Here is a 121,896-nt window from a genome sequence, read left to right as displayed (position 1 = left end):
CTTTGTGCCTTTCAATTAACAGCTATGTCAATTCCCCCTTATGCATGTGGTTCTAAAATCAAATTGCCCTTTAAAAATAAACCCCAAATCCTAAATTCTCCTTGAAAAATGAGTCTTGAAACCAGTGTGAGAAAATCACCTTGGATCACTTATAACCACACACACACATATATGTGTGCCATCCAATATGGAAAACACACATGAACTGCATTCAAAATGAGACAGGAGACCAAAAAAGTTACTGCATGTTAACTTATTTATTACTGCTATGAAACACAAAGGATTTACAATTTAACCCTCAATACAGTTACAAAGAAAACTGAACACCTTTATGATCAAAATGCAGTATGCTTTTAAGTTTTTAGGCTTCCTATCACATTAAAACTGTATAGCACATGACATCGCAAAATTATAGGGCCATAAAGAATGCTTCTGAGTTTATACCTCAACCACAATCAGATTCATCTTGATACAGAAATATTTACTCTCATTTGACATCTCACTTATTTAGCCACATGGGTGTCAGACACAGGTCTTTACAAAGGTAGAGTGATCATTTACCTTTAAAACACAGTAGAGATCTAGACTGAAACAAATTCTGTTACTTACTGTCCTTTTATTTTCAATACAAGCACTTTAGATATTAATGTGAGATACAATTTCACTGTCTAAAATCACATCACATATACCGAAATTGCAAATAAACATAAGAATGTGGACATACTGTAGTCTCTGGCTTTAACATTATACACTGGTCAAAATACTTAAAACTTCAAGGTATTGGAAATTGGTTGAAAATTTAAACGATAATGTCATTCAATATATTCATTTTATAGCAAATGTAGAGAAGGGAGGGCAGCTGGATCATTACAATCTGTATGTATGTTTCTGGACATGATAGGAATTATGTTGTTTGAGCAATGGACTGAGCTCCTAAGGTCCAAATGAGAAAAAGATGGAGGGAGAACATGAGCAAGGAAGGCAAGACCGAGGGGAGGGCACCCACCCAGGGGAGGGCACCCACCCACTGGGAGGGCACCCACCCACTGAGACGGACACAAAATGTTGGAACAAAAATACACTTTGCAGAAGGAACAGTATAACATAAATTGTTACAAGTAGTCACACAGCTCTGCCACTGAAGAAACTTCTGACAGAAAATTGTTTTGATGGTTTTTCAATAATGAATCTAATAATGAAGTGAGAATGTCAAATACAAGATGAACTGAAAACCACTTAACTTTAGAGTTCTTGGAATATTCTGATGAAAATACCAAGAAAAGAATAGATTCTCTTTAAAGCAGCATTCTATATATACCCTATAATTATTTTGTGTGCTAATCCTTAAGAAGCCTATTCTGGAGTATAAATCTTATGCAAAAAGACCTCCCCTTTATTGTTACCCAAATTACAGATATCCAAGACACAGATGACGTGGGCTCTATCCAGTTCAGCTGCTTCTTTTACAATATCACCTAAAAGTGAAAAACAGATGGTAAGCATTGTAAAATAGTTAAATATTTACTTGGATTTATAATCACATAAACTGATGATCTTTTTCTTACAATATTAATGGTGGCTCTAATCTTCTTTGTAGTTCATCACATGCATTTATGAAATTTCTCCAGACAGAAAGCACATCTATCAATAGGTGCAGCCAATAATATTCTTACATGCATTTCCTAGAACATTTACTTTTCTGTTTCCTTTTCTTTTTTACAGAGTAAAGCAAATCTACATATTTTCAAGGTCACAGACAAACATTTTAGATTTTTAAAGAAGTTTGAAGATTAGCTATCTTTTTTTATTTTCTTCTTTTTTTTTTAAAGCAGCAGAAGCATAGACATTGATGTTATGACTGATACCTTCCTTTCAATAATTGTCAAACTGGGTAAAAGTATTTTTAATATACAATGAAAGGTATTTTTTTCAATGGAAAAGACAGGCCACAAGTTAATAATAACATGAATAATATTTGCTGGGTGGTAGTGGCGCACACCTTTAATCCCAGCACTCAGGAGGCAGAGGCAGGCAGATCTCTGTGAGTTTGAGGCCAGCCTGGTCTACAGTGCCAGGACAGGCTCCAAAGCTACACAGAGAAACCCTGTCTTGAAAACAAAGAGAAATAATATTTGTAGGAAAATGTAAAAAATGTTAGCAGTGAAATTTTTAGAAAAGACAAAAATAAGCAAATAATTAAGTGACTTATTTATACATAACATGCCTGGTCTAGCTGGAACCAATCTTAAACACTTTTTTTTTTGATTTTCGAGACAGGGTTTCTCCATAGCTTTTGGTTCCTGTTCTGGAACTAGCTCTTGTAGTGCAGGCTGGCCTCGAACTCACAGAGATCCGCCTGCCTCTGCCTCCCGAGTGCTGAGATTAAAGGCGTGCGCCACCACCGCCCCGCTTAAACACTCTTCAATGGGGGCCCATTAAAGCAAATTTTGATTTGGTCACACTGTAGAATATTTTGTAGTTCCTGCGTAGAATGTGGTAGCTCTTGCTATAAAGGCATGAAAAATTTCCAAGGTGTACTTTGGGGGAGCTGATTAAAAAAACTGTGTCTATAGAATTCCAAAATACAACATCCCTTCATGATAAAGGTCTAGAGGAGAACAGGGATACAAGGAACATACCTAAACATAATAAAGGCAATATACAGCAAGCCAACAGCTAACATCAAACTAAATGAAGAGAAACTCCCAGTGATCTCACTAAAATCAGGAACAAGACAAGGTTGTCCACTCTCTCCATATCTATTCAATATAGTTCTTGAGATCCTAGCTAGAGCAATAAGACACCAAAAGGAGATCAAGGGGATACAAACCAGAAAAGAAGAACTCAAACTCTCACTATTTGCTGATGATATGATAGTTTACATAAGCAATCCCAAAAATTCTACCAAGGAACTTCCTTATGACTCATAAACATTTTCAGTAATGTAACAGGATACAAGATTAATTCAAAAAAGTCAGTAGCCCTCCTACACAGATGATAAAGGGGCTGAGAAAGAAATCAGAGAAACATCACCCTTCACAATATCCACCAATTAGAATAAATTTATTTCAGAGTAACTCTATGGAAGACTTGTATAACAAGAACTTTAAATCTTTGAAGAAAGAAATTGAAAAAGACACCATCAAGTGGAAAGATCTCCCATGCTCTTGGTAAGGCAGAATTAACATAGTAAAAATGGCAATCTTACCAAAAGCAATTTACAAATTCAATGCAATGCCCATCAAAAACCCAGCAAAATTCTTCACAGACCTCGAAAGAATAGTATTAAGCTTCATATGGAAAAGCAAAAAACCCAGGATATCCAAAACAATCCTATACAATAAAGGAACTTCTAGAGGCATCACAATCCCTGACTTCAAACTCTACTACAGAGCTACAGTACTGAAAGCAGTCTGGTATTGGCATAAGAACACACAGAACTGAATAGAAGACCCAAATATTAATCCACACAACTTTGAACACCTGATTTCTGACAAGGAAGCAAAAAATAGCAAATGGAAAAAAGAAAGCATATTTAACAAATGGTGCTGGCATAACTGGATATCAAAATGAAGAAGAATGAAAATATACCCCATCTATAACCCGCACAAAACTCAAGTCCAAATGGATCAAAGACCTCAACATAAAGCCAGCCACATTGAACCTTATAGAAGAGAAAGTGGGAAATATACTTGAACTCATTGGCACAGGAGAGCACTTCCTAAATATAACACCAACAGCACAGACAATGAGAGAAACAATTAATAAATGAGACCTCCTGAAACCGAAAAGCTTCTGTAAAGCAAAGGACACGGTCAACAAGACAAAACGACAGCCTACAGAATGGGAAAAGATCTTCACTAACCCCGCATCATACAGAGGTCTGATCTCCAAAATATACAAAGAACTCAAGAAATTGGTCATCAAAAGAACAAATTTATCCAATAAAAGAATGGAGTATAGACCCAAACAGAGAATTCTCAACAGAGGAATCTAAAATGGCTGAAAGACACTTAAGGAAATACTCAACATTCTTAGTCATCAGAGAAATGCAAATCAAAACAACTCTGAGATTTCATCTTACACCTATAAGAATGGCCAAGATCAAAAACACGGATGACAACTTATGCTGGAGAGGTTGTGGGGAACACTCCTGCATTGCTGGTGGGAATGCAAGCTGGTGGGAATGCAAGCTGGTACAATGTCAGTGTGTCGATTTCTCAGAAAATTAGGAAACAACCTTCCTCAAGACCCAGTAATACCACTTTTTGGTATATATCCAAAGACCCAGTAATACCACTTTTTGGTATATATCCAAAGGATTGTCAATCGTGCCACAAGGACATGTGCTCAACTATGTTCATAACAGCATTGTTTGTCATAGCCAGAATCTGGAAATGCCCTTCAACCAAAGAGTGGATGAGAAAAATGTACATTTACACATGGAGTACTACACAGCAGGAAAAAATAATGACATTTTGAATTTTGCAGGAAAATGGATGGAGCTAGAAAACATTATTTTGAGTGAGGTAACCCAGACCCAGAAAGACAATTATCATATCTACTTACTTATAGGTGGTTTTAAACATAAAGCAAAGAAAACCAGCTTACAAACCACAATCCCAGAGAACTCAGACAACAATGCAGACACTAAGAAAGACTTACATAGATCTAATCTACATGGAAAGTAGAAAAAGACAAGATTTCCTGAGTAAATTGGGAGCTTGGGGACCTTGGGGGATGGCTAAATGGGGAGGGGAGATGCAGGAAGGGGAGCAGAAAAAAAATGTAGCGCTCAATAAAAAAACTATGTCTACAGAATTCAACTTATGTGCATTTATTTGATGGAAAAATTTAATCAGTAAACATGGCAAACAAGTGAGAAAGAATAGACATGGGAAGACAAGGGGAACTTTCACTTTTAAACAGGATTTTTCTGCAACTGTTAGAAATTTTAAATTATTACTGTGTATAGCCTTTGTGATTAAAAAAAGGGTCGTGTTTACAAGATGACAACAGTGAGGCTGGGCGGTGGTGGCGCACGTCTTTAATCCCAGCACTCAGGAGGCAGAGGCAGGCGGATCTCTGTGAGTTCGAGACCAGCCTGGTCTACAAGAGCTAGTTCCAGGACAGGCTCCAAAGCTACAGAGAAACCCTGTCTCGAAACCTGCTCCCCCCAAAAATAGATGACAACAGTGTTATCCCATGAGCCACTGCTTTAGATCACGAAGCCTATTTGATCTCTTACATTAGAAGTGGGAAAAGAATGGGAAAGTTTGGAATTAGGCAAACTTTCAGATTCCAATCCTAGCTCTGTAATTCATGTTGGTGAGACACTGAGTTCCAGTGTAGTCACCCTTAAATAGGGGGTAGCAGTATTCACTGTGTCAAGGTCTCTATGAGCATTAGTTAGTTGAAAGGCCAGGCACACTGTTCAACACAGAACGACACCAACACTATCATTTTTACTGCTGTGCCATAAAAAAGTGATATCTCACTCACAATGAATCACTTTGCTTTTTTTCTCCTCTAGTGATCTGTGTCCTTCATGTCCAAATATTAACTACCTAGCAGACTGGTACCAGGCACTTTTCATGTGACCACGCTAATGATGGCTGGGAGGATCCTGGCACTAGTCATGAGCAGATAAGTGAGAACTCTGACCTACAATTGTATATCAATAATTGTATATGCATACACCAGAAAGTATGTGACAGGGTAGATATGACACGAAGGGAAAATACAAATACAGAAATATTTTCACTAGTTAGGGGATTTAAGACTACTGAAAGCCCAAGGGGTTGTAATATAGGAAATTATATTACAAATTAATTAATCATCTCTAAAATAGGAAAAAAATCCTGAATCTCATAAATTTAGATACTGAAACTCAGTTTGTACAAGCAGGCATGCCAAGTGACATCATCGAGAAGACTTAATAAGATATGCTCCAAATCAACAGAGCTTCCAGAGTTTCATCAGTTTGGAGGAACCCACCAATAAATGGCATTCTTAAATGCTCTCTCAACTGTATTATCCTGCTGCACTCGATGAAAATGACTAGAAGCTTTACCACTTGCTCAGGAAACAGAAACTACAACAGAATAAACAACCATCATTGCAGAGTTAAGTTTTTAAGCACAGAATGGAGAACTTGATATTGTAGGAAGAAGCATAAGTAGCTAGAGTTTCACTATTGGGCTCACATATAGTCTTAGCTGTCCTGAAGGAGCAGAATGAATAAATAGCACTTGAATAACCAAACATTTATGAGAAAACAATTATTCTGTAGAATTGCTAGCATATTATAATTTGAGGCAATTATACAGCAAAAGTATAAAGGACAAAAGAAAAGATTTACACTAATTCATGGACATACCCTGTCAGTCTGATGAAGTAATTATAACCATAGAAGGGTTCTTTATGGCTCACTGAAATGGAAACAATCTATTTAATTTATTTAAAAGACACACTCACATTTAAGTCTTAGGGGGTACACTTAGCAAATGAGTTAAGGCTACAGTAGTTTAAATAATCACAATTGAGAAAAGGTGACGATTCTTTATAGTGTTTTTGTTTTCTGAACAAAAAGAACAGTTACCTGCAATTGCCTTGGGATCTGGCAGTCTTTCACGGCCAGGTGCTTCTGGTGGGTACACACAACTGTGATTCATGCAGGTCAAGAACGTGTCTATTTGAGATGTCCTCACATCCTCTGGAGAGTACATAGGTAGGAACGCAACATCAATTGCAATCTCATGGTTCAAACCTGTGAGTGAAAGATCACACATTGTTAAATGTTTAGTAGATTAGCATATTTTGCTAGTTTCAGTTTCCTGGTTTGATCATAATGTGTGTCTAATAGTTTAAGACCTGTAAAAACCTGTTTACCTACAGGGAACGAAACTCAAATTGATTTTGATAAGCTGTACCTTCTCACCAAGGTTGCCTGACAATCAAAAGACCCTTTACCATACCTTAGCTCTATACACTTTATCTCTGTATTAAGTTAAAGCATTAAAGAGCAGAATTTATGGGTTATAACATGATATAATATACTCATTTGTGAGATTTATTTAGATATGCCTCACTGTTATAGGTGACTATGTATGTTATAAACTTAAGGTAGGAATAAAGTATCTCATATATTTTCATTGCTTTGCAAATCAAAACTAGTTGAACATAAAAGCTCATTTGTAACTGTGTTAATAATAACTTTACATGGTATATTTAGACTTAAATTTTGTTTGAATTAAAAAATATTATTCTAATATTGAATACTTGTTTTCTCTGAAATGAAAGTGGTTAAGAGACTCAGGAAATCTGATTTTTAATCATGGCCTGCTTTCTGCTCAACTTGAATGCGAGACTTGAAGCCATATAATTTTTCTTTAGCTCTGAATTGAATAGGCAATCAAATAAATAAAAGAATGTTCTTTCTACATTCCAGAAAGCTCAGGGAAAATTACTGCCAAATGGTAGTAAATTGGTTATCTTTATGGATCGAGTAACAACTACATTCTATCCTTCCTTTAAAATTCATAAATGCCTCATGTTTCATCTCTAAACCACCCTCGAAAACAGGTAAGATAACATTTATATAAAAATAGCACAGTTCTAATATTGATCCGATCTGGTGAGCAGAAGGACAAATTTGTGTTCCTTCTACCCTTGCTTTTAGCTGACTCATAGCCAAAGCTAATAAAAAGTGACAATTACATATGAGTCAGATGAGAAGTACAGTCAATCTGCTTCAGTCTGTAGCATGTTAAAAAAAACATTCAGTCTCTGTGTTTCTTTATGACTCTTTGTTTCTGTGGTTATTTTATGTGACTTATGGGAAATCTTGGCCTAAGTTTTATTTTCTAGATATGGAACAAAGTTTGGTAGTGTACCTGATGAGATCAAGCACCATTATCAAAAGAAAACCATCTGAAAGTCAGAGCTTTCATTATCCATGGATATTTATACCTTGTACTACATGCACGAATATTTACATTAGAGGAAACAGGAAGAAATGGACAGAAGGGAATAATGGTGAAAACAGCACTGGTAAAAGTTAGGACCAAGATCAACAAACAGGAGTTATGTCGGTCATGGGTAAAGGAAAGCTCCCTTAGTTCCCATTCTCATCACCCCCAAAATTTTTAAAGACTTGCTGGTGTTGAGACGCCAACCAATCTGATCTTAATTTCATAATTAGTGCTTCCCTCATTTAGTTTGAGCCAAAGAGAAATCCCCCCTTGGACTTGTGTCTGGCAGAGGGTGCTTATATATTTTAAGTATAACTTCTAACTATATTTAATAAATTCATTAAATTTTACACAAACACAGAGATAAATAAAGTCAATACATTAAATTAACAGTATTCAAGAATAAGAGAAAAACAGTTCACCTACCTAGGATGGTTACTTCAAAATGGCCAAGGCTTCGAGCACTCGGAAATTCACTGAGTTTGGGGGGGTTTCCTTCTGAGGGTACATACTTTGCAGGTTGAGTATTAAACTGCTGGGCGAGAAACTTCCCATGCTCGGAAATAAATTTCCGCGGAATACTTTCAGGATAAACACGACTGTAGTATAGGTGGTCTCTCAAGCTGCACTTCTTGTCTCTCCACAGCTGACTCTCCCATCTGTCACTTGCTACTCTTCTGGACTTTCCTCTGGAACCAGCACTTGAACTTTCTTGACCTGTCGAAAGCACAATGGGACAAGCACAATGGACCCATAGACTAGCTAAACCAAGACATTCATTACAGTACAGATTAACGCGGAAGAGTTCAGCAGCTTTAAGATGAAAATTGAGTATCCAAAAGGTAATTCTTATTGAAGTAAGGAAAGAGGAGTCTGGAGTGATGGCTCAGTGGTTAAGAGCACTTGTTCTTGCAGAGGACCTAGGTTCAATTCCCAGTACTCACATAATGGTTTACAACAGTCCATAACCCCAGTCTCAGGGGATTCAGCACCCTCTTCTGACCTATGCAAGCACTAGGAACATGTGTGGTGCAACAACATACGTGCAGACAAAACAACCATATACATAAAATAAAAAAATTTAAAATGTGCAAAAGTTTTGAAAAACGTTCAGAAAAAATTAAATTTGCTTTCTAAATAAATTTTCCTCCAAAATTATGAGTGATGCAGTTTTCTCATTTGTTGAAATTGTGAAGATTTGTAATTATCTTCTTAAGAGTATTTCTCCATTTCCCAAATACTCTTGAATAAACATGTTCCTTTTATTGTATGTAATTCAACCAAAGTGAAATCAAATTCATTACAACAGCAATATAGTAATATTCATCCATTTCTTTGTGTCAGTAGCTTCAACTGTCAATTTGATATAGCCTAGAGTCAGCTGAGAGCATCTCAAGTTGGGGACTGTCCAGATTAGGCTGTTCTGCAGCCATGTCTGTGAGAAATTGCCATAACTGTAGGCAGTTGAATTCCTGGGCTGTAAGACAGTTTAGCAAGCCAAAGAAAGTGAGTCAATAAGCAGCGTTCCTTTATGGCCTCTCCTTCAGCTCCTGCCTCCTTCAGCTCCTGCCTTCTGGTTCCTGTCTTGAGTTCCTGCCTTTAGATTCCCACCATGATGGACTCTCACATGTACATCAAATAAATCCCTCTGTCCCCCAAGTTGCTTTTGATTAGTGTTTTATCACAGCAACAGAGTAGCACACAGGTATCATTTGTATTTTTATAGAGTCTCATGTAGTCCAGGTTGGACTATTAACTCAGTATACAACTGAAACTTGCTTTGAACCTCTGGTCATTCTCCATTGGGCTCTTGAGGGGCTCTCAAAGATTGGGGTTGTAGGTGTATGCCAGGTAACTATGGAAATCATTCATTATTGGTAGAAACCATGTCCAAAATAAAACTTAATTTCTGCTAAAAGTAATCTGAACAAATACTGTTTTTTGTCGAATAGCATTTCTCCTACAAAAATTTACATTTACTGTGTATGACACTCCTTCTAGATACACATGGCTTATGATGAAGGAAAAGGGAAGTAAATTGAGATTAAATATCTCAGGATTTGGGCTGGTGAAATGGCTCTTTGGGCAATGGTGATTGCTGCTGAGCTTGACAATCTGAATTCAGTCTCCTAGGCCTCAACATGGTGTGAAGAGACAACTCTCACAAACTGTCCTCTGATTTCTACATGTGAGCTGTGGTGTGCACACATGCATACACAATCAAATGTTAAAAGGAGGTCTCTATTATTCTTCTTTGTTTTTGTGTATAATATATGCATGCATATATATATGTATATACACACACACACACGTGTGTGTGTGTGTGTGTGTGTGTGTGTGTGTGTGCATAGAGGACCAGAAATTGATGTTGAGTATTTTCCTATATTGCTCTCCACCTTATCTTTTGAGACAGGTTCTTTAACTGAACCTGAAACTTACTTATTGTCTAGACTGGCTGGCCAGCAACCTCCAGGTATCTTGCCTGCTCTGTCTCCACGGCAGTGGAATTACAAGTATGTTTTCTGCTTGTCTTTTTAAGTGGGTGCTAGGGATCTGAGCTCAGTTTGTCAGCCTTGCAGGACGAGTGCCTTGTTGAATGAGCCATTTCCTTAGGCCCCTATTTGTTTGCTACTAAGAAACCAGTTTATTATCGATGCGCAATGCAACTGCTATGTTCGGTTTCTAAAGTAGAATATATGTTATCCCTCACACAGGATGAGAGTTGTTCAACAGTTATTGTGTACCTGTTATACATCAGACATTGTGCTAAGAAATTTGGTACGACTAGTATTTTGATTGAATAACACACCTTTGGGCATAAAGACATATTCATGCTAAAATCAGAACAGAAATTAGATGTAAAATAAGACTCTCATGTTGTCAGTTCTACTAAGACAAGCTATGCGCAACTGCATTTTGAAGTTAACCAAGTTTGCCAAGTTGCTTCTTTACAACTGTTTTGTGTCCTGTTGTCAATTCCTGTCCTAGCATAAGAAGCCTTGATGAGACAGAGCAACAAGGCTTTACCATGGTTAATACACCACTATTGGCATTTCAGATTTTATCCTCTATCAAAATCCATGCACCAAGCACAGTGCTTGGTTTTTTAAATTAGCTGGACATCTACTGAAAAAAAATGATTCATGTTAAAAGAATCAGAAGGGAGGATACAGAAATTGAACACAAACTTCTGTTCATCAGGAATCTAAAACACTGCAGTGCCACAGGAGTTATTTTAAGTTCAAAATCAGGCTTATGGATGTTCCTATGGTGAGTATTGATAAGGAAATGGATAAATAAATGAAACACATGAAAAAAAAGGAATATACTCCAAGGAAACAGGCTTAAACAGAAGATTGAGAACTGATTTTACTTTTTAAATTCCCTCTAAATAAATCCCTTTTATTTAAACTAATAGAAGTACTTGGGACAACAGGAAGTACCTGAGCATAGTGGCACAGCCTATAATCTTAACATTTCAAAAACTGAAAGTCAGAGGCATGAGAATTGTGACTTCAGAGACACAGGCAGGCTGTGTTAGTGAGACACTGTCTAAAAGAAAAAGATGAAGAGCAGCAGTAACAGCAAGTAACTTACTCAATGACCCACACCATACTCAACATTCCCACAGCATGATTAAGTCATATAGTATCTTAATCTTTTAAAAATAAACACTTATCTTACCTTATGGAAAAAATTACATTATTGAACTTGTCAGGACTAAGTCATGAGCACACACCCACACACACCCATACCCCCCCCCCCAAAATGTATTACTAGAGACTATAAGGGTAAATACATGTTTTATGAAAATTTCTCCTAAAACCATGCTTTATATTTTTATCTTAGCAATTTCAGATTATAATTTCCTACTTCAGTTATATATTCCTAACAAATGAATATCAAAGAAGTATAGGCAACACTCGCATTTACAGGTTGTGAATAAGTACGTGTTCAAGAAAATTGGGAAAGAGACAAAATATATTCAGACTTCGCGTTTTTCTAAAAATGAGATGAAGAATCATAAACTAGAATTCTTTTATGTTTAGTTTGAGCACTACTAGAATTAACATACAAATACACATTTGTTTATCATGTGAAAAATGGAAATACATGTCATTAAATAAATAAAAAAGTTCCTCCTGTGGGCTAGAGAGATGGCTCAATAGCTAAGAGCATGGCTACTCTTGAAGGGAACCTGGGTTCAGTTCCCAGAACCCACACAGCAGCTCACAATTGACTGTAATTCCAGTCCTGAGGATCTGATGCAGACATACATGCAGGCAAAACACCCATACACACAAAATAAAAATAATTTTAAATAAATAAATAAATAAAAATAAAAATAGCCATCCAGAGTGAGAGTGATAGAATAGGAGATAGGAAACATGTAAAAAATTAAAGTTCTTTAAATTTGTGTTCTTTGGTAGAGTTGACTTTGGAACTATGTTAATAATTAACCAAATGATAAAACAAGTATTATCTGAATATATTTAAAGAAGTCAGTCCCTAGCATTAAGATAAAAGAAGTGAGCTTAAATATCTACCCAGTTTATAATAGAACCATTCAGAAAGGAATATTACAAGTTATCAAGCTATAATAGTGGGGTACACCATAAAAACAAAAGGAATTGCAAAAAACCACTCAGAACATTATTCTGGGCTTCTTAAATTTGCGGTTGGTGTTATAGTTTTGACATGTCCCCAAAAGGTTCAGGTGTTGAAGGCTTGCTTCCCAACTGGTGGGTCTATTCATTGAGAGGTGACTGAACAATGAGGACTCAGGTCTAACCAATGGATCTGGCCCTTGTTGCTTTTCAGATCTGCAAACCCTTGATGGCCTGGGAAGTTTCACGGGTGTTCTTAAAGTAAACACAAAGATTTGCAGTTCTTGATTTGAGTGGTTTTATAGGGGTTTCTGGGTCATGAGAACAGGAAACCATTTTCACAGGTCACATCAGGCTTCTTATGGGAAAAGGAAGAGCAGAATCCGGATTCTTTCACTGGAATAGGTTTCCTTTATTTTTAATCTTGTATTTTAAAATTATTTGTTGATTCAAATTGGAAGTATACTTGTGAAATTACATTTTGTCTTAACACTAACTAAATACCTAATAGCCAATAAGTTAAGGAAGCACTTTTTCTCACTCTGCCCTCTGTAAATGCTTAGAAACAACAGCTAGCCAAGCGTATATTCAAACCTATAATGCCTTGTCTGTAAATGCTAACTGCTACAGCTCTGTGGGGGAATGATTGATTTCATGTCTGCGGAAAGAATGTGCGAGAGGAGTCTGTAAACATGCTGAAAAAAACAATAGGAAAATTCTTCCATCCCCCTCCCCCCCACGGCTATCATACATCATGACGGTCATATGAAAAGTATAAGCATAAATGAAGAATGTCTGACCCACAAATTTGGCAGATTGTCACTAGTAATGGTAGTGATAACAAAAACAAAACAAAACTAAAAACAAACCAAACCAAACCACCAAAAGAAGCAAAACCGAACCAAAGCAACAGCAACAAGTCTACCCTACAACTGATCAGTTCTGGAGAATACTTGGGATGTGAATCGTTATTTTGGAAACTGACAAAGAAAAACAGAAAGTACATTTTTCTTCTTAAGTAAATGAAATACATCCTATGACCATTTGGAACTAAGCATTTATCATCAGTACCTGACAACATTAAGAAACAAGGAAACTTTATAAGTGTTGAGTGTGTTAACCTGCCCCCACTAGGTAACAAGGAGCAAGGAAAAAAATTAGTTGGAGTAGGGAGAATAGAGTGGAAACGGTGTAAATACAGTATTCATACATGCAACTCCAAAAATGTTAATTAAGGAAAGAAAACATGTAATTATAAAGATTAGACAGAAATTGTCAGAAGCGACTGGGCAAGAAACCTGGACAACCAGAGTTCAGAGCAATCAAGAGAACACTTAGTCCAAACACAGACAAACTGAAAACAGCGGGAAGCTTTATGGGCGCTAACTGGGCTGTGGACTGCCCCTCCCTAGCTACAGCAGGGTTCTTGAAGAAGGAAGCCAGGGTTCATTCTGTGTGGCCCTGGTCCAGTACACCTTACTCACAAATTATGTAGCTTTCTTCTTTTTGTTTTTCTTAGGCTGTGGGGGGGGAATTGGGTGTGTGAGCCCATGAGTGTGTTCGGAGGCCAAAGTTCAACATCAGCTAGCTTCCTCGATTGAGCTCCACCTTAGTTTTTTTTTAAATTTTATTAACTTTTTTTTTCACAGCAGCTATTTTGATAATATTCCCAGCCTCCCCTAACTCCTCCCAGAACACCTTTACCTTCTTAGTCACCTAACTTCAGGTTTCTCTCTCAAAAACAAACACCACCACAAAAAGCAAGGGGGAAAAAGCCTTGAAAATTAATGTTTTGATGTCCACCTTACTTTTCGAGACAGGATCTCTCATGAAACCTAGTCTACTGAGCTAGTTTGGTTGGCCAGTGAGTTCGGGGTACCTAGCCATCACATGCCGCCCTTTCCCACCACTGGGTTTCTTGTTGTGCGCTGCCGTGCCTCACTTTTTAACCCCCTGGAGATGCGAACTCAGGTCTCCACGCTTGAACAAACACTTTACTCACTGAGCCATTTCGCAGCCCAATTTAGATCTCTTCCAACCTGCCAGGGCATACCTGAAGTAAGTACCATACAAGAGTCCTGACCTCTGGTTTGGGTAACTTACTGAAGGCTGGAAAGCAGTTGGTATACCTTGGGAACGCTGTGAAGCAGACAAAGCACCTGCAGAAATCTGGAGCAAGGGACAGGAACTGAGATGGAAAAGTCTAAGGTCACGGAGGAAAAGTCTAAGGTCATGGAGGATAAGTCACCTTGAAATTTTGGTTTTGAAATTGGTGCATTCAAATCACACATGTATCTTAGGTCATTTGGAACAGGCTCTCTCTAAGTTGCAAACTCAAAAAAGCTCTAAGAGCTTAACTTTCACTTGAGGTTGCTCCAAAGGCTCCGTGAAGTCTAGCTAAGTCCTGAAGGAGGACCACAGCCCAGAACCAAACTGCTAAGGTAGGGGGGAAGTGGTATTTCACTTTAGCTTCTGTTGCTCCAAGAAACGTCTGTCAGGACAATAGATGGACATAGTTAAGGAAAAGAGAATTCTGTAGCTACATACAATGAATTTCAACCAAGAACTGGAGGAAGTCACTAGACAAAGGGACATTCGTAGTTTTCAAAAAAAAAAAAAAGCAGCAAATCTTATGGGGAAGAAAAAGCTGATTTGCATAGTCACTGCATCATAATATTCTAATGTTCAGTTTATAAGTAAGAAGCCAAAGCCTTACAAAGAAGAAGGTGAATATAATGCATTCAAAGGACAAAAACAAGTGAACAGTCACTGACAAGACCCGGACACTGGAATTGTAGTAAAAGTATTTTTAAACAAATGGCTCAAATGTGCTTTAAAAATGAAAAACTGAAAAATTGTTTAATGGGCTAAGTATAAAATAATAGCAATACAGGCAAAACTCAAAACCAAACCAGAGAAACAATACTTGAATCAATGGGAAAAAAACCCACAATAATAAAAACTAAAATAATAATCCACGGGGAAAAACAATAACAGAATAGGAGAATTTACTCTAGGGCTTCAATGGTATTTCTGAGAAGGCAGAAAGGGAATCAGCAAAATGGGAGGATGATTAAGGAGCAGAAATGAAAGGAAAGAAATGAAATGAAATGAAATGAAAGCAGAAATGAAAGTTAAAAAAACCAGAGCCCAGAGAACTGGTGTGGCAACATGAAGCTGATCACCACTGATATGATCAGGGTTATAAAAGAAGAAAAGGAAGAATGAGTTCTTGAAGAAATAATGGCCCTAGATGATACAGATTATAACAAAATGGGTGAAAGGCACGCCAAAAGAAAGACACACAAGAGCAAGGGAGAGGCAGCCTGGCAAGGACAAAAACGTGCTCTGCAGCAGAGTCCTCATAAAAGCCCCACGGGGCCAAAAGGCAAAGTGGTGATTTCGAAGACTGGGGAAAATGTTAAATAGGGATTCTATGTGGAGCAAAACATTACTTCAAGAATGAGTGCGAGATCAACACATTGTGAAGAGAGAATAGAAAATGAGGGATTTGGTTAGCACTCCATTTAACCTGCAAGGACTGCTAAAGGCATCAGGTGGACGTAAAAGGACACAGAGCTGTACAGAACCTTGATGATGTATCAAGAATAAAGACCTTGGGTAAAATTACCTTCATTGACAAATAGCAAAGTTCACATTGCTGTGATTTTAGTTCTTAACTCTGCTTGTTAATTTTCTATATGAAACCAATCACGTTTGATATGTATAAGACATAATTAAAAGCTGGGCAGTGGTGGCGCACCCCTTTAATCCCAGTACTCGGGAGGAGCAGAAAGGAAAGGAATAACAGGAAGATCTCCGTGAGTTCGAGGCCAGCCTGGTCTACAAGAGCTAGTTCCAGGACAGACTCCAAAGCTACAGAGAAACCTTTTCTGAATAAACAAAACCAAAACAAACAAACAAACAAAAACAACCACAAAAAAGAAAGAAAAAAGAAAAATGACATAATTAAATGTCAGGGAACACATAATGCACATAAGTATAATCTGTGATGACAAAAATATAAATAGTGGGGGATAGGAAAATATGTATAGAGCACAGTCTTTTTTTAATTATTTCTTTTTATTTTATGCACATTGGTGGTTTTTTTTCTTTCAAAGATTTATTTATTATGTATACAGAATTTCTTCCATGTGTGCCTGCAGGCCAGAAGACGGCACCAGATCTCATTATAGATGGCTGTGAGCCACCATGTGGTTGCTGGGAATTGAACTCAGGACCTCTGGAAGAGCAGCCAGTGCTCTTAACCACTGAGCCATCTCTTCAGCCCGAGCACAGTCTTTTTATACTGTTGAAAATAAGTTGTTCTTTTCCTAAAATTTTTCTAAGGCTCCTGTCTCCCAGTTCCGCATCCCTGGCTCCCACCATGATTCCCTTCACAAGGGGTCACTTCTCTGGCAATATGGAGGTGGATTGCCATCTCCCAGAAGGGCTTGGAAACACTCTCTTCTGAATCTCAGCATGCAGAGGATACCTGCCTTACAAGTCACCTGTGTGAAACCTAAACCGAGAGCCTGCCGTGGTGGCGTGTGCCTACAAACCCAGCCCTTGGGAAGCTGAGGTAGAAGGATTACAAGCCGGAGGCCAGCCTGGGGTACGTGGGAGTTCGTGACCAGCTGGTACACACTGAGGCCTTGCCTCACAAAATCCACCACCACTACCTAAGAGAGATTTTACAAATTCCTAGAAGAGAAAACAACCCTCAAAGTATTAGTAGTGCCTCTGTTTGTAATACTAAGTTATAAATAATTCTTATTTTTATGCTCCCCTGAATTTTCTATAATAAGCATTGGTTATTCACACCATGTGAACCATGCGTTTGTTCTCTTTAGCTTTCTGAACTGGTTCTTTCCATCACTTTGTTTTATGTAATGAAATATTATACAATAATAAAAATAACATTATAAAAATAAAAAAGAAAATAAGTTGTTGATTCAAGCTATGCCACTATAAATTTAGAATGTTAAATTTAATCTGTATGGTAACCATAAGTCAAACAGTTAGCGTTCCATATTTATGACTTATACAATTATAGATTCAATCAAACTTTGGATTAAAAGCACTTAAAAACAATTGCCCATATTGTACATGTACATACTCTTGTTGCTGCATTGGTCTATAGACAATACAGGGTAAAAAACTATATACTGAGCATTTATAGTGTACTAGATATTACAAATAATCTTGAGATGATTAAAGTATACAGGAAGATACACCTAGGTTAAAGTCAAATAGTACAACGTTTTATATAAGGAATTTGAACATATGAACATTTCGGTATCTGTGGGGTGTACTGGCGTCGAAACCGTGCATTCCCCAAGGTGCATATCTATCTTCAAATACACACATACGTGTACAGACAAGGAAATAATATAATAATCCAGATTGATTTATATGAACAAGCCACTTAAACACAGAGTAAGGCAGTAATGCAGGAAACGAGGAAAAAAAGCAAAGCATGATACATAGGAAACAAAAAAATTCAAATGTGCTCATCTTTCTCAGTTATAAAATTCAGTATAATCAAAGACTGTAATCAAAAGGCATAGCTTAGCAAGCAAGTGGAGAAAACAACACAAGCATTTGCTCCTCTAGCTAGAAAGACAATGTAGGTTGAAAGCAAAAGGACAGGATCCATTGCAAACACTAACCAGATGAGAACTAGGGTCGTTGTTAATAGCAGACCAACCAAATAGACTGTAAGCCAGCAACTCTTGTAAAAGATCAAAGAAATTATCTACTGAGAAGAGTCAATCATCAAATTATGTAATAATTATAAACATGATTTTTTTTAAAAAAGCAGATTGCCTAAGCTCAAGAGGAAAGCATTAATAGAATTGAGGGAGGCCATTTTACACTGGTAGCTGGAGATTTCAGTATATCATCTTGAATAATAGCTAGAGCATCTAGCTAGGAGATGAATAAGGAAAATGACGATTGAAGATTGTAAACGAAACAGAAAAGACATATATAGAATACTCCAACCCCCAGAAGTAAAGTACACATTCTTCTCAAGAATACATGAGATATTACCCAGAAAAAAAAAACATATGCTTGGCCACAAAACAATTCTCAATAGATTAAAAAAAACTTTCAAAATCTTCAAAGTAACTTTTCTAACTGCAACAGAATGAAGTTAGAAACCAATAATGGAGAAAAAAATAAGAGAATTCACAGATCTGTGCAAATGAAACAACACAGTCATAAGCAACAGGTCAAAGACAAAATTATAAAGGAAATCACAGTATCTCGGAGTGAATGAAAATGAAAAGACAGTATGAAGCCTAGGAGATGTGATGAGGTGCTGGTGGACCACTGACGCTTGGAGATGCTGATATTAAGAATTTCCAAATCAATAGGCCAACTTAATACTGTGAGGAATTAGAAAATAGTGTTTAGAGCAGACATGCAATAGAGAGTATAAAAATAAAAAACCCTAAACTGCTCTTTGAAAATATCAAAATTATCTTGTGTATATGTGTTCACATGTATGTGCATGCATGTGTGTGTATGTATGTATGTGCATATTCATGTGTGAAGTCAGAGGTCAAATGCTGGGTGTTCTCCTCAATCACTATCTTTTACCCTAATTTCAATTCTATTTTTATTGATTGATTGATTGTGTGTGTGTATGTATCTCTGTGTATGTATGCATGTGTGTATGTGTGTGTTCATCCTCATGAGGAGGTCCAAGGACAATTTAGAGGAGTTGATTCTCTCTTTTTATCATGTGAGCTGAGGAATTCAAAGTCAAGTCTTTACCTGTTGAGGCCATCTTGCCCTCCACCTTATTATTATAACTATTTTAACATTTATTTATTATTTTGAGAATTTGATAAGAGTAGTGAATTTACATCATTTCTACCTTACTGTCTCTTCCACCTTTTCCCACACCCCTTCCCTCCCACTCAAAATTCATGATCTCTTTGATCAATATAAATACACACATATATGTAAGAGCATACACACACATATATACATAAGTATATATATATATATATATATATATATATATATATATATATATATATATATACAACCTGCAGAGCTAATTTAGTGATGCTCATAGTGTGTGTGTGTGTGTGTGTGTGTGTGTGTGTGTGTGTGTGTGTGTATGTCAGTGTTTAGGGCTGAATACTAGGGATTGGATAACCGACTGGGGGCTCTTACATTCATAAGACTGATTCTCTCTTTCTCTTAGAAGCCATGGACCATAGTACTTCATTTTGGGGTGGGACCTGGTTTTCCTTTCCCCACCCATGTTGGAATGCCAACTGTCATTATCTTACTGGCCTAGAATTTAAAAAATAGGCTAGGTTGGCATGCCAGCAAGCCCCAGGGATCTTCCTGTTTTTGCCTACCAGGGCTGGGTATACACGTGCCTTGGGTCACACCTGTCTTTTTTTTTTTAATGTGTGTGCTAGAAATGAAAACCTTTGTTCACATACTTGCATAACAAACACTTTACCAAGTAAACTATCTCTTCAGCTTGAAGACTGTCCTTAGGTAGAGTGGCTAAGCAAAAAGAGAAGGCACAAATGACTAAACTCAGAGATGAAAGTGTGATTCTTTAGAGAAATAATATTGCGGTGGAATACTCTAAGTGATTATGTGCCAATAATCCAGATAATAGAACAGATGCTTTGTAGGAACAGATAAATGGCTGAAGTTTACCCACAAGACATAGACATTCTCATCAGACGTTTAACAAGTCAACACTGAACTAACAACCAAAACCTCATCAACAAGACAATAGAAACAGATGGCTTCACTAGTGAATTCTAGAAAACATTTAACAGCAGAACTGAGCTAGGGCATTGCTCAGTAGAGTCCTTGGCTAGTATGTGAGAGGCCTTAGGCTTAGTCCCTCGGTATAAAAAAATAAGCACAAATCCTCCAAATGATTATAAAACAGAAAATGCAGGAACACATCCTTTCCCATTCTACAAGGCCAGTATTACCAATACCAAAATCTGATAAAGGCACTCAAAAAATTACATACAATTATTCTTTAGCAATGTCTCTTAATACAGAAGCAGAATTATGAAAAATTATCAGCAAACCAATTTCAAAGGATTATTAACAAGATTCTGTGCCACAACCAAGTATGATTTATTTGAGAACTGTTTGAGTTGTTCAACATAAGGAAAGAAATATATCACATTAATTCAATGATGACAATACCAGGTAATTACCTCAAATGGTGTCAAAAGGCATTTAACAAAATCCAACACCCACTCATGATAAAAAGCACTTAGCTAACTAGGAATAGATGGGAACTTGCTTGAGTTGGCAATGGTACTTTATAAAAGATAAAAAAAATAAAATCTTTAATTAATGGGGAAACGAGAAAGTCCCTGTCTATGACTGTATCATCCTGAATGTGCATGTGAAAAAAATATCCCTGTGATCTTGCACAAAATAAGGTTTCTTACTTTCCTCATTGCTACTCAACACTGCCCTTTAAGAAAGAAAATGGGAGAGGTGGGAGGAGTCAAAGAGAAAGAGAGGGCTGGTAAGGTAAAGGCAAAAGCAAGTGCTACCAAGTCTGATGACCCGAGTTCAGTCCCTGAGACCTACATGTTAGAAGGAGATGCCTACTTTTAGAAGTTGTCAGAGGTCTATATATGAATAGTGACACCCACCCACACTCACATGTGCCATTTCAGACTCCACATGAGTAAATAAATATAACACGGAATTTAAAGATTCCAAATAAATGAAAGGAAGAGACCAATGGCCTCAAGTTGGAAAGGTACCGTAAGATTAGCCTGTCTGGGAGCTGGAGCAGTGGTTTTAGAACAGTGGCTACTCTTCCAGAGGATCCAGCTTCCATTGCCAGCATCCACATGCAAGCTCCCAACCATCTGTAACTCCAGTTCCAGGGGAATCGACGGCCTCTGCTAGCCCCTACAAACACTGCATGCATGTGGTGCACAGAATTACATGCTGGCAAAATATCCATCCATACACATACAAATAAAGAATTCTTTAAAACATTTCAAATGTCAACATTCTATTTGAGATTGGCTTCACTCTATAAAACTCAAAATCTTTAAAACAGTAACAACGTTACCCTTAACAACAACAAAATTACCCTTACTTGCAGATCATAGGATGCCATGTATAAGAAATCTGTCAGAATCAAGAGTAAAGTAATTCCAGCTAACAAAGTAATTTAGTTCATTGGCAGGATATAGGACCAAGGCACAAAAACCCATGTCTTGTGAATTCACATCCAGAAACCATAAAGATACTCCAATCAATGAACCAAAATCAATTATTGAGCAAATGAAGGGAACCAAAAACCAGTAAAAATAGACAATAAATATATGCAAATATATTCAACATCAGAGAATACAAATAAATGACACACTGAGATTCCATTTCATCACACTCAAAATAGCAATCATTAAGAAAATAAACAAGAAATGTTTATGAAAATGGGTGGCAGGAACTCTTCTTTGGTAGGACTATAACACAGTCAGTGTGGAACTAACTGAGGATGTTCATAAAAGAAAAACTATTTTACAAACCAGGTATCACAATTCTAGGCATATATGTGAAGGAATCAAACTCAGTATACAAGAGATACCTGTACAAACATGCTTATGTACAGAACTGTATCACATCCAAATTCATATATTTCAATTTTGTCAGTACATCACATGGTGATCATACATAAGAGATGAGGTCTTTAAAGAGGTGACTGACTATGAAACTATCAGTTTAGGTCTTAATTCAGATTGGTGTCCTTACATGAAGAGAAATCTTAAACACAGGTATGGATGTATACACACGGTGGAAACAGTATAAAGACAGCAAGATGGCCATGCACAAGCCAAGGAGAGGGGCCTCAGAAGAAACCTAACCTACGCCAAAGCTTTGTCTCCAGACTGTGTGTAAACAGATGTCGGCAGTTCTAATCATGGAGTTTATGGTATGTCATTATTTCAACCTTGCAAATGAACAGTTGCTTCTGATAGGAGTTTTCAGCCTCTTTATTGAGACAAAATGTGGGTACCTGAGGCTTAACGGTCACTCATCAATCTTCTACTTTCAATTTACATCACCATCTACATTGAATCAATTATATTTTCAAATGCATGTCTCATTTCATTTCTTGTTCTTCATTTTTTTAAAACTACTACTATATGTTCCTGGCCTTCATTATCACATCCCGGCTTCTTTGCCTCTAGAGTGGTTTTCTTTACACTTGCTCTCCCTATAGACGCCACAGTCGAGTCTTAAATGAAAACAAAACCAGGCCACTCTTTCTGTTTATTATCTTCAAATTCTTTGTCTTCATGTCTCTAAAGTCCAAGATTCTTCATATAATATCACATGTCCTTCATTGAGTTAATTTTTTGACATTTCTTTAGTTATTAGACTACTTTCTGCCGTTTGTTTTATGCTGCAACACACCAAAACTTTAACAGAGCCAGGAAGTGGTGGCGCACGCCTTTAATCTCAGCACTTAGGAGGCAGAGGCAGGCGGATCTCTGTGAGTTCAAGAGGTCTGGCCTACAGAGCAAGTTCCAGGACAGGCTCCAAAGATACACAGAGAAACCCTATCTCAATAAACCAGAAATGAAAAAAAAACCTTTAACAGTGCCCCAGACCTTAGTAGGCCCCCAGACCTTAGTTAGCACAACTGACTCCATGATGGAAGTACCACTCAGGCCATAAAACTCAGCACATAGATAGTACCTCCTGCCAAATTGAAAACAAAGACCTACTCCATCAAAGTCCATAGCTCTGTTAAAGTCTCTAAATGCACTAACCTTGCTTTTTGGCTTCTGTTGTCTTGTTTCTGGATAACTGCTCTTGTTAATTGGAGTATATTATCCCAGGTAATGCCTTGTCTGCCTAAAGGCTCAGCCTGAGAAAGGCTTGGTATAACACTGGGATCCTAAATGCCCAGTGTAGTTGCTGGCTGGCCAATAAAAAAATTCTATTAGCTTAACCCTGTGTCCAAGTAATCTTTTTGGTGGCTACCCCACAACAAAAACACTGTTGTATTTTGAATATTACATGAAATTTCTTAGTTTTGAACTTCTGCTAAAATTGATCTTTGCCTATATATCTGGTAATTTGTCAAAACTCCACTGATCTTTTATGAATTAAATATGTATTACATGGACACAAGTTTCTCAGGCCTATTTTTATTTTTCCTAAAGAAAACAGAAACTAATGCAGCATCAATATACTTACTAACCAGAATTATCTAGGTTTTAACTCATGTTTGTTATAGCTGCGAAAGTATTTTAATGTTTTCCTTTTTTTTGAGTTTTTTCTTTTGTTTGTTTTTTGTTTGTTTGTTTGTCACTCTGTAGACCAGGCTGGCGTAGAACTCACAGAGATCTGCTTGCCTTTGCCTCCCGAGGGCATGCTCCACCATCGCCCCACATATTTTAATGGTTTAAATTTATTTTTGCTGTGGAAAAATTTCAAATGTACTAAAGCTGGCCTGCAGGCCTGTCAGCGGGACATCTCAATCACTAGTTGATTTAGGATAGGAAAGGTCTTGAATGCCAGCAAGGAAGTGTGCCAGTGAGCAGCGTTTCTTTCTCGTCTTTGCTTCAATCCCTGCTTCCAGGTACCTATCCTGTGCTACTTCCCTGGCTTACTTCCATGATGGATTATAACCTGTAAGCTGAAACCCCAAGTCTCTTTTGTTTATGGTGTTTATCAGAGCAACAGACAACAAACTAGAACAATTACTGAGCTATGCTCACAGCCTCCAGAAATAAGCATTTTTAAAAAGGATTGATTATTTTAAGTATAGAGAGGCATAAATACCCCCAAATTCAGCTAGAGAGACGCTTCAGTGTGTGTGCTGGCTAGATTGTTGTTTTCTTTTGGTCAACTTGACAGAACCTAGGGTCGTCTTGGAAGAAGGTATCTTACTTGAGAATATGCTTCTATAGGATTGGCCTGTAGGAAAGTCTGTAGATCATCTTCTTGGTTGATGATCATGTGGCAGGACCTTGATCACATTAGGCAGTGCCACCCCCGAGATGGTGGTCCTGGGTGATTTCAGAAGTCAGGCTGTCCAAGTCAGTAAGCAGAATTTCTTTACGGCTCCTGCACCAGCTCTTGCCGCAACTACTCCAGATGCTAGACTACAAATTATAAGATGAAATAATCCTTTCCTTCCCAACTTTCGGTTATGGTGTTTTATCACAGCAGTCGAAGCCCTTACTAACACAGTGAGGCAAGCATTACCCATACAGACGCGAAGATAAAATTTCCATGAACCAAGTAAAGCACGTGTCTGTGATCGCAGTGCTATGGAAGGAGAAAGAGGAGATGCCTGGGATGTTCAGAACCCAGATAGCCTGGTGTCTATAGTGACAAACAATGAAGAGATCCTGCCTCAAGGTGGATGGTGAGGACTTACACTCAAAGTTCTACTCTGAGTTCCACATACTATAGCACAAAAGGATCTGTACACACACTCATGAGGACACATACACACTCACAGATCACACACACACACACACACACACACACACACACACACACACACACACACACAGTATCAACATTTTGTATCATGTAACAATCAATAAAAACCATACCAAAAAAAAAACCCTATAGACCAGTTTACTGACACACCATAGTTAAGAAAGGAAATGTCCACAAAATGACAGTCCCACCTTTGTCTGGGTGGAGAACTGAAATAAAATTCACACCAAAAGGCAAGATGGAGTTAAAAGGCTAAAATGTTAAATCCAGAGAGACGATCCCTTGGTTTAGGATTCTACTGAAGGCAAATAATTCTAATGGCATTCTACCAGTATGAAATTATATTACGAAATCACTTCAGAAACCAACCCTAAGCTCAAACTAGTTGACCCAATAGCAAAGAAAAGAAAGAGGACATGCTTAGAACACTGCATTTGACCTCTCCTCCCTTGAAAGTACCCTACATGGTAAAATAAAACCAAAACAAACAAGAAAACAAACAAACAAAAGACTTACTTAAATTTACCTATTCTGACTGTCAATTTAAATCAAGCCTACTTAACCTAAACTCCCATGTTAACTAAAAAAACTTGTTTGCTGTTACTAAAGGAACAACTTATAATTATTTTCTTCTGGTTACTTTTACTCAGATAATCATTAGCCCATTTATTGATACAAATGATCTTTTCCTAGTAGTGCTATTGGATAGCAGGACAGAATTAAAAGGGAACATCAAGACAAAAATGCTGATGAAAGTCACTCTTAAGGTAGAGAAAAACTGCTTTTGTTTTGAAGTGACAACGGTTACCTTTTCAGTGTGTGTACAAGAGCACCTCCAAATGGACAGAAGGGTGCATGTTCCTACATGTGCTAAATGGGAGACAGTTTCTTTTGTTAACAAGGAACATATTTTGTGAGCTTTTCTAGAACTGTAGTTTATAACAGATATTCAGAAAATATTGTTGGCTAGTAATCAAATAATGCGACATCTGAATTTTTCTAGCAAGATGAATAATACTATATATACTCATTGCTCAACTGCCTTTTTGAACACATTTTTTTTCTTTCAAGTGTTGCTGATTCTTGGAACATCACTCGTAAGATGAGTTTAAAACATGCTAGGTATATAGATGTATACATATTTCTTTTAGTTGAACAATCGCTTCACTGTTAGCAGCATATAGGATCACAAGCACAAACTTATCACACGGCCATGGTCATAAGACTCTCTGATGAGATTGTGACCACTTCCCTTGCACACATACTTGTCCTCCTTCCTGAAGGTATCGACCTTAACCTTCCTTTCTGCTTGTCAGTGTTATCTGCATTGTGTCTGGGGTTAATCTATTCCTCTTATCATTTTAATACATGGTAGCTGTTCAGATAATATAAATTTAAGAAAAATGGACTAACATACAATCATACACATTTATGGGATTCAATGAAATGCTTAAATGTATGTATACAATATGTAATTATGAGACCAGGGTAACTGGAAGATCTATCACCTCATAAACTTAGCATTTGTATTTGTAGCCATTTGTAATCTTGTCTAGGTATTATAAAATACACAATTAAACGTCAACTATCATTACCTTAATGTGCTATAGAATACTACAAGTAATTTCTGTTAATTATCTACTGATAGCTTATAAGCATTTTATCTCCATGCTTGGATTCTTGTTCCCGGAGTCTGGCAGACATGATGGCAGTACCACTTTACAAGATGACTTAAACTAATATGAAACACTTCATCTTTTGCTAGTAAAATCAAATACTAAAGAGTATGCAACTGAGTTCCATAACTTTTAAAAGGAATAATAACAAAAACAGCAACATACGTCGTAAGGGTACGTAGTGTTTGCTTCTCTTAGCTTGTGCAGAAGAATGTCGCTGAAGTACAGGAACCCTGCAAAGGATACAAAAATAAAGATAACCACAAATTATAAAAAAGAGACTTAGATGGAAAAAAAATCCATTTGAGTCTATTCAAAATTTATTTTAATTCAATACATTTCTTAAAGTAATACATTAAATATACATATAATTACCAAAATCCATATATGATATAGTTCAAAACACTGAAATGGAGCTAAATTTTATTATAAAAGAAAACATTTAACTTCATTATATATCAGCTAAAGATGGAAGCACTTTTATTCTCTTATGGGAAACTTCAAAATGAGTTCTCATGTTTTCAGCAGTTTTATAAAACAACCTTTCCTATTCTCCTCCTTCACACTATAGTCTGTTCATTTCCTACTACTGCAGATCCATGTTAATTTCTTTCAGCAAGGAACTGCTCTCTGCCTCTTCTGCTCTATTAGCTCTTGTTTGTCTTTTAAACTTTAACCCAATTATTATTTTTTATAGAATCCTCCCCTCATTTTTAGTCAGGGATAACTGATCCTTTTGTATGTTGTGACAGTACCAGAATAGACAGAAAAAACCAGTGTAGGTTGATGCTGTCCTCTGGGCATGACATGGTCATTGTCCTCCTGAACGATCAGCAGCTGGTATTACTAAAGATAGTGCAAGACTGGGCTCACTGATGTTCCTTCATAGAGGGAGGAGGCTGAAGAGGTCCTAGCTCTTCCCAAAATTCTGTAGGCAGTTAACAGTTGCTAGGAAGGGGGGCGGTTCTTCAGTGGTGTAGCTGCTTATAAGCTCCCCAAATCCCAGTAAATGAACCCTTACCTATGCTCTTGTAAACAATCCTAATCAAACCCATTGATGCAACAAGCTGGGCCTGGGAAGAATCATTACTTTGGGACAGATGTATTTTTATCTACCCAGAAAATGTTTACCCAACATAAACATAAGGAGAAGCACCATTGGCTCTGTTGTGAGCTATGAGACATACAAAATGAAGCTAAGCCATCTGAAGGTGGAGTGTCTGTGTGGAGAACCCTGGCATGGTTGTCCTTCCTGGTGGGGTATGGAATGGTGTACCTTCCTGTTTTAGTAGCCCTGGCACTGTCCCTGCTATGGGTGAAATGACATGCCACTAAGGCTACTGCATTGGAAGGTGGGGTTCCCCTGGAGAATTCCAGAGTGACTGCTTTTCTTATGTGGTATGGAATGCAAAACTCCTTAATGGATGGCATCTATCATGTGAGATGTCCCTTAAATGGCTGATGAAGGATATACTATAATCCACAAAAATAGCATATATGGGACAGGGTCTTATGTAAGCTGGGGTGTCAGTTGTGTGCCCTTTGCTTCGGGCAATAAGGCAAGTAATTGAGTTCAAAACTAGGATGACTGCATATGAAATGAAGGAAATGTAAGAAAAACCATGTGGATGCAATCTCCTGTACTAGCCACTGAATTAGCAGGAAAAATAAAAGATAGAGGGAGAAAGGGGAGAGCTGAATAGGATAGAGGAATTGGCTTGCCATTTCTTACTGGGACATAAAGAAAAGAGTACCAATTATATATGTGCAAATAGCCTCTCTTGGGACACCTAAACTTGGATTCCATGGGAAGAATTGGACAATGAGGAGGGACAAAATGAGACAGACATGATGCAAGATACCTCTCAGATCTGACCTTTAGTACAGAGGAAGGGAAAACATGAAGAATATAGAGGGGGCTTAATAATGATCCAGTAAAGTGAACTACTATAATCAGGGAATAGCCTGACTATGAACTATACATCTTTCTACAGGTCAAAGGCTACATAATGAGGGAAATAATTCCCTGATCAACTGACTTATAAGAGCCCCTAGAGACACTTGATTATCACTAGTTGATGTCCCCATGAACATCAAGGACCAGAAGACAATAGAAGGACCAGCATTAATGACAAAAATGAGGAGACACAAGCAGTCTCATGTGAAGTTCACTGGGCTGGATAGGATTGCATTCACAGAACAGCCAAGGAAGGGGTTGATTCAACAGGGACCTTGGGACTAGAATGGTGGCTTTGCTGAACCCCAAGGTGGCACACAGTTTTTGAGAGCAGAGAGACTGAATGACTTAGATTGGCATGTACATCAGGTTTCTAAGGTGCTAAAGCACCGAAGAGGACTTAAGAAAGGCAAAAGCAGACTAAAGTACTTTTCCAGGTCATTCAAAAGTGAATGTGGTAAGATGTGGGTTAAACCAGTGTTTCGAAGGAAAAGTGTGACAGGAAGCCAAATTCAATTATTGTGAGCCCTGAGAATGTTTTTATGCCTGAATAAAAGTTAATGAAGGCATAGTGATAGAGCAATGCAGGCGAGCAAGACCGTGCTTGTCTCAGGAGTGCAGTTAGCCTCCAGAACAGCACACTTGTCTTCTGTAAGAAAGGGTACCGGGAGTGAAAACTGTTTGTCCCGCTCAAGGCCCTCTCAGGTGTGGTCAGCTGAAAGTTGGCCAGATGCAAGGAGCCTGTGAGGGAACAGTAGGCAGTCTTGACCCTGGGTGAGTCAGAGCAAAGAAAGCCAGCCCTGGCCTATGGCTGGAGCTGGGGATATGCGGAGCATCCTGTGGCAGCACCCCAAGATGAGGTAGTTGGATGGCTCACTGAGAATGACTGTGGATTACGGAGGGCTGGTGAAAGTAGTGCCTCCCATCTGTGCCAGAGAATCGCAATTGTTTCAGGGAACAACTGACAGATGTGATGGAATACTTTCTTCACATTTGCCTTAACTTCTCGCTTCTGAGATAAACAGGCCTTTGGAATGGTAGGTGGTGGGCCTTCAAAGACCTTGCTCACACTTTGCAAGACAATTCTGGGTTGTAGACGCTATAATGCTAACCACTGAGTTTTGTAGATTTAGAAAAGCATTCTGAAATCCATTAAAGCACACCTGAAGGAGGAAGGACAGAAGAGTAGTTCATAAAGGGCACAGAAGTTACGTATCCTCTAGACTTCAACATGTTGACAAATGAAAATAGACCCATATCTATTACCATGCACAAAACTCAGGTCCAAATGGATCAAAGACCTTAACATAAAGGCAGCCACACTGAACTTTATAGAAAAGAAAGTGGGAAGTACACTTGAATGCACTGGCACAGGAGACCACTTCATTAATATAACCCCAGCAGCACAGACACTGAGAGAAACAATTAATAAATGGGACCTCCTGAAACTGAGAAGCTTCTGTAAAGCAAAGGACATGGTCAACAAGACAAAACGACAGCCTACAGAATGGGAAAAGATTTTCACTAACCCCACATCATACAGAGGTCTGATCTCCAAAATATACAAAGAACTCAAGAAATTGGTCATCAAAAGAACACATAATCTAATAAAAAATGGAGTACAGACCCAAACGGAGAGCTCTCAACAGAGGAATCTAAAATGGCTGAAAGACACTTACGGAAATGTTCAACATCCTTAGTCATCAGAGAAATGCAAATCAAAACAACTCTGAGATTCCATCTTACACTTGTAAGAATGACCAAGATCAAAAACACTGATGACAACTTATGCTGGAGAGGTTGTGGGGGAAAGAGAACACTCCTGCATTGCTGGTGGGAATCCAAGCTGGTATAACACCTTTGGATGTCAGTATGGTGATTTCTCAGACTATTAGGAAACAACCTTCCTCAAGACCCAGTAACATCACTTTTGGGTATACATCCAAAGGATGCTCAATTGTGCCACAAGGACATGTGCTCAGCTATGTTTATAACAGCTTTGTTTGTCATAGCTAGAACCTGGAAGCAACCTAAATGCCCTGCGACCGAAGAATGGATAAGGAAAATCTGGTTCATTTACTCAACGGAGTACTACACAGCAGAAAAAAATGACAGCTTGAATTTTGCGGGCAAATGGATGGAGCTAGAAAACATGATTTTGAGTGAGGTAACCCAGACACAGAAAGACAATTATCATATGTACTCACTCATAAGTGGTTTGTAAACATAAAGCAAAGAAAACCAGATCACAATCCCAGAGAACCTAGCCAACAATGAGGACCCTAAGAGGGACACACATCTAATCTACATGGGAAGTAGAAAAAGACAAGATCTCCTCCATAAATTGGGAACATGGGCACCTTGGGAGAGGGTTAAAGGGGAGGGGAGAGGCCAGGAGGGGAGAAGAGAAAAATGTAGAGCTCAATAAAAATCAATAAAAAAATTAAAAATGTGCTACTTTTACACAATGGAGTATTACTCAGTGGTAAAAAAAAAACAATGACACCGTGAAATTTGCAGGCAAATGGATGGAACTAGAAAAAAAAATCATCCTCAGTGAGGTAACCCAGACACAGAAAGACAAACACAGTATGTACTCACTCAGAAGTGGTTATTAGATGTAAAGCAAAGGATAATCAGGTTAAAATCCACAGCCCCAGAGAAGCTAGGTAACAAGGAGGACCCTAAGAGGGACTCATGGATTCCCCTGGGATGGGGAAATAGACGAGATCTGGGTAAACTGGGATGGGGGCTGAGTAGAGGGTAATGGGTTGGTGGAGTTGGGGGCAGGACAGAGGGGATGAGTAATAAAAGAGCTATCTTGATAGAGGGGTCTATTATGGGGTTAGGGAAAAACTTGGTGCCAGGGAATCTCCCAGGAATCCATAAGGATGACTCCAGCTATGACTCCTAGGAATAATGGAGAAGGTACCTGAACTGGCCTTCCCCTGACAGCAGATTTGTGACTACCCTAATTGTCAACAGAGAGCCTTCATCTGGTAACTGATGGAAGCAGATGCAGAGATCCACAGCCAAGCACTGGGCCAAGTTCTGAGAGTCCAGCTGACAAGAGGGAGGAGGGATTGTATGAGCCAGGGGGTTAAGACCACGATGAGGAATGCAGAGACAGCTGAGCTGAGCTAATGGGAGCTCATGGACTCCGGACTGACAGCTAGGGAGTCTACATGGGACCGACCTAGGCCCTCTGCTTCTGAGTGACAGTTGTGTAGCTTCGTCTGTTTGTGGGGCCCCTAGCGGTGGGTTCAGAACCTGTGCCTGCAGTATAAGCTGGCTCTTTGGAACCAATTTCCCATGCAGGGATGCCTCACCCAGCCTGATGTAGGAGGAGGAGCTTGGTCCTGCCTCTGTGTGATATGACATGCTTTGTTGACTCCCATGGGAGGCCTGCCCCTTTCTGAATGGAGGAGGAGGGGGAGGGAATGGGAAGAGAGGAGGGAGGGGAGACTGTGCTTGGTATGTAAAATACATGAAAAAAATTAATTAAAAAGAAGAAAATAGGTTAGCTATTTGAGGGTACTGGGGTATGGGAAGGATTGGAAGGAGAGTTACCTGGGAGAGACAGGAAAAAGGAAAGGGAGAGAAGAAAGTGATGAATTCTATTTTAATTTAAAATTTATTAAAAAAGAATATAAGATACAGAGGACTGGGTGGAGGATTGTGGAATATTGTCCTTCAGACATGGCTGCCCATTGCTCTCTTGAGCTTTCAATAGATGGAATTACTGCAGGATTGCTACCCAATAATCGTTCTACTAATGTTCATTGCTAGACGGTAGGGGCAGAGGTTCAAAGGGTGGTATTCATGAAGTCACAAGTCTACCTAAGAATGTCTAAGAAGTTATCAGTTGGCTGGGAGGAGAGGGTTTTTTCTTCAGTGTTTAATGAATTACAAGCAACCCCTTACACATGTTCCTGTAAGTAGGCCTTCTTCACTCATCTCCCTTCCTGTAAGAAACCCTAACTAAACTCACTGGTTCACCTAGAAAGACCTAACTGATAATTCGTTTAATCTACTGTTGGTGCCTTATATGGGGTGAAAAGATGTTTGTTCATTGATCTAAAAAGTATCCATCCAACAAATGTCTATCAGAACAAACAATACTTTACTCAGATTACAAGTTTGTAAATGAATCTAGTATTTAAGATTAAGTTTTCTATGAGAACACTGACTATATTTAGTTTTGTAACACCATATAGTAGTTGCCAAACAGCTGTTTATTGAACAGAAATGGATTAAAAGGGAAACATCTTATATTAAAGGAAAGGAGAATCACAATTTTATAAAGAAATATTTCAGCCAGGCCGTGGTGGCACATACCTTGCCTTTAATCCCAGCACAGAGGAGGCAGAGGCAGGCGGATCTCTGTGAGTTTGAGGCCAGCCTGGTCTACAAGAGCTGGTTCCAGGACAGGCTCCAAAGCGACAGAGAAACCCGATCTCGAAAAAAACCAAAAAAACAAAACAACACAAAAAAAGAGAAATATTTCCATTTGATTCTTGCAACAGTTTGTGATGAGGAAATATTGCTTCATTTCCAAAATTAAAGGAAACAATAAACACTATTGTTATTTTCTTTGGGTGCCCCTCTCCAGACGTGGAAGGTAACTCCCTATTCCTGAACACACCACGTACTTCAGATATAGGGCTCAGAGTTCGCTGAACTGAATCTAACTTGAAAGCCTCCTGCCTGAGGACTAGCTTTCATGGTACCAGAAGGCCCCATGCAAGCTTCCAAAGGAGGGAGGCTACCAACAGTCCTATCCAGCTATGTTGTCTATGAAACAGAGCAATGACCGGCATGGCAGGATAACTCTAAAGGGATAGTAGTGGCTTCAGTACCTTGGCAGTAACCAACAGTTCTCTAATTGGACTGAAGACCTGCTTGCCAAGTGGGAAATCATAACTGGTACTGGAAACCTAACCCAGGGTGTTGTGGAATATTAGTTGAAGATGTGCTACATTTGTTTATGCTATGGAACATGTGTTTTTTATGCTGCAAAGACAGGTTGCATTCTTTTATGTTGCATTTGTTTAACTCTGTGAAGCTATGTTATTTTGCTTGGTTAAAACACCTGATTGGTCTAATAAAGAGTTGGATGGCCAATAGCTAGGCAGGAGGTTGGATAGGCAGGGCTGGCAGGCAGAGAGAATATTAGGAGGAGAAATTTGGATCAAGGAGGAGGAGAATAGGACTCCAGGAGTCAGTAACCCAGCTATACAGCAAGCCATGGAGTAAGAAGCAAAGAAAGGTGTACAGACTAGAGAACGATTAAAGCCAGAGGCAAAGGGGAATGGGATAATTTAGGTTATGAAAAGTTGGCTAGAAATCTGGCATTCATAAGTAAGAATAAGCCTCTGTGTGTTTATTTGAGAGCTGGGTGGCGGGTCCCAAAAGAGCAAAGAGTAAGAAAAAACCCAACTACATCAGGACCAGTGAACTCATGGGTCTTTGAAGAAAACCTACAACGGCCATTCTGCTAAGCTAATATAATATGTAGTTGCATTATATTAATAATTTGTGCTTATACCCAAAGGTAAGTGTAGTCCTCACCCCATCAACAAGGAAACCTCTCTTTGGGACAGTTGAACACCATTATAGAAAACCACAACCAATAAAAATGTACAGTTGTGGAGTCCAGTCCTAATGAATATATCTACAAAACTCTGCTGCACCCAAGGTTCATGGTTCATTGCAGAAGAACGGTTGGAAAGATTGCAAGAGCCAGAGGATCAAGGAGTTTGCTGTGAATTGTGTCTCCCAGTAATGTCAGAAGCTGCACTCATAAAGTCTCATCAGCAGGATTGCTTAAATGGGAGAATAAGAACAAGACTAAACATGCCAAAGTGGACAAGGGAAAGCCCTGGAGGCAGAGAGTGGGAGAAATAGTTCCTCCAGAGAAAAGCATACAAATTGGTTATCCCATACCAAATGGTCAGCCCTGGAAACAAACATACAAACAACATTACAGAGACTGAGCAGGTTGTATCTATGCATTTAGGAATATATGTGTATATACACATTCACATATGTATGTAACAATTAATGAAAGGAGGTCTTGAATTTGAAAGAAAGCAAGAAAGGAGTATATGGAAGGCTTTGAACAAAAAAAGGGGGAAATGATGTAATTATATCATAATTTCAAAATTAAAATAATTAAAAACTAAAAATAATTTACAAGATACAGAAATGTCATGTTACATTATACTGCTCATTTTACTTTATCAGTGTATTTCTTTAGTCTCATTATGTTCTTAATTCTTATAACTAGTTACTAATGGACTATAAAGGAGCATCCATGAATGATGAAAGCAACATTTGACGATAAAATTTTAGCAAGATATATTTTATATGTTATTAATTTTTGTTTTCTATTTTTTCGAGAAAGGCTTTCTCTGTGTAGCCTTGGTTGTCCTGGGACTAGCTCTGTAGCCCAGACTGGCCTCAAATTCCCAGAGGTCACCCTGCCTCTGTCTCTAGAGTTCTGGGACTAAATGCATGTGCCACCACTGCCTGGCTCATGGTATTAAATTTTAAATTAGTGAAACATATTATTTCTACAAATGATTAAGAAAACAAAACTCTCAGAGAACCAAAATAAATAAAATAGTTAAAATACACCTGCTTTGCAATCCTTAGGCAGTATATATTGCATTATTTATAAAAATGTTGATTAGAAAATGCCTGTTTTCCATTGTTTAAGCCAGCCAGTTTGGTTGTATTCTGATGTAAGAGTCTTAATATGCTATTACATGTTTTGATATTGGGATGTGGGATGCTGTTATGACACATAGCTACCAGCTAGTAAAGAAAAGAGAGGCTATAAATTTGAAAGAGGGGGTACACATGGAGGGTTTTGAGAGGGGAAATGAAAAGGGGAAATGATGTAATTATGTCAAAAATTAAAAAATGTGGATGTTTCTTTGAAACTATATTCTAAGTTAAATCTGAAATGTGTAATAGAAAAAGTCTAGAATTCCATAGAGATGTTTGTAGAAATCTAAAGTTCAAAGGAAAACCTCACTGGGCTCAGGATGAGGAGTGAGCTGCAGAAATTCCTTATCTTCTTAGACAACACTGTTATGAACCAAACGTGCCTAGGAATACAGACATGACAGGTTTTTCTGCTAGAGCTTCAGACAGAAATAAAAAGTGTGTTATTGAGAAGGTGATCCTTCTTATGCAGTCTCAAATGGCTTGCTCATACTCTATTCTGTGTGCACAGAAAGTTGACCTTAAAAGTGGTGAACCTAGCTGAGGGTATTTCTAATCAAAATGTGGGGGGAACGCCTTGGACTCTCTTTCCTATTTAGACTAAAATATACAAAGAGTGATACCCAATGGAGAGGGAATTGTTGAGGAAAAGAATCCCCAAACTCAAATATTTGGGAAACAGCCAACCTACAAATATAAAATGGAAGGAAGTTTGCTCTGGGCAGATCATCAAAGGTGTGGCTGGCGAACCATCTGCTCAAAGATTTGTCTTGTATGAAAAATAGCTGTGCAGTGGGATAGCTCTGTTGGAAAAGTGCTCTCCACGCAAGCATGTGGCTCTGATTTCTCTCCCCAGGACCCACATAAAAAGCCCAGCACAGTGTCATGCGCTAGTCATCAGAGTGTTGGGGAGGCAGAGATAAGCAGCCCCCTTGTGTTGTCTGGAGAGCCAGCGTAGCCTAGTTGGCAAGTTCCAGGCCAATAAAGATGAGGCTTGAAAAGCAAGGTAGATAGCTCATGCGCATATATGTACAGAAAGATTATTTGGGGAATGGAAGGGGACTAAGAGAAGTGAAGAGGTGTAGATGACAGAAGAAAATGAGAAAAGAAAGATAAATATCAAGTTTATTCATATGTAATAAAGATTTATGCACACATACACACATAAACATTAGAGCAGAAGTGGGCTAGACCATCTGATGAGGAGAGAGATCAGCGAAGAGGATAAGAGACAGACAGTAGTTAGAGGGCCAACATGAGTAAAGTATACGTATGTACATGTATAAAGATATCATAGTGATAGGCCATTTGGGGGTCAGGGAGAAACCTGGTGCCAGGGAAACTCCCAGGGATCCACAAGGATGGCCCCAGATAAGACTCTTAGCAAAGCCAGGCACTGGTGGCGCATGCCTTTAATCCTAGCATTCAGGAAGCAGAGGCAGGCGGATCTTTGTGAGTTAGAGGCCAGCCTGGGCTACAAGAGCTAGTTCCGGGACAGGCTCCAAAGCTACAGAGAAACCCTGTCTCGAAAACAACAACAACAAGAAAAAAAACCCCCAACAACAAAAAACCAAACCAAACCAAACCAAAACAACAACAAAAACAAAAAGACTCTTAGCAGTAGTAGAAAGGGTGTCTGAACTGGCCGTCTGCTGTAATCAGATTGGTGACTGCCCTAATTGTCGACAGAGAGCCTTTATCCAGTATAAAGGAAGCAGATGCACACACACATCCACAGCCAAGCCCTGGGCCGAGCTCCCAGAGTCCTCTTGAAAAGAGGGAGGAAGGATTGTACTAGCCATGGGGGAGGATTGTACTAGCCAGGGGGGGTCAAAGTCATGACAGCAGAACCCACAGAGACGGATGACCTAAACTAATGGGAGCTCACAGACTCTGGAATGTCAGGAAGGGAGGCTGCATGGGATGAACTAGGCCCTCTGCATGTATGTGACAGTTGTGTAGCTTGGTCTGTTTGTGTGTCTCTTAGCAGTGGGATCAGGACCTATCCCTGGCCTTGAACTGGTTTTTGGGAACCTATTCCTTGTGCAGCTTTGCCTTGCCCAGCCTTGATGTAGGGGAAGGAGCTTGGTCCTGCCTCAACTTGATGTGCTATGCTTTGTTGACTCCCATGGGAGCCTGTCCCTTTTGGAATGGTGATGGAGGAGGAGCAGATGGAAGGGTTGATGGAAGATGGGGGAAGGTAGTGGGACGAGAAGGGGGAGGGGAAACTGTGGTCAGTATGTAAAATAAATGAAAACATTTAATAAAAAAGATATTGTATGAACTCCATTATTTTGTATGCTAATTAAAATTAATATGTGGTTGGAGAGATGGCTCAGCAGAAAAAGATGATTGCCAGCAATATTGATGACCTGAGTTTGATCCCCAAGACCAACATGGTAGAAGGGAACAAAGAACTCTTGAAGGTTCTCTTCTGACCTCCATGTGTACACCATGGCATGTGTACACATACACAAGCACACACAGTACATAAATATACATAATAAAATTAAAAATTAACTTTAAAAGATTACACTTATGATCAGAGATCCAATCAACCATCAAAATAGAAGGTTTGCGTGTTTAAAAAACCAGAGGAAATACAGACAGGATGAAATAAAGAAAAGATGTTGGACTTCTGGGATTCTGCAGGCAGGAAATGAGCTATAAAAGAGAAAAAACTTTCTACAAAGGATTCCGGTAGCACAGGAAATAATCCAAAGGATTGACAAGTGGGAATACATGAGCTTAAAAGTATTCTGAATAACAAAAGAAACTCTGAATAAAGAGCCAGCCTACAGAACAGGAGAAAATCTTTGTCTTGTATAGTTTGTACAGGGGCTCAATATCCAGAATATATAAAGAACTGTAAAAAAATTTATCACCTGAATCCAAAACTTCATATCGATAAAATAGAGTTTTCCAAAAAAGAAATGCAAATGGACAATAAATATTTTAAGAGTGGTTAAACATCCTTAGCCACAGGAGAATTTAAAACTACTTTGAGGTGAAATTTCATCCCACTCAGAATGGCTACCATTAAGCAAACAAATGGCAGCAAATGTTGCTGAGGATGTGAGGGGAAGAGAGCGATCCTTATTAACTTATAAACTGCTGAGGAGTATGTAAACTGGCGGAACCACTATAGAAAGCAGAGTGGAGGATAGTCACAACTCAAAACACAAATGTTATACCTGAGCTATACCATTCTGCACATATACCCAAAGGACTCTATATCCCGTCACCAAGATATCTGCATATATATGTTTACTGTGTCACTGTTCACAACAGCTAGGAAATGGAATCAGATCATATTTTCATCAGCTGATGAAATATGAATTCTGAAATTTCTTCAGCTGTAACGAAGAGTGAAATAATGAAATTGTTAGAAAAATGGATGAAACTACAAAGTATTACATTAAGTGAAATAGGCTAGACTCAGAAAGGCAAATACATTTTCTCTTTTACACGCAGTTCCCAGATTTTAGTGTGTGTGTGTGTGTGTGTGTGTGTGTGTGTGTGTGTGTGTGTGTGTGTGGAACAGATTACAGAATTATATAAATGTGTCGGTAAGAAGGGGAAAGATCTTAAGGGAGAGGAAAAGAACAAAAGAGGTGAAAGAAAACTTGTGACATGAAAGAAAAAGAGGGGTTATGGGGATATGACAGGAACCAAGAGAAAGGAGAGGAAGCCAGTTAAGGCCTGCCAACAGACACAAAAGTGGCATTAAAATCATGGGAAAAACCAACTTTTGGTATTGTTATTGGTATTTTGAGACAGAGTCAATTTATGTTGCCTTGGCTGGCCTGGAACTTGTGGTGTAGACCAGACTAGACTTCAACTCACAGAAATCCATTTGCCTCTCCTCCTGACTGTTAGGATTAAACATGTGAACTACCATGCCCAGCTTCTAATTAGTTTCTCATAGATTTAAGCCCTGCTCCCCCAAATGGTTATGAAGATATTGATAGACAGGAATAGGTCCTAGGGGAGAACCAAGTACTGTTATACTGCTAAATGGATATGGTATTAAAACTAACTCTGAAGGAAGTGTCCCTATAACTATAGATCAATGCATCTCTCAACCCTCATCTGAGAAGCTTCCATTTGCAGAAGATTATCACTAACAGAGAGTTGCATAACTGGTCACGTTGCAGAGAATAAGAGACTACAGAATATCCAATCCTAAATGGAACATATAACACAGCCTCTCCCAAGGCTGCAGGATCATTGCAGAAGAAGGATGGGAGGAGCTTCATGAGCCAGAGGCAGTAGATGGCTACAAGGAAGCCACATCTTCTGGACATAGCAAGGCACCTGAACATATGATCTCATTCTGGCTGCAACAGCATGTACAAAATGTGTGCATTCCCAAATCATACCAAATCCCAGTATTGAGAGGGGAGTTGCATACACAACCCTAATCCTATCTGTAGGGCTATTGACAATTGTCAGATGATGGAAGAAGGAGAGACAGTCTCTAAGAGTGTAGCCCTGATTATGTTAACCAATTTTCAGTGGAAGACCACATGTCCAAGAATATTTGGGCAGCAGAAAATTGTCTTGAAAGATTTTTTTTTGGAAGGAAAAGGTTTATTTCTGTTTCTACTTCAAGGTCACAGTCCGTCATTAAGAGCAATCAGAGAGGACACTCAGGCAGAGCAGGGACTTGAAGCAGAGGCTGCGGAGGAACTCTGCTTCTCGGTTTCTCACAGCCTCGTGATTACTGGCTTTCTTATAGAGCCCAGGCCCAGGTGCCCCAGGGAACTGTATCTCCACACAGTGAGTCGGGTACTCCTACATGGACTAGCAATGAAGACAGTGCCTCAGAGCCACACCGACAGGCCAATCCCATCTTCCCAATTTCACATTTGAGTTTTTAAAGGACACAAAATGGATGGCTAGAGACATAAAGGAGTGAAACTGGGAAGAGTTGGGGGAGGGGTGTGAATATGATCAAAATATGTATCAAACTTAAGAACTAATAGAACACAGTATATATAAAAATACCACCATGAAATCCATTACTTTGTATTATAATTATAATTTTAAAACAGTAAAACAAATAAGTAGATGCTTATAAAAAGAAGAAAGGGCAAGAATGATCCTGAAAAGGGGGTGTCACCTCGTTGGTCCCAAAGTGTGGTGCAACCATGTAGGGCTGAGTGACTGAAGCTACCGTAGAGGCCTGGAAGACACAGTATTGATCCCCACAATATGTCTGAATTTCTTGAGAATCAAATGGAATTTGCTACACTAAGCTTTAGAGTGGTTTTGATCTCATAATTCCGCCTTCCATTCTAGTTTCTCTTTTTCGGAAGGGGAGCGTTTGTGCTAGTCGTGCCACACCATCTGCATGGATGGGTACCTTGCCTCTTTTCCGCAGTCAATTGGTGGAGAATTTTCACCAGCATGACCCACCTGGATTTTCTTTACATTGAGACTGGGAACTAGAGTTGAGGAAGGTGTAGGTTCAGAATTTTTAGTTTAATTTAGTTTTTGTTTTTCTGGGTTTTTTCTTTATTTTTTTTTCATTTTACATACCAATCCTAGTTCCCCCTCCCTTCCTTTCTCCTGCCCACACCTGCTTCTTTTCCATGCCCCATTCACTCTTCAGAAAAGGTATGGCCTCCCTTGCGGAGTCAACAAAGTCTGATATACCAAGTTGAGGCAGGACCAAGCCCCTCCCCCGTATCAAGGCTGAGCAAGGTATCCCACCATAGGGAATGAGCTGCAAAAAGCCAGCTCATGCATCCTCATTGCCTTTAATCCCAACACTCCGGAGGCAAAGGCTGGAGGATCTCTGTGAGTTCAAGGCCAGCCTGGTCTACAAAGTGAGTTCCCAGACAGGCTCTGAAGCTACACAGAGAAACTCTGTCTTGAAAAACAAAAACAAAAGAAAACAACAACAACAGCAAAAAGAGCATAGGTTAAGGCTTTGAAGGGTTACTGTGATAGAGTGAGTGCTTTCGTGTGTGAAGTTCATGGATTCAGAGACAGAGATAGGCAGCAGGCAGATGTGAGTTCTGAACGCTGAATCTGCTGTAGTCATATGATGGAAGTTCTAACTCAGTACATCAGAACGAGACCGAATTTGGAAACAGAGCAACTAGAGATGTGATTCGTTAAGGTGAGGTCATAGCCTTGCACAGCACTTCATGGCTGTGATTCCAGCACATGGGAGGCTAAATAAAGGAAGAGCTCCCAGGTCAGTCTGGCCTACACAATGAGATATTATGTAAAGAAAAGATGAATTTGTACCAGACCAGAGTGTTTCCCCGATACAGTATGAATGGTGTCCTTATAGAGAAAGGAAATTTGGGGGCTGGAGAGGTGGCTAGGTAGTTTAGAGCTCTTGTTCTTGCAGAGGACCTGGGTTTGGTTCCCAGTTCCCATACAGTGCCTCAAAATTATCTGGAACTCCAGTTCTCGGGGATCTGGCCTCCATGAGCAGCGGGCAAGCAAGTGGTACACATACCTACACGTATGCAGGTAAAACACTCATACGAAGAAAATAAAGTAAATATAATTTTTAAAGGTGGAAAACTAGACTGTCAGGTGCGGTAGCGAACTCCATGTGAAAATGAAGGCATATATGTACGTATAGCCAATGACTTACGGATTAGCAGATGGGCTTTGAATAAGTCTTCTTTTTGCGCCTGCACTCGAAGTTGTAGGTGAAGAATGAGAATGCTGAGAGCCCTCTGACCTGTCATCTTGAGGTCTTTTGCTACCTCTTCCATAATGATGACCTTCTCTTCTAACCGCCTGAGAAGTTGAGGGCTGATTGTCAGTCTAAAACCAAGTGTTAGGGGAAAAATGGTTTAAAACAGACTCACAAAATGCTTTCTCTTCTGAAAAACTATACTAACTTTCATACTTTGAAGAGTTGAACAGAATGTTGTAATCATATTGTTTTTATACATATTGCTTTAATTTACTTAGTATTAAGTTTAAAGAAGATAAAAGTCCTCTTAGTCTATTGTAACTGACTAGACAGATTAAAAGATTATTTCCACATATACAGTAATACTCCTAGACATAGCTTTAAAAAAGGTGAACTAACCAGGCAGTGGTGGCGCACGCCTTTAATCCCAGCACTCGGGAGGCAAAGGCAGGCATATCTCTGTGAGTTTGAGGCCAGCCTGGTCTACAAGAGCTAGTTCCAGGACATGTTCCAAAGATACAGAGAAACCTTGTCTCGAAAAACAAAACAAAACAAAACAAAAAAGAAGGTAAACTAACAGGGAAAATGAACTCTTGATGATATGAACATTCAAGTATCAGTCTTTTCTAGTGACCATTTCTATTATGAGAGTTATTGCTATGTATTACAGAACATAGGTAAAACTATCACTACAGATAAAGAAGTAAAATATTCCTCATGGAAGTTTTCCTGCTGCTTAGCCTAAAAGAAGTCAGCACAACAATTACTCATATATTCCATCTAGCCACTAAAAACATCCATAGCAGACTTGAATTATTTAGAAATCAAAGGCAGGATCTTATGCCTTAAGAATGCAGAGGCTTGTCCCTTGCCCAAAAATGACAGAAAAAGGACATGAAATAGGAACAAAATTCAAATATTTTTCTCTCAGATTAAGAGTTAATACATAAATGTATCAATGGCCATTATGACCATTGTGCTGTCAGAGATGTACTGGGAATCCTCTGGCACCATACCTCAAGTGCTTCTGATGCTGGGGCACTCTCAGCTGAGTGGTTGTGGGGGATGTACTTTATAGCAGCGATTATCCCCTGAATTGCAATGCGCCTCTGCTCCCTGTACTGCAAGACTTCGGTCACCTTCTTCACTTCGCTTATAGCTGTCAAGAGCAACTCAGCTGCAAGAGAACAAGTCCCAAGACAAGGTAAGTTTGAAAGGGAAAATATGATTTAAAGCAGTTAAAAAATTCAAATTAGATTTTTGATGTAGTTTTACAATGTGAACCTGCCATATGAACTTAATTTTGTGAGACTTTGTGTTTATATTTGGTATCCTCTTAAGTAATTTTCATAAAAATAGGCAAAATACATGTTATCATTCCAATTGTGATATGGGTTTCTAGTCTGGTCTTTATTGTAACAGAAACTATACATACTGATTATTATAAATTATGATAATTTATAGACCTTGGACCTATATTATAGGCCTTGGAATTACCACAGGGCAGGGTGCCCTGTGCTCTCTTAGGATTGGAGAGGGGTGGGAATGTGTGTGGAGGGAATGGGAGGAGAAGAAGGAGTGGGAGGAGGGGAGGGAGTGGGAGGAGGGGAGGGAGTGTGAATTTGGATTGGTATTTTTTAAAGTAATAAAATAATAAAAAATAAAAACAAAATGTAAAAAATAGAGATAGTATCTCAAACTATATATTATTGGTTATTCACTGCCCAGAAAACACATTTTCATAATTTCAATCATATATAACATATTACTAACATAGGACACCCAAGAGGATAGCAACACATAGATGACAGCTCAGCATTTGAATGTTTATTGTCTCCCAAACATGCAATTATCTCCAGCTTTAAAAATGAACACACATATTTTAAACTTTTGACTGCCCGATATCAATTCTGCTTAAAAGAAAATTAATGTTAAATTTCTCACCACGAATCCAATTCCAAATTCAATACCACATTTACTCTAGTATTACTTTTTATTTAAAATCAACACTCAATCATGCTATATACAAGAGAAACATCACATAGCTATCAGATTTGTAGCACCTCGTTCAGATAACAACGTTCTTCCTATGTAATTTAATACAATAAGATTTCTAATGTCAGAGCTGATCTTAATGACATTAAATCATTGGAGGTGATCTCCACGATATTAAATCAAGATATCATCCCCAAGTTAGTCTTCCATCTTCTACGTTCTCTCTTTGGTTTTTTAGTCTAATAAAATAAAAACATTAACCTTTAGGAGACATAACATATATTTTGTATCTATATTTGGACAACATTATTGTCACTAAGGTATGGTCCACATAGGCTCACTCTTGTAAGCAAAGGGAATATACATGACTAATAGAGATAACATATATTAAACTCGTAACGTTAAATAAAGGAACTGACAATTATAACAATACCTCTAATAAAGCGACTATACTTGTCAAATGTCTCTGGAACGGGTGGATAAGGGTAATAGCCACCAAAGGCAGTCTTCTTTACTTCTGAATCAGTCTTTGCTTTAATCCACTGCATACACTTTTTTACCTTGCTATCATATGCATACGGTTGGCCTCTGTGGCCTGTTTGCAAGAAGGGAGAAATGCAAATAAACAAATATTTTTTAAAAGATAAATAAAGAGGTCACTGAAATACATTGTGTAGAGTTTTTGTGAAAAGAATTATCATCAAAAGTCTCTCATTTATATAAAAATCAATTTTACTATGCATAATATAGCAATTTTACTTATCTAGTATGTTGCATATAATTATCCAATGTCAGTAAATAGATCCTAAGAAAATCAGACATATCAGAACTCAACCGTATTTAAAACCAAAACTGTCTATGTGATAATAAAAATCACAAGGGGAAAACCCTGAAACTTCATTCTAAATGGTTGGCATCTTCTGAAAAGCTGTTTTTTTGATAATTTATTAACTTGATAGTATAGTGTAATCTCAGAATTAAAATACATATGGACATAGTTTGGGGTTTAAATTCATGTTCTAAGGCAGACTTTAAAATGTCACATTTATATTAGACATTGTTAATATTTACAGAATATTGATAAAGACATATGCTATACATTTCATAAAACTCTTGACAAACTCCTTAATTATCAGCATGGTAGTCTTCTGATCAAGAAATAATGACAAAAGTGAAGTTTGTACATTTTAGCATACACACACACTCATATATTTCCCCTAAATACTTGTGATATGATGTTGTCTGAGTTTAAGGATGTGTAACACACATATATAGAGGGTTCAATATATTTGTAGACAAACAATGAGGCTTATTTAGTTATATAAGTTAAATGTGAGATTTGGAGTCAAATTTTGACCCACATTTTTATTTGGTACAGTGTAAAAATAATGTTAACTGAACACTTTGTTCTTTTGGCTAAGACCAAGTGTGAAAATCATTGTGGTACTGAGCCTAACAGTCTTCAACGTAACAAGCAATATTTCTATTTTCTATATAAAGTAGTAATCAAAGTTTATCAAATGACATAAATGTAATTTTCCAATGAGCCATGAAACCATTTCCTACCAGCAGTAATACAGAACTAATCTATTTCATAAATCAAATACTGGTTATTAAAATATTTTACAGTCATAATGATGTCAAAATACAGCTACCCTGAAATTGAATGTTATATGGTAGAAGTTAATATATACTAAATGGTTCTAATGAAAAGACAGTGTATTACATTTCCAATAGAAAGCTCTAAAGAAGTACTCACCAGCAAGAAAAATGCGGCTCTCATTTGTAGTGGTGAGGTGAAGCAGATTAGGTACTTGGTTTTTATTTCTAACAACTCTCAACTGAGTACAAACAAGACATGTCACTGCAGAAAATGGAAAACACATGTGAAATTGCATTTCCGTTCTGAAGAGGAGGATCTACTGGAAATTCTCTCTAAGAACTTAACAGAGGCAGACACCAGAAAGAACTTTTCCTACGATGCCAATTTAGACATACTAGGTAAATTTACCAGTGTCGAGTCTGCCTGAGATGCTGCATTTTGAATGTTACCAGGTATCCTCTTGCTGCTTGTCCTTGGATCAAACCGGGATCTGATGGCACCTAGTATGTTTTTATTTATTTATTTATTTGTCTTTTTTAACCAGGGGTCTTTCCTTTGGAAAGTACAAAGACTACATGTAAATGAAGCAAGTTGTTTATTGTGTAAGAATCATTCTAGTTGGGAACATCAATGTGAGTAGTTTTCTATTGTGAAAGGAAACTTAGCTTCTTTGAGATACCTCCACTGATTTCCTCAATACAATACTTACCCCTGCTCACCTGAAATCCTTCCATCAGAGAAGGATATAGAGTATTAATTTGCATTTGTTTATATGGGTGATTTATATCTTAAATAGTTGAATTAATCAAGACTCAATGAGGGGATTTATATAACCTCTTAGTTTCTGTTCATCTTGCTAACCTACTTAGGTTACAAATGTGACTATAATGAGATTATAATGTCTTCAGACCTTAACTACTTTAAAACCTATCATTTAAAAACTACTTATGACATTATTCTGTTCTTGGGAACCTGCAGTCCACACCAGCCAGGTAATCAGGTAAGCAACCTTCATTCTTCTTCCTCTCCTCCAATTCCTATCCCCCCTCCCCGTTTTAGAGAACATTACCTGCTGTGGTCTCTCCTCCCTGCTTCATTCCCAGGGGTCCCCAGCAGATCCTGGCAACACACCCAACTTTCCTCCCTCCTGTGAACCCCCTTAGTTTCCCCCTCCTACCCCATCCCCATTCCTGAGTGGCAAGTTCCCAATACCTAGAAACACACACTACCCAGAAACTCCAGGGGCAACACCTGGCAGAATCTCAGAAGCGTTCCCTGCCAGGCAACCCACAACAGCCACACATTCCGAAGAACCAGAGAGGGCAACAGAAGCCAAGGAACAAGACATGCACCCAACAAACCCAAGACCAGACATCAGCATCTAAAATTATGATAATCACAAACCCAGATGCCTAGACACCAGTGTAAAAACACAATCAATAGCAGACGCTATGTCTCCACTAGAGCTCAACAACCCCACACCACAGTAGACCCTGACAGATGCAATGTAGCTGAAATACAAGACAAGGACTTCAAAGTAGCTATTAGAAATATGCTCAATGACCTTAAGGAGGATATGAATAAATCTATTAATGAAGTCTATGAAAATATATATACAGTGGAATGAAATAAAGGAAACTGTTCAAGACATAAAAGTGGAAATGTAATCAATAAAGAAAACCCAAACTGAGGGACAAGTGGAAATAAAATTTCATTACCCTAATCTTATTGGGTACTTCAACTCACTGCATGCTAAAATAATTTTGATTTTGTAAACTAGAACAATAAATAAATAAGTGTAAATTCATGTCATTATTCAAAAGTAGGTTTTTGTTTGAGAAAAAATTTCTCCACAGCATAAGCATAAATTCATTTTCTATTGCTGCAATTGCTAGTTCTTCCTTCTGTAATAATGAAAATAAAGAAAATTCATTAAAGTTTTAAGAATGGTTTTAACTTTTTTACATTTTAAAAATCAATTAAGCTCATTTTTCGCTAATTTCAAACACGAATAAAATAGATTCTTATGACCCTCTCCCTACACCTTCTCTTTTCTATACTGCCAATAATTACATCAAGAAAACAATTTTGTGCTGAGCGGTGGTGGTGCATGCCTTTAATCCCAGCACTCGGGAGGCAGAGGCAGGCGGTTCTCTGTGAGTTCGAGGCCAGCCTGGTCTACAAGAGCTAGTTCCAGGACAGGAACCAAAAGCTAGAAAGAAACTCTGTCTCAAAAAAAAAAAAACCAAAAAAAACCAATTTCGAGCAGGGTGGTGGTTGAGCGTGCCTTTAATCCCAGCACTCAGGCGACAGAGGCAGGTAGATCTCTGTGTGTTCAAAGCCAGCCTGGTCTATAAGAGCTAGTTCCAGGACAGGCTCCAAAGCTACAGAGAAACCCCACCTCAAAAAAAAAACAACAACAAATCAGCAGAATTAATATTGTTTAAAAGTCTATACTACTAAAAGCAATCTACAGATTTAACATGATCCCCTTGAGATTCTAATGTCATTCTTTACAGAGCTAGGAGAAAACAACTGCAAAATCTGCACAGAAGCATGATAGATCCTGAAAGGCCAAAGCAATCTGGAGCAAAAGAGTTATGCTGGAGGTACTAAAAATTGGATTTTAAACTATGCTAGTGACATGATAACAAAAACAGCATCATATTGCCATAAAGTAGGCCCATAGTTCAGCAGTATGAAATTAAGACCAAGGCACAAATTTGTATAGCTACAGACATCTGAGTCTCAACATAGGCATGAAAATGTACATTACATTGAGAGTCTATCCGAACCCCATTCTGAATGCCTGTCATCAAGGAATAAAAAAATAACAAATGTCGATGAGGATGTAGGGAAAAAGAAACAATACACTATTGGTGGGAATGTAAATTAGCCCAGTCACTCTGAAAATACATAAAGGGAGAGCGATTCCTGTGTGGTAACTACATATTTGTGTACACCATCTCAGAAAAACAAAACAAAGCAGAAAACCCAACAGAACAATTGACATCCAAATAGGGAAGATCTGTTGAATAGCTCCCATCATTAGGACTAAGACTTGTAACTACAGCTCATCTGTCTGAAAGCGGCGTGATCAGGGCTTTCTTTCCAGTATGGCTACCTTATCTCATGTGGTATAGGATGATGTGGTTCTTCGTGTAGGGGCAGTTGAATGCTCCTCACAATGGCCAAAGGACTGGCGACTGAGGCTGAGTATTTAAGGGTGGAGTGTCATTGGGAGAAATGCCATAGTGACCATGTCGTAAGGAGTAGCATGTACCTATAATGAATGGAACCCACAATGTCAATCAGTGGATAACCCCCAAATGGCTGAGGGGATAGGAAAGATATTGCAATCCCCCAAAATATCAGGGATGGGATCACAAGCAGGCTGTGGCAGCATTTAGCAGCCTTTGTTGTGGGTAATAAACCATGCAACTGAAGTTCAGCTGTCTTCCTAGAGTTTGCCTGAGCAGGGGTGGGGGGAGGAAGGTATATGTGTTAGCTGGTGTGGTAGTTTGAATGTCATTGGCCCCATAAGCTCATATGGAATGGCACTATTAGGAGGTGTGGCTTTAATGGAGTAGGTGTGGCCATGTTGGAGGGAGTGTGTCACTGTGGGGGCGGCTTGGAGGTCTCATATATGCTCATGATACTGTCCAGTGTTTCAGACCACTTCCTGCTGCCTGCGAAGAAAGATGTATTAGCTCTTGGCTTCTCCTCCAGCACTATGCCTACCTGCACACCACCATGTTCCTCCATGACGATAAGGGACTAAACCTCTGAACTGTAAGCCACCCAGTTAGAATTTTTCCTTTATTAGAGTTGCTGTGGTCATAGTGTCTCTTCACAGCAATAGAAACCCTAACTAAGACAGCTGGCAATTTTTCGTTTGTCTTTTTGAGACAAAGTTTCGTATAGTATGTAGCTTAGGTTGGCCTTAAAGTCGATCTATAACCAAGCATGACCTTGAACTTCTGATCCTCCCACCTCCACCTCACAAGTTCTTAGATCACAGACACAGACCACCACTCTCAGAGGTTTGCCATTTCTTAGAGTGGGCAGGGTGCATGGAGAAGAGAATAAAATTAGATCTGTGCGAAGGATTTTTTTCCTGGGAGCCAAAGAACTGGGGCCCATTGGAAGAACTAGATAGTGCAGAGGAAGAGAGTGTCTGACCTCTAAAACAAAAGAAGAAAAAGTCCACAATTCAACATGCAGATGGAGCCTAACTAATGGCCCAGTAACAAGACTATGACAATCAGGAAATGTTATGCCTTTGTGTGAATGGGAAAGACTTCTACACAAGAAAGGAGAACTTCTTTGTCTGATGGGGAAGCTGTAAGACAAGGGGGAAGTAGGATCAGTCTGAGTGCTGTGGAAGCAGAGACCAAGCAATGTAATTATTCCTCCTCACTTGAGACAAAAGGCCACATAATGTGAGAGAAATCATTATCCTTTTCTGACAGGCCCGTTCATAAGAGTCCTTAGGGATGCTTGGTTATCACTGGCTCAGGTACTGTCTTAGTTTGGGTTTTTTATTGCTGTAAAGAGACCCCATGACCACAGCAACTCCTGTAAAGGAAAACATTTAATGAGGTGGCTTACAGTTTTAGACATTCAATCCATTGTATTCATGATGGGGAGCATGGTGGCCTGCAGGCAGATGTGGTGCTGGAGCTGAGAGTCCTACATCTTGACTCAAAGGTAACAGGAAGTCAACTGATTGTCACACCGAGGCAAGTTTAAGAAAAAGAAACCTCAAAGTCTGCCCTCAGCATGACATACTTGCTCCAACAAGGCCACACCTCCTAAGAGCGTCTAAAGGGACTCCCTTTGGGGGCCATTTTCTTTCAAACCACCACAGGTGCCTATAGATATAACACATAGAAAAGATAGAACTAGAGAGAGTAGGGCATGTACGTGAGGGGCAGGGTTTTGGTGCTCAGTAACCAGGCTGGAAAGGACTGTGTTCACAGCTACTCCTTCAGGGAACTTAGGGAAGTAAAAGGCTTTAGCGGGTTACTGAGTGCCGTGGTATGAGGTGATCTGCTGAACCTGAATGATTTAGACCACCATGCAACCTAGGCTATAAAATATGACAGTGATCAGGATGGACTGAGGAAAACAAATAGAAGATAATAGGGCCTGTCTGAGTCCCTCAACGCCCTTTAAAAATAAACTCAGAACGGATCAAAGCCCTTAATGATAAGTCCCGAAACTACTAAAGAAGAACACTGTTAGATGTACGAGCATACAATTACTTTCTGAATGGTGACCCAACAGCTTCACAAATAATAGCCAGAACTGGCAAAGGGGATTGAAGTCGATTTTATAGCTTCTGCAGAGCTAAGAAAGAAAATATCAGAATGAAGAGATAGTTTAAAAATCAAATAAAATATTACCAGCTAGCTATTTTTCTGACAGAGAATTAGTATCTGGAATATATGGAGAACTAAAAAAAAATCCATGTCAAAAGAACAAGTAATGTGATCAGTAAAAGGGAAACTGAACTGGATGCACACTTCTCAAAAGAACAAATGGAAGGTTGGGATGCAGTCAGTCAGCAGAGGGCTTCTCCAGCACTCAGGAAGCCCTGGCCTTACTCTCCTGCACCACATAAGCTGGGATGCACAAGAGACTCTTTTTAGAGAGAAAAATACCTACAAATGGTTGGTAAATGCACAAGAAAGTATGCAGCATTCTTAGCCATCAGGAAAACGCCATAAAAGAGCACACTGAGATTCCATCTCAGCCCAGGCAGAGTGGCTACAATCAAGAAATCAAAAACAGTCGATGCCGGCAAGGGCGTTTAGTAAAAAGCAAATTGTAAACAGTGCTGGCCAGAATATAAATCGTCCAGAAACTATTGAAGTCAGTATCGAGTTTCCTCAAAATCCTGAAACAGAGCTTCCTGTGGTTCAGTCATAAAACTACTAGGTTGCCATCTGAAGGAATCAAAGGTAATATAAAAGAGATGCTGGAATACCCATGTTTACTATTGCATCATTTGTGATAGGCAAAATATATAAAATTAGCCTAGGCACCCATTAATAGGTTAAGTAGAAGAAACTATATGTGTAAAGTTTAGCCAGGCATAAAGAATGAAATCATGTTATTTTCAAGAAAATGGATGAAGAATTAGGGATTACCATGTTAAGTTAAATAAACCAGACTCAGAAAGGCATGAATCAGGTTTTCTGTCACTGGAAGAACCTACACTTTAAAAAAGATAAGAAAGTGTTTCGGTTTCTCAGGAAATTCGGGATCAACCTACCCCTGGACCCAGCAATACCACTCTTGGGAATATACCCAAGAGATGCCCTATCATATGACAAAAGCATTTGTTCAACTATGTTCATAGCAGTATTATTTGTAATAGCCAGAACCTGGAAACAACCTAGATGCCCTTCAATGGAAGAATGGATGAAGAAAGTATGGAATATATACACATTAGAGTACTACGCTGCGGTAAAAAAACAATGACTTCTCGAATTTGGCACGCAAACGGATGGAAATAGAAAACACTATCCTGAGTGAGGTATCCCAGACCCAAAAAGATGAACACGGGATGTACTCACTCATAATTGGTTTCTAGCCATAAATAAGGGTCACGGAGTCTACAATAGGTGAATCTAAAGAAGCTAAGTAAGAAGGGGAACCCAAGGGAAAACATATAGTTATCCTCTTGGCTAAGGGAAGTAGACAAAATTGCCGGGGAGAAAATTGGGATCTTGGGGGTGGGGTGGGATGGGGGTAAGGGGAGATGGGGAGAGAAAAGTTAGAAGGGAAGGGGGGGGCCTTGGGGAAACAGGAGGATTGGGATAAAGGAAGGTTGGACAGGGGAGCACGGAACCACAATTCTTAGCTAAGGAAGCCACTTTATGTTTGGCAAGAGACCTGACCCTAGAGGGGCTCCCAGGTGCCCAAGCCGAGGTCCCCAGTTAGTTCCTTCGGCAGCTGAGGATAGGGAACCTGAAATGACCCTATCCTAGAGCAATACTGACGAATATCTTGCATATCATCATAGAACCTTTATCTGGTGATGGATGGAGATAGAGACAGAGACCCACACTGGAGCACTGGACTGAGCTCCCAAGGTCCCAATGAGGAGCAGAAGGAGGGAGAACATGAGCAAAGAAGTCGGGACCACGAGGGGTGCACTCACCCACTGAGACAGTGGAGCTGATCTACTGGGAGCTCACCAAGGCCAGCTGGACTATGACTGAAAAAGCATGGGATAAAACTGGACTCTCTGAACATGGCGAACAATGAGGGCTGATGAGAAGCCAAGGACAATGGCACGGGGTTTTGATCCTACGTAATGTGCTGGCTTTGTGGGAGCCTAGCCAGTTTGGATGTTCATCTTCCTAGAAATGGACGGAGGGGGAAGGACCTAGGACTTACCACAGGGCAGAAAACCCTGACTGCTCTTTGGACAGGAGAGGGAGGGGGAAAGGAGTGGGGGGAGGGGGAGAAGGGTGGGGGGAGGGGGAGAAGGGTGGGAGGAGGGGGAGGGAAATGGGAGGCTGGGAGGAGGTGTAAACTCGTTTTTTTTCTCCTTTTCTCAATAAAAAAAAGAAAATAGGAAGGCCACTATTTGGGAAAAGTAAGAGGACCAGCAGGAGGTGGGCTGGGAAAAGGGGAGTAGTGCACTGTGATTTAAATCCTAAGCCAACTCCTGAAGAGACCAAATGGTGATGAATATAGACTACTAACTACTTCAACATGGAAAGGATTTGAAATGGTTTTAGATCGTTTGTGTTTCTGCCTCATTGTCACGCCACTTCTCTAAGTCAGATCACTCTCAATCAAATGTGTGTGTGTGTGTATTCTTTTAGGTATATGAGTATTTTGTCTGCATGCATGTATCTTAACCACGGAGCCATCGCTCGAGCCCCCATTTTACTATTTCTAAGTTCATGCTGCTATTTCCAAAAATAAAGCCATAAAAAGATTGAGTACTTGGGTAAATGTTTTCAAAGACTTCTGGCTGAGATGTAGAAAACAGCTGCACTATAAATGGTTGCTCTGAAGTTCCGTCAGCAATGTGGATCCAGCGATATGACCAAAAGTCTTCAGCATTTTCTAGGTGGAAAGAAGAGTAAAATAAATGAAGGTCATTGCATGCATATGGACACAAGACTCTTCATATTGAAACAGTCACTAACACTTTCAAATTTAAAGGCTCATCACCTTTCTTTTTTGTCCGTTGCACCCTTCCCACAAAAGTTAACACGCCAACTACATCACAGATTGCTTTTTCTGGCATAGTGTCTAGTTCTGATCTGAAAAGAAAATTTAGATAGATGTTATATCTTTAAACAGTGACAAATCATTCTTCAGGAATAACTATGAAAGTACCGATCTAAATAATTGATTAGGCATAATTTGGGGTGGATTTTGAATAAGATATAATTCATTACATTCTGGTTACTAACATTTTAAAGATTAAGAGACTATTATGAGGAACTATTTTACCTTGAAATGAATCGGTTACATAGTTTTGGCAATTTCCATTCTGATTTCAATTGCTTTTCTGGAATGATAACTACTTTAGTTGGAGGATCTCGAAAATTCAGGCAGATTTCTGAAAAAAACATATATATTACTTTAATATACTATTTTCCATATTAAGGAATATGTGTATGCATAAATTACAAAGCAAAACCATCCACTGAACAATTTTTAAATTTTTGTGTGAGACAGAGTTTCACTGTGTATTCCTGACTGCTCTGAAACTCACTATGTAGACCAGGCTGGCCTCGAACTCACAGAGATCCAGCTGTCTCTGCCTCCCAAGCGCTGGGACTAAAGGTGCGCACCACATCCAGTTTAGACTGAACATGTTTACGCTCTCCATTAAACTCAAGGTACAGACCAATATCAATGATCTGCCATCTGCTTCTAAAACTGACCTCCCGCCACAAAAATGTGCACCATATATTTTGCTTTGTGTATAAGTTTTTTCATAATGTTAAAATATTTTATTTTATATGTGGTCTTGTCCAAATGGTATTTGGTTTTCGTTTTGAACATCATTTGAATGGAATCCTTTTATGCACAGACTTCTAGGACAACCTTTTCCATGCCACATAATACTGCTAAAATTTATCCCATACTGGCTGAGTAGAGTACTTTAAAATTTTCTCTTTTAAAATATTTTATTATTTAGTCACTTATTTCATTTCAAAAAGTAAGAACTTTTTGAAAAATGTTTTTTTGAGAATTTCATGGACTATGTTTCCATCCCATTCTCCTCCTTCAACTCCTCTCATGCTTCCCTCTCAAATTCCTGATCTCTTCTTTTTTAATTGTTACATATATACTTGTGTGTGCATACATACATACACAAATATATGTGTGCATATGTGTGTGAATGTGGAACTTGCTGAATCTATTTTGTGCTGCACATATGTATATGTGTTTAAGGCTGACCACTTACTTTGGAAACCTATCGTGGGTCTTTTCCCTTTTTCTGTAGCCATGATTTGCCTACAGTCTTCATCTAAGAGATTTTCCTCATCCATCTTGGCATGTCAACAGGTATTATCAATATGAAGCTCTTATTTAGGTGACCATATTACTAAATAATATCCATTACTAAATAATATCCAGATATGATAAACTAGTACAATTCAGATGCCTATTATTGTGTTGCTGTATATATGAATTATCTCCATATTTTGAAATTTGTAGAAGAGTTGTTGCAAATGTTATTATATGTATTCCTATGTACACAGGTAAGGGTTTTTCTAAGGTAGTACAGGAAACCCTGAATTATACTATATATAAACATTTGACTACATGGGACATATTTCTTACAGCTCTGAAATACTATGATTCTTAACCAAGTACACTTCTTTCGATTGAAAACACTCAGAACAATCATTTTACTCTATATTATGCAATGTGGTCTAGAAATCTCAAGATCTCAAAAGTGTTTATTATTTGGTTATTTCATGAATATAACTTTTGAAAAAGAGGGCAGAAAGAGAATAGAAATATATAAAGCTACATATTACCAGTGGGGAATATATCCTTAGTGTTACAAGAGATGTTTCATCATTATAAACTTACTTGGTCTTTTAAAATGATTATATAGTTTTTCTTTAACTTGAACCTTATACATAATCACAATAGTTTGTCTAACAACATAAAACACATAAATGGCAGTGACAGTAGCAGCAGTCTCTAATCCCTTACTAATCCTCTCTCCCTGACTATATAACCCACCCTATTTATTCTGCTCATAATACGGAGCTGCTATTTTCCTAACCCTTTTTACACTTTCTCCTTTCTTCCTAATTAGTCCACTGTCTTGCCCTTTCTTTCCTCAACTAACTACATTTCTATCCATTTTACCTCTCCTTTTACCTATCACAACTTCTTGTTATAGCCATTAAAGTTTTCATTTTACTGCTTTTTGCTATTTTACCTATCTGTCATCCATTGGACTAATGCTTTAATGGTAGACTATTAATCTATTATTTACTATTGTTTCTCCTGTCTGTAACATGGTGACATAACTGTCTTTGTTCCCTTCATTAAATAGTGTGCGATATGTTCTCTTAAAGATCATAGGTATACAGTTCTCAACCCAGCTTAATATTATTATCAATTGAGGAGTTTTAAAGATATGGAGATGCCTTGGTCTCCCCAGATTAATTAAAACAGTATCTCTGGTAGGGAGACAGTTCCAGTGGTTTTTTTAAAAAGCCCTCTAACTGACTCTAATATACAGCCAGAGCTGAGAAATATTAAACATACGGCCGAGACAAACTGTAACTTGCAGTTAGCTGCTCATTTCTATAAACTAGCATTTTACAGGAACACAGTAATAATCATTTGTTTGCACATTAACTATGGCTGCCTCCTCTTTCCACGGGCAAAGCCAAGTGGCTACAGTGTAAACCCTATGGCTAGCTGAGACTAAATTACTTATTTTTCAGAATTTTACATCAAGAATTTATTGATCTCTGTAGAGAAAGAAAAATAAAAAGTCTACTACTAATCAGAATTATATGGGAAATAGAGACAGCTACTACATTAATAAGCAGCAAAACTGTTTTTAAAGTCCAAAGGACATATTTAAAATATATTACCTTTAAAGGTCACTGTCACTTTAAAATAATTACGTATGTGCATTTACATATTGGAAGGCAAATCTTACATTTTTAAGAACAGTTTTCCATCATGAAAACATTATGGTTGTGTTCTGTTTCAAGGTTAACTTGTTTTTACAGTGGGTGCTTATTTACTGACCTAGTTTTCATGTGGTTTCAAGGCTCAGAAGCAACCACTAGAATTAGAGGTATCCACAGACATGTAAGAAGTCTCCAGGCCTAAGCTCAAGTATTTTCTTTTGCTTCACCATTTTATTTCTTTTAAATTTTAAAATTTACTCTTCTCTCACACCATAATCCTGACCACAGTTTCCCCTTCTCCCACTCCTCCCAGTCTCCTTCCACCTCCTTTTTCCTCCAGATCTACTCCTCCTCTGTCTCCCTTCAGAAAAGAGCAGGCCTCCTAGGGATAGCCAACCAACATGGTCTAAGATGCTACAATAATACTAGGCACAACCGCTCATATCAAGGCTGGAGGAGGCAACCCAGTAGGAGGAAACGGGTCCAAAACAGAGGCAAAAGGGTCAGAGACACCAGCCACTGTCACTGTTAGAACTCTCACAAGAATATGAAGCTACACAACCATAACACACATGCAGACGACCTAGCGGAGGCCCATGCAGGCTCTGTGATGGTTGCTTCAGTCTCTGTAAGCCCCTAGGAGTGCTGCTAGCTGAAATTGTGGGCCATATTCTCTGGAATATTTTCAACTGCTCCTGCTCTCTTATTTGTGGATCATAGCTCTGAATCCTTAAATCTGAGTATATAAAAAGAAGTTAGGACAGAAGCCAGGAAACTAAGACGGGAATATAGTGGGGGCTGTGGATGAGAAGGAGCTCTGGAGACAGGGATAGTAGGGCACAGGGCTATGAATGGGGAGGAATGGGAAAACAGGGCGGGGACTTAACTGGTAAAATAGAGGAGAGAGGAAGGGTAATACTGAGTGTGAGGAAGGAAGGAGAGGTAAATCGCACTAAAGATGTTTGGAAAAGTCATAAGGAAACAATTTTATAAGCTTACTTGAAAGATGTATACTATATTATTGTACACACATACACACAAGTACACACAAGTACACACACACACACACACACTACCACCACCACCATGACAATGACCACCACTACCACCAAACTAAAAACAAAAAACAAAACCCAAATGGTGCCAGGCCAAGGAAGCCTCCATTTGAGATTTTGGACAGGAAATTCCAATGTAATTTCTAACTGCATTCTAAACAGTTACCTATATACCTACAGATAGTTGTAGCATTCACCCTTCCTTGTGAAACTGATAAAGACTATTCAAGTATCCACAACTGGTCACAATGATAAGGAATAGTAGATGCCTAGTTCCAATAGACTGTATTTACAACACAACTCATGCACCTAAAGTTCAGTGAGAAGTGAGGAAGAAGGGGCAGGCAAAATTTAAGAGCCAGAGAACCAGGAGGCCTACTGCTAATAGTATCTTCTAGACAGACGGAGAAGCTCCACATATCAGCTCTCAACAACATGGTTGCCCAAAGGAGGCATGCATGACAATACCTGAAGCATGATTAATAAAAACTCCGAGGTAGATATTGGGGTTCAACCTGAACCAGAAAAGCAAAGTAAAGCAGCTAGCCACTGGCTCTTACCTCTACCTCAGTCTGAAAATGGTGATCTTGCCTCCAGGAATCTCAGAATGACACTGTGTCTGTCAGCTGTCTCCTCCTGTTTTATAATCCTCTCTAGTGCTGGGATTAAAGGCATGCACTGTCCGGTTTCTAAGGCAACTAGTGTGGCTACTGGGATTAAAGGTGTGTGTTATCACTGCCTGGTCTGTAAGGCTGAGCAGTGGGGCTGTTTACTCTCTGATCTTCAGGCAAGTTTTATTTATTCAAATACAAGGGAAATGCCTCTACAAACACCAGTTGACATGCTAACATAGCTGAGGTGCATTTCCTAAGACCCTACCTCTAATTAAAGAACTAAAGGCAGTGTAAGTGTATGACTGCTGAGAGAGGAAATCAGTTTTCTGCAGCTCTCTGACAGACCATCTCAGCTCAACATATATACATACAAGCAACAGGAAACAGAAACACACATGTTCTAGAATTGTTAAGTACATATATGTACTTATTATGTATATGTGTATTGTCAGTAATAACTGCATAAGGGTCATGAAGTTGAGAGGAGGATACAGGAGGACTTGGAGAAAGGAGAGTGAGAGATAAGGACAGGAGTCAAGTATAAAATTCTCAAAAATATTTTAATTTGAAAACAGCTCTCGTCTATTAAAACTATCAATCTAGTACAAGGAACTCTGGGCTAGGTCTCAAGAGAATTTTTTAATCTAGTATTGTCATAAATAAAGACATTTACCATATCTGCTATTGACTAAGAATGCCCATTCCTTACTAAAGCAGTTCAGTCACTTGGATGTCAGTTTATGGAATATAATTTATCATTCCCTAGGGATAATAGTGTATGCTGTCAATTATTAGCAGCTTCTTCTGGCAAACTTTTGGATTTCCATAAGTAATGCCCAACGTATCTAAACCTTTTATGATCCAGTCACTAAAGTATACACTGTGTAAAACTATAAGATGTCCAATTGCTTATACCGTCCAACTATATCGATTTTTAGTCTGCTATTTGTGCTAGTGTTTTGTTTTAGAACAAAATGCCTCAGAAAATAAACTGACAGTCATTATGGTTAAAAAATGTAGTTTTCTTTCATCGCCTGATGAAGGTTAATATTCAGGAGGATGCCTATATGTTTTTCTTTGGGTTCACCTTCTTATTTAGCTTCTCTAGGATCGTGAATTATAGGCTCAATGTCCTTTATTTATGGCTAGAAACCAAATATGAGTGAGTACATCCCATGTTCCTCTTTTTGGGTCTGGCTTACCTCATTCAGGATGGCAATGGGTTTTTTATCCTACTGCATGTACTGGCTTTGGGGGAGCCTAGGCAGTTTGGATGCTCACCTTACTAGACCTGGATGGAGGTGGGTGGTCCTTGGACTTCCCACAGGGCAGGGAACCCTGATTGCTCTTTGGGCTGATGAGGAAGGGGGACTTGATAGGGGGAGGGAGAGGGAAATGGGAGGCGGTGGCGGGGAGGAGGCAGAAATCTTTAATAAATAAATTAATTAATTAAAAAAGAAATAAAGAGAAAAAATGTAGTTTTTTTAAAATTAAATAATAATAAAAAAAGGAAAAAGAGAAAAGGGGATGGGGGAGCGAGAGGGAAATGGCAGGAGGGGAGGACGTGGAAATTTTTAATTAAATAATAATAAAAAATGTAGTTTTTATTTTTTTCTACAGTAACTGTTTAGTGATGTGAAGGACTAAGTGTGTAAACTATTTAGGTAATAATTTTCTTCCTAGCAAGAGTTAAACTATGTCTACAAATGGTTAAGATTTTAATAAAGAATCATGTGTTTGTCTCAAATAGATCAATACTTTAGAATGTAACTAATAACATCTAAATTTCCAAAATTACAAGCATATCTAATAATTCCAAAATTTACTAAATGAATACCTCTAAGATATTTGGGGAAACTGGTTATCAAAACTGTGATTACAATACTAATTAGGGAAATATCTATGCTGGGTGTTGTGGCATACACATGTAATCCCAGCACGTGGGAAGCTGAAGCTGTTCTACTGATATGTTTTATGCCAGGATGGCCTGCACAGTAATTTCCATGAGAGATTGGATTTTAGAGTTAGACCTTGTTTTAAAAAATAACAAAAGTCCTTTCAGGATTATAAGAATTATCAATATTTGATTAATGAAAGGTTACATAATAATAATGTATTGAATTTGTTTCTTGATTTTTATAATTGCACTGTGATTGTGCAATAAAATGATTTTTTTTGCTTTTTTTTAAACAAGGGCTTGCCACAGAGCAAGGCTGGCCTTGAACATTATTTGCTCAAGTCTTTCTGCCTTATCCTCCCAAGAGATGGATTACAAGGGTGCATTAGCACAGATGTGTAGAATAATTTTGATCTTGAGAAATACATATTATTAGTAAATTGTTAAGCAAAGTTATGCAACGATGTATGATGGCTGTTACTATCTCCAAAATGAAAGTGTATAGAAAAAATCAAAGAGCAAAATAAAACTTAAAGATTATTTGATGAGTTCAGGTAATGTGGGAATTCTTTATAATATTCATTCAACTGTAATGTAATTTTGAAGTTATTTCAAAGTGAAAAGTTAATTTCACATGTGCAGAAACTACATGTTCTCTCTATTTCTGTTTTGTTTCATGTAATATAGTTACAAAAATATAATTTAAGAATTTATAAACTTTATCCTAATCTATTTGTCTTTTCCATGCTTCCCTGAGCTAAATACTGCCTCAGTGTATGGTATCTGCTTGAACTGTTTATTAATCTTACATATGCATCTGTATCGATAAAAATAAAAACTAGGTAGTTATATTTACATATTGTTAGTGTGTAATATCTTATAACAACTACTTTATATCATTTCACAATATCACTCATATACTTTCTAGATTTATATATGCTTATCCATTATATAAAAAAGTAAAGGCACTAAATGATAAAGTTAACAAGGGTCAGCAGGACGGTTTACTGGGTTAAAATCATTTGCTATATAAACCTAATGATTTGATTTTGATCCTCATATCACAAGGTGGATGGAAAGAGCAGACTCCTAAAGTTATCCTCTAATTTCTGTAAGTGCACGCCCTCCTCCCCCACAGAGAGAGGCTCACAAATATACACACATACACAACAATAAAAATATGTTTAACTTAATAAAATTCCTTTCAGCATAGTACTTAATAGTAACTATAGAATGTATTCAGGTGATTAACTAAATATTACACACCAAAAATGAACAAAATCAAATTTGAGCATATCCTAAATGGAGTTCATTCTTTGGTCAACAATAAATGCCTCAGATAATCTTTCTTAATAAGTGCACTAATTTATTGATCTGTGTATTAATTTACTAACTGCTTGAATTTTTATAAAGGAATTTAAGCTTGTCTGTTTCTAACAGCTTCAGTAATTTTTACAGACTTTTACCTGATATGACACTCTGCAAATTCATATAAGCAAGATAGCCATGATAGAACGATTAAGTGAATACTAACCTATTGTAGAAATGAGTTTCATCTGTGGATCCACAGGGTCAGGCTGTATTCTGAATGGGTGGCTCCTCTTCACAGTATAATCTTGAAGCAGAAGAATCAAGCCCACTTTCAAACTTTTATACCATTCTAGACACATAGAATTCCACATAATCACTGACACCATGCCAGAACTGTCAGCGACTTCCAAATAGTTCTAGGAAAAGAGCAAAAGCATATATACATTTGTGATTTTTATCTATATGAGTGACACATAAGGTATTATCGGTGGAAATTTATACTGACAGAAAAATAACACTTAAAATTTATTTTTTTATCCATAATGATTCAGTTGTTAACTCAGCTAAGATAGCTAAGTGAAAAAGCGAGGCTGCTGCAAGATACTGGAAGTCAGCAATATAGTACTGACTTACTGTGTGAAAACAATCGTCAAAGGCACAGAGCAAATCTTAGTTTTGATGAATTCCCATAATGCTTAACCCAGTGCCAGGCACAGAGTAACCACACAATACAGTTACCAAAAGGATTAGATACGTCTCAAACTGTGGAGATCTTCATAGCATTCTTCATCGTGTGCATGACTGAAGGACTTCCTATTCATTCATTTATCCTATAGCACTTCAGATAGACCATTGAGTAGACATAATCCCATCAATGCTCTGATGACATTAATTTACTTACACTGGTATCTTAGGGTTTTTTTTTATAAATTGCATGGGAGTTATTTCTGCTACACTATTTGACAGAAGGCAATACTATTGCCAGCATCGTTATTGTTTAATCTGGGAATGGTTGAATAAATATTCTGCAGCATGAAATATGTTCTCCGTTTGAAACTGTGAAGATGGACAACACCGGTAACGCCTAAAGAATAGCATCTCAAGCTTTCTCTAGCTTTTGCTTTTTAAATTTATTTTCAAATGATGCTTTATTCTAAGATCCTTTTTCTTACCAATGACAAATTTCAGCAATTCATTCTTTCAGTGATTAAATATGTATCAAGTCTGTATTATCCTCCAGATATTATGTTAGTCACTGAGTAGGATAAAAAGCTAAGTCAGACACTAGCTCTAATAATGGCTAAAATGGAGGACTTGGTATGATTCTAAACAGTTCAATCATTTACCAGTATTAAGAAATTGTATCCTCATATCAGCTCTGTAAGATATATATAATCAGCATCTCCATTTTGCTGATTAGAAAACTGAAGCGTTAAGAAGACAACTAATGCCATAAAAATCTGATACAACTGAGACTAGAAACCAGTTTATCTGCACACAAAGTTATATGACATACATAGTTGCATGCAATCTAACACATATACATATGTGTGTAATACATGATGGATATATGTATATGGGATTTAAATATAAAATTTTATGTATGACATACACACAACCCAGAGAGGGGATAATATTCATCATTTTAGCAGTGGATATTCTCAGTGGTACAATCTTGTATAATATTATTCTCTTAATATATCTTTCTATATTTTCTCTTAATTCCCTTCAACAAGTATACATGACTTTCACAAATCACAGTTAATAAAACACATAAACTAGCTCTTGATACATGAGCAACTATGGTGTAATACTAAGGTTTTTTTTTTTAAAAAAAGCAGAACATAAATATCAAGAAAATAGATATATGAGTATAGAAAACACAGAGCCAGGTTAGTAGAACAGTGTAGGAATGGATTGACAATTAGAAAGTTACAAGTAAGCCAGGCGTGGTGGCACATGCCTTTACTCCCAGTACTCAGGAGGCAGGGGCAGGCGGATGTCTGTGAGTTTGAGGCCAACCTGGTCTACAGAGTGAGTTTCAGAACAGCCAGGGCTATGCAGAGAAACCCTGTCTCAAAAAAACAAAAAAGAAAAACCAAAGAAAAACAAGCAAACAAAAAAAAAACAACTAAAAAAGAAAGAAAAAGAAAGTTCCTAGCAAATGATGAGCTGAAGAAAAGGCCAACTAATTGTATTGAGAAGAAAATGAAAGACAAGAAAAAGAAAACATCTTCAAGAAGAAATGTTCCAGGGATTTTTTTCCCTTACTAAATTGTTTTCCTTTAAAATTTTTTGACTAGAGGCTAGAGCCTGCTTACATGGTAGTGCAGAAAGCACAGAGAAGAAAAGATTAGACAAAGAAAACAGTGTGAAAGAGGCCAGCTGGATCAGGAATCTAAAGAACATTAACTACCTCTGTTTCATACTTAACAGATTTTTTTCCTTTGAAATACATTTTGAGGTGCTGGGAACGGAAATGAACCCATGGCCTTACATATACTAGGCAAGTTCTCTAACATTGAGCTATATGTCAAATTTCAAAGAACTTTTAATAGAAAAATCACAGAAAAAATATTTTGGCTTTCCACCCTCTATAATTAGTGATCCTAGAGAAGCTAAATAAGGAGAACCCAAAGAAAAACATATAGGCATCCTCCTGAATATTAACCTTCATCAGGCGATGAAAGGAGACAGAGACAGAGACCCAATTTGGAGCACCAGGCTGAAATCTCAAGGTCCAAATCAGGAGCAGAAGGAGAGAGAGTACGAGCATGGAACTCAGGACCAAGAGGGGTGCACCCACACACTGAGACAATGGGGATGTTCTATCGGGAACTCACCAAGGCCAGCAGGCCTGGGTCTGAAAAAGCCTGGGATAAAACCGGACTCGCTGAACATAGCGGACAATGAGGACTACTGAGAACTCAAGAACAATGGCAGTGGATTTTTGATCCTACTGCATGCACTGGCCTTGTGGGAGCCTAGGCAGTTTGGATGCTCACCTTACTAGACCTGGATGGAGGTGGGCGGTCCTTGGACTTCCCACAGGGCAGGAGACCCTGATAGCTCTATGAGCTGACAAGGGAGGGGAACTTGATTGGGGGAGGGGGAGGGAAATGGGAGGAAGTGGCGGGGAAGAGACAGAAATCTTTAATAAATAAATAAACGGGAAAATTAAAAATAAAAAATAAATTAAAAAAAAGAATTTCAATGAAGCGATTCCTAATGATATTCTGCTATACTCATAGATAGGTGCCTAGTCCCATTTACATCAGAGAGGTGTGATCTAGCAACTGATGGAAATAAATGCAGAGACCCACAGCTGAACAATAGAGAGAGCTGGGGGAACCATGCAGAAGGCGGGGGAGGAAGGACTGTAAGAGCCAGAGGGATCCAGGACACCATGAGAACGTGGCCCACAGAATCAACTGATCAGGGCTCATGGGGGCTCATAGAGACAGAAGCAGTAACACACAGCCTTCATATGTCTGAGCTAGGTCCTCTGCAAATGTTATGGTTATGTAGCTGGATGTTCTTGTGGGACTCCTAACAGCGAGAGTGGAGTTGTCTGTGACTCTTTTGCCTGCTCCTGAGAGCCTTTTTCTCCTACTGGGTTGCCTCTTCCAGTCTTGATATGAGGGGTGGTGCCCAGTCTTATTGTAATGTGTTAGGCCGTGTTTGGTTGAGATTTCCAGAGGCCTGCTCTTTTTTCTTCTGAGGGGAAACAGAGGAGGCGTGAGTGTAGCGAGACTGAGAAGAGTGGAGCAAGAGGAAACTGTGCTCAGGATGTCACATATGAGAGAAGAAGAAAAGGAAAAAATACTTTGAGGTAAAAACTCTGAGTGCACTTAAAGATATTAATTTCAACCTGTGAAATATTATTTAAAGGAATATATTTTGCCAATAGAGAAGTGTGCATGTTATAATCTAAAATTTAAATTAAGATATGTTATTTAAGCCTTACGTGTACCTGATATGGCTCAATCATCCTTCTGTTAGGTTTCCCATAGTATCGCAGTTTTGATTTATGCAGAATCCTCACAAGCAAGGCAGGAAAATCCTTTCTGCTACTCCAGGTCATTTCAAGGTGTGAGAGAGAGATTATCTTAATGTCTAGAATATAAAAAGATAAAAATTGTATTTATTGCATTATCATAGTTTCAAAGATCCATTTTAAGGCTAAAAAATGGTAGTCAGACAATATCTAATGCAACTCCTTCTTGCCAGCTAGGTCTTTTTAAAAATTTAAATTGGAGCCTATCTATATAGTTCTTCCATATAAACTCCATACAAAGAACAACTAAAATGTTATAAGACTTATCATATAGAATTAGATAAGCACTTACATAAAATAAAACAGTATTTCTTCTAATTTGCATTCTACCACACCTAACAATTTCATTACATTATGCAAACCTTGGATCTAAATTCATCTCTCGATATTTTCCTTTAATCAATATACTTATTTATCTTACAAAAGTCAAAAGTTGTGGCACTGGAAATGCAGTGGTTCCATTGGTGAAAGGCTTGCCTTACAAGTGCAAGGACCCGAGCTCAATCACTAAAACCCCATGTGAAAATGCCAGGCATACATTTGTAACATAGAGGAAAGCGGATTCCTGAGACCCATTCGCCAGCCAATCTGCCTAATTAGTGAGCTAAAAGCCAACAAGAAGCATTGTCTCTAAGGAGGTAGATAGTCTTCCTGGGGATGACAAAATGGAAGGCAAGGACTCCACACACGTGCCATGGTCCATATAAGCCTATGAGCTTACATTTCCATACAAAATATTAAAAAAAAAATAAAATATGTGCATGCATGGACACACACACATGCACGTGTGCAGAGGTGTTTTTTAAAGTACTGTCTAGGATGAAGTGGAACTCATGATCCTCCTGCCTCACCGATGCAGGTGCTCGATTGCAGGCATGCACCACCACTCGGAACAGATTAGAGAACTGTTGCTGACACATTCTGTATTGTCCTCACTTCCGCTTCATGCGCACACGGTCCACCTTCTCCGAACATCCCATATATGGCTCTGGTTTCTCACCTGCTCTTCCGTTTCTGTAATACTTTCCTCCTAGATATGTAAGGGACATCCTCCCTCCTCTCTCCAAATTGTGCTCAAGGCACTTTCTCAGCAATGTCCCTAACTACTCTACTGAAACCCACCCACATGTATTGCCCACCCACACTGTTTTCCCAGACAGCACTTATTATTTTCACATACACCATATAATTTTAACATTTTAACCCCTGGGTCTGAATGAGGGCAAAGACTGTTTAAAAGTTGTTCATCATCTTTAAGAATTAACTTTTAAATCAGATTTTAGTCTTCTAGCGTTAAAGGGGGTATCATCTCCAATTGTCTCTACATTTTGTTTTCACAGCCCACACAATTTTCAAAAAGAAATTTGCATCACAACCTCTATGTATTATACATTTATAACATATTTGTTGGAATATACTCCATTTCCATTTATATTTGCTAGTCATTATTTTATCAAGGAAGTAATACTTATAATTTAATTTTATTAAGTATAAATGTTATATTTTAAGTATTTCTATAACTCATGAAAGCCAAATTTGCAGTATATTAAGGCACTATAGATAGTTTTACTTTCAAATTCTCAAAATATTTTACTAGCACAGACTCAGAGGCCCTAATAGTTGATATGATGTAATTAAGCAATTTCCTTTCCAATACAGTCAAATTACAGAAAACTTTGAATTATCTACAGTGAATGTGGAGCAACCTTGAGTACGGCAAATGCATCTCCTTTATTTACAAACTAGAATGAATTAGAAAGATACGTGATTTTTAGTTAGCTATGTTTAGACATCACTTGGCCAGTCGACAGCCTTTCAAGATTGTCTTTTTAACTTAAAAACTTTATATAACATATTCTCAAATCTAAAACATAATTACAGGCAAATTATAGATAAGGAGCTATCCACGTAGATTCATTGCAACACATACGCTTCATTATCAAAAATGGATGAAAAGAACTTGGATATTCAATGCAATAAACAACAAAACGCTTATTCTCAAAATTTTAAGTCTCAAGACCTGTTAACATTCTTAAAAATTAATAAATATCTTTTCTTGGGGGGGGTTATATGTATCTATATAGCCCTGGATGGCCTGGAACTTGTTATGTAAACCAGGCTGATCTCAAGCTCAGAGATCCATTGCCTCTGCCTCCTGAGGGATTGGACGAAAGGCTTGAGTCACCATGCCTGGTCAATAAGATATTAAATATCTGGAAGAGCTTTTGTTTATGTGGGTTATACTGATTAGCTGATGTTTACACTATAAACTTAGAAATGAAGCAATCACGAATCAATTTAATAATAAACCTAAATATATTACTACAAACAACATTCTTTTGAAAAATGACTATTTTTTTCCAAAAAAAAAAATCAGGGCTGGGGACTATAGCTTAGTTTGCAGAGCACTGTCCTAGTATGCTTGAAGCCATGAATTCAATCCTCAGTTCTGACAAAAAGAAAAAAAAATCAACATTTGGAATGACTAGGAATTTAGCTCAGTAGTACAGCACCTTCCTAGAATGCATAAGGCAGGTCCTAGATTCAGCTCCCAACATCACACACACAAAAAGCAAAAAAATTGCAGTGAGAAAGTGATATTATTTTACATTAGTATGAATCACTTTAGCTTAATAGAAAATAGCTTCTTGGGGCAGGAGAGATGTCTCATCAGTTAAAAGCACTGGTTGATTTTTCAGAGGACGGAGGTTCAAGTCCCACCACCCGCAGGTACCACCCAATCGTTTGTAACTTCAATTCCAGGGGATCTCTCACCTTCCTCTGGCCTCTGTAGGCAGCAGACAATCATGTTTTACACAGATACATAAGTAATCAAAATGCTCATGCTCGTATTTGTATGTAATAATATCTGACTTCTGGACTCGACACTTACGCACGCATATGTTGAGAACACTTTCTCACCCATTCACATATGCCCTCACATATATGAATCATAACAGTATCCTTCTTAGGAAAGGATAACAAACATGAAACAAAACTGATATTAAAGACTGGAAAAAAGATATATTGGTTTAGTGATGTTAAAAGTGTGATTTCTTCTCAAGGTCCAAATCAGGAGCAGAATGAGAGGGAGCACGAGCAAGGAACTCAGGACCACGAGGGGTGCACCCACACACTGAGACAATGGGGATGTTCTATCGGGAAATCACCAAGGCCAGCTGGCCTAGGTCTGAAAAAGCATGGGATAAACCCGGACTAGCTGAACATAGCGGACAATGAGGAATACTGAGATCTCAAGAACAATCGCAGTGGGTTTTTTGATCCTACTGCACGTACTGGCTTTGTGGGAGCCTAGGCAGTTTGGATGCTAACCCTAGGAGACCTGGATAGAGGTGGGCAGTCCTTGGGCTTCCCACAGGTCAGGGAACCCTGATTGCTCTTCGAGCAGATGAGGGAGGGGGACTTGATCGGGGGAGGGGGAGGGAAATGGGAGGCGATTGCGGGGAGGAGGCAGAAATCCTTAATAAATAAATAAATTAAAAAAATAAAAGTGTGATTTCTGCTGGATACTTATCACCACCAGGGAACTTGATAGAAACACAAACTCTGAAGGACTCTACGGCAAGCCCAATGAATCAGAAACTTATGGTGAGACTCAGGAATCTGTATTTTAAAATACATTTGAGGGGCTGGAAAGATAGCTCACTAAGAAAATTGCTTGTCTTACAAACATGAGGACTTGTGTTTGACGCCCAGAAATACCCACATTAAAAAAGAAACATGCATGGTAATATATCTCAGCACGGTAGAGACAGAAGCAGAGCGATCCATCTGTTTTGGTGGGCAACTAGCAAGCAGCAAGCCAGTGACAGGTGTTTCAAAAATAAATTGGTGGGTGGCATTTAAAGAATTGCCGCGGGAGCTCCTTCAGCCAATAGATGCTGAGATACCAGCCCATTGGGGCGTGGTCTCTCCCTCCCTCCTTCCCTCCCTCCCTCCCTCCCTCCCTCCCTCCCTCCCTCCCTCCCTCCCTCCCTCTCTCTCTAAAAAAGCAGCAACTGCCCTCCAGTCACTCTCTAGCTTCCAGCTCTGCTTTGGCTCCTTCTCCGATTGCCTCCAAGTGGCTCCAAGCTGCTCCTTTCCTGATCGAGCAGAGGGCTGTTGTCTGCTTTTTTAAAGAGAGAGAGACCACGCCACAATGGGCGGGTATCTCAACAGCTATTGGCTGAAGGAGTGGAAGGAGCTCCTGCAACAAAGAATGAAGTCCCATGTTGTCCTCTGACCTCCAAACACACATGTGCACATATGCAATTGTATTAACACAAATGCACACACACACACATCAAAAAAAAGAACCTTTGAGGTGTGAGTAGACTACTCACATTCATAAGTATTACCCTAACTGCCACCAAAATGGTAACCACCATTACCAGAATGAATAAAACTTGAGGCAACAAGAACTATGCAGGAAAATTATCATACTGGTAGGATAACATTCATCAATACGATATTAACCAGCTAATATTGTTAATAATACAGTTAATAATATGTGTGCACATATTGTGGGGATCCAGCTCTATCACTCTGCCTTACTCCTTTAAGACAAGGAGGGTCTCTCACTCCTGTCTCAAACACCAAGCTTTTTATTTAATGTGGATGCTGTAATCTCAAGGCTTTGCATGCATGAGACCTCACTGCTCTCCTGCTCCTACCTACTAAGCCAAATCTTCAGCCTCAAATTCTTTAGGACTAAAATTGTCATCATAGAAGCTTCACTCAGTGACTGATGGAAGCAGATACAGAGATCCATAGCTAACCAATGGACCAAGCTTCCAAAGTCCAGTTCAAGAGACGGAGAAGCAATAATATGAGCAGAGGGGTCAAGACCTATGATTGGGATACCCACAGAAACTGAGCTAGTGGGAGCTCATGGACCCTGGGCTGACAGCTAGGGAATCTGTAAAGGTCCGAACTAGGCCCTCTGAATGTGGGTGACAGCAGAGTGGTTTGGTGTGGGACCACTGGCAATGGGATCGGGACTTATCCCCAGTGCATGAGCTGCTTTTTTATTTGTGGAGTCCATTCCCCATGGAGGGACACCTTGCTCAGCCTAGATACAGGGGTGGGGGAGGGCCTTGGTCCTGCCTCAACTTGATGTGACAGATTTTGTTGATTCCCCCAAGGGATGCTTTATTCTCTCTTCAGGAGTGGATGGAAGGTGGGCTGGGGGAAGGTGAGAGGAGTGGGAGAGAGGGGAGGGAGAGAGGGAACGGAGGGGGAACAGGGATTGTTATGTAAAATAAAAAAGATTGTCCTAAAAATTAAAAAAAAAATAAAAAATAATAAATCGCCGTTAATCACAATAGTTTGAAAAAAGAGTAAAGTGTGCTGTAAATACTATCAGTACAGCCAGGTCTGGTGATGCAGACTTATGATTTCAGTTTGTTGAGTCTAGGGCAGAAAGACAGCCTGCTTGGGTTATAGAGTGAGTTGAAGACAAATCTAAACAACTAAGTCAGACCCTACCTCAAAATAAAAAATAAGAACTAAAGCTATATTTCAAAGTATAGTTGTTAATATTCAGGAGGATGCCTATATGTTTTTCTTTGGGTTCTCCTTATTTAGCTTCTCTAGGATCGAATATTAACCTTCAGCAAGCGATGAAAGGAGACAGAGACAGAGACCCAAACTGGAGCACAGGACTGAAATCTCAAGGTCCAAATCAGGAGCAGAAGGAGAGAGAGCATGAGCAAGGAACTCAGGACCGTGAGGGGTGCACCCACACACTGAGACAATGGGGATGTTCTATCGGGAACTCACCAAGGCCAGCTGGCCTGGGTCTGGAAAAGCCTGGGATAAATCCGGACTCGCTGAACATAGCGGACAATGAGGACTACTGACAATGGGTTTCTGATCCTACTGCACGTACTGGCTTTGTGGGAGCCTAGGCAGTTTGGATGCTCAACTTACTAGACCTGGATGGAGGTGGGGGTTCCTTGGACTTCCCACAGAACAGGGAACCCTGATTGCTTTTCGGGCTGGGGGGGGACTTAATTGGGGGAGGGGGAGGGAAATGGGAGGCGGTGGCGGGGAAGAGACAGAAATCTTTAATAAATAAATAAATTAAAAAAATAAAAAAATAAAATACAAAATGGAAAAAAAACAAAGTATAGTTGTTGCAGAGCATGGGCAAGGTTCAATTTCAATCTCTAGCAAAACATGCACATGCAAGTGCGCGCACACACGTGCGCAGACACACACACACACAGACAGAGACAGAGAAAAGAAAGAGAGAAAGAAAGGATGAGAAAGAAAGAAAGAAAAGAAAGAAAGAAGGAAAGCCAGATTTGGTGGTATACACTCTTAAGCCCAGTACTCAGGAGGCTAGGGGAAGAACAGAGGTTCCACGCCAGCATGTGCTGTAGGCCATCTCAAAAATAAAATAAAATAATCCCTGCTTTGTCTAAGTCCTGTGGTAATACTCAGACCCAGCAATTTACATACTGTCTAGGGCTGTTTTCACTATACAATGGTAAAAGTCAGTAGTTTTCTCCAGAATTTGGAGAGAATGCTCAGCAATTAAAAGTATTTATTGCCCTTGCAGAGGACACGTCTTCAGCATCCACATTGTCCATAATCATCTCTAACTCTGGTTTCAGGGCATCTAACACCTGGCCTCCTTGAGCACCAGGTGCACACATACACTGTGCATATCCATGCATGTCGGCAAAGCACTCATACACACGTAATAAAAATTAATAAATAAGAAAAGATAAGATAAGCAACAAAAAGTGGGGCATAACGGTACACAAGCTTGTGATCTCAAAGACCGCAGAACTATGAATTCCAGGCAAGCCTGGACTGTAAGGTAAAACCTTGTCTCCAAAATCTCGAGAAAAAGCAAGCAAGATGACTCAGTGGGTAGAGGTGCTTCCCATCCCGCACCCATGGTGGAAGGAGAGAGCTGACACCCTAAAGGTGTCCTATGACCTAAACACATTCACAGTGACATTGAGGTACTCCTGTGTTCTCTGCCCTGCCTCCCCCATACTCACAAATGAATAAATAAATACGTGTAAAAAATTAAAACTACAAAAACAAAACAAACAAAACTTGGTATGTCACAGGGTCTGTAGTCCCAGCACTTGGAAGCTAGAGTCAGGAGCTAAGAAGTTCAAGGCCAGCCTGAGGTATAAGAATTTGCCTCAAAAGAATAATTTTTTTTAAAAAAAAAATCAATAGAAAATAGGAAAAGGACATTTGCAAGGTTGCGGTGTGAGCTTCCACTTTTCAAGTAGAGTGTAAACAAAGAATGGGCAAGACAGAAGCTTTTCGGGGGCCTGAAGTTTTCTAGATCTTAATGGACCCGAGTGTGACCAAATAACCATGCAGAAGTGTATGACTTCTATAACCCTTCTCATGTTACTGTGTGAAGCTAAGTTACTAAAAAGAGTCAAAGGCACAGAACATGAGCAAGTTTACAGAAAAGTGTCAGGACACCACAAAAATAAACTGCAGCATAAAACACACACAAACAATACCTATTTAGCAAAGAAATCCAGTAAATGAATAATAAAAAGACAAGCTTGGTGTGTGGCTCAGCTGTAGTGCCCGTGCCCTTCCTCTGGGGCACACTGGAAACCTCAGGCTCAGTTCCTAACTCTAGAAAGAAAATAGGACAAAGCCAAAAGACACTGTTTTAGAATAGAAAGATATGGGGAAATGGAAACTCATATATGTTTGTTCAATTAAAATTACTACAGATTTCTAGAAAACAATTTATCAATACTCAAAGAATTAAAAACAAAGCCCTACTGCTTGTACTGGCTTTGGGGGAACCTATTCTCTTTAGATGAATACCTTGCTCAGTCTAGATATAGTAGGGAGAGCCTTGGACCTCCCCCAAAGCAATGTGCCTTACCCACTCTGAGGAGTGGATGGGGCAAGGTGGGATGAAGGGGTGGGAGGGTATGTGGAAGGAATGGGAGGAGGGGAGGGAGTAGGAACTGGGATTGGTATGCATAATGAAAAAAGATAATGTTTTCTTTAAAATTTAAAAAACCCTCAGATATTCTTTAACTCTGGGAATCCATCCTTTCAACAATTCTAAACACAAAGAAAACTTACACATCTTACTTGTATTTGTCACTTTTTTTTACAATACTGAGAAAGTTTAAAATAATAAATTACTCAATTACCTGGGTACAATTATAGAAGTTATCATATTTCTATAGTGTGTCATATTATATTTATAGAAATACCCCCAGAGGTGCCTGAAATGCATTATGTGGAAATATCACATAATTAATTTTATGTTTTCAAAAATGTACACCAAATTCTTAAGCTTGCAGTTTTGATAGGAATGCTGAAAGCACACACAGGGCAAAAATGCATTTCACTGCATTCCAAAGTTTATGAATTCGAATTTCAAACACACAGAGAACCTGAGGTCCTGATTTTACTCACTTCCTAGATTTTACTACCATGGTTTTAATAGACTTGGACCTCTCAATTTTAACACAATATGTTTTAAAATACACAGTTTAAATTTTTTAACAAGTGGACATTGCTGTTTTAAATAAAATATCACTTTGATATCTACTGGATATGACTATCTTAAGAACTGAAATCAAATATACTTTCACATATTATTTATAGACATAATATATAATTATTAGCCCTCTTTAAATTCTGAATCAATTGTCCTCCTATAAATTAAATTGTAAAATTATAAATGAACATTTATACCACAGCAATCACTGACTACAAATTTCTATTAACATTTTCTTTTCTCAAGTAGATATGACTATAAATGCATATTTCTGAGGCAGTTATCTTCTAATGCTCAAATTTGTTACTATTGCTTGCCATAGTAAGATGCCCCATGACAAAAGAGAGTGGGGCTGAGCAAAGTGGCTCACTGGTACCTGCTTAGCATGCAGGAAATCCTGGTTGGATCCTCAGGTATAATCAAGTACTCCTGGTAATCCCAGAATTTGAGAGACAGAGGTAGGAGGAACAGATTTGGCTTAGCCTGGATATATTAGACTCTGCCTCCACAAACAAAAAATATCTAAAACCAGTAAATAGAGAAGATTATAGACTTGTAATTTCTTTTGCCTCTACCCATTTTCTTATATGTTTAGCCTGTCGTGTCATCATCTGCCTTAACTTTAGGTGCTAATACACAAAGATTTTAAAAGGGCATTTATTGAAGACAAACTGCCACTTTCAGGGTAATTTCCTATTTCTGATACAGGAAATATGAACTTCCTATATCAAGAAAAAGGATCATTTGAAGCCTTTCTAAAATCATCACACCTTCTAAGTAATATTTGTATGACTTTTACACTCAATGACATAAACATGGTGTCCTACTTAATGTTAATTATCACATCACAGAACATCTTTGAACAAATATTCAATGTTAAAATATACAATGCTGCACGCATGGCTTTTACGTAAAATCCAAGTCAATATATTCTTCAACTTATATATTGCTCACAGCTGAAATGGGACTGCAACTAAGATTAATTCAAACCAAATATAAATATTGAACACAAAAGGAGCACTGAGAACCACGTCCTCAATCTTTCTGCCAAACTACATTTAAACCACACTCAGGTATTCCAAGAACAGTACTCTGGAAGCAAACTAAGAACCAAACACTCAGCATCAACTTAAGACTGTTTATCCCTCTTTGCTTAGAACGAACAAGGAAAAACATTTTTTTTTCCTGTTAGCCCAAGCTTCCAAACACTTTAACTGTTTTTGTTGTTGCTCTTTATTTTTGAGACATGGTGCCTCTCTAGGTCTGAGTTCACCCTGGAATTTGCTCCCAATTCTCTTGCCTCAGCCTCCCCAACTGGGGAGTCTTCTGGGAGTGAACCACCATGCCAGGCTCCGAAAATTTTTAAAAAACCTGCCCCATTTCCTCCGACTACTTACTGTTAAAGTTGAATTCTTCAGGATGCTTGTTGGTCTTCCAGATATCTCCGTAGGGATCCTCGTTGTTCCATAGAGCCATGTAGTGGCTCCTGCCGCCTCTCAGGGGCCTCTCTGGCTTTTCCTCCTGCACTCTATTTCTAAATGGAGTTTCTACACAAACGACATCTGGGGTCTCCCCACAGTGGACCTTATCTATGCACAGGATTCCCTGGCCCAATCTTTTCTCGTTGTAAAGACACGAAACTCTGAAAATTCTCACTTCTATGCCAACTTTTAGAATATTCTGATAAACGAGAAAGTTTAAGCTGGGGTCTAAGTAACACTTCTCCTGGAACACCCCGTCCGAGATCGTCACATCATAGCAGTAAAGGGGAAGCTTGGGCACCATGTCCCGTGGCTCATCCTCTAAAAGGTATCTTTGGATGGCCAGTACAGTGACAGGCACCACATCGCTAAGGGTGACACACTGTCTAGGGGATCCGGTTATTTGCTCAATAACCTTTTGGATCCAGGACTTGTACCTTTGGCTACCGGCCCTACGAATCACTACTCCTGGAACCCTCGGCTGATTTCTTTCGGGGTGCGGCCAGTAGAGGCCAGCGTGGGAGGGTCCAGCCTCCGGCTGACCCGACTCACCCGACATTACGAGATAACCGCGAACTCTTCCCTCTCTGAAAAGCTTATTTTCCCCGTCCAAAGCCAGAGAAAAGCCGCGCGCTCCTAACCGAAGCGCCAAGCCGTCTGAGAGGATTGGTCCGGTCCCGCCCAGGGGCGAGATTCAGACGATTCCACGCCTGCGCAGCAGCTTTCCCGCCTCTGCGTGGAGCCCCTGTTTGAGACTTTGAGACAAAGTTTCTAAAGAGAGCACGAGAGAAGTACGTGGCCTAGCTTGGCTCGTTGGACTCCCCCAGCCCATCGAGTTCCATCTTGGGGAGGGGAGGCCGGAGACTGAGAGGAGAGAAGCCGGGTTGTCGAGCTTTCTAAAGTCCAGCGGCGCGGCGCGCGGCGAGGAGGAGCGAGGAGGAGCGAGACTGAGAGGAAAGAAGCCCGGCTGTCGAGGTTTCTAAAGTCCAGCGGCGCGGCGGCTCGGAGGAGCGAGACTGAGAGGAGAGAAGCCCGGCAGTCGAGGTTTCTAAAGTCCAGCGGCGCGGCGCGCGGCGTGGAGGAGCGAGACTGAGGGGAGAGAAGCCCGGCTGTCGAGGTTTCTAAAGTCCAGCGGCGCTGCGGCTCGGAGGAGCGAGGAGCGCTGCTGGTTCCCCTGAGAGAAGAGGTAGTGCAGGTGGGGGGTTGGGAGCGTGGAGGTGTGGGGGGGGGTTGGAGAGGTGGAGGGGTGGGGCGTTGGGGGATGATGGGTGGGCAGCGTGGAGGAGTGGGGGATGGTGGGTGGGCAGCGTGGAGGAGTGGGGGATGGTGGGTGGGCAGCGTGGAGGAGTGGGGGATGGGGGGTGGGCAGCGTGGAGGAGTGGGGGATGGTGGGTGGGCAGCGTGGAGGAGTGGGGGATGGGGGGTGGGCAGCGTGGAGGAGTGGGGGATGGGGGGTGGGGAGATAGAGGGGGGGTGTAGGAAGTGGCAAAAGTGAGGCTCTAGGAGTCCTAAAACAGGGCTTACTTGGGCCCGCAAAAGACCGTAATTTATCATGTTCATGTGTATTTACGAAGTTAGTGCCTTGTGGTTAAGAAATAGCTTCTTAAATTTAAACATGTTAAATTAGTAAATATACCGAACATGTTAATTTTGCTCTGCATAGTATGATCATAATCATATGATATATGCACAGCCTTCAGGGAAGTTGCTGGCACAAAAGACTTACGTAAAATATTAGCTGTTATTGTTATTAGTACTATCATAATTATCTGGAGTAGCTCCCTGAATGCAGGGTGGGTGAATTAGTAAGTGCAAAATTTAAGAATGTAGAATTAAAAAAAAAAAAAGGAAAAAAAAAAGAATGTAGAATTGAAGCCGGGCGGCGGTGGTTCACGCCTTTAATCCCAGTACTCGGGAGGCAGAGGCAGGTGGATCTCTGTGAGTTCGAGGCCAGCCTGGTCTACAAGAGCTAGTTCCAGGACAGGAACCAAAAAGCTAGGGAGAAACCCTGTCTCGAAAAATCAAAAAAAAAAAAAAAACAAAACAAAACAAAACAAAAAAAAAACAAAAAACAAAAAAAACCCCAAAAAACAAAAAACAAGAATGTAGAATTGGCTTGCTAAAGATCTATCTTCAGATTATACTTTTTTTGTTGTTGTTGTTTGTAACATCCTGTGCGCTGCTTTCTACTTAGGTGAGCTGTAAGTTACTTTTTCTTGGGGAGATGACACCAGCGACTGCAAGTCCATGCTATCAATCACATGCAATGAGTTGTCGGGGCTTTCTTATAGGCACATGGGTAACCCCAAAACAGTTCCATTGTGGAAAAAAAGCACAAGCTTTCAAAACCTTTTATGGAACTGGAACAGGAGAATATGCACTGAAGGTGGGAGGCAGGTGGGAGGGAGGGCTTGCCTAGTGAGAGTCCAGTGATACCCTCACCCACTTCTCCTGTGTGGGCACAGCAAGCCTGACCTGAGGATCTATGGGGGCCGGCGGCTCATAATGCTCTGACCTAAAGACAGAGGAAGCCATGCCATGCTCAGAGGACCGTGTTCTATACCGTAAGTCTTATGCAGCTCTGATGGGGCCTCCCTCACTAATGTCAGGAAGATCTCTGCTGCCCCCAAACCAATGTGGGACGAAGGAGGTCCTCCTGCTGCCCCTATCGGGTCTCACAAGATCCTGCTGAGTTAGGTCTTGGGGGAAAAAATGAAACCGGAAATTTACTTCTATAGCAGGACAGAGCCTGGTCCTGTGCCTGTCGTTCTGTGATGACTGTTCCTGCACAGTGGTCAAGCCTTCAAAACTAGAGCAACACTGGCCTTACAGAAGGTTTCAAAATTCCAAACCCCTGAAACAACCTTTGTGAGACCTCTGGGCCTTTTTCTATAAAGTAAGTTCATGGACCTCAAATTTATCTTATTGCCTGCCTGGAAAGCCCCCCTTATGTGTTTTAGAACTGAGGATCATCATGGGTGTCCCTGGCAATGCTGGTGACTGAAGGCAGGGGAACACCCGAGCCTCCCTCATACTGCCTTTTCCTGTTCTTTACTCCTAAGTTAGACTTTTTAAAATGCATTTTTAAAAATATAATACCTAGTGCAACATACTGAAAGGAAGCACAGTTTCAAAAACTGTATTTCTTAAATACAAAGCATATTTCAAAGATAATTGTAAAGTGAGAATATTGAGCAGAATAATGTAGCACGATTAATAGAAACCCAGAGACAGATACTGGAGTTCAACCTGAAGGTCAGAAAAGCAAAACAGCTAACCACTGACTCTTACCTTGTCCTCAGTTCAAAATGGTGATCCTGCCTCCAGGAATCTTCACATTGAGAATATAACTGAGAGCCGTCTCCTCCCATCTTATACTCCTATTTAGGGCTGGGATTAAAGGCATGTACCACTATCACCCAGTTTCTATGGCGAACTAGTGTGGCTACTGGGATTAAAGGTGTGTGTCACCACTGCCTGGTCTGTAAGGCTGAGCAGTGGGGCTGTTTACTCTCTGATCTTCAGGCAAGCTTTATTAAAAATACAAATGAAATATCACTACAGTATAGTCAGAATTAAACATACAATATTTATTAAGTATGCTATCATATACAAAATGTATTAACTTTTTAAATAACATATATTTTAAAAATTTTTCTGTTTCCCATTTTTAAATTTTATTTTTTTAAACAATCTTTTTAAATTTTACATCACCAATCCCAATACCTCTCCCTCCTCACCTCCTACTACACCCACCTTCTCCACACCCCACTCCCCATCCATTCCTCAGCAAGGGTAAAGCCTCCAATGGGAAGTCAACACAGTCTGGCACATCACTTTGAGGCAGGAACAAGGCCCTCCCCCACGCCTGTATCAAGGTAGAGTAAGGTATCCCTCCATAGGGAATGGGCTTCAATAAGACAGTTCAAGCACTAAGGATAAATACCACCAGTGGCCCCACAAACTGCCCAAGCCACACAACTGACACCCACATTCAGAGTGTCTAGTTTGGTCCTTTGTAGGCTCCCTAGCATGTCAATCTGGGCAGTGAACTCCCACTAGCTCAGGTCAGCTGGTTTTGTGGGTATCCCCAGCAGTGGCAGTTATATTTTGTTTTTTTTTTTTTTTTTGCTTTTTTTTATATTAACCAATTTATTTTTTTCCTTTTTTTCCTTTTTCTTTTTTGGATTTTCTTTTTTTTTAAAATTTATTTATTTATTAAGGATTTCTGCCTCCGCCCGGCCACCGCCTCCCATTTCCTTCCGCCTCCCCCAATCAAGTCCCCCTCCCTCATCAGCTCAAAGAGCAATCAGGGTTCCCTGACCTGTGGGAAGTCCAAGGAACCCCCACCTCCATCCAGGTCTAGTAAGGTGAGCATCCAAACTGCCTAGGCTCCCACAAAGCCAGTACGTGCAGTAGGATCAAAAACCCATTGCCATTGTTCTTGAGTTCTCAGTAGTCCTCATTATCCGCTATGTTCAGCGAGTCCGGTTTTATCCCATGCTTTTTCAGACCCAGGCCAGCTGGTCTTGGTGAGTTCCCGATAGAACATCCCCATTGTCTCAGTGTGTGGGTGCACCCCTTGCTGTCCTGAGTTCCTTGCTCATGCTCTCTCTCCTTCTGCTCCTGATTTGGACCTTGCGATTTCAGTCCTGTGCTCCAATTTGGGTCTCTGTCTCTGTCTCCTTTCATCGCTTGCTGAAGGTTAATATTCGATCCTAGAGAAGCTAAATAAGGAGAACCCAAAGAAAAACATATAGGCATCCTCCTGAATATTAACAACTATACTTTGAAATATAGCTTTAGTTCTTATTTTTTATTTTGAGGTAGGGTCTGACTTAGTTGTTTAGATTTGTCTTCAACTCACTCTATAATCCAAGCAGGCTGTCTTTCTGCCCTAGACTCAACAAACTGAAATCATAAGTCTGCATCACCAGACCTGGCTGTACTGATAGTATTTACAGCACACTTTACTCTTTTTTCAAACTATTGTGATTAACGGCGATTTATTATTTTTTATTTTTTTTAATTTTTAGGACAATCTTTTTTATTTTACATAACAATCCCTGTTCCCCCTCCGTTCCCTCTCTCCCTCCCCTCTCTCCCACTCCTCTCACCTTCCCCCAGCCCACCTTCCATCCACTCCTGAAGAGAGAATAAAGCATCCCTTGGGGGAGGTCAACAAAATCTGTCACATCAAGTTGAGGCAGGACCAAGGCCCTCCCCCACCCCTGTATCTAGGCTGAGCAAGGTGTCCCTCCATGGGGAATGGACTCCACAAATAAAAAAGCAGCCCATGCACTGGGGATAAGTCCCGATCCCATTGCCAGTGGTCCCACACCAAACCACTCTGCTGTCACCCACATTCAGAGGGCCTAGTTCGGACCTTTACAGATTCCCTAGCTGTCAGCCCAGGGTCCATGAGCTCCCACTAGCTCAGTTTCTGTGGGTATCCCAATCATAGGTCTTGACCCCTCTGCTCATATTATTGCTTCTCCGTCTCTTGAACTGGACTTTGGAAGCTTGGTCCAGTGGTTAGCTATGGATCTCTGTATCTGCTTCCATCAGTCACTGAGTGAAGCTTCTATGATGACAATTTTAGTCCTAAAGAATTTGAGGCTGAAGATTTGGCTTAGTAGGTAGGAGCAGAAGAGCAGTGAGGTCTCATGCATGCAAAGCCTTGAGATTACAGCATCCACATTAAATAAAAAGCTTGGTGTTTGAGACAGGAGTGAGAGACCCTCCTTGTCTTAAAGGAGTAAGGCAGAGTGATAGAGCTGGATCCCCACAATATGTGCACACATATTATTAACTGTATTATTAACAATATTAGCTGGTTAATATCGTATTGATGAATGTTATCCTACCAGTATGATAATTTTCCTGCATAGTTCTTGTTGCCTGAAGTTTTATTCATTCTGGTAATGGTGGTTACCATTTTGGTGGCAGTTAGGGTAATACTTATGAATGTGAGTAGTCTACTCACACCTCAAAGGTTCTTTTTTTTGTGATGTGTGTGTGTGTGCATTTGTGTTAATACAATTGCATATGTGCACATGTGTGTTTGGAGGTCAGAGGACAACATGGGACTTCATTCTTTGTTGCAGGAGCTCCTTCCACTCCTTCAGCCAATAGCTGTTGAGATACCCGCCCATTGTGGCGTGGTCTCTCTCTCTTTAAAAAAGCAGACAACAGCCCTCTGCTCGATCAGGAAAGGAGCAGCTTGGAGCCACTTGGAGGCAATCGGAGAAGGAGCCAAAGCAGAGCTGGAAGCTAGAGAGTGACTGGAGGGCAGTTGCTGCTTTTTTAGAGAGAGAGGGAGGGAGGGAGGGAGGGAGGGAGGGAGGGAGGGAGGGAGGGAGGGAGGGAGGGAAGGACGGAGGGAGAGACCACGCCCCAATGGGCTGGTATCTCAGCATCTATTGGCTGAAGGAGCTCCCGCAGCAATTCTTTAAATGCCACCCACCAATTTATTTTTGAAACACCTGTCACTGGCTTGCTGCTTGCTAGTTGCCCACCAAAACAGATGGATCGCTCTGCTTCTGTCTCTACCGTGCTGAGATATATTACCATGCATGTTTCATTTTAATGGGGGTATTTCTGGGCGTCAAACACAAGTCCTCATGTTTGTAAGACAAGCAATTTTCTTAGTGAGCTATCTTTCCAGCCCCTCAAATGTATTTTAAAATACAGATTCCTGAGTCTCACCATAAGTTTCTGATTCATTGGGCTTGCCGTAGAGTCCTTCAGAGTTTGTGTTTCTATCAAGTTCCCTGGTGGTGATAAGTATCCAGCAGAAATCACACTTTTATTTTTTTTAATTTATTTATTTATTAAGGATTTCTGCCTCCTCTCCGCAACCGCTTCCCATTTCCCTCCCCCTCCCCCAATCAAATCCCCCTCCCTCATCTGCTCAAAGAGCAATCAGGGTTCCCTGTTCTGTGGGAAGTCCAAGGAACCCCCACCTCCAACCAGTTCTAGTAAGGTGAGCATCCAAACTGCCTAGGCTCCCACAAAGCCAGTACGTGCAGTAGGATCAAAAAACCCACTGCGATTGTTCTTGAGATCTCAGTATTCCTCATTGTCCTCTATGTTCAGCTAGTCCGGATTTATCCCATGCTTTTTCAGACCTAGGCCAGCTGGCCTTGGTGAGTTCCCGATAGAACATCCCCATTGTCTCAGTGTGTGGGTGCACCCCTCGTGGTCATGAGTTCCTTGCTTGTGCTCCCTCTCATTCTGCTCCTGATTTGGACCTTGAGATTTCAGTCTGGTGCTCCAATGTGGGTCTCTGTCTCTGTCTCTGTCTCCTTTCATCACCTGATGAAGGTTAATATTCAGAAGGATGCCTATATGTTTGTCTTTGGATTCACCTTCTTATTTAGCTTCTCTAGGATCGCGAAATATAAGCTCAATGTCCTTTATTTATGGCTAGAAACCAAATATGAGTGAGTACATCCCATGTTCCTCTTTTTCGGTCTGGCTTACCTCACTCAGGATAGTGTTTTCAATTTCATCCATTTGTATGCAAAATTCAAGAAGTCCTTGTTTTTTACTGCTGAGTAATAGTCTAATATGTATATATTCCATACTTTCTTCATCCATTCTTCCATTGAAGGGCATCTAGGTTGTTTCCAGGTTCTGGCTATTACAAACAATGCTGCTATGAACATCGTAGAGCATATACTTTTGTTGTATGATAGGGCATGTCTTGGGTATATTCCCAAGAGTGGTATTGCTGGGTCCAGGGGTAGGTTGATCCCGAATTTCCTGAGAAACCGCCACACTGCTTTCCAGAGTGGTTGCACAAGTTTGTATTCCCACCAGCAATGGATGAGTGTACCCTTTCTCCACAACCTCTCCAGCAAAGGCTATCATTGGTGTTTTTGATTTTAGCCATTCTGACAGGTGTAAGATGGTATCTTAAAGTTCTCTTGATTTGCATTTCCCTGATCGCTAAGGAAGTTGAGCATGATCTTAAGTGTCTTTTGTCCATTTGAACTTCTTCTGTTGAGAATTCTCTGTTCAGCCCAGTACCCCATTTTATAATTGGGTTGAATAGCCTTTTACAGTCTAGTTTCTTGAGTTCTTTATATATTTTGGAGATCAGACCTTTGTCAGTTGCAGGGTTGGTGAAGATCTTCTCCCAGTCAGTGGGTTGCCTTTTTGTCTTAGTGACAGTGTCCTTTGCTTTACAGAAGCTTCTCAGTCTCAGGAGGTCCCATTTATTCAATGAGGCCCTTAATGTCTGTGCTGTTGGGGTTATTCGTAGGAAGTGGTCTCCTGTGCTCACGTGTTGTAGGGTGCTTCCCACTTTCTCTTCTATCAGGTTCAGTGTGTTCAAACTGACATTGAGGTCTTTAATCCATTTGGACTTGAGTTTTGTGCATGGTGATAGATATGGATCTATTTTCATTCTTCTACAGATTGACATCCAGTTTTGCCAGCACAATTTGTTGAAGATGCTCTCTTTTTTCCATTGTATACTTTTAGCTCCTTTATCGAAAATCAGGTGTTCATAGGTTTGTGGGTTAAAGTCAGGGTCTTCTATTCGATTCCATTGGTCGACTTCTCTGTGTAGTAATAAGGGCGGCAGGGCTGTGTCCCCAAAACCCCAGCCGCCTGGCTCGGCTCGGCTAGCTTATGCCCCAAATAATTACACGGACACTGTATTCTTTTAAACACTGCTCTGGCCCATTTCTAATAATCTATGTAGCGCCCCTAGGTGCGCTTACCGGGAAGATTCTAGCCTAAGTCCATCCTGGGTCGGAGCTGGGGCATGGTGTGCGTCTTCCCTGGAGCAGGTAGCATGGCGTCTCTCCTGCGTCTGCTCCGGAGAGCGGAGCTGTGGAGTCTGACCTCACTTCCTCTTCCTCCCAGCCTTCCCTTCTGTTTACTCCACCCACCTAAGGGTGGGCCTATCAAATGGGCCTAGCAGTTTCTTTATTGCTTAAACAATGAAATCAACAGATTGATATATGACACTCCCACATCACTTCCCCTTTTTCTGTTTAAACAAAAAAAGGAAGGCTTTAACCTTAACATAGCAAAATTACATATAACAAAACAGTTATCAAGTAAAAGTTACATCAGTAACATTTATACATATAACAAAATTGACCTTAAATCTCTATCAATGCAAATTATTCATACCTATATCATTTCCCCCTTTAAATGTAAAAGAACATTTATAAACTATATTTGGGAACATGGGCGCAGTTTTTTCTCTCCAAACTGCTTCCTGCTGAATGGGGGCGTCGTTAATTAGGTCTTTCATGGTATAACCTGTGTGCCAGGGTCATCTCAGTTGGCAGTTGAGCAAAGCAATTTTCTGAAGATGTTCACAGCAACCCTTCAGGAGGACGTGGTCCATCATACCAAATCGGAATAGAAGAAATCCATAGAGTCTCATCCTCTGTGAAAACAAAAGACTCTCTCCAAAGCATCATATCCTTAGACCCAAATTCTGAAATCGTAATACCCTTATATCCATTCTGGTTTAGCTTGGCAGCCCATGTAATGAAATATCTCTCTGTACTTAGCTCCTTCACAGTCAAAAATTTTAAAGAAAACACAATAATACAAAGAATCCAGACTCTCTGTGAATTTTTCATCTTTACGCGGCTTATTTTTACTCTATCACTTTACTTTATTCTGTCTCTTTAAAGACTTTACCTTTTTTTTTTTAACCATTAACTTTATTCTCTATATTCCTTTTCTTCTCTCTCTCAAGCCTACGTACATTCATCCAACAGTGTGACTCGTTTAGTGGTCTGAATCTGTCCTATTGTGAATCTGCAATTTTTTACTATCCAGGAGCACTTTTGATTTACACCTTTAAATCACTAGGCGCTAAGCTGCAACATTTCTAGGTTAACTTTTTGCTTTTTGAGCGCATATCTTTGACCTGGAATAACCCTGTAGACCAGGCTGTCTTTGAACTCTCAGAGATCCGCCTGTCTCTGCCTCCCAGGCATTGGGATTAAAGGCGTGTGCTACTACACCTTGAACTCACAGAGATCTGTTTATCTCTGCCTTCTAAGCACTGGGATTAAAGGCGTGTGCTACCACACCTTGAAGTCACAGAAGTTTGCTTTAAGAATTTTAACTTTTAGTCTGCATATATTTTTAACACACTTTAAACCATTCAGAAATTTTCTGTCTTTGAATCTCTCTTTACTGTATATCTCTTTTTCTGACCACAAGAGCCTTTAATTTACCAAGCAATATCAGTAGGACTGAAGGCGTGGCTTTGCCAGCTAGATCCAGTCCATTCCTTAGCTTTCCAGCCTCATGGCTGAGGTACTGGCTGCAAGGTCCCTGCCAGCCAGCAAGCTACAACAGACAACACTCAAGTCCTCTCTCAGTAGCCGGCCCTCCTGCCTCAAACAGTCAGAGTTTGCCCTGGCAGGATGGCCCAGAAAGCCGGCATTTTTAAACGGCACAGCTTTTTTCCTGCTACGGCTGAAAACCGAAAAGCATGTGTTCAGCTTTTCATCAACACTGTTTAAGTGTTTTGTGGCAGGACCTCTTAATGAGCCGCAGGGTTTTGCAGCTGAAGCTGAGTCAGGAAGCCTCTTGGGGCTACCAGGTAGGAGCGGCACTCAGCACTTTAATTCTGAGACTGAGCGTGCAGCACAGAAATTCTTTTCATCCAAGTAACATCCAAATCTGACAGGCAGAGCACTGCGCAGTCTAAAAACACGTCTCTGTATGGCGGCAGGAATCCGCCATGCTCTTCCGCCTGCCTAAGCCTGATTCTGCCTTCTGCCCAGGAGCAGGCGGGAAGCTCTGAGTCATCGCACCTTCTCAGAGCACTCTCCTTCCGATCCCAAGCGGGAACACAAACATAAAGCCAGAGTTTGCACTGGCGGCACAGCCCCAGGAAGCCACGCTTTGAAATGACACAGCGTTTTTTCTGCTGCTGTTGCCGAATCAGGAAATCTCTCTACATCACGCCACCAACAAACAGCAAAAATCTGTGTTAAACTCTCTCTCCCTTATTTTTAAGCCTTCTCAGGTTTTTTAAGTGGGTTTAGTTAGCCACACGTCTGGGCGTCATTTGTAGTAATAAGGGCGGCAGGGCTGTGTCCCCAAAACCCCAGCCGCCTGGCTCGGCTCGGCTAGCTTATGCCCCAAATAATTACACGGACACTGTATTCTTTTAAACACTGCTCTGGCCCATTTCTAATAATCTATGTAGCGCCCCTAGGTGCGCTTACCGGGAAGATTCTAGCCTAAGTCCATCCTGGGTCGGAGCTGGGGCATGGTGTGCGTCTTCCCTGGAGCAGGTAGCATGGCGTCTCTCCTGCGTCTGCTCCGGAGAGCGGAGCTGTGGAGTCTGACCTCACTTCCTCTTCCTCCCAGCCTTCCCTTCTGTTTACTCCACCCACCTAAGGGTGGGCCTATCAAATGGGCCTAGCAGTTTCTTTATTGCTTAAACAATGAAATCAACAGATTGATATATGACACTCCCACATCATCTCTGTTTTTATGCCAATACCAAGCTGTTTTCAATACTGTAGCTCTGCAATAGAGTTTGAAGTCGGGGATGGTAATGCCTCCAGACAATCCTTTATTGTATAAGATTGTTTTGGCTATCCTGGGTTTTTTGTTTTTCCATATAAAGTTGATTATTGTCTTCTCCAGATCTGTGAAGAATTTTGATGGGACCTTGATGGGGATTGCATTGAATCTATAGATTGCTTTTGGTAGAATTGCCATTTTTACTAAGTTGATCCTCCCAATCCAAGAGCAAGGGAGGTCCTTCCATTTTCTGGTGTCTTCTTCAATTTCTTTCTTCAAAGACTTAAAGTTCTTGTCAAATAGATCTTTCACTTCCTTGGTTAGATTTACCCCAAGATATTTTATGCTATTTGTGGCTATCGTGAATGGTGATGCTTCTCTGATTTCCCTCTCTGCTTCCTTATCCTTAGTGTACAGAAAGGCAACTGATTTTTTTGAGTTGATCTTGTATCCTGCCATGTTACTAAAGGTGTTTATCAGCTGTAGGAGTTCTTTGGTAGAGTTTTTGGGGTCGCTTATTTATACTATCATATCACCTGCAAATAACGAAATCTTAACTTCTTCCTTTCCAATACGAATCTTCTTGATCCCCTTATGTTGTCTTATTGCTAGAACTTCAAGCACTATATTGAAGAGGTATGGAGAGAGTGGACATCCTTGTCGTGTTCCTGATTTTAGTGGGATGGCTTTGAGTTTTTCTCCGTTTAATTTAATGTTAGCTGTCGGCTTGCTGTAAATAGCTTTTATTATATTTACATATGACCCTTGTATCCCTAATCTCTCCCAGACCTTTATCATAAATGGATGTTAAATTTTATCAAGTGCTTTTTCAGCATCTAATGAAATGATCCTATGGTTTTTTTCTTTCAGTTTATTTATATGGTGGATTACATTGATAGATTTTCGTATGTTGAACCAGCCCTGCATCTCTGGGATGAAGCCTACTTGATCATAATGGATAATTTTTCTAATGTGTTCTTGGATTCGGTTTGCCAGTATTTTATTGAGAATTTTTGCGTTGATATCATGAGTGAGATAGGTCTGTAATTCTCTTTCTTGGTTGGGTCTTTGTGTGGTTTTGGTATCAGGGTAACTGTAGCTTCATAAAAGGAATTTGGCAATGACTCTTCTGTTTCTATATTGTGAAATACATTAAGGAGTATAGGTATTAGTTTTTCTTGGATGTTCTGGTAGAATTCTGCATTGAAACCATCTGGTCCTGGGCTTTTTTTGAAGGGAGATTTTTGATAACAATTTCTAATTCTTCGCGACTAACAGGTCTATTTAAATCATTCACCTGGTCTTGGTTTAGCTTTGGTATATGGTACTTATTTAAAAAAATGTACATTTCTTTTTTATTTTCCAGTTTTGTGGCATACAGGCTTTCGTAGTAAGATCTAATGATTCTCTGGATTTCCTCTGTGTTTGTGGTTATGTCCCCCTTTTCATTTCTGATCTTATTTGTTTGCGTGTTCTCTCTCTGTCGTTTAATTAGTTTGGAAAGGGGTTTGTCGATTATGTTGATTTTCTCCAAGAACCAACTTTTTGTTTCATTGATTCTTTGGACTGTTTTCTGTGTTTCTATTTTGTTGATTTCGCCCTCAGTTTTATTATTTCCAGTCTTCTACTTCTCCTGGGCGTGTCTGCTTCTTTTTCTTCTAGAGCTTTCAGGTGTGTTGTTAAGTCCCCAATGTATGCATTCTCCGTTTTCTTTAAGTGGGCACTTAGTGCTATGAACTTTCCTCTTAGCACTGCTTTCATCGTGTCCCATAGGTTTGAGTATGTTGTCTCTTTATTTTTATTAAATTCAAGGAAGACTTTACTTTCTTTCTTAATTTCTTCCTTGACCCAGGTGTGGTTCAGTAGTTGACTGTTCAGTTTCCATGAGCTTGTCGGCTTTCTGTGGGTAGCATTGTTGTTGCCTTCTAACTTTAATCCGTGGTGATCAGATAAGACACAGGTGGACACTGATATTTTTTTGTATCTGTGGAGGTTTTCTTTGTTTCCGAGCATGTGGTCAATTTTCGAGAAGGTTCCATGAGCTGCAGAGAAGAAGGTATATTCTTTCCTATTTGGGTGGAATGTTCTATATTTTGGAAGCAAATGGCATTTGATTTTACAATTGGCTTCTTTGGTTCTCTGTAAATTCCCCAAAATGAATGTTACCTTATGTATTTCAGGAAGAAATAAATAAGAGTGGGCTCCATTTTTCTGTACGTGTTTTTATTCATTCATGAGATCACAGAGCCAACTCCGTTGCAAATGGGCCTTTACAGGAAAACCAGCCCAACCTGCTCACTCAGACTTCTTGAGCACAACTCATGTTTTTTGTGTTCAGATGCCCTAAACTGTTAACACGATTCCAACGGCAGAGCTAGATCTTAAGGTGCTGGGATTGAGCTTGCAGTGGGACTATGACATTTCACAAAGACATCCAGACTCATTTCGAGCTGTATTCAACACTACCTGAAAGACATCTGCCATTACCTTTGGTCAAAAACATTTTATGAATCTGCATAAACATTTGAAGTTTCAATGTTTTAAATGGGTGTTTCTTTTGCAAGGAGGGAGCTGCTTGTTTGTCCCGGGTGCCCAGCTAGCTTAGCCCTGAAATAACCACACAGAAATTGTTTTAATTAAATTACTGCTTGACCCATTATTTCTAGCCTGGTATTGGCTAACTGTCACATCTTGATTTATCCCATTTCTATTAATCTGTATATTGCAACAAGGCAGTGGCTTACCGGCAAATTTCTATCCACTGTCCATCTCAGGCAGAGGATCCATGGCTTCTCCCTGACTCTGCCTCCTTTCTCCCAGCATTCAGTTCTGTTTTCTCTGCCTAACTAAGTATTGCCCCAATCAGGCCAAGCCAGTTTCTTGATTCATTAACAATGAAAGCAACATATAGATAAAAGGACCTGCAACACCATGTTTCCGGAAATAATTTCATAGTGATTCTATTATTACTATTCTCTTATTCTATTATCCAGCTTGACTGTGGACATGTACACACAATGCATCTAACTCTGAAAATTAAAGAGTTATCCTTTTTACCCCGTGCTGTTTTATGGAGCCGAAAAACCTGTTTTTAATTCATGTAAGTTGTCTCATAATTTATCTGTAATAATGTCCTTTATTCATATTCTTCGCAAGCTTACTATTAAAAAGAAAACCCATCTCAAAACAGTGATTGCCGTAGTTCTTCATACTCCTGTTTCCTTTGTCTGTTTTAACTATTCTATTATTTTGAATATTGTTAAACGGACACATACATTTGAAATCGGTATTTTTACAAATGAGTGCTCTTCACGGGGTTCTCACCACCTATGAAGATATCTGCATGCCACATGGACACCCCACCCTCAGGCTTCCACCTTTTACTATTTTCTACATTTGCTATCTTCCATGACACCATTCCCGATAGTCGTCTCTTCTAATTTGCAGTCCTTCCAACTTTTCCTTTTTCTCCACATATGGAAGGAAAGATGTAGTATTTGTGTTTCTATGCCTGGCTTTTATCTCTCTCTCTCAGTGCCTACAGTTGGACCCATTTTCTTATGCACGGAAGGATGTCATTCACTTTCTAACCTGGGAGAGGCTTCAAATACGGATGTATTTGTTGTCTTCACAAGTTGTCCACATACATCATGCATTTGTGCTTTTCCCTGTCTTCTCTAGCTGGATGATCCTATGTCGTTGTAAGTTTCCACTGTGGTATGGGAGAGCAAGACAGAGTATGGTGAGTGTGCAGGGAGCTGGACAGTTGGAGGAGGTGGTGTCAGTGCTTAGACTGAAGGGGACAGGCCGGAGCCACTCTAGGTTACTGCATCTGCTGAATTTGGGAGAAGTGGACGAGCACTACCAAGGGATAGGCCACTGCAGCTGTTTGAAGCCAGAAGTGGGAGGTGGCATTCTCGCCTTCAACATACATACAGAGAGGGTCCCTTCTCCAGTCACAGTCAGAGGGATGATGTTTCCGATTATGTCAGACCACCAGCCCTATATGCAAATGATAGCAAGTGGGATGAAACCAGCTGCCAACGACCCATACTGTAGGTGTGGCCGGAAGAGCCCCAGATCCAGAGGCAGGGCAAGCCAAGTGTCTGACCCATGTGCAAATAACAGTATGTGGGGTTGAGCAGAATCAGGGATATAGCCTCATGTACAAACCCTTGACCCAGGGCAGGCAAAGCCACAGATGTTGGGGCAGTACAGGCACTGGTGGGCTAGGTTACATATTCACATCCATTGCCAGGAGAACCTCCTGGTAGATCTTGCTGACCATCCAAAAATTAATAATAAATAATATTCCTAGCCTGGCGGTAGTGGCACACGCCTTTAATCCCAGCATTTGGGAGGCAGAGGCAGGTGGATCTCTGGGAGTTCGAGGCCAGCCTGGTCTACAAGAGCTAGTTCCAGGACAGGCACCAAAGCTACAGAGAAACCCTGCCCCGAAAAAACCAAAAGAAAAATTCCTCCATGAACCTAGTTGCCACGTGCCAGAGTTCTTGTCCACATCTGCTTCCTGAATCGAAAGTCCCCCTTTGGACGTGGGCTCCTCTGCCCTGTGGTTTCCTATGAGAAGGCCATCTTTCTGATGCAGTTATTCAGGCTGGTCCACACTGGTTCAGGGCCAATTTGTGTACCCCTCCCTACCCAGGTTCTCCTTGTCTCCCACCGGAGCAGCAGCTCTCCCACCATCCCTGCCTGCCTTCCGCACCTGCACCCCAAACACCACTGTGTCCTGCGACTCGGCCGAGTTTAACCCTCCTCCCCCCACCTTCCACTCCTGCCTCATGCCCAAAGAAAAACTAGGGTAACCAGGCTGTGGGTCCCTGTCAACCGCAGCCATCACTCCCAACCCCTGTGTTCCTTCAGCTAGGCCCACCTCACCTTCTGTCCCCACTGCCACCCTCACACCCACCTCCACCCCTATCCCAAGCCCAAAGGAAACTTCAGGGAAGCAAATGTATGCGATGCTCTGAGAAAAGCTTTAATGAGAACACAACAGAGGGGCGAGGCTTGTCAGCCAAACAGGGCTGGCGACGGGAAATGTTGGGCAGGATGAACTGATGCCCGATGGATAAACGGGGCGGAAAGTCCATCAGAAACCCAGAGCCAGGCAGCGAGCCAGGAGCAGGTAGGAGCCATCAGTGACGTCGACGACTGCTGCGACGACGACCAGGTTCCGGCAGAGGCACATGAGAGATGGTGGTGAACTGGAACAGTTCGCTGAGGGGCGCGTTGTTGTAGACAGTGAAGTCCAGCAGCTCCGGGGTGATGAACATCTCGGCACCTCGGCGTTGGGCCTCGTTGACTGCCAGCTCCAGCACTCTGCGGACCAAGAACTCCAGGACGGCGGTCAGCCAGATGGGCGCTGTTTCGCTCAGTCGCGAGGTATGGCCGGCCTCCCGAAGAAGGTGTTCCACCAGACTGACAGACAGTGTCAGCCCGGCTCTGGAGGAGCGTGCGCGGTGGCGAGTCGACCCTCGATGTCGAGAGGACCCCTGTCGAGCGGACCCCTGACGAGACGACCCCTGTTGAGACGACTCCTGAGGAGAAGACTCGTGAGCAGACGACCCCTGAGGAGATGACCCCTGACGAGACGACCCCCGAGGAGACGACTCCTGACCAGACGACCCCTGAGGAGACGACCGCTGACCAGACGACCCTTGGCGGCTGCTCTGCCTGGTCCGGGGCATGGTGGCCTCGAGGTGTGCCCTCAGGGGCTGGCTCGGCTCTACCTGGCTGCTCCCTGCTGGCCTGCTGGGCTCTGGGCCTCCACCCTGATCCCAATGGCCGCCTGTGTCCTAGCGGCCCCTCAGGGTCGGACTGTCGGTGGGTCGTCGCAGCCCACCCTGTCACACTTCCGCTCTCACTGATGACGTGTCACGTGCCGGACGACTCCCAGCCAGCCCTCGCTAGGGCGCTAGGGCGCTGTTCCCACCTTGACACCCCGGGGGGGGGCGTGCTTCTAGGAAAGACAAAGATGTCTGTGGTGCTATGGAGAAAAGTCCTTCACAGTCTTGGCTTCTAAGGTGCTGTCACCACGCCTACCCATTAAGTACGAGCTGTTTGCCCCTCGCTCGCCTCTGCTGCCCCCCTCCCTGTGCCACCAGTACCCCAGGCACCACTGTAAACCTGAGTTTTTTTTTCCTTTTCGTGCCGGCGATTCGGCTCAGAGCCCCAGGCATCTGGAGCAAATCCAGAGCTACAGCTTTCCTGGTCCCTGGAACTCCTTAGCCACTACTCTGCCTTCTGCCATGCATGGCAGCTCATGTCTGAATCGGACAGGTCCTGTAGGTGGGATCATTTGCAACCTCATTCCTTCCCACACCCAAACAATAGTCCACTGTATGCACCAATCATTTTACTGATGTCTTCATATTGTCGGAGGGTTCTGCCCTGCTCCGGTCCCTCAATAAACACACAGAAACTGTATAATTTGCAATCGTGTTTGGCCAATAGCTTAAGTGTATTTCTAGTTAGCTCTTACATCGTCTACTTTTATATTTCTATTATTTTTTTATTATTTCTATTATTATTATTTTTCTATTCTTAGTTTATATTTCTTTTATTTTATATTTCACCATGAGGCTTGTGACCTACCAGCAAGGTTAGCTGACGGCTCATGTCTTTTTTCCTCCGGCAGCCACAGGGCTTCTCTCAACTCTGCCTTCTTTCTCCCAGCATTCAGCTTAGTTTTTCTTCATAGCTCTACTCTGCCCTATCACAAGTCAAAGCAGCTTCTTTATTCATTAACCAATGAGAGCAACACATATACCGAAGGACTTTCCACCTCATCTTTCTATGCTGATTCGGACTTAGGTGTCCTTCAAATTTTACATGTAACATGAGCATTTCCCAGTCTTCATAGGTGAAAAAAAAACAAGAGCTTGATATCTATCAAGTTTTCAAATGAATATTTTCAGAATTACTATTTCTTTTGGAAAAGAAAGTGTGAGTGGGATTTGTCCAGTGGGGACCAAACCAAAGAAAGCATGGCTAGCTGGCCATGTCCTTCAGAGAGACCTGTGAACCCAGAGGGTGGGAGGAAGGGAATAATGTAACAAAACTTTCATAAAGCTGGAGAAATAGGATGGATGTCTGGATCTTTAAACATTGAAAAAGGGAAGATTCTGGCCATGTTTTGGAGAGAAAGAAGGCACACATATCAGGCATTCCAATCCCATTTATTTCTCCATTTCTTTGCATCCAGCCTCTGCTCTTGTAAACTCATCCCTAAAATATATAAATTAAAATAAATGAACAAATGAAAGAAAGAATCTCAGCATGGAAACTGTAGCTGTGGCCCAGTTAGCCCCAGAGGGTACCCTTTAGTCCATACATCTTTTCTTGGGTTTACTGCAATGAGCCATTGGTCTGGTTTGAGGCCTCTGCCTTCTGCTACACTATTAACACTGGGTCATCATCATGACTCCTCCTTCAAATACTGTTGCTGCCTTAGTGGGGATCCTGCTGTTTGGGGTCTGTAGGTTCACCCCCTTCACCTGCTCCAGCAGTTCACAGATTCAGTGGATGCTGGGCTGGGCTAACTCAGTCCTGCTTCTGGGCCTGGTGGTTGGTGGGTTGATCTCCCTGGCAGCTTTCCCTTGTAGTCACTGCCTGAGTGAGTTCTCCGTTCCTGCCCTGGCTAGCTCACCCAATGCAGCAGACTGCAAGGAGTAGGTCCAGTTACGCTCTCAGTCCTTCAGGTTGGCTCACCTGTACACACATCACCAGGGCCAGTCCTGCTGAGAGTGTTGCAGTTGGTGAGGGGCAGGGCAAGCACTCCCATTCTCCTGCCTCCGTGGCCAGGTGTAGTGCCAATTCTAATTGGTCTTAATAATAAAAACCCAGAGTCAGGTATTAGGGAGTGAAAGCTGAACTATCAGAGAAACGGAGAAGCCAGCCACTACTTCTCCGAATGTTCAGACTGAATAGGCAAGATCCTGTCTCTAAAATCCCTCAGACTCAATACATTCAGGATCTTGTTTTAAAAAGAAAAGGGGGGATACAGAAATGTGGTAATGCAAGTTAGAATAGAAAACAAATTAGCTGTTACCTTTTGGACTCACCAAAGGAGGATAATGGAGTATTTTCTCTGAATTTGTCAAGTGCTAATGACTAGACTTTGTTAATGTACTTATTGCCTGAATATATTGTTTACCCTTATTGTATACAATATATAGTTATTGTACTTGTGGTTTTCTTATATTAATTATAATCTTTTAAATTTTAGAAAAAAAGGGGAAATGTGATGATATTTTGCTTGTGATCTAACAAATAAAAAGCTTGCCTGAAGATCAGAGTGCAGAGATAAGGCACTAGATAGCCATAGAGGCCAGGCAGTGGTGGCTCTATGAGAGGTGCTCGAGAGGCAGAGTCAGACAGATCTCTGTGAGTTCAAGACCACCCCTGGCAGCACTAGATTGAGCCAGTGTCAAAGAGCAATAGAGTTGGAGATCTGAAGAGACCTTTGACATCAGGCATGAAGATACAGAGTTTGGAGTTTGTCCAGCTGGTGTTTAGGCTTTCTTTGGTCCCGTGTTTCCTCACTATCCTTTCTTCCTTATATTTTGGAACCATAATATATATCTTGTGCCATTAAATGTTGAATCTGTTTATTTTATTTTATTTGGTGTTAGAGTTAAGAGAGTGCATGAATCTCAGGGGAGAATTTGAACTTTGGACTTTAGAACATTGTTGAGACTGTGATAGACTACGGAGACTTTTGGAGTTAGACTAAATGCATTTTGTATTATGATATTTTTTCAAGTTCTTGTGTCCAGGGACTAGAATTGGTAGTTTGATTATAAATGGCCCTCATTATCTCATAGAGTATATCAGAAAGTATAGCTTTATTGGCGTGCGTATGGCCTTGTTGAAGGACATGTGTCACTGTGGAGGGGCCTTTGAGATTGCCTATGCTCAGGATACCATCCAGTGGCCCCTCTCAGTGAGCAGTCTTTAAGTTCTTCTTGATGTAGAACTCAGGGGAAACTGCAACAGAGGTGTTCTGAAATGTTGGATCATGTGAGCTATTCACTACCATTAGAATTTTTTCAGGGGGTTTTCTTCAAACACCCCTGATTTTTCCCATCCCAGAATGAATCTACACCCTCTAATTTTCCGTGGAAACAAAAGCATGCCCTCTTCTGCAAAGCAGCATACCGTTTGACTTAAATTTTGAAGTCAAGGCATTTTAATATATATATATATATATATATATATATATATATATATATATATATGTATATAATGTTGGATCAATCCAGCAATATTTATTATAAAATATCTTTTAGCAGCTTTTGTTCTTTTCTCAGCAGTCAAACTATTTAAAGACAACTCAATTACATACAGTATCTAGACTCTCTTTTATGTGGGCTCTTAAGGTTATTTTACTCCATTTTTAAGAACCTTATTAATTTAAACTATGTGTTTCTTTTTTATGACTATCTATACCTGTTCTTTACTTTCCCAGGCCTCTGAATATATATATTTTTTATTTTTGAGATAGGGTTTTTCTGTAGCATTGAGAGTCCTATAATGGGTATCGCTTCTCAACTGGAAGATTTGTTATAATGCCTCTATAGGTAAAATGGTTTGCTTTGTTTCATTGTTTGTATTTGATTTGTAAAAGATTTCTCTATTTTGTTTTATGTGTGTGTTTTGTCTACATATATACAACGTGTGTGCTGTGCCCACAGAGGCCACAAGAGACAGCATGGTCCTCTAGAACTGGAATTCCACGGAATGTGAGCCACCATGTGGGTGCTGAAAACTGAACCCAGATACTAAGGAATAGCAACCAATGCTCATAACCACTGAGGCACTGCTCTAGTCCTGGGACAATGTTTTATAAAGTGGGCATAGTGTAAAAGAGTCAAAACACTTTAATATAATGTGAAATGGCTTTGTTAGTCCACTAAATTCAGTGCGCATATCAGCCTCATTGACTTTCTTCACCTTTAAAATTGCACCAATGAAGGTAGTCATCATGGTTGTTGAAATGTGAGGTTATTTCATATGAGCGAAGTGCTCAAGACAGTGTTTGGCACTGTGGAAAAGTTTTTTAAAAGGCTACTTGCTGTTACTGTTCTTTCTCTAAAAGATAAGACACAACATAAAAAAAATAGGCTTCCAGAACTATAGGAAACCATTAGGTCACCCATTAATCTAGTTTTTTTTTTTCAAATTGTGCATTGAAAAGCACGAATGAGGTATAAAACCAATTTATTGGTCATAAGCTGAACATAAAGTCAAGACAAAAAATCATAGCAAATATATCCAATAATTAGAATACCTTTGTAGAAGATTTGTCTTATTGGGGCTAGAGAGAAAGTTAAGTGGGTAAGAGCACTGACTGATCTTCCAAAGGACCTGGGTTCAATTCCCAGAATAAACACGGTAGCTCACAACCATCTGTAACTCCAGTTCCAGGATATCCAGTGCTGTCCTTTGACTTCTGGAGCCCTGCATGCTTGTGGTGCACAGACATATATGCTGGAAAACACCCATGCACATCAAGTACAAATAAATCTTTAAAATTTTGTCTCAAATATTTTGGCATGTACATGAGTAGAGTATGATGTCAAATGAATTTCTTGTTATGAATCGTACCCAGAAATTTTTATAAGACTCAATTGTACTTCAATCCCTCTTCATTACAAATGAATAAATTTAGACAGAAAAGGCTACCAATGTGAACAAAATCGTACAGTGATACATGTCAGAGCTCCGAAGCTTGTAGCCAGGCTTCCAGCTTTAAAAGCCACATAAAGGTTTTCATGCCACTTGGACAGACCTAGGATTATCCCCCCCCCAAAAAAAACCCCATTTTTTTATTTTTTCATCATGAATTTCTGTTTTAGTAAACATTTTTGTTTCTATTTTTGAGACAACTCGTGTATGTTTCTTTTGTAGGCCAAATTGGTCTGGTTATGTTATGTAGCCCAGGATGGAAGTTCTGATCCTGCTAGGATTACAAATGAGCACTTTGCATCTGACTGATTTACTATTCTTTTAAAATGATTTGTTTAGATTATAATATAATTACATCATTTCCCCCTTCCCTTTCTTCCCAGAAAATCCTTTTATATGACCCCCTTGCTCTCTTTAAAATTCCTGAGCTCTTTTTCTTTAATTGATGCTATATTCATATATTTCTACACATTCCTAAATATATATAAATATAATTGGTTCAATGTTATTCATATGCATAGTTTTCAGAGCTGGTCTACTTTGCCCATGCTCAGCATTCCTTAGTTGCCTGTAGTTCTTTGGTTAGGGCTGCGGTATTACTCTCTCCCCCATCTATGTTAACATGTATATTGGTGTCATCCTTGTTCAGTTCATGTTTAGACAGTCATGTTGGTGTGAAATTATGGGTGTAGCTTCTGGCATGCCTAGGAAACACAGTATCACAGCAAAGCTCCATTACTCTGGTTCGTTCTGCTCCATCTTCTGCAATGATCCCTGAGACTTAAGTACAAGGTTTGTGTTGTAGTTGGGATTGGGCTTCATAACTCTGCGTTTTGATTGGTTGTGGATTTCCATCTTTTGCAAAGAGAAGTTTGATAAAGGGTGAGATAGGGTCACGCCGGTTTAGTAAAACTGCTGGCGGATTTAGGTTCTCCTCCAAGATCCATGACTTCACTAGCCAGAGTTTACAGTACAAGGGATAATTTCCCTCCTGTTTAGTGGGCCTTAAGTTGAATTATAGAACTGTCAGTTACTGCTAGACTATGCATATCACTACCGTATCCTTAGGGATACTGTGCTGTGTTGGTCATTGTTGTAGTTCATAGACATCACAGCTGGATAGGACTACTGGTTGTTTCTTTCCTCTTGGAAGCTTGCATGGTTATCTTCTGATACCTTGAAAGTTCGTCCTCATAGAGGAGGCTCACAGGTAAAATATAGCTCAGAGACTCTGGGTCTTGTGTTCAGAACACATAGTGTCTTCAGACACTCACCCCTGGGAGGCAAACAAGGGCAACAACAACAGTCTATAATGTTTAGGATTCTATTGGGCAACACTTACCAACGTCAAAAAAGGACTTTTCTCATGCCAGGTGTTGAGGTTTTTTTTTTTGTCAGGTGTTCTGTGGCTCTTGAGGGGAACATTGTGTTCCCAAATGGGAAAATTTCATTTAAACTATATATGTATATTCGTATACTTGCTTATGCATATCATAGGTATTTTACATAGATAGTTAATAATTTGATTCTTTATGACTTTTTAAGACATTCTTATTATTATTTTACCCATCTCCTATCTTCAGAATTTGTTTGAATGACTTTATTTTGGTCTATCTTGCATTCATTTAACTGTTTTCCATTCTTTTTTTGGGATAGGCAAATTAGCCCCATTTCCTAACCATGGACATTGTAGGTATTCTTACAGGTTTGTCAAATCTATAAGATTTTGAAAGTGTTGGTGGAGTTGTGGAGAAGAAATGAAAACAAATAATGCTATGCAGATGTGGAGAGTGCAGATGTCATTGCAAAGAGTGGTTAGGTATCTCTCCAAATATCACTACGGTAACAAGCAAGGGCCTAAGGGTGGCTGCCTGGCAACCAGAGCACTACAGCTTCCTACTTAGTTCTGCCTTCCTCCAAGATCTTTCCCTTTCATCATTGCCTTTGGTGTTGTTATTATCTAAATTGCTTCCAACGTGAGAATAGATTTTTAATGCTCATAATACCCCATATGTTATTGGAATTAAGGATGGACCTGCCAGATTATATCTTATAAGTTAGGAAATATGATTCTATTTATGTATAGAAAGTGCATTAACAAGAAATTGTTAGCACAGACTCATCATTTTGTTAGTACTTGACTTGTTTTTCCCCTTAGTGCCTCAGAAAATGCTTATATTTATTTTCATATCCTTATTCATATTAGGCATATCATAATTTGTAGATGCTGTTCCTCCTTCCATTATGCCCATTCAAATTTGACTTTTAGTTTTCATAAAAAAGTTTTATGCATGTATACACACACACAGACAACCACACCACATGCATGTGGAGGTCAGACTTGAACTTCCCACAATCAGTTCTCACCTTCAGCCACATAGTTCCAGGGACTGAACTCAAGTTATCAGGTTAGAGAGCTGAAGAAGGATGCTTAAAAGAAATCCCGCACTAGCTCAGAATTGAGAATAATAGATGGCTATTTATTTAGGGGTAGACTTACAAATCAATATCCTCTGCTGGATTTGAGAACAGCTACCAAATCCCGCAGCTGGAAAAGAGGCCGGATGCATGCTTTACACTGGCATAATTACTATAAGAATCCACGCCCGAGTGGGCAGGTAACTTAAAGGCTGTTGGCTGTAGGATTTCCTAAAGCATCTCCCACCTTTTTAAGTATGAGAGTTTTAAGCCTAATACATAATTATATACAATAAGAACAAATATATTCAATAATTATCCTATCCTAATGAGTTTAAGTCTTGTACAATAAGTAACTTGGCTAAGTCATAAGAGGAAAGTAACTACATTTATCTAGTCTTCAACCCCATTGAAGATCTGAGAAGGGAAATAATATTACTTGAGTAAGCAGGAAGTGCAATCAAGCAACTTCTAAAATATGCAAGAAATGACAGAGACAACTGGCTACCTGGGCATTACCCAAAGTCTCATTTGCACCATTGAAGCAACCAACTTTGGCTAAGGCCTAGAGTAACTGACAGGCTATTTTCAGAGGCATGAAATTTTTGAAACCTCCTTACCCTGTCTTGGCAAGAATTGACAGTCTTTTTCCTTGTGGCCTGCTGTGTGAAGGCAAATTTTTCTCTATCCTTTTCTTGTAAAGGTATAGTGAAGAAACAATTTTTCAAATCAATATAAGAGGCCATCCTATTGGTAATAGAGAAGGCAGAGATTTTCCTTTTTTTTTCTTCGGGTGGCAGGGAAGAACAAAGGGGCTCTCCTTACAACAGATATTTTGCCTGTTTCGGGGCTTTGGCAATTACAATTAAAGTTTACTTTAACATTTTTTTTATTGAGACAAATAAAGTTTTAAATATTCTTGTGCAAAAAAAAAGAAGGCAGAGAAATTCCAGATTGTAGAAGGTCAGTAGGTGGAATTACCTTGTTGCCAGCTCTTAGATCTGTTACCATTCTCCAATAAGCAGTTTCTCTTCAACAACAAATACAGGAGAATACCAAGGGCTGATTTATTCTTCAATATGGTGGTCATCCAGTTTCTCTTCTACCAGCTGTTCTAAAGCCTGCAGTTCATCTTCTGTTAATAGCCACTGTTTAATCCATATTGGTTTCTCACTTAACCATTTTAAAAGTAGGGCTGTGGCCACCTCTAAAGGTTGTCTAGTTGCTCTATATTCTTGTACAGCCTGAATTGTTGGTGACCTTTGTGCATAGTACCTTATAATATCCTTTCTAGAATTATAAGTTCTGGGGACTGCAGGAATGTTAATCTGGGTATTCCATTGTTGCAGCATGTCACAACCCCCTACATTTACTGCAATATTAGCCACATATGTTCTCAGCTTTCCTCTCCTACCTTCTGGAACAATGCAGTCAACCCATCTAGTGCTTTGTTTAACTTGAGATATGGTTCCAATTCCTAGTAATTGTGCATCTGCCTCTTGAAGAGGCCAATTTGGATGCCAAGATTCTGGAGTAATGATATTCACATCCACACCTGTGTCTATCTTAACAACAATTACAATGCCATTTATATGCACTCTTAGCTTCGGCCTTTGATCATTTATAGAAGTCTGCCAGAATATGTTTCCTATTTCCTCTCGGAATTTTTGATTTATCCTCCATGTTTACGCCATCATCTAGAATAGTATGGTCTTTTACAGAAGGCTCTGGATTTTTAAAATTTTCCTGGTGACACATGTCCTCCACAGTGACTGGGAATGACTGGGCCACTTTTGACCTGGGGGCCTGCAAAAGGTCCCTCAAGGATTTCCCAATGATATTGGGTTGCCTTGTCTGTCTTTTGTTGATCTACATTCATTTGTCCAATGTCAGCCTTTGTCACACCTCTACATATACCTGAAGGCTAAGTCCTATTTCTTGCTATTCCCAGAGGAGATATTACTCATAGGAATTCTGTGCCTAAAATCACTTCTCAGATGTCCTATTCTACCACAATTAAAACACTTGGCATTTTGATGTCTCCTCATTCTTTGGAAATTGCTTCTCCTACCTAAGATTCAGTATTATAGTCAAATGTCTCAATATTCATTTTATGCAGAATCCATTCAATTATAGGTACTGACTTAACCTTTAAAGGCCCAAGTTTTTTTTCTTTTTGCATTCTAAGCTGGCATTTTCAAAAGCCAGAAATTCAATAAGTACTCATCTAGCATCTGGGTCTGTTACTCTTATTTGTATAACCTTAGTTATTTTTTTTAATTCACTAAAGGGTTCTCTGTGGCCCTGTTTAACCCAGGTATACGATTCAATTAATTTTTTTAGGCCTTGAATCCTGTCCCAAGCATTTAAGGCTGCTTTGTGGCATGGGGGAAAGGTTTTTTCATTGTAAAGAGCTTGAGCCTGTGGGTCAGCATAAGTGCCCTCACCAAGAATTTGATCTTGGGAAGTTTCAAGTCCTTTTGTGTTTCCCTGTTGTTCTAAAATTTTAGACTTTTCCTTGAAATAACGTCTAAACATCAACTGTGGTTCATAATCCAGGACTGTAGAAACTACCTGAATCAAGTTACGTGGTGTTTCTTTGATGCTAGAAGCCCATGTCTTCATCATCTCCTTAACAAATGCAGAATGCAAGCCATAAATTATGACAGCTTGCGTAACTTCTTTGAGATCATTCATTCCTATAGGTATCCTTCTACCTTCTTTGGATCCTTTTGGGTCTTTAGAACTTGATGCTTTGTCAGAGTAGATTACAGGGTAGGAAGCTAAGAACCTGGGTAAGTCATCTCTGACAGCTACTGGTGATGTTGAGTCCTGTCCTTGTGCCTTCTTTCTCTATTCATCAGCTCCAATAATTTCCTCAATCATTTCAAATCTTGTTATTATTGTCTTTTGTAAAGCCTGAATCTCCTGGCATGTATATATTTCTAGTAATTTCATTGGGGCACCTAGTCTCTGGTCCTCATTCTGCACATGTGATTCCAAGGTCTGAAGTTTTTCCTTTAAAGATAGCATTTCATCTTTGGACATTATTTGAATAGCATGCAGATTGCCATCCTGGAAAGATACTCTACCTGCTAACCTATCATAACTTTTTAACAAATTTTGATTGTCAAATGCTACAGCATGAATTCTTTCAGATAATTTCCTAGTACTTTGAGATATGAATTCAACTTTGTCTGTGAAATTAATGTTACCCTTTTCAATAGTATTAATTTTTCAGGGAACTTTTAATTTTTGATGGTATTAATACTGTCAACTAGCTGTTCACTATTAGTCTGTAAAGACTGTATCATTCCTAAAAGTGCCACATTTTTCCTTAATGATATAATATGAAGAAAAAACTGAGTCCCAATACCCAATAAATGGAAGTATCAACATGACCATATAAACCTCACAGAATACAATCCATAGTATTAGCAAAAAAGTTACTAAAAGTTTCAATATTAATATAGTCTGACATATTGACTTATTAATTACCTGTTTTGAAATCTGGTAAAGTGTTTTAGGTGTAATGGTCTTTATTGTCCAGCAGATGTCGGGGTTGCAGAGTCGCGACTAAGCAGTGATACAGCCAGAGGCAACAGGAACAGTCTTGAGCCACTTTAGTTTCCCGCCTTGGTACTGGTTAAATACTGAGAAATATGCTTTGCTTAACAAATTGAAAGCAATTAAATCAATTCCATACATGAAGCAAGAAACCCAGAACTCACGGGCATGGAGCGCAACTGGAAGGTGCCTAATTTGCCACATGGCAAGGAACCACACCAGGGAACCAAGCCAGGGAAGGTGGCAGTGGGGTGTGGGACATGTGTGTGCTTGGGAAATTTCCAAGTCACCACATGCAGTAAGCTCTGCTGTGGCAGAGGAAAAAAAAACTACCAAAACTCTTAGGTAAAAGCCAGCTATGCAGGCACAGTTGGAAGATTTTCCAGGCCTTGGATCAGCTAAGGCTTTAAACTGTCCATGCAGTAGGTGTGGAGTCCAAATCCACATGGGCCCCAGATGAAGAAGGATGCTTAAAAGTAATCCCACACTAACTCAGAATTGAGAATAATAGATGGCTATTTATTTAGGGGGAGACTCACAAATCAGAATCCTCTGCTGGAAAAAAGAACAGCAGCCGAATCCCACAGCCAGAATAGAGGCCGGACACATGCTTACATCAGCATAACTGCTATAAGAAGCCAAGCTCAAGTGGGCAGGCAGCTTAAAGGCTACAGGCTGTAGGATTTTTCTACAGCAGACAGCAAGCATCTTTATCCAATGCAGTTTTATTTGACTCTCAAAATTATAGATCTATTTGAGACACAAATTAAGAATGAAGATTTGGATGGTCCTTGCCCTGTAGTCAGACTGACGAATATCTTAAATATCACTACAGAACTATCATCCAGCAACTGATGGAAACAGAGGCAGAGACCCACAGCAGAGCACTGGGCTGAGCTCCCAAAGTCCCGTTGAAGAGTGGGAGGAGTGAGAATATGAGCAAAGACGTCAATGATGGGGACATTGACTGAAACAGTTTACTTGTGCCAATGGGAGCTCACAAACGACAACAAGACAAAGAAGGAAACAGCATAGGTACAAACTATTCCCCCTGAATGTGGGTGACAGTTGTATGGCTGGGACAGATTGCAGAGCAACTGGCTATGGCAACAGGATTTGTCTCTCCTCCTTGAACTGGCATTTTGGGAACCTATTCTCTTTGGAAGGATAACTTGCTCAGCCTAGATATAGTAGGGAGGACCTTGGACCTTCCCCAAAGTAATGTGTCTTACCCACTCTGAGGAGTTGTTGGGGGGCAGTTTGGGAGGTCGGAGGAGTGGAAGGAAGGAGGGGAGGGAGTGGGAACTCCGATTGGTAGGTAAAATGAAAAAAAGACAGTTGTTTTTCTCTTTTAAACATTAACCGAATTAAAAAAGAATGAAGATTTCGGTGCTATAATGATGGTCCAGTTAGCAAAGCATTGGCTTGCAAGCATGAGGACCTGATTAACAACTCCAGAAACTATGTAACATGACAGGTGTCATGGCATATGGTTGTAATACCAGTTCTGGGGAGCCAGAGACAGGGAGATCCTTCTGAGTTTCTGGTCAGGCAGCCTAGCCTAGTCAGTGAGCCCAATGAGAGACCCTGTGCCAATAAAGCAAAGCAAGAGCCTGCACGTGGGTAAAGGTTTTTGCTCTCAAACATGACAACTCTGAGGTTAATCCCAGGGGTCCACACATGGTGAAAGGAGAGAATCGCCTCCTGTGAGTTGCCTCCTGATGCTCCATGTTCATGCGGTGACATGTACACACACACACACACACACACACACACACACACACACACACACAACACTGAAATCCTCACTCGCTGCTTGCTGTCTGTCTTCCTTTCTCCCAGTGCACCAGCTTCCCCTGAAGTGACTCCCATTCCCTGTCTATGCTTTGCTTGTGCCCTAAGCCCTAAAAGTTCCCTGTGTATGTCTTCCCTTATGCTTTTACTGCTTGAAGTCACCATCAGTGTCCTTTGCAGCCACAAGCCCAGCTCTCTCCTCCTCCGTACCTGTTTTTAGCTAGTGTGCAGGTCATCTGTTTCTAAGCTGCCCTGGGCCCTGGGGATAGGGCCGAGAGTGGACAGGTGTTTTGCAATTTCTAGACAGAGAGTGGCACAGTTCTTTCTCCTCTGTGTCCACCACTGCAGTGTTCTTGAAGAGAACAGAGAAATTTCTGTCCTTGCTTGAGGTTCCCTTAGATCGAAGGGGCATAGGATTGTACATTGTGTCTTCCTCTGTAAAGATCTCATTCCATGGACATGGCAAATGGTTCCTTACTCTGGGAAATCTTAGTGTTCTCTAATGTAGGCCTGTGCCTTGTTTTCCATGTCTGCTCCATGTGACCTTTACCTGATCCTCCAACCAATTTCCAAGGTAAGTGCTTTAGCTATTCTCGTCCCACAACGATACTGGTACCCTTAAAATGTGTCCCTGGAACTTTTTGCGGAGTGGTTGATTAGATGTGCGTGAAGTAGCCACTGTACTTAATCTGAATTCATAATAAGCATCCTTTGGATATGCAAAGTTTGTTCTTTTAAATTTAAATGAGGTGAAGTGTCAAACCAAGCCAGGGCTTCAGGTTCAAGTATAGTTTTGGTTTTTGGGTTGTTGTTGTTGTTGTTGTTTTTTTTTTTTTGTTCCCTAGTGAACATCGCAAAGCTTTTCTGGTGGTAAAGAAAAAAAAATGAAGTGCAGAAAGAAATCTCTAAGGCATAGGAAAGAGTTATCCTGGAAACTGTAAGTCGTGTGTCTGTAATGCTGTGTACCTCAGGATGACTTTCCAAGGGCAGAGATTCTCCATTCTAATTCCTAGTTCTCCATTTTCCCACAGTAGAGCAGGATGTGTCCCTTGCTAAAATGCACCTTCAGTGCCTGGTCCTTGAACACTATGAAAAAACCATCTGAAGCTCAAGCTGAGGAAGCACAGGAAGCCTAATAGGATATTAGTAGTAGTTCCTTTCTCTTTATTTGTTAGAAATAGGACTGTGACTCTACTAACCATAAAGTGAAGCCCCAACAGTTCTGTGAGTAGCAACAGTTAAGCGTGGATCCTCCAGGCCCTGACAGCAGGGCAGATTCATCCTCCCCGGCAGTGGCAGTTATGTTTTTGAAGCAAATGGCATTTGATTTTACAATTGGCTTCTTTGGTTCTCTGTCAAATGTTACCTTACTTATTTTAGGAAGAAAGAAATAATGGTGGGATCCATTTTTTTTGTGTGCATTCCTTCATTTATTCATGACATCACAGAGCCAACTCCATTGCAAATGGGCCTTTACAGGAAAACCAGCCCAACCTGCTCACTCAGACTTCCTGAGCACAACTCATGTTTTTGTGTTCAGATGCCCTAAACTGTTAACACGATTCCCATGGCAGAGCTAGATCTTAAGGTGCTGGGTCTGAGCTTGCAGTGGGACTGTGACATTTCCCAAAGACATCCAGACTCCTTTTCGAGCTGTATTCAACACTAACTGAAAGATACCTGCCATTGCCTTTGGTCAAAAACGTTTTATGAATGATTATCTGCATAAACATTTTCAGTTTCAATGTTTTAAATGGGTGTTTCCAGGAATAATTTCATAGTGATTTTATTCTTCTTCTTCTTCTTTTTCTTCTTCTTCTTCTTCTTCTTCTTTTTCTTCTTCTTCTTCTTCTTCTTCTTCTTCTTCTTCTTCTTCTTCTTCTTCTTCTTCTTCTTCTTCTTCTTAGTATTAGTATTAGTATTAGTATTAGTATTAGTATTAGTATTAGTATTAGTATTAGTATTGTATTATCCAGCTTGGCTGCGGACATGTACACACAATGCATCTAACTCTAAAAATTAAAGAGTTATCTTTTTTGCCCCGTACTGGTTTTAGGGAGCCACAAAAACCTTTTTTTAATCCATGTGAGTTGTCTCATAATTTATCTGTAATAATGTCCTTTATTCATATTCTTCACAAGCTTACTATTAAAAAGAAAACCCGTCTCAAGACAATGATTGCCATATTTCCTCATACTCCTGTTTCCTATGTCTGTTTTAACTATTCTATTATTTTGAATATTTTTAAACTGACGCATACATTTGTTATTTATTTATTTATTTATTAAAGATTTCTGCCTTTTCACTGCCACCGCCTCCCATTTCCCTCCGCCTCCCCCAATCAAGCCCCCCTCCCTCGTCAGCCTGAAGAGCAATCAGGGTTCCCTGACCTGTGGGAAGTCCAAGGACCACACACCTCCATCCAGGTCTAGGAATGTGAGCATCCAAACTGCCTAGGCTCCCACAAAGCCAGTATGTGCAGTAGGATCAAAAACCCCAGTGCCATTGTTCTTGAGTTCTCAGTAGTCCTCATTATCGGCTATGTTCAGCAAGTCCGGTTTTATCCCATGCTTTTCCAGACCTGGGCCAGCTGGCTTTGGGAGTTCCCGATAGAACATCCCCATTATCTCAGTGTGTGGGTGCACCCGTCGTGGTCCTGAGTTCCTTGCTCGTGCTCTCTCTCCTTCTGCTCCTGATATGGACCTTGGGATTTCAGTCCGGTGCTCCAAAGTGGGTCTCTGTCTCTGTCTCCTTCCTTCTCCTGATGAAGGTTAATATTCAGGAGGATGCCTATATGTTTTTATTTGGGTTAAACTTCTTATTTAGCTTCTCTAGGATCACGAATTATAGGCTCAATGTCCTTTATTTATGGCTAGAAACCAAATATGAGTGAGTACATCCCATGTTCCTCTTTTTGGGTCTGGCTTACCTCACTCAGGATAGTGTTTTCTATTTCCGTCCATTCGCAGGATGCATACATTTGAAATCGGTATTTTTACAAATGAGTGCTCTTCACGGGGTTCTCACCACCTATGAAGATATCTGCATGCCACATGGACACCCCACCCTCAGGCTTCCACCTTTTACTATTTTCTAAATTTGCTATCTTCCATGACACCATTCCCGATAGTCGTCTCTTCTAATTTGCAGTCCTTCCAACTTTTCCTTTTTCTCCACATATGGAAGGAAAGATGTAGTATTTGTGTTTCTATGCCTGGCTTTTATCTCTCTCTCTCAGTGCCTACAGTTGGACCCATTTTCTTACGCACGGAAGGATGTCATTCACTTTCTAACCTGGGAGAGGCTTCAAATACGGATGTATTTGTTGTCTTCACAAGTTGTCCACATACATCATGCATTTGTGCTTTTCCCTGTCTTCTCTAGCTGGATGATCCTATGTCGTTGTAAGTTTCCACTGTGGTATGGGAGAGCAAGACAGAGTATGGTGAGTGTGCAGGGAGCTGGACAGTTGGAGGAGGTGGTGTCAGTGCTTAGACTGAAGGGGACAGGCCGGAGCCACTCTAGGTTACTGCATCTGCTGAATTTGGGAGGAGTGGACGAGCACTACCAAGGGATAGGCCACTGCAGCTGTTTGAAGCCAGAAGTGGGAGGTGGCATTCTCGCCTTCAACATACATACAGAGAAGGTCCCTTCTCCAGTCACAGTCAGAGGGATGATGTTTCCAATTATGTCAGACCACCAGCCCTATATGCAAATGATAGCAAGTGGAATGAAACCAGCTGCCAACGACCCATACTGTAGGTGTGGCCGGAAGAGCCCCAGATCCAGAGGCAGGGCAAGCCAAGTGTCTGACCCATGTGCAAATAACAGTATGTGGGGTTGAGCAGAATCAGGGATATAGCCTCATGTACAAACCCTTGACCCAGGGCAGGCAAAGCCACAGATGTTGGGGCAGTACAGGCACTGGTGGGCTAGGTTACATATTCACATCCATTGCCAGGCGAACCTCCTGGTAGATCTTGCTGACCATCCAAAAATTAATAATAAAAATATTCCTAGCCGGGCGGTAGTGGCGCATGCCTTTAATCCCAGCATTTGGGAGGCAGAGGCAGGTGGATCTCTGGGAGTTCGAGGCCAGCCTGGTCTACAAGAGCTAGTTCCAGGACAGGCACCAAAGCTACAGAGAAACCCTGCCCCGAAAAAACCAAAAGAAAAATTCCTCCATGAACCTAGTTGCCACGTGCCAGAGTTCTTGTCCACATCTGCTTCCTGAATCGAAAGTCCCCCTTTGGACGTGGGCTCCTCTGCCCTGTGGTTTCCTATGAGAAGGCCATCTTTCTGATGCAGTTATTCAGGCTGGTCCACACTGGTTCAGGGCCAATTTGTGTACCCCTCCCTACCCAGGTTCTCCTTGTCTCCCACCGGAGCAGCAGCTCTCCCACCATCCCTGCCTGCCTTCCGCACCTGCACCCCAAACACCACTGTGTCCTGCGACTCGGCCGAGTTTAACCCTCCTCCCCCCATCTTCCACTCCTGCCTCATGCCCAAAGAAAAACTAGAGTAACCAGGCTGTGGGTCCCTGTCAACCGCAGCCATCACTCCCAACCCCTGTGTTCCTTCAGCTAGGCCCACCTCACCTTCCGTCCCCACTGCCACCCTCACACCCACCTCCACCCCTATCCCAAGCCCAAAGGAAACTTCAGGGAAGCAAATGTATGCGATGCTCTGAGAAAAGCTTTAATGAGAACACAACAGAGGGGCGAGGCTTGTCAGCCAAACAGGGCTGGCGACGGGAAATGTTGGGCAGGATGAACTGATGCCCGATGGATAAACGGGGCGGAAAGTCCATCAGAAACCCAGAGCCAGGCAGCGAGCCAGGAGCAGGTAGGAGCCATCAGTGACGTCGACGACTGCTGCGACGACGACCAGGTTCCGGCAGAGGCACATGAGAGATGGTGGTGAACTGGAACAGTTCGCTGAGGGGCGCGTTGTTGTAGACAGTGAAGTCCAGCAGCTCCGGGGTGATGAACATCTCGGCACCTCGGCGTTGGGCCTCGTTGACTGCCAGCTCCAGCACTCTGCGGACCAAGAACTCCAGGACGGCGGTCAGCCAGATGGGCGCTGTTTCGCTCAGTCGCGAGGTATGGCCGGCCTCCCGAAGAAGGTGTTCCACCAGACTGACAGACAGTGTCAGCCCGGCTCTGGAGGAGCGTGCGCGGTGGCGAGTCGACCCTCGATGTCGAGAGGACCCCTGTCGAGCGGACCCCTGACGAGACGACCCCTGTTGAGACGACTCCTGAGGAGAAGACTCGTGAGCAGACGACCCCTGAGGAGATGACCCCTGACGAGACGACCCCCGAGGAGACGACTCCTGACCAGACGACCCCTGAGGAGACGACCGCTGACCAGACGACCCTTGGCGGCTGCTCTGCCTGGTCCGGGGCATGGTGGCCTCGAGGTGTGCCCTCAGGGGCTGGCTCGGCTCTACCTGGCTGCTCCCTGCTGGCCTGCTGGGCTCTGGGCCTCCACCCTGATCCCAATGGCCGCCTGTGTCCTAGCGGCCCCTCAGGGTCGGACTGTCGGTGGGTCGTCGCAGCCCACCCTGTCACACTTCCGCTCTCACTGATGACGTGTCACGTGCCGGACGACTCCCAGCCAGCCCTCGCTAGGGCGCTAGGGCGCTGTTCCCACCTTGACACCCCGGGGGGGGGGCGTGCTTCTAGGAAAGACAAAGATGTCTGTGGTGCTATGGAGAAAAGTCCTTCACAGTCTTGGCTTCTAAGGTGCTGTCACCACGCCTACCCATTAAGTACGAGCTGTTTGCCCCTCGCTCGCCTCTGCTGCCCCCCTCCCTGTGCCACCAGTACCCCAGGCACCACTGTAAACCTGAAGTTTTTTTTCCTTTTCGTGCCGGCGATTCGGCTCAGAGCCCCAGGCATCTGGAGCAAATCCAGAGCTACAGCTTTCCTGGTCCCTGGAACTCCTTAGCCACTACTCTGCCTTCTGCCATGCATGGCAGCTCATGTCTGAATCGGACAGGTCCTGTAGGTGGGATCATTTGCACCCTCATTCCTTCCATCACCCAAACAATAGTCCACTGTATGCACCAATCATTTTACTGATGTCTTCATATTGTCGGAGGGTTCTGCCCTGCTCCGGTCCCTCAATAAACACACAGAAACTGTATAATTTGCAATCGTGTTTGGCCAATAGCTTAAGTGTATTTCTAGTTAGCTCTTACATCGTCTACTTTTATATTTCTATTATTTTTTTATTATTTCTATTATTATTATTTTTCTATTCTTAGTTTATATTTCTTTTATTTTATATTTCACCATGAGGCTTGTGACCTACCAGCAAGGTTAGCTGACGGCTCATGTCTTTTTTCCTCCGGCAGCCACAGGGCTTCTCTCAACTCTGCCTTCTTTCTCCCAGCATTCAGCTTAGTTTTTCTTCATAGCTCTACTCTGCCCTATCACAAGTCAAAGCAGCTTCTTTATTCATTAACCAATGAGAGCAACACATATACCGAAGGACTTTCCACCTCATCTTTCTATGCTGATTCGGACTTAGGTGTCCTTCAAATTTTACATGTAACATGAGCATTTCCCAGTCTTCATAGGTGAAAAAAAAACAAGAGCTTGATATCTATCAAGTTTTCAAATGTATATTTCCAGAATTACTATTTCTTTTGGAAAAGAAAGTGTGAGTGGGATTGTCCAGTGGGGACCAAACCAAAGAAAGCATGGCTAGCTGGCCATGTCCTTCAGAGAGACCTGTGAACCCAGAGGGTGGGAGGAAGGGAATAATGTAACAAAACTTTCATAAAGCTGGAGAAATGGGATGGATGTCTGGATCTTTAAACATTGAAAAAGGGAAGATTCTGGCCATGTTTTGGAGAGAAAGAAGGCACACATATCAGGCATTCCAATCCCATTTATTTCTCCATTTCTTTGCATCCAGCCTCTGCTCTTGTAAACTCATCCCTAAAATATATAAATTAAAATAAATGAACAAATGAAAGAAAGAATCTCAGCATGGAAACTGTAGCTGTGGCCCAGTTAGCCCCAGAGGGTACCCTTTAGTCCATACATCTTTTCTTGGGTTTACTGCAATGAGCCATTGGTCTGGTTTGAGGCCTCTGCCTTCTGCTACACTATTAACACTGGGTCATCATCATGACTCCTCCTTCAAATACTGTTGCTGCCTTAGTGGGGATCCTGCTGTTTGGGGTCTGTAGGTTCACCCCCTTCACCTGCTCCAGCAGTTCACAGATTGAGTGGATGCTGGGCTGGGCTAACTCAGTCCTGCTTCTGGGCCTGGTGGTTGGTGGGTTGATCTCCCTGGCAGCTTTCCCTTGTAGTCACTGCCTGAGTGAGTTCTCCGTTCCTGCCCTGGCTAGCTCACCCAATGCAGCAGACTGCAAGGAGTAGGTCCAGTTACGCTCTCAGTCTTTCAGGTTGGCTCACCTGTACACACATCACCAGGGCCAATTCTACTGAGAGTGTTGCAGTTGGTGAGGGGCAGGGCAAGCACTCCCATTCTCCTGCCTCCGTGGCCAGGTGTAGTGCCAATTCTAATTGGTCTTAATAATAAAAACCCAGAGTCAGGTATTAGGGAGTGAAAGCTGAACTATCAGAGAAACGGAGAAGCCAGCCACTACTTCTCCGAATGTTCAGACTGAATAGGCAAGATCCTGTCTCTAAAATCCCTCAGACTCAATACATTCAGGATCTTGTTTTAAAAAGAAAAGGGGGGATACAGAAATGTGGTAATGCAAGTTAGAATAGAAAACAAATTAGCTGTTACCTTTTGGACTCACCAAAGGAGGATAATGGAGTATTTTCTCTGAATTTGTCAAGTGCTAATGACTAGACTTTGTTAATGTACTTATTGCCTGAATATATTGTTTACCCTTATTGTATACAATATATAGTTATTGTACTTGTGGTTTTCTTATATTAATTATAATCTTTTAAATTTTAGAAAAAAAGGGGAAATGTGATGATATTTTGCTTGTGATCTAACAAATAAAAAGCTTGCCTGAAGATCAGAGTGCAGAGATAAGGCACTAGATAGCCATAGAGGCCAGGCAGTGGTGGCTCTACGAGAGGCGCTCGAGAGGCAGAGTCAGACAGATCTCTGTGAGTTCAAGACCGCCCCTGGCAGCACTAGATTGAGCCAGTGTCAAAGAGCAATAGAGTTGGAGATCTGAAGAGACCTTTGACATCAGGCATGAAGATACAGAGTTTGGAGTTTGTCCAGCTGGTGTTTAGGCTTTCTTTGGTCCCGTGTTTCCTTACTATCCTTTCTTCCTTATATTTTGGTACCATAATATATCTCTTGTGCCTTTAAATTTTGAATCTGTTTATTTTATTTTATTTGGTGTTAGAGTTAAGAGAGTGCATGAATCTCAGGGGAGAATTTGAACTTTGGACTTTAGAACATTGTTGAGACTGTGATAGACTACGGAGACTTTTGGAGTTAGACTAAATGCATTTTGTATTATGATATTTTTTTCAAGTTCTTGTGTCCAGGGCCTAGAATTGGTAGTTTGATTATAAATGGCCCTCATTATCTCATAGAGTATATCAGAAAGTATAGCTTTATTGGCGTGCGTATGGCCTTGTTGAAGGACATGTGTCACTGTGGAGGGGCCTTTGAGATTGCCTATGCTCAGGATACCATCCAGTGGCCCCTCTCAGTGAGCAGTCTTTAAGTTCTTCTTGATGTAGAACACAGGGGAAACTGCAACAGAGGTGTTCTGAAATGTTGGATCATGTGAGCTATTCACTACCATTAGAATTTTTTTCAGGGGGTTTTCTTCAAACACCCCTGATTTTTCCCATCCCAGAATGAATCTACACCCTCTAATTTTCCGTGGAAACAAAAGCATGCCCTCTTCTGCAAAGCAGCATACCGTTTGACTTAAATTTTGAAGTCAAGGCATTTTTAAAATATATATATCTATATATATTTATATATATATATAGATATATATATAATGTTGGATCAATCCGGCAATATTTATTATAAAATACCTTTTAGCAGCTTTTGTTCTTTTCTCAGCAGTCAAACTATTTAAAGACAACTCAATTACATACAGTATCTATACTCTCTTTTATGTGGGCTCTTAATGTTATTTTACTCCATTTTTAAGAACCTTATTAATTTAAACTATGTGTTTCTTTTTTATGACTATCTATACCTGTTCTTTACTTTCCCAGGCCTCTGAATATATATATTTTAATTTTTGAGATAGGGTTTTTCTGTAGCATTGAGAGTCCTATAATGGGTATCGCTTCTCAACTGGAAGATTTGTTATAATGCCTCTATAGGTAAAATGGTTTGCTTTGTTTCATTGTTTGTATTTGATTTGTAAAAGATTTCTCTATTTTGTTTTATGTGTGTGTTTTGTCTACATATATACAACGTGTGTGCTGTCCCCACAGAGGCCACAAGAGAGAGCAAGGTCCTCTAGAACTGGAATTCCACGGAATGTGAGCCACCATGTGGGTGCTGAAAACTGAACCCAGATACTAATGAATAGCAACCAATGCTCATAACCACTGAGGCACTGCTCTAGTCTTGGGACAATATTTTATAAAGTGGGCATAGTGTAAAAGAGTCAAAACACTTTAATATAATGTGAAATGGCTTTGTTAGTCCACTAAATTCAGTGCGCATATCAGCCTCATTGACTTTCTTCACCTTTAAAATTGCACCAATGAAGGTAGTCATCATGGTTGTTGAAATGTGAGGTTATTTCATATGAGTGAAGTGCTCAGGACAGTGTTTGGCACTGTGGAAAAGTTTTTTAAAAGGCTACTTGCTGTTACTGTTCTTTCTCTAAAAGATAAGACACAACATAAAAACAATAGGCTTCCAGAACTATAGGAAACCCTAGGTCACCCAGTAATCTAGTTTTTTTTTCAAATTGTGCATTGAAAAGCACGAATGAGGTATAAAACCAATTTATTGGTCATAAGCTGAACATAAAGTCAAGACAAAAAATCATAGCAAATATATCCAATAATTAGAATAACTTTGTAGAAGATTTGTCTTATTGGGGCTAGAGAGAAAGTTAAGTGGGTAAGAGCACTGACTGATCTTCCAAAGGACCTGGGTTCAATTCCCAGAATAAACACGGTAGCTCACAACCATCTGTAACTCCAGTTCCAGGATATCCAGTGCTGTCCTTTGACTTCTGGAGCCCTGCATGCTTGTGGTGCACAGACATACATGCTGGAAAACACCCACGCACATTAAGTACAAATAAATCTTTAAAATTTTGTCTCAAATATTTTGGCATGTACATGAGTAGAGTATGATGTCAAATGAATTTCTTGTTATGAATCGTACCCAGAAATTTTTATAAGACTCAATTGTACTTCAATCCCTCTTCATTACAAATGAATAAATTTAGACAGAAAAGGCTACCAATGTGAACAAAATCGTACAGTGATACATGTCAGAGCTCCGAAGCTTGTAGCCAGGCTTCCAGCTTTAAAAGCCACATAAAGGTTTTCATGCCACTTGGACAGACCTAGGATTATCCCCCCCCCCAAAAAAAACCCCACTTTTTTGTTTTTTCATCATGAATTTCTGTTTTAGTAAACATTTTTGTTTCTATTTTTGAGACAACTCGTGTATGTTTCTTTTGTAGGCCAAATTGGTCTGGTTATGTTATGTAGCCCAGGATGGAAGTTCTGATCCTCCTGCTAGGATTACAAATGAGCACTTTGCATCTGACTGATTTTCTATTCTTTTAAAATGATTTGTTTAGATTATAATATAATTTCATCATTTCCCCCTTCCCTTTCTTCCCAGAAAATCCTTTTATATGACCCCCTTGCTCTCTTTAAAATTCCTGAGCTCTTTTTCTTTAATTGATGCTATATTCATATATTTCTACACATTCCTAAATATATATAAATATAATTGGTTCAATGTTATTCATATGCATAGTTTTCAGAGCTGGTCTACTTTGCCCATGCTCAGCATTCCTTAGTTGCCTGTAGTTCTTTGGTTAGGGCTGCGGTATTACTCTCTCCCCCATCTATGTTAACATGTATATTGGTGTCATCCTTGTTCAGTTCATGTTTAGACAGTCATGTTGGTGTGAAATTATGGGTGTAGCTTCTGGCATGCCTAGGAAACACAATCTCACAGCAAAGCTCCATTACTCTGGTTCGTTCTGCTCCATCTTCTGCAATGATCCCTGAGCCTTAAGTACAGGGTTTGTGTTGCAGATGTATCAGTTGGGATTGGGCTTCATAACTCTGCGTTTTGATTGGTTGTGGATTTCCATCTTGTGCAAAGAGAAGTTTGATAAAGGGTGAGATAGGGTCACGCCGGTTTAGTAAAACTGCTGGCGGATTTAGGTTCTCCTCCAAGATCCATGACTTCACTAGCCAGAGTTTACAGTACAAGGGATAATTTCCCTCCTGTTTAGTGGGCCTTAAGTTGAATTATAGAACTGTCAGTTACTGCTAGACTATGCATATCACTACCGTATCCTTAGGGATACTGTGCTGTGTTGGTCATTGCTGTAGTTCATAGACATCACAGCTGGATAGGACTACTGGTTGTTTCTTTCCCCTTGGAAGCTTGCATGGTTATCTTCTGATACCTTGAAAGTTCGTCCTCATAGAGGAGGCTCACAGGTAAAATATAGCTCAGAGACTCTGGGTCTTGTGTTCAGAACACATAGTGTCTTCAGACACTAACCCCTGGGAGGCAAACAAGGGCAACAACAACAGTCTATAATGTTTAGGATTCTATTGGGCAACACTTACCAACGTCAAAAAAGGACTTTTCTCATGCCTGGTGTTGAGGGTTTTTTTTTGTCAGGTGTTCTGTGGCTCTTGAGGGGAACATTGTGTTCCCAAATGGGAAAATTTCATTTAAACTATATATGTATATTCGTATACTTGCTTATGCATATCATAGGTATTTTACATAGATAGTTAATAATTTGATTCTTTATGACTTTTTAAGACATTCTTATTATTATTTTACCCATCTGCTATCTTCAGAATTTGTTTGAATGACTTTATTTTGGTCTATCTTGCATTCATTTAACTGTTTTCCATTCTTGTTTTGGGATAGGCAAATTAGCCCCATTTCCTAACCATGGACATTGTAGGTATTCTTACAGGTTTGTCAAATCTATAAGATTTTGAAAGTGTTGGTGGAGTTGTGGAGAAGAAATGAAAACAAATAATGCTATGCAGATGTGGAGAGTGCAGATGTCATTGCAAAGAGTGGTTAGGTATCTCTCCAAATATCACTACGGTAACAAGCAAGGGCCTAAGGGTGGCTGCCTGGCAACCAGAGCACTACAGCTTCCTACTTAGTTCTGCCTTCCTCCAAGATCTTTCCCTTTCATCATTGCCTTTGGTGTTGTTATTATCTAAATTGCTTCCAACGTGAGAATAGATTTTTAATGCTCATAATACCCCATATGTTATTGGAATTAAGGATGGACCTGCCAGATTATATCTTATAAGTTAGGAAATATGATTCGATTTATGTATAGAAAGTGCATGAACAAGAAATTGTTAGCACAGACTCATCATTATGTTAGTACTTGACTTGTTTTTCCCCTTAGTGCCTCAGAAAATGCTTATATTTATTTTCATATCCTTATTCATATTAGGCATATCATAATTTGTAGATGCTGTTCCTCCTTCCATTATGCCCATTCAAATTTGACTTTTAGTTTTCATAAAAAAGTTTTATGCATGTATACACACACACAGACAACCACACCACATGCATGTGGAGGTCAGACTTGAACTTCCCACAATCAGTTCTCACCTTCAGCCACGTAGTTCCAGGGACTGAACTCAAGTTATCAGGTTAGAGAGCTGAAGAAGGATGCTTAAAAGAAATCCCGCACTAGCTCAGAATTGAGAATAATAGATGGCTATTTATTTAGGGGTAGACTTACAAATCAATATCCTCTGCTGGATATGAGAACAGCTACCAAATCCCGCAGCTGGAAAAGAGGCCGGATGCATGCTTTACACTGGCATAATTACTATAAGAATCCACGCCCGAGTGGGCAGGTAACTTAAAGGCTATTGGCTGTAGGATTTCCTAAAGCATCTCCCACTTTTTTAAGTAAGAGAGTTTTAAGCCTAATACATAATTATATACAATAAGAACAAATATATTCAATAATTATCCTATCCTAATGAGTTTAAGTCTTGTACAATAAGTAACTTGGCTAAGTCATAAGAGGAAAGTAACTACATTTATCTAGTCTTCAACTCCACTGAAGATATGAGAAGGGAAATAATATTACTTGAATAAGCAGGAAGTGCAATCAAGCAACTTCTAAAATATGCAAGAAATGACAGAGACAACTGGCTACCTGGGCATTACCGAAAGTCTCATTTGCACCATTGAAGCAACCAACTTTGGCTAAGGCCTAGAGTAACTGAAAGACTATTTTCAGAGGCAAGAAATTTTTGAAACCTTCTTACCCTGTCTTGGCAAGATTTGACAGTCTTTTTCCTTGTGGCCTGTTGTGTGAAGGCAAATTTTCTCTATACTTTTCTTGTAAAGGTATAGTGAAGAAACAATTTTTCAAATCAATATAAGAGGCCATCCTATTGGTAATAGAGAAGGCAGAGATTGTCCTTTTTTTTTTCTTTCGGGCGGCAGGGAATAACAAAGGGGCTCTCCTTACAACAGATATTTTGCCTGTTTCGGGGCTTTGGCAATTACAAATAAAGTTTTAAATATTCTTGTGCAAAAAAAAAGAAGGCAGAGAAATTCCAGATTGTAGAAGGTCAGTAGGTGGAATTACCTTGTTGCCAGCTCTTAGATCTGTTACCATTCTCCATTAAGCAGTTTCTCTTCAACAACAAATACAGGAGAATTCCAAGGGCTGATTTATTCTTCAATATGGTGATCATCCATTTTCTCTTCTACCAGCTGTTCTAAAGCCTGCAGTTTATCTTCTGTTAATAGCCACTGTTTAATCCATATTGGTTTCTCACTTAACCAGTTTCAAAGTAGGGCTGTGGCCACCTCTAAAGGTTGTCTAGTTGCTCTATATTCTTGTACAGCCTGAATTGTTGGTGACCTTTGTGCATAGTACCTTATAATATCCTTTCTAGAATTATAAGTTCTGGGGACTGCGGGAATGTTAATCTGGGTATTCCATTGCTGCAGCATGTCACAACCCCCTACATTTACTGCAATATTAGCCACATATGTTCTCAGCTTTCCTCTCCTACCTTCTGGAACAATGCAGTCAACCCATCTAGTGCTTTGTTTAACTTGAGATATGGTTCCAATTCCTAGTAATTGTGCATCTGCCTCTTGAAGAGGCCAATTTGGATGCCAAGATTCTGGAGTAATGATATTCACATCCACACCTGTGTCTATCTTAACAACAATTACAATGCCATTTATATGCACTCTTAGCTTCGGCCTTTGATCATTTATAGAAGTCTGCCAGAATATGTTTCCTATTTCCTATCAGAATTTTTGATTTATCCTCCATGTTTACGCCATCATCTAGAATAGTATGGTCTTTTACAGAAGGCTCTGGATTTTTAAAATTTTCCTGGTGACACATGTCCTCCACAGTGACTGGGAATGACTGGGCCACTTTTGACCTGGGGGCCTGCAAAAGGTCCCTCAAGGATTTCCCAATGATATTGGGTTGCCTTGTCTGTCTTTTGTTGATCTACATTCATTGGTCCAATGTCAGCCTTTGTCACACCTCTACATATACCTGAAGGCTGAGTCCTATTTCTTGCTATTCCCAGAGGAGATATTACTCATAGGAATTCTGTGCCTAAAATCACTTCTCAGATGTCCTATTCTACCACAATTAAAACACTTGGCATTTTGATGTCTCCTCATTCTTTGGAAATTGCTTCTCCTACCCAAGATTCAGTATTATAGTCAAATGTCTCAATGTTCATTTTATGCAGAATCCATTCATCTATAGGGACTGATTTAACCTTTAAAGGCCCAAGTTTTTTTTCTTTTTGCATTCTAAGCTGGCATTTTCAAAATCCAGAAATTCAATAAGTACTAATCTAACATCTGGGTCTGTTACTCTTATTTGTATAGCCTTAGTTATTTTTTTTAATTCACCAAAGGGTTCTCTGTGGCCCTGTTTAACCCAGGTATACGATTCAATTAATTTTTCTAGGCCTTGAATCCTGTCCCAAGCATTTAAGGCTGCTTTGTGGCATGGGGAAAAGGTTTTTTCATTGTAAAGAGCTTGAGCCTGTGGGTCAGCATAAGTGCCCTCACCAAGAATTTGATCTTGGGAAGTTTCAAGTCCTTTTGTGTTTTCCTGTTGTTCTAAAATTTTAGACTTTTCCTTGAAATAACGTCTAAACATCAACTGTGGTTCATAATCCAGGACTGTAGAAACTACCTGAATCAAGTTACGTGGTGTTTCTTTGATGCTAGAAGCCCATGTCTTCATCATCTCCCTAACAAATGCAGAATGCAAGCCATAAATTATGACAGCTTGCGTAACTTCTTTGAGATCATTCATTCCTATAGGTATCCTTCTACCTTCTTTGGATCCTTTTGGGTCTTTAGAACTTGATGCTTTGTCAGAGTAGATTACAGGGTAGGAAGCTAAGAACCTGGGTAAGTCATCTCTGACAGCTACTGGTGATGTTGAGTCCTGTCCTTGTGCCTTCTTTCTCTATTCATCAGCTCCAATAATTTCCTCAATCATTTCAAATCTTGTTATTATTGTCTTTTGTAAAGCCTGAATCTCCTGGCATGTATATATTTCTAGTAATTTCATTGGGGCACCTAGTCTCTGGTCCTCATTCTGCACATGTGATTCCAAGGTCTGAAGTTTTTCCTTTAAAGATAGCATTTCATCTTTGGACATTATTTGAATAGCATGCAGATTGCCATCCTGGAAAGATACTCTACCTGCTAACCTATCATAACTTTTTAACAAATTTTGATTGTCAAATGCTACAGCATGAATTCTTTCAGATAATTTCCTAGTACTTTGAGATATGAATTCAACTTTGTCTGTGAAATTAATGTTACCCTTTTCAATAGTATTAATTTTTCAGGGAACTTTTAATTTTTGATGGTATTAATACTGTCAACTAGCTGTTCACTATTAGTCTGTAAAGACTGT

The 121,896-nt window shown here is 40.2% G+C and overlaps 3 protein-coding genes across 4 annotated transcripts; all 3 read right to left on the bottom strand.

The window, feature by feature from the left end:
- Window positions 1-1,353: 1,353 nt before the first annotated feature.
- On the bottom strand, window positions 1,354-76,404 carry Radx (RPA1 related single stranded DNA binding protein, X-linked). 2 transcript variants are annotated; one of them, XM_075957661.1, is made up of 14 exons: window positions 75,696-76,404; window positions 65,703-65,845; window positions 61,953-62,145; window positions 54,187-54,295; window positions 53,902-53,993; window positions 53,671-53,793; window positions 45,859-45,963; window positions 44,533-44,694; window positions 43,121-43,281; window positions 42,057-42,232; window positions 26,914-26,981; window positions 8,400-8,690; window positions 6,602-6,769; window positions 1,354-1,475 (listed from the first exon to the last, which is right to left on the bottom strand). In XM_075957661.1, exons 1-14 carry the CDS (start codon window positions 76,336-76,338, stop codon window positions 1,354-1,356), a joined length of 2,556 nt encoding a protein of 851 aa, XP_075813776.1. In that variant the 5' UTR covers window positions 76,339-76,404. The 2 variants fall into 2 exon arrangements, with proteins under 2 accessions (XP_075813776.1, XP_075813777.1); XM_075957662.1 differs by having other exon boundaries at window positions 8,400-8,684.
- Window positions 76,405-92,455: 16,051 nt separating this feature from the next.
- LOC142841562 (histone H2A-Bbd type 2/3-like) lies at window positions 92,456-93,007 on the bottom strand. Its single transcript, XM_075958504.1, has 2 exons — window positions 92,968-93,007; window positions 92,456-92,793 (listed from the first exon to the last, which is right to left on the bottom strand). Exons 1-2 carry the CDS (start codon window positions 93,005-93,007, stop codon window positions 92,456-92,458), a joined length of 378 nt encoding a protein of 125 aa, XP_075814619.1.
- Window positions 93,008-110,643: 17,636 nt separating this feature from the next.
- LOC142841561 (histone H2A-Bbd type 2/3-like) lies at window positions 110,644-111,195 on the bottom strand. The gene is made up of 2 exons (XM_075958503.1): window positions 111,156-111,195; window positions 110,644-110,981 (listed from the first exon to the last, which is right to left on the bottom strand). Exons 1-2 carry the CDS (start codon window positions 111,193-111,195, stop codon window positions 110,644-110,646), a joined length of 378 nt encoding a protein of 125 aa, XP_075814618.1.
- Window positions 111,196-121,896: the final 10,701 nt, after the last annotated feature.

This window comes from Microtus pennsylvanicus, chromosome X (genome assembly GCF_037038515.1).
Source record: "Microtus pennsylvanicus isolate mMicPen1 chromosome X, mMicPen1.hap1, whole genome shotgun sequence".
Classification (NCBI taxonomy): Eukaryota; Metazoa; Chordata; class Mammalia; order Rodentia; family Cricetidae; genus Microtus; species Microtus pennsylvanicus.
This window is presented reverse-complemented; position numbering and strand designations above follow the sequence as displayed.

What these genes read in the sequence shown, in the direction of transcription:
- Radx (XM_075957661.1), bottom strand. Translation starts at nt 76,338, where the DNA reads ATGTCGGGTGAGTCGGGTCAGCCGGAGGCTGGACCCTCCCACGCTGGC. An exon ending in GAGCCGCATTTTTCTTGCTG is followed by an intron (nt 44,695 to 45,858) that starts GTGAGTACTTCT and finishes TCTTGCAAACAG; the next exon opens with GCCACAGAGGCCAACCGTAT. An exon ending in CAAAGCCCATCTGCTAATCC is followed by an intron (nt 26,982 to 42,056) that starts GTAAGTCATTGG and finishes TATCCTTTGCAG; the next exon opens with GGTTCCTGTACTTCAGCGAC.
- LOC142841562 (XM_075958504.1), bottom strand. Translation starts at nt 93,007, where the DNA reads ATGCCCCGGACCAGGCAGAGCAGCCGCCAAGGGTCGTCTG. An exon ending in CAGCCGCCAAGGGTCGTCTG is followed by an intron (nt 92,794 to 92,967) that starts GTCAGCGGTCGT and finishes CTCGACATCGAG; the next exon opens with GGTCGACTCGCCACCGCGCA.
- LOC142841561 (XM_075958503.1), bottom strand. Translation starts at nt 111,195, where the DNA reads ATGCCCCGGACCAGGCAGAGCAGCCGCCAAGGGTCGTCTG. An exon ending in CAGCCGCCAAGGGTCGTCTG is followed by an intron (nt 110,982 to 111,155) that starts GTCAGCGGTCGT and finishes CTCGACATCGAG; the next exon opens with GGTCGACTCGCCACCGCGCA.